Source organism: Schistocerca nitens, chromosome 7 (assembly GCF_023898315.1).
Source record: "Schistocerca nitens isolate TAMUIC-IGC-003100 chromosome 7, iqSchNite1.1, whole genome shotgun sequence".
Taxonomy (NCBI): Eukaryota; Metazoa; Arthropoda; class Insecta; order Orthoptera; family Acrididae; genus Schistocerca; species Schistocerca nitens.
Genome location: NC_064620.1, coordinates 176,674,213 through 176,818,391, shown reverse-complemented (window position 1 = coordinate 176,818,391; position 144,179 = coordinate 176,674,213). Strand labels below are relative to the sequence as shown.

At 40.2% G+C, this 144,179-nt stretch overlaps 1 protein-coding gene across 2 annotated transcripts; it reads right to left on the bottom strand.

Annotated features, from left to right (window-relative positions):
- Positions 1-39,460: 39,460 nt before the first annotated feature.
- LOC126195361 (engulfment and cell motility protein 2-like) lies at positions 39,461-105,588 on the bottom strand. Of its 2 annotated transcripts, none has more exons than XM_049933939.1 (5): positions 104,137-105,588; positions 82,079-82,360; positions 81,496-81,677; positions 64,130-64,266; positions 39,461-39,741 (listed from the first exon to the last, which is right to left on the bottom strand). In XM_049933939.1, the coding sequence occupies exons 1-5, from the start codon at positions 105,541-105,543 to the stop codon at positions 39,563-39,565; spliced, it is 2,187 nt and encodes a 728-aa protein (XP_049789896.1). In that variant the 5' UTR covers positions 105,544-105,588; the 3' UTR covers positions 39,461-39,562. The 2 variants fall into 2 exon arrangements, with proteins under 2 accessions (XP_049789896.1, XP_049789897.1); XM_049933940.1 differs by having other exon boundaries at positions 81,496-81,662.
- Positions 105,589-144,179: the final 38,591 nt, after the last annotated feature.

The window sequence follows — 144,179 nt, the reverse complement described above, 5'->3', positions numbered from 1 at the left end:
AGTTAATGCATACTCATCCCATAGTTGAACTAATTTCCTTAAAAAATATGGTAACGTTGTCAAATATGAATTAATTCGTTATTTATTCACTTCACTCATGGAATCGGTAATTGATGAAAATGGCTATGTATCGTCCATCAGAACAAACAGGTTGTAGAACCATAGCTGTGTTGTGTGATTTCCTCTCTGCTTCTTCCTGGCACATGCTATTTCTGTATTATTTTCAACAATGCTTCCTTTTCTCTGAACAGCTTAGTGGATTCAAGGACAGAATCGTTGTTGTGCATGGCCATTCTGAATAATTCACACAACTGCATGAATGTAAATAAATTGTCTCAGTTTAGCAATATGATGGCGAAGCATTATCGATTGTCAATTGCAGAACACAATTCTATTTTCGTAAATAAATTTACAGAATAAGCATAGGCTTTTATGGCGATTGTCACTGTCAATAAGCACTGCTAAAACAAACTAGAATGAATTTCAACACTGCCAAAGGACTCATCCCACAAGTGCAACAAGTACCTAGGACATATGGCTTTTCCTTTAGGTCCCATAGTGAATAGAATTAATTCACTACCTATCAACCACAGAAAGGACTGGTTCTGAAGTTTCAGTATCTAGTGAGCCACACAGATTTGTACGTTAAGGCCTCCAACCATCAGCGACACTTTTAAAAGTGTGTCTCAGCTATGCTTAGTTTCAACTTCACAAATACACCAGTGCCAGACTCCAAAAACATTTCAGAGGAATACATCGCACCTGATGTCTGTGAGCTAGTGCACCACTATTTAATGACGACCAGTTTCACATGGAAAGCCGAATTCTATGGTCAGATGGTTGGTATAACTACTGGGCACCCGTCTCCCATCTATTGCAGCAGGCATCCTCATAGAGACATTTGAAGAAACAGCACTCCAGTCCGCACCATTACCCCCAGAATCCGGGCTTAGATAAATTGATGATACCTTCATTATCTGGCCACTCGGAGAGGAAAAGCTGGAGAATTTCCACCAACACTTCAACCAGCAGCACGGGAAACTCCAGTTTACTATGGAGATAGAAAAGAGTGATTGGGTGCTTTGGAGTACAAAGGGACTAAACAGCAGTCCGTAAAAGGATGGGGTGCTCCCTTTACTCAGCATGGACGTTTATCGAAAGCCTAATGGTAAACTTTCTCCCGGAGTACATAAAAATTCCACCGGCATGGACAGGTATTTATATGCCCTCTCCCACCATCACCCTACAGATAAGAAATCCGCCCTGCACACGTCAGTCAAGAGGGTACACAGGATCAGACACGAAGAACATCTGAAGGCGGAACTACAAAACTTTGGGTCCAACTTTGGAGCCAATGGTTATGGGACGAAGATGAAAGATCAAACTACAGTGTCAAAGGATGAAATCAACAGGGAAGAGCAGAAGTAAGCACAAATACTGCCCTATTATGTATGTACAAGTGGTCAGTGAATGTGTGGGCTAAATTCTCTGTGGAGCACATGCCACATCAATTTACGAAGGCAACAACAAAATAAGAGCTGCTCTTGGCTCAATGAAAGTTGCAGTCGACAAGCTACATACTGCTGGAGTGTACCAAATCGGCTGTGAGTGTGGACTATTGTGTGTAGGCGAGATAGGGCCCACGGAAATCTGAATGTGAAAGCTATATTCTTCCAAGACAATACACGAAGTCAGCAGTGGCGGAATACCAGGATGAGTACGATAAACAGACAGTACTTTGAGAAGCCCACATGCCGGCAAAACAGCCTCTTATCTGGAGGAGGAAAATTAGAGAGGCGATAGAAATAGCCAAGCGACACGCCGGCGTGAATAGAGAAAATGGATATGAATTTTCAGCATCTTGGCATCAGACCTTGCCAGGCAACGCACACACATGAGCACAGAAGGCTACAACAGCCATAAGTAGAGACCACGCAAAATACCGTGGCTAGTAGATACACAGGCGGCAACTGGTGGGGGCTGCGGGCAGGTGCTGTATGGGAAACGCCGAGTGCTGGAGGGAAAGGCCGTTCTAGAGTGAAGCGTACACTCGCATTTTTTGTAAATACTGAGGCACTTCCACGCCTACACTTGCATGATGACCAATCAAAAAGATCTGTCACCTCTGGTTTGGTTAGGTTCTAATAAAAATTGAACTGAAAATGCATCGATTTATATTCGTCTGGCCTGTTAATCATTTGTAACTTTCGATTTCTCATACGGTTTATGAAGTACGAGGAACGTTTCGGATATTTCACTCAAGTTTTATCGCTGGCGCCACGCGATCGCGAATGAGTGTTCTACATCAGATCAGTTTTCTCGAGACTGGTGACGGATAGATGCGTTGGCCCAGTTCTAAAGAAGAATTCAATATGTTAGCCAAATTTCATAAACAACAGTGTGTTACATAATATACTCCAAACGCGAAACATAGTGACCCTTATTTTTCATTGCAAATTTTTGGGAGTGTCGCACAAGAGGGCTGTTTATAAAATAACTCTATATCGATATTCATTCCAAAGTCAATAATATTTATTCATCGAGATATCGATATATCAGTATCGCAATATTTTTATTTTATATTATACTTTTTTCGCATGTTTCGATTAATATTTAAAGTTGTTCTTATGAAATTGTAGTCGAACATAATTTTACTTTAACTGTGTGAAGGAGTCGTACTACTTTTTCCGATTTCATCAACTCCAGTCTTTCTCTTTGACTGTGAGAAGCAAGTACAGACTGCATAAAGAAGAAGTCCGATTGCCTTGTGTGTGTGGGGGGGGGGGGGGGAGGAGGAGGGAATGGCGGTGTGAGTAGATTAACAAGATATCTGATATAAAGAAACAGCACACCAGTTGCGTAAAAAAAAAAACATTTTTAACGCAGATAGTGTGCTATTTCTTCACATCGGTAATCTTCAATGACAGTTGCTGAAACTGATGAACAAAAATGTAAATGACAAGACTGGTCTTTGCGATGGGCGGAAGCGTGCGAGCATAAATGTTGATGTAATCGGCGCTCTGCGCTACCGACAGAAACTGCCATGTTTAACTTCACCACGCAATTTTAACACTGCTACTGCTAGGTCGCTGGCGTTTGCAAAAATGAAGAGACAGGGAAATCGACATGAAGTGTTCCAGACACATACTCTATTTGACGAAACCAAACGATGGATCCATTGGACACCTTTTATTGTACCACATACAGACAGTTACGACTGTTGGCAATGTGGTTATTGCCAAGTGTGAATGTACTTCGTTTTCCTTTCAATTCTTGCTCTAAGGGGGAAAGAAGGCTGCTAGCTTGTTGATGTACAGAATATCTAATAGTAAATCTATGCTTAAATATACAGTTCTAAAACTGGCAGTGTATTTACCGTATGCAGCCGACGTTTTTTGGCCGGTAGGTTGGTATTTTTTCGATATATCGAGGGCCGATAATGATATCTTTTTAAATATCGAAAAAACTTAATCACCGATATTTTAAAAATTTCAATAGTCCTATCGCGCAGTGTCTTACTTCCTTGTTAATATCAAAATAACTATGACCACTCGATATTTGAGGCGCATCCAGAAAATAAGTACCCTATTGTTTTAAAGCAAAGAGAACATAGTTACATGAAAAATTTTACTGGCAACAGGTACAGCTATGTTTGAGCTAGTTTTCGACATAGTCACCAAAAGAACCGAGACACTTATCATACTGAGGGATCAACTTTTCTATTCCTGTGAATGGAACCAGTGTGTGACTGTCGTCTTCAGCTCTTCGTCGTTGTCAAAACACTGGTGGAGGACAGGAATTTCTTCAGCTGCATGAAAAGATGGAAAGAGCTGCGATCAAGATCAGGACATTGTGCTGGATGATCAAACAGCTCCCAGCCAAACTTCTGCAAAAGAGTTGCTGCATGCCAAGCCATATGGGGACGAGGGGACGAGCATTGTCATGGAGCAGCACAACACTTACACTACTGTTCTATGCCTCTTGTTCTGAATGATACATCGCAGTTATCCCATTGTTTCACAGTAACGGTCAGCGTTAATGTTTCACTTCTGGGCGAGAAGTAAATGAGCAGAATGCACTGCCTGTCCCAGAACACAGTGCACATCACTTTCTGAACCGACACAGTCTGTTTGAATTTCGTCTTGTCCCGAGGTCAACTGTGAAGCTACTGCACTGACTGCGGCATGGTTTATGGGGTCAGGTATGAAATCCATGTCTCATCGTCCATGACGATCCTGTCGACGATCTCGTCGACGTTATTATGACACCTCTGCAGAGGTGTCAGTGCTGCTCCAAAGCATTTCATTTTGTGCTCGGGTATCAGATTTTTCGGCACCCACCTGGCACGCAATTTCTTGAATAGCAGGTGCTTAGTGATAATTTCATGCAACAAGGATCATGACATCTGCGAAAAACGGCTGCTGAGCTCTGTAATCGTAAACCAACTGATCTCCAGGATGCACTGCCACACCAACACAACGAGGTGACTATTGATGAGGGATGGTCACCCACTGCACTCTTCATCATGGTCACTTTGACGACCTTCGGAAAAAAGCCTACACCAGCGAAGCACTATATGTTTGCTCATGATGTTCTGGCCATAGACCTGACAGAGCTGATGATGAATTTCGATGGGCACTATGTTTTGTGCATTAAGGAACCTTATCACTGAGCGAACCTTCCAGGCAGTGGGAGAACGAATAAGAGACGCCATTTCGGAGCACTGCTGCCGCTGTACAACCACCAGGTGGGACATATGTAGCTGGCATTTAATTTTCACGTTATAGATCTGTTGTGCATACGCAATTTCCCTGATAAATACGTCTACTTTAAAGAAAACGACACTGGGAAACTTACTTTCTGGGTGCGCCTCGTAGAAAGCTACAAGTAAATCAAAAATGATTTTTTTTTACCAGATGGTTTCTGTAAAATCATTTGAGAAAGACTGCAGGGTGTTCGCCTCGATTCTATCATGGTTGACCAACCGTGAGGTGGCAGACAGTGTCGGCCTTCCCTACCGAACAAACAACTGAACTCATCCAGCCCTCTGGACGAAAATTAGTCACTGCACATCGACCACCGTATCCTTCGTGGACTCTTCATACCTCAGCCAGGTTAAGCACCAAGTATACAGCACTATGCCACAACTACCACCCGTTTCTCATGCGTATATTTCCACTAGCGGCAAGAAATAACGCAAACACCAATCATGGGTGCCCTCTTCTTCATACTCAGTATTCTATCAGATTGCGATAACAGTCTCTCCCATCAGTGTATACGAAGTAAAGTTTCTCAGCAGTCAACTAAACACCCTACAGAAGGCCATTTGCAGCAGTTGCCAAAATGTTGGAGAATTTTACATACTGACAATAAAGTAATGTACCCTGAAGAATTTTATTGACAAATTGACAGTATGCATCTAAACCTTTAAATGGTTAACAGTTTATTTCAGTTAGTTACATGATGCTGAAGAACAGTATCAGGGAATATAATTTATTATAAAGCTCTTTGATTTGCAGCCTCAGTTTGCCATGGGACTAATGATAAAGCTGTTTTTTTTATAAACAAACAAGTCGCAATCGATCAACCTTTCTCCTACACATCTCATGCGATTTAACAGATTGCAAGCGAATTCCAAGCAGTTAGCGATCGATTGCTGCAATATGTCCAAACACACATGCACTCTCCAGACAGACTGCACGATCTAGCAACAGATCGCTCATGTGCCATGACCCTTAAAACCAGATTTCCACATCCACCTAAACTGACATCACAGCAAGTGGTACGGCGGCTGATACTGCAGTGGCACCACGTGCTATAGTTTCCACAAGTTCCTGTCAAAATAGGATAACCTATCGTTGTTCTGTCAGGTAACCTAGAGTGGAAGAGACTTTGTGCACATATGACTGCTATCGACTTTCGGCAGCACTTTATTGCGCTGTGTTTGGGAGAAACAGTTCTCTATTCTGTAGTTGATAGTTTTCATGTTGTAACCTGCACATTATGAAGATATGACGTTTCAAGGAAACAGCACATTAAAGATTTATAAAGACATGTCACTCTTGGAGTGATCTGATATAGTTAAAAGACAGATAATGACATATCGGCAGCTAAAGTTTTAATGAGATCATAACAGCACAAAGTCTGAAAATTCCGCAAAGTCATTGAGGTGTAGTGCTTCAGAGTTTGGAGTTGCAAGTCTAAAGAAGTTGGTTTGAGTCGTACCATTTCCCTTCTTCTTGTATTCATGTTTCTAAAAGATTTTGGGGCTTCCTTATTAATCGACATAAAAGTTTTCTGGGTGTGGTATCGCGTCATAACATATAACACTACTGCTGCTGGAGGAAAAAACCAACGTTCCGACCACGGTTGCAGTGGCCTCCTTCTGGGTTTACTGGTGCGTTCTAGCTATGCAGTGTCCCTGCGCATACCATTACGCCATATTTTTAAAAAGATAAAAAATGTTCAAATGTGTGTGAAATCTAATGGGACTTAACTGCTAAGGTCATCAGTCCCTAAGCTTACACACTACTTAACCTAAATTATCCTAAGGACAAACACACATACCCATGCCCGAGGGAGGACTCGAACCTCCGCCGGGTTCGTTTCATTGCTCACTTAAGGAAGAAGGAAAGGGAAATTTATTTTAATAAGTTGTTGCGGTGGAGGGAGAACGTAACGCATTCCACCTTGTCCTTAGTGGAGCCTAACACGTTTTGGATCCTGCGACCACTACAGAAGACAGGCTGCACCCCACCCTGGCGAAGGTGTTGCGTATTCGATAAGCGACATTTTTCACATAAGGTAAGAGTACTGTTGGCTGCAATTTGTCTATTTCTTGCTTATCTTTCTTGCTTGTGTTCGTCGATAAGGCTGTGTGGATCGACTTATGGCTGTAGCCATTGGTTAGAAACATTGTGCATAGCCTTTTAAGCTCAGGTGTTATGTTTTGAGCATCACTTAGGCGCTGCGCACAGTTTGCCAAAGAACGGATGACCGAGTTCTTCTGCGCTTGGTGGTAGTAGGATTGGGCGTGCAGATACCTGTCTGTATGTGTAGGCTTGCGATATACTCTGTGCCCCAGTGTGCCCTCCGTTGTCCTGTATACTTCGACGTCTAGAAATGGAATTGCACCATTCTTCTCTACTTCAATCGTGAATGGGCATCATGGTCAGCTTTGACGTGAAGTCATTATTTACGAATGTGCCAGTCGATGAAACTATCCGCATCCTTCAGGAGCGTGTCCTGCCAGACATATACGACCTGGTTGCCTGACTTCAATGTACTTCAAATGGCAAGGAAAATACTTCGATCAGACAGATGGCGTAGCGATGGGGTCTTCCCTACCTCCGCTGGTAGCCGACATATTAATGGAAGCCTTTGAAGCAACAGCCCTTGGTTCAGCTCCTTTACGCCCACGTTGCTGGTTCAGATATGTGGATGACACGTTCGCTATATGGCCTCATGGTGAAACGGAGCTACACAAGTTTCACGAATATTTGAACAATATGCACGGGTAGATACAGTTCACACCCGAAGTAGAAAAGAATGGTACAATCCAATTTCTAGACGTCGAAGTATACAGTAGAACGGAGGGCACACTGGGGCACAGTGTATTTCGCAAACCTACACATACAGCCAGGTATCTGCACGCCCAGTCCTACCACCACCCAGCGCAGAAGAACTCTGTCATCTGTTCTTTGGCAGTCCGTGCGCAGCACCTAAGTGATGCTCAAAACATCACTCCTGAGCTGAAAAGTCTACGCACAACGTTTCTAGCCAATGGCTACAGCCATAAGTCGATAAGCACAGCCTTGTCGACGAACACAAACAATAAAGATAAGCAAGAAATAGACAAACTGCAGCCAACAGTGCGCTTACCTTATGTGAAAAACGTTACTGACCGAATAGGCAAACACCTTCCCCGTGTGGGGTGCAGCCTGTCTTCTATAGTGGTCGTAGGATCCAGGACGAATTAGACTCCACTAAGGACAAGGTGGATGCATTACACGCTGCAGGCGTGTACAAGGTGAAATGCAAATGTGGAGTGGCATACATCAGCGAGACTGGCAGGCCAATAGCAACGCGCATTTGGGAACACGAGCACTATATTCATCTAGGGCAACACAACAAATCTGCAGTGGCAGAACATCAGAAAGACTGCGGAAAAGAAATAAGTTTCAGTGAAGCCTGTGTGTTGGCCAAGCAGCTGGTTATGACGAAACGCAAAATCAGAGAGGCCATCGAAATACTTAAACACCCTAATAACATGAATAGGAATGATGGACACAGGCTTGCCCCATTTTGGGTGCCAGCAATCAGAGCCCAACAGACCGCACTGTCAACACGAGGCACCAGCACTACCGGCAAGTAACTGCCGCCGCACGGCCGACGTCCAGCATTTGGTAAACAGCAGGCAACTTCTCATTCGACGGTGACCACCAGTCACGGCACATAACACAAGAGCCAATAGACAACAGAGGTTACGTTCTCCATCCACCACAACAGCCTATTAGAGTAAAGTTCCCTCTCCTTCTTCCTTAAGTGACCAAAGAAACGAACTATCTTTTTAAAATTATGGCGTAATGGTATGCGCAGTGAACAGTAACAACGAAAGTATAAGGGACACTGCATAGCTAGAACGCACCAGTAGACCCAGAAGAAGGCCGCTGGAACCGTGGCCGAAACTTTGTTTTTTTTTTTTTTCTCCAGCAGCAGTAGTTTTATGCATTGTGACGAATTACCACATCCAGTAAACTTTTATGTCGACTGACTCTGGCCGCAGAAGCCTACGCAATTATATTCCTTATTAATCTTACAGAAATAGCTTCTCTACTGTTCGATGTTATGAACATCTCTCATGATTGGTTGTCATTGCCAATAAATTACAAATTAAGCATGAAACATGCAAATGCGAGTAAGTGTTCAAAGCATATGAATCCTCTGGTCAAACAAACTACCACTCGGAATAAAAAGCATGGAAAGCCTGATTCATTTGAAAATGAATTAAAAGGTGACTTAGTCTTATCTATCTGTAATCCGTTTGAAAAAATTAGTAGCTAGTTCTTTTAAAACACTTTTTTTCCAAGCAGAAACATTTTCATTGAAGTATATCTTTATCCAGGAATATGACGATTTTCGCCATTTCATTGCAATAAATTGTACCAATGTCGATGTGTTTATGAGAGGTCGTTAATGCCTTGGTTTTTTGAAACAGCATTTATTCAAATGAGCTACTGCTTTAATTCGTCTGCTAGAATGGCTACCCACCCTCTCTAACTGCAGATCAGTTCCTAAAACTGGTTTTCAGAGTTTTTGAAAGTGAGCACCTTAATGAAAACCGCTGAATAACACAGGTTGATTCCATGATGCGGTTATAAACGTTCAGTGATGATGGAGAAGGGTAAATGTATCAATTTGATGTAAGAGGCCCCAGTCCAGAAATGGCCAAGTCGGAAGTTATAACCGAAATTCGTTATGATACCTCTGATAGTGTAATACATATACTGGACCTGTTGTTGCTAGTGTTGTAGGTTAGGCAATCCCATAGAAATCTTGGGTGTAGATTTTGGCATAATAACACAAGTCATCCAGTACAGGTGGCGCACTGTGTACTGATGTGTGCATTCCTGGTGTATATTGTACATTCCTGGTGGAGAATGTCTGTACTGTAGTAGACTGCAGTCTGTGTTTACAAGCTGAAGTATTAACATTGATCAACCCTAGCCAAATGGATTTGTACTATACGTCGGAACTTGCAGGCATGATTTTTGTATGTCGGCAAGCAAATGAATCCAACAATGAGGCAGAAAGTTTGTATATGACTAAATATCCACGTAGAAGACGTCTGGTTTACACCATGTTTTAAGAGTGTTCCAAGGATTAAGTGAAACAGGGCAATTGGCACCACAGTACAAAGGCTGAGGAGGATGACGAACTGCAGGACTCCTGACTTAGAAGATGCAATGCTTGCTCGAACTGATGAGGCTTTTGCAATCAGCACTCAATCAGCCACACGTAAAAAGAATGTTTCACTGATTTCTGTGTGGTGAGTATTATGGGCAAGTGAATGCATTGATTCCTGCTGACTTTGGACCTTGTGTCCTGTACAGCTATTGGCTGTTGCAATTCATTATTTTCGATCCTTACTTTCACCAGAGATGGAGTACTAAATAGTCACAGTAGTCATGTTTGGTACAATGAGAATCCCCACAATACAGGTGTGAAGAGCAATCAACACAGATTATCGTTCAGCATGTGGGCAGGCATAGTCAGTGATTATATACCAGGCCAATTTCTTCTTCGTACCTTTTAAATGCACCAGTAGTGTACATAGCGTTTACCACAGACATAGCCCACCATCCAGATTCCCAGAACACATCCCTCTTGTTATTCATCAAAAGATGTTGTTCCAACATGTCAGAGCATCCCCTGACTTTGGACTGAGTGTTTGTGAACATCTGTATCAGACATTCCCTGAAATGTGGATACGCAGAGGAGGCCCTGTCTCAAGGCCAGTACATTCACCTGATCTCACCTTACTTGATTTCTTCTTGTAGGGCCCTGTGACAAGCCTTGTGAACGAGACTCCTATCGAGACTGCAAAGGACCTGCTGACAAGAAATCATGCCGCCCATGACACTGTTCCAAAGACACTGGGGATTTTAGAATGGGTGTGACAGAACTTTGTGCAATGATGCCACGCCTGTATTGACGCTGAGGGTTGCCATTTTGAACAACTGTTGTAAATATAGCAGCTTATGAAACTTGTGTGGGTAAATGAAATTTGTTATTACTGTACTGTAGACTTAGGATTTTTAGTCTCTCTGACATCATGTTATGTACACCGTTACTAGTCCATCAACTGGGAAGAATTATGTGAGGGTATTGATTAGTATTCAGCGGAATTCTATATGTCATGATCAGGGTTCAGAAGTTGGAGCACTTAGTTCGAGCAATACACAAGTGCAAAACGTAACTTGAGTTGATTTTCGCTGATATACCTTCCGACTCGATCGTTTCCAGACTATGTTCTCAAATTGAGTCATGAGAAAATGAGGGCAAAACGAAGCAAGCACAAAGTGAATTCCATTTATGAGAGAGGCTCACATCAGGAAAGATCATGAAAGTCGATAGCAGTTCCTGCAGTCTTCGATACAGCACGTGACACCTTATGAACTCTAGGTCACTCATCAAAATACTATGGAACTGTTTTCAATACATCAGCTGAAATTACTTTGGTGGACAGTGGTACTATCGTTCAGGTTATGGCATTGAGGATCAATTCATGAACCACTTTCGAGTACCTGATATGTTACGGATGCAGTGCTGGCTCAAATGAAACTACAAGTGACAAATTTGTCTTTAACATCTGGTGATTATCTGTCATATTTCCAACATTGGTACCATGCACCCAAAGTGCAATTTTAAAGTTCTGGTAAGCTGTACAGGATGCTATTTATGATAATCCCAAGACTCATTTGAAAATTGATATTTTTATTTTATTGCTTGTCACAAGTTAAATAAGACAAAATATCAAAGTCATTCTGTAATGAATTTTTGAGTTATGATTTGTAGATGTTCATTAACAGACATTGTAGTATTGTAGTGTTGCTGGTGACTGGATATTCATGTCCTTTTATTAAAAGCAACAATCAAACTGAAATTCTACTGCCAGCAGAAATCTTACTTACTATCTCAAATCCACTGAACTGGTTTTAATTACTTTTACGATCCCAGTACAAGAATATGAATATACTGCCAGTAGTGCATTCATTTTATCATTATTGTAGAGTGTTCCACTCGACAGAGGCCCCACAAACATGTGTAGTAATATCACTGAAATTGCACTGTGTAATTTGTGACATTTGACGTGGCAATACTGCACTTTCCAACATGTTTGACGCAATAGTGTGTTTCCATGCGTTGCTGTGGCTCTAGATCAGTGTTCAGTGTTTAGTGACAATGTATAGCAATTCTGTTGAAGAGCGCGTGTTTTTGGGAAACAATATTGGATTACTGGTTCCATTAAGACATGTCAGCGAATGCTTGTTGAACTGTTTGATGACCAGCATATACCATCTAAACACTGTGTATAGAAGTTAGTGAACAAGATGGAGAGCAGACGAATGGTATTGGATCTTCATGGTGGGGGACAGTCACCATTATTGAAAGAGAAAGTGACTAGTGTGAAACAACGATTGTTGGCCTTTCCTGCAAAGTTTGTCTGATGTTTATTTCGGGAATGTGGAATGTTACAGAGCATGTCACAGAGGCGCATAGAAAGCCAGCCTGAACCCATACAGGTTTACAATTGTTCAGGAACTAAATGTCAATAACAAAGACAAAGGCAATACATTTTGCCATTTGTTTCAGTAATTTATTGCTCAGACCCCAGTTGTGGTGTAACAAAGATCCACTTGCGCTGGCTGAGCAATCCCTGCATCCACAAAAGATGGGCGTCTTCTGTGCAATATTATATTAGGAACACTACGAATGTTGGTTGTGGACAGTTGGGAATGTGGATCTCACGGGAAGCATGCAAGGGATAAGTCCCTGCGGTGGCACTATCCTCTGTGCCCTTGGCGACTCAGATGGATACAGTGTCTGCCATGTAAGCAGGAGATCCTGGTTTCGAGTCCCAGTCAGGGCACACATTTTCAGCTGTCACCATTGATGTATATCATCAAAACCTGTCGGTAGCTAAGGGTTTCAATTTAATTATCATTATTGGACCAATTTTTTTTGAGGCTACTGTGGCAAGTACAGTTTACATCTGAATGTTTTGGGAATTTATGAACCACCTGAATGATGAAGAACTTACCCTTGGCTGGTACCAACAGGATGGCTCCACAGGTCTCTGGTGACCATGACTGAGGTTGAATCATTTTTCTCTGGCAGAAAGATTTCGAAAGGGCACTGTGGCCCCCAGGGTCATCTGATTTCACATCACCTAACTTTTTCCTCTTGAGTGGCCTAAAATCAAGGTTTACAGGAACATACCACACAACTTGGAAGGTTTACAAGAGACATCATACGTGAAATCCAGGCAGTGACACTGAAGATTTTGGCAGCAACATTGGAGAATCTGCAACATCGTGTTCAGTTGTGTTTAAAAATTGAGGGTGGTCACTTCCAGCGCATTTTCTGATTCGCCTTTATTACCCCATGGCAGGTTCATTTAATTTCCTGATGTTTAAGCAAAGCCTTTAAGTGTAATTTATGAAAATATTTGTTTGTGGGGCATCTTTTGAGTGGGACATCCTGTAGAATTAAAGAAGCTATTGTGAAACTAAAAATCACCTTTTACTAATTACTTAATAACACTTGTTTTTTACCTTCTACAGCTCCCTCTATTACCATGAAAGTTATTTCCTGGAGTCTTAATAGATGTCCTATCATCCCACCTATTCTGCTAGTTAGTGTTTTCCATATATTCCTTTCCTTGCTGATTCCATGTTAAACATCCTCGTTCCTTACCTTATCAGTCCACCTAATTATCAACATTCTTCTGTAGCACCACATGTAAAATTCTTCGATTCTCTTCTGTTCTGGTTTTTCCACATTATGTGTTTCACTACCATAGAATTCTGTACTCCAAATGTACATTCTCGGAAAGTTCTTACTCGAACTAAGACCTCTCTGCTTACTCACCCTCAAATCTTATCCATACATCATATAACAGAACCATGACATACTTTCACCATATAAATGAACTGTTATGTACTGATAACTCCAATGACAAAACCTTCAGCTACCAACAATCTTGAATGTAGAAACTTAATATCTTGTTTGTGTAAAATGAATGACATCTTATCATGTTTTAGGGTACATACCATTTAGGAAGAAACACACATCATGTTGTCTGAGTTGCTTGGTACTCACTATACAGAGTAAAATCATATTCTATATGATAGCTCTGCATGTACTACGTGCAGTAAATCATCCACCTTAAAATTATACATTTTCTGTTTTGACTTAAGTACAGTAAAAACGTTATTATCATCGCACTTTTACAATCTATCTCACTTGCATTTTAAAGGAAATGCAGAGGTTTTATTCTAAATACACTCAAAACAAAGTTAAAAGTATTTTTAAATATATTTCACTTTATTTACAATCATACATTACTACATAATTTTAAGAAGTCAGTATTTTTGGGTGTAAGCTGGACATTTTGATGCACAACTCTTTTAAGATTTGAATTCTTCTAGTATTGATGCTGTGTGCTAAGCAGTTAGTTGGAGAAAGAGATGTATTATTTACAACAAAATTCATTAAGGAATAAATATACTGAGAAACTGTGGTTAGTATGTCCATTCTTTGAATGGGTTTCGACATGATGTTCTTGGATTTACATTACACATTACTCTTATCATACGCTTCTGTACTCTAAAAATTTTTTCTCTGTTTGTGGAGTAACCCCAAAATATGATACCATATGACATAATGGAGTGAAAATAAGCAAAATATGCCCGTTTTTTAAAGGTATATCTCCTATGTCTGACATCATTCGCATTGTAAACTCAGACTTGTTTTGGCGCTTTAGCAGTTCGTTAGTATGTCGCTCCAAACTGAATTTATTATGAAGCTGAAATCCCTAAACTTTTACACTCTCAACTTCTCCTATTTCCTTGTCATCATATTTTATACACACAATAGAAGGAATCTCTTGGAAGTTCTGAACTGTATACGTTTAATGACAGCGAATTGGCTATGAACCACTTATTAATGTCAGTAAAAATTTGATTAGCTGCTCTTTCTAAATTTATATTTAATTCACTGTTTATTGCAATGTTTGTATCATCTGCAAATAAGACAAACAAGGCATCTGGTAATGTAACAGATGACAGGTGAATAATATACACAAGAAAAAGTAGTGGACCTAGTATGGAACCTTGGGGAACACAACATGTAATTTCTTCCCAGTCAGATGATGTCTGATTGCCTACTGCTGAAGTGTTACGTAATGACACCTTTTTTTCTATTAGTAAGATATGATTGAAACCACTCTGCAGCACTACCAGTGATGCCATCATATTTTAATTTACTTAAAAGAATGCTGTGATTCACACAGTCAAAAGCCTTTGATAGGTCACAGACAATGCCAGTTACCTCTAATTTGTTGTCTAATGAATTAAGGACATTTTCACTGTAAGTGTAAATAGCCTTCTCAGTATAAGAACCCTTAAGAAACCCAAACTCTGACTTTGACAGTGTGTTTTAACTACTTCGGTACTACAAAAATAACAAGAAGTTGTAGAAAAATCGGTACTTAAAAGATGTAAATTAAAACCCCATTGTACAATAGTATTGAAAAAGTTAAGTAACGTGCCGTTTATTGAGTCATATAGACACGTCAGTCTTTTGACAACACGTTATTTTACAACAGTGGAACGTACTTGGCCTGATGCTAACTAAGGTTGCTGTTTACAGAGCAGTTCAAGAAGTCTCAGTTTGTGTCATATTGGTAGAGCAATGTCCTCTTTGCCTCTAACATCGACTCGAAGATGCAAGTACAATTTTTTTTATAAAAGTTATATTAAATTTAAGAAAACTAAATCTAAGTAACAGCTACTAAAATTAACAGTTTTGGCATAAAACAATCACGTGCTTTAAGATCACAAAAACATTGAGTTTCTGGGTGCATAACCACAGACTAAATGTTGAAGCAACTTTAAAATATTGTAAAACACTTTTTACATATCATACTGTGATAAAAGCCAAGAGTAACTAGTAATGCTAAATAATTATTTTTACATTGCTATGTGTTTGTACAATATGTTCATTGTAATTACGCTGACGGATGGAAATGGTAAAGTATTTATAGAGTAGGATTGGTTACTCTAGAACTTCATGAAAGCATAATTTTTATAAAAATGTTTTACAGTATTTCGAACTTGCTTCATCATTTATTTTGGGGCTATGTACTCACAACTCAATGTTTTGTAAATTTTTAACATGTGATTTGCTTTATACTAAAATTGTTAATTTTAATAAAGGTTACTTAGTTTTAGTTTTCTTAAAGCTGATATCAATTTGCACTTTCAAATTTGAATTGGTGTTACTGGTATAAAGGACATTGATCTTTTCCAATATGACATAAGCTGAGGCTGCTTGTGCTGCTCTGTAAACAACAGCCTCAGTTAGAACCTGGCTATATGACCCAACAATTGTATAAAATCATGTTGTCATAAGCTTGACAAGTCTATATGACGCGATAAAGTGGTACCGTATGTTACCAAACTTCACCAACACTATTGTACAATGTAGTTTTAATGTACATCTTTTAAGTACTGAGTTTTGTAAATTTGTTATTTTTTTACAGATGAAAACAGCTATGCAACAGCTGAAACCTAGATCTGCAATAAGAAAAATACAAATTTGATTAGCGACTTATTGCTGAATCCCTTTTCCTTTTTTCAGACATATTCTACAGTACCTGTACACAATAGTTTCAATGGAATTCTAACAGGCCTTGCATCAGTAATTAATAATTCCAGGCAATAGCTGAAGAATATAAAATTTGATCACATGGTCCATTCAACAGATATTCATTTAGAAAACAAACAGAGAGACTCCATTTGGCAAGTATAGTATCTCCAGAAGAAAACAGCAAACCCAAGGAATATCCAGAAGGAGTTTGTATTGACGGGAGTTACTCAATGGAACAGATTGAGGCGTATAAATAATCATTAATGGTACATCTGTCTGTCAGTTAAAGTACACAGTAGATCGCGGTAAAGCCCGGTCCACACGCAACGATCTGTCTGCACAGACATCGGCGCAGATGTCTGTACATGCAAAAGATCGCTGCAAATGTGGTGTGTTCACACGACACAAACCCAAATCTACTACTCGCCCGCCATCTGTCGGTGTAGAAAAGAAATATCAGTGGCAAGCGACTACACTCCCCGTAAATGTCAAAAATTTAATTCAGTTATTTTGAAATATGGAAATGGAGGAAGTTCTGTTGTGGTCTGTGTTCGCAACTTGTGTTGCAAAAAACATTCAGACCATCCGCAGGAAACAGAGAAAGCGGTCAAAATGGTGTAGACAGTGGCTGCTAAAGCGAAAGCAGTTTTCTCACGTAAATTTACTGCGAGGGTTGCAGGACGAACCTAACGACTGGCGAAATTATTTGCGAATGGCTGTCGAAACTTATAATTACCTCTTAAAGCTTGTAACCCCTCATATTATGAGAAAAAATATTTGTATGAGAAGGGCAATTTCTCCCCATGAACGGCTGGCGGTAACATTAAGATTCCTAGCAACAGGAAGGAGCTACAAGGATTTGGAATTTTCAACCGCAATATCGAAACAAGCGTTGAGTGAAATAATACCCAACTCATGTGAAGCTATTTACGCTGTCCTGAAGGATGAGTTCATGAAGGCAAGTCAAGTAAATTAAGTCTGTCAAGTTACAGATAGTACTCCTGCTTGGTCTTGGCGTTTATTGATCACTAAGAAAGCCAAGCAGATCAAAATACCATAAAGTTGGCTGGTATACTTGATCTACTCCTACACCAGATCTTCTAGATTTCTGAACTTTGGATAACTCTTTTCGGTAAACAGTTCGCAACGAATTTTTTTTTATTACTGTTTCTCTGTTTCAAATGGTTCAAATGGCTCTGAGCACTATGGGACTCAACTGCTGAGGTCATTAGTCCCCTAGAACTTAGAACTAGTTAAACCTAACTAACTTAAGGACATCACAAACATCCATGCCCGAGGCAGGATTCGAACCTGCGACCGTAGCGGTCTTGCGGTTCCAGACTGCAGCGCCTTTAACCGCACGGCCACTTTGGCCGGCGTTTCTCTGTTTGCCGAGGCGTCAACTGCCCACAATTTTTCAAGTAGAGCATTGTATGCTGCTGTCTTTTTGACTTGGTCATTATATTCTTTACTTTTAATCTTCCACAAACGAGGGTGGTTTCTATATATTTCAATGAATTCACTTACAAACTATCGAGAACAGTGACGAGTATCAGCCATTTTAATGCCCTGTGCGCACAAATACAAACACTTGACTGAGCAAACAGCTGTTTCGCGCCAGATTTGCGGCGATCTCCTGTCCGCACGCTCCAACTTGTCTGCGCAGATGTCATTTGAACTCACAGATTTGAGAGGTTTCGCTCAAACCTCCAACTCCAACTTACAGGTTTGCACACACCTCAGGTTGGTGCAATCTTCTGTCCACATGCAACGATCTGTGTGCGCAGATGCGATGTGCGCAGACATTTGCGCAGACAGATCATTGCGTGTGGACGAGCCTTAAAGCCCGGTCCACACGCAACGATCTGTCTGCACAGACATCGGCGCAGATGTCTGTACATGCAAAAGATCGCTGCAAATGTGGTGTGTTCACACGACACAAACCCAAATCTACTACTCGCCCGCCATCTGTCAGTGTAGAAAAGAAATATCAGTGGCAAGCGACTACGCTCCCCGTAAACGTCAAAAATTTAATTTAGTTATTTTGAAATATAGAAATGGAAGAAGTTCTGTTGTGGTCTGTGTTCGCAACTTGTGTTGCAAAAAACATTCAGACCAACCGCAGGAAACAGAGAAAGCGGTCAAAATGGTGCCGACAGTGGCTGCTAAAGCGAAAGCAGTTTTCTCACGTACATTTACTGCGAGAGTGGCAGGGTGAACCTGTTTTGTTTTACATTATCTCGTGTTCCAGTTCCTGGCACATTGACACTCCAATTTCATCTTCAATTGTACTCCTGCTTGGTCTTCGCGTTTCTTGATCACTAAGAAAGCCAAGCAGATCAAAATACCATAACATTGGCTGGTACACTTGATCTACTCTTACACCAGATCTTCTAGATTTTTGAACTTTGGATAACTCTTTTCGGTAAACAGTTCACTGACAGACTTAATTTACTTGACTTGCCTTCATGAACTCATCCTTCAGGACAGCGTAAATACCTTCACATGTGTTGGGTATTATTTTACTCAACGCTTGTTTCGATATTGCAATTGAAAGTTCCAAATCCTTGTAGCTCCTTCGTATAGCTAGGAATCTTAATGTTACCGCCAGGAGAAATAGCCCTTCTCATACAAGTATTTTTTCTCATAATATGAGGGGTTACAAGCTTTAAGAGACATCCATCCGCAAATAATTTCCCCAGTTCGCAACGACTTTTTTTTTTATTACCGTTTCTCTGTTTACCGAGGCGTCAACTGCCCGCAATTTTTCAATTACAGCATTGTATGCTGTTGTCTTTTTGTCTCGGTCACTATATTCTTTACTTTTAATCTTCCACGAACATGGGTGGTTTCTATATATTTCAATGAATTCACTTATAAACTCTCGAGAACAGTGACGGGTATCAGCCATTTTAATGCCCTGTGCGCACAAATACAAACACTAGACTGAGAAAACAGCTGTTTCGCGCCAGATTTGCGGCGATCTCCTGTCCACACGCTCCAACTTGTCTGCGCAGATGTGGTTTGAACCCACAGATTTGAGAGGTTTCGCTCAAACCTCCAACTCCAACTTCCAGGTTTGCACACACCTCAGATTGGTGCAAATCTTCTGTCCACATGCAACGATCTGTGTGCGCAGATGCGATGTGCGCAGACATTTGCGCAGACAGATCATTGCGTGTGGACGGGCCTTAACGCTCAGCTTGGCTAACTAGATTGCTTCACTGAGCTAAGACCGCGCACACAGTAACAACTTGGGATCAAACGATACATCGATGTTTTGAAAACTTCCTTTAATATCAGGGTTGGCATTAGTGTTTTGGATGGCGATACATCGAAGACAAAAGTCCAAAAACATCGACACTGTTCAACAATGGAACATTGACGATAGTGATGGACTAAACTGCGATTTTCCGATATCAGTGATTTCTGTAAATGCTAATTTTCAGTATCTGTTATTCTTAACTGTGATTTGTTGCAGTTAAGGAACTTAGGTCGTGTATGCCTCCGCCACTGCTATTTCTGCTACTTCCGCGATTTCTGCTACTTCTGCGACTTCTGTGATTTCTGTGACTTCTGCTACTTCTGCGATTTCTGTGACTCCTGCGATTTCTGCAACTTACCACCGTATGAAAAAGTTACATCTGTCTACACAGAAAATTGCATCTCAACAAACCTGTCATTGGTAAGTATGTTTTACGTTTGTTCTTCCGTTGGCTTTAATTTTGTATTAAAGAAACAACTGTGAAAATATTAATAGTGTAATTAATATGTAAGTAGCCATACAGTACCGTAATAGTTCGTGTTTAGAAAATGAATTCTAACATATTGTTATGTTCACAGGTACCCATGCTACATTTCAATCACCCAGTAAAGTGATAACTCAAAATATCATTGTCAACAGATCTGGAGAAATTGCCACTGCGTCTTTAGACCGTTTTCGTCAGACGAGAGGTTAGTTTCTAAGTGTTTCGATGGACTTAATTACTTCAGTGAGATCGTTCTTGCAAATGTGAAATATACCCCATTGAGTGGCTTTCATTACAGCAAATATTAGCAATCTACTCTGTCAATTATATTGCTTGTAATTAGTGACAGCAAAAATTGTTTAATAATCCTTGTGATTTTGCAGACACAGTTCTGACTCTGATTATTGCAGGGCCGGCCAGAAATTCTGCACACTTGCGGTGCTCCTGCACATGTGCAACTTCCGGATCACACCGTGCACGCCGCAGCCGTCAGCGTTCATGTAGTGCATGTTTCTACGCATAGATGTCGCTTTATCCACTTGCTGGCATACTCTGTACTGGCGCATTCTAGTGCTCTTTCCACAGCTTGCAAACCAACCATGGGAAGGTATTTCGCGTATTAAACATTACTGTCACAGTCTGCTCATTGAGACGTCTACTTTTATGTTAACAGTTTAACCCAGTAAGACAAGCAATACAGTTGACACTCGTGGGTTTTTATTAAGGCAGCTTGACTGACGGCACGTAAATACGCGTAATGTTTTTGATCTAATATTTAAGAAAGAGAGCACTTAGCGACTTCCAACAAACCTTATTCATGATTTCAAATAACATTAAACTAATGCAAGGTTTCCTATAACTAATTCTCGGTGCCCTCAGTTACACCCACATAATTTCTGTCTTACTGACCTCTGAACAGAATGATAACCGCAGACCTCTCGATGATCACCTGTTATTTATTGCTATATCTTTCATCAGTTCCGTCTGAAACCTCCATAGTAACCGACAATTAGATGAATGTTATGTTTTATCGACTTCAGCTGAGCGTAGACCTTCTCACACTAATAAAAACTCCTAAATGTAAGTATACATTGGAACAATCGGTTTAATGATCAATTTTCCTGATAATAATGTAACATGGAGCTGAATGAGGCAATAATGCACAATTAGTAAACAATAATTTTTAATTATGAAAGGAATAAATCCAAACACGTTTATCACTCGTCATGAGAAATGATATAGTTAAAATCGGGCGCAAAAGCACAGTTCATTGACAAACGCAAGCAGTTGCGAAGATTTTCATCACTTATGCTTGATCGAAACATTGATTTATTCACCGAGAAAAATCTTTCACAAACAAGCTCTTGCGTGTACCACATAAACAGGGAAGTGGAGCCGCCGCCGTTCATTTAGGACACATGTCTAATAACAGATGTCGCTGTCGCACACGTGCACACATGTGCAGCACTTCCGCACGTCTGCACACTGTGCAGCGTTTGGCCGGCCCTGGATTATTGGTTGCTGTACGTATCTATCCACATCAAGGCTGTTGAGAGAGATTCGCGAAGATTCAAGACAGCTCTTAGAGGATTTGGAGTTTAAAAGTGACATAATTGTGAAATAAGTGTGCAGATGAGTGATTAATCTGTGTTTTATTGAAGTTGTTGTCCGATTTTAAAGGAATAATAAATGTTAAATGCAGTGAGTGAATAATGAAAATCTCATTTTCCACATGTTAAGCCGTCCTATACCCGTAATTTTCCGCCACTTATTTATTGGTAAACACTTGTTGGAGAGTGACATGCCGCCCCCCCTCCCCCTTTCTCCTCAATCTTGGTGTGACACTGACCTGTAACATATTCCGGAGTCTACAATATGCATTTTGAGGTTGGTGATATGAAAGTGGGAAGTACCAATCTTCCAGTTAAATCAGGAATAGCTTAAGTGCATTACGTGAAAGTAGCACAGGAAAAGCTTACTTATGTAGGTGGTAGTAGTGTCGGATAAAAGTTCTTGTGTGTGAAGTTGCCATGTAGAACACCAGGTGTAAAACTTTTCTCCCTCGTCTTGAACTGTGTCGGAACAAAAGTGAGGCATTCGTATGACTCAATAATACTGTTTTCATTTCACTACACTTATACAGATGTCTGAGTTCTGCTGTGTTAACATTGCAAAGTCCTGTAGGCATGTGGAGTATTAACCAAAACTGTCATATTGGAAGCAGAATCAAACACATTTGTTGTGTTACTTGATATTTTCAGGAGAAAAAGGCAATGTTGCTTCTTATTAATATAATACATTCAGAGTCACAGCTGTGTTTGACCAACCATAACTGATGCTGAATGTGCATGTCATGATACAATATGAAGGGCTTATTTCAATAGTGGTACAAGTCCATTACCCCCACTTTTCTGTCTATAATGCTTCTGAAATTAATGATCCAAACAAACATAAATAAAGGTTCATCTCTAGCAAGAAGCCATATGCTTGAATATTTCTGGTATCTCAACTGCAGATTTTTCAGCGCTCTTTTAAATTTACGACTCTGTATCTCAAAATGAACAAAAATGGACTTGTACCACTATTGAAATAAGTCCTTCATATGCACACACAGCACATCGATCTCGTGAGGCACAAGGCTCTCATAACGAAGTACGTACGTCGGTCAACAGATGGCACTAGGAAAAGAATGTTAACTGCGCTTTTTAGTTGCTACTTGCGACTCTTAGTTGCGATTTGTCACAGAAATCGCAGTTTGACTCGGTACTCGGTAGCGAATAGGGTAGTATGAACTTTGCTCAACAGATGGCACTGCTAACTGCGCTTTTTAGTTGCTACTTGCCACTCTTAGTTGCGACTTGTCACGGAAATCGCAGTTGGACTCGATAGCGTGTCGCAGAGATGGGGGTAGTACGAACTTTGGCCAACAGATGGCACTGTTAATTGCGCTTTTTAGTTGCTACTTGCGACTTCTAGCCGCGACTTGTCACTGAAATCGCAGAAAGCAGTACGGAATTCAGCCAACAGATGGCTCACGGCGTTGTATGTGAAATGCTACTTGCGACTGCTAACTGTGACTGAAATCGCAGTTAGATTTTGTAAAGTTGTTATTGTGATATCTGTGACTTCTCAATCACTGTGATTTCTAACAGATACGCTATTTCCTGCCCAACACTAATTGACGAACTGGAATTTTTATTTTTTATTTATTTATTTATTTATTTATTCATCCATGGAACAATAAATATTGTATGGATGTCGTCAGATTACAACACATGAGCACACATACATTTACAATTAAACAGGTTTCTAATTACATAATATTTTGGTGATAATGTCATATGTTGCTAATAATCTACATCTATGTTAAATATTCTTTTACTGTATAACAACTTTTACTTACTAAAAAGGTTTTAAGCTTTTGTCTGAAAGTGAGGGGCTCATTTATTTCTTTAATTTCTTGTGGTAATTTGTTATACAGTTTTATCCCATTATAAAATATACTTTTTTGCGTCTTTGCCTTGTTCTTTCTATCTAGATGGAGGTGGTGACAAGCTCTTGTTTCATGGTCATGTATTAGGCTGTTTGTGTTGTACATGTTGAGATTTTTCTTAATGAACATTATGTTCTGAAAGATATACTCACAAGAAACAGTTAGAATTCCTAGCTTTCTAAATAATTCTAGACAGTGGGCCCTGTTGTTGCTATTTGTTATTATCCTTATGGCTCTTTTTTGTACTTTGAACACCGTTTGTATGTTACTGGCACTTGTTCCCCAAAACATGATCCCATAGCTGAGGACTGAGTGTAGATATCCGTAATATGTTATTTTAAGACAGGTATTATTGCATACTGGTGCCAGAATTCTAAGAGCATAGCATGCTGTGGATAATTTCTTTGCCAAAATGTTGACATGGTTTGTCCATTTCAGTTGGCTGTCTACATTCATCCCTAAGAATTTGGTACTTGTTACACATTCTAATTCATTATTATTAACTTTTATTCTAGTGGCATTGTGTTTTTTGTTCAATTGGAAGTTAATATAGTTAGTTTTCTTTATATTTAGGGTTACTTTATTTTTTAATGACCAGTTGTGGACATCATTGAGAGCCTCGTTTGCTCTTTCTGACAGATGTGCTGGATTTTCACCTGTTATTACTATGTTGCTGTCATCAGCAAAAAGTATTTTTTCGCCATGTCTGATACTTTGTGGGAAGTCGTTAATGTATATAAGAAACAATATTGGGCCTAATACACTTCTCTGTGGGACACCTATATTCACACTTTCTGGGTTAGACAGAATAAGGGAATTGTTTGAAACTTGTGGTATCTCAACTCGTTGAACTCTGTTTTCCAAGTATGATTTGAACCACTTCTTTGTCACACCTCTTATTCCTATTTGCCCTAATTTATGAAGTAAGATTTTGTGGTCAACTGTATCAAAGGCCTTGGACAAGTCTAAAAAGATACCACTTACATTTTCACCTTTGTCCAGTGCTTCTAAAATTACTTTAGTGAACTGTGCTATAGCATATTGTGTACCTTTTCCGGACCTAAAACCAAATTGGTCATTGGAAAGAAGATTATATTTATTCAGGTAATTTAGCAGTCTCTTTTTTACTAGTATTTCTATTATTTTAGAAATGATAGACAGTATAGAGATCGGCCTGTAGTTCTCTACATTTTCCACATCTCCGTTTTTAAGGATAGGTATAACTTTTGCTTGTTTTAGGTACTCCGGAAAGTATCCAGATTCGAAGGATTCATTAATTATGTCTGTTAATGGGCCCTTTATGGAGTCTATACAATCTTTAATTACGCAGACTGGGATTTCAGCAAGTCCTACTGAAGTTTTATTTTTTAGTTGGTGTACTACTAGTGCCACTTCCCTTTCTGTAGTTGGCAAGAGCACCATTGAGTTTGTTGGCTGGTTCTGAGTAGGTAAATCATACGTATCTGGAAATTTCTGCTGTAATTTTTTTGCAATACTACTGAAATATGAGTTTATAAAATCAGCTAATTTTTTTAGGGTTACCTACTGGTACATCTTTGTTTTTAATATGTGAATTGAGGTCCTTTTTGGCAGAGTTAGATGTTTCCTGTTTGACGATGTTCCAGGCTGCTTTGCTCTTGTTTTCAGCTTCAAGTAATGTTTTGTTGTTTGAAAGTTTTTTTGCGGCTAGCAACACCTTTCTGTAAATTTTCCTGTACTTTTTGTAGGATTGCAGAACTTCTGGGTTAGATTGATTATTTTTTATGGAGTTGATGTACCTAAGAGTTTCTGAGGATTTTTTGATACCTGTAGTCACCCACTGATTTCTCTTTGTAGTTTTAATTTGATAAAGAGTTTTGGGAAACATCTCTTCAAATCTGAGTTTAAAAATTGACATGAACTTGATAAATTTCTGATTTGCGTTGGTTTCTGCATAGACTTCCCTCCAATCTTCATATTCTAGCTGGGATTTAAACTGATGCAGGGCTGATTTGGAAAACATTCTCTTGTATGTACAAAGTTTAGGAGGAGTTTCTACATGAATGTTAGTTTTTAAGATCTGGCAGAGGTGGTCTGCTAGGCCCAGGTTTTGGACAACAATATGACATTTTTTACTATCAATATCTGTAGCTACATGATCTATAGATGAGGAGGATTCTTTCGTTATTGTAGTTGGACAATTTACAAGGGAGGATATTCCATAACAGGTTAGAATATTCACATATATGTTGCTAGCCTTGTCAGGCTTCATCATATTAATGTTTAAGTCACCACAGATAATTACATTTGCTTTTGGTCTAGAAACCTTGTCTAAGCTTTGATTCAGTTTTGAGAAGAATATATCAAAGTCTCCACTGGGAGAGCGGTACACACAAAATATGACTAATTTTTTTGCTATGCCAGGTCCTATTATTTCCACAGCGGAAAGTTCGAAATGTTTGTCCTCACCTAGATCTAAAAGATCATATCTTACTTTAAATGACATACCTTTTTTTACATAGATACATGAACCTCCACCATTCATTGAGATTCTACTATAGTAACATGCAAGGTCAAATGAGGCTAATGCAATGTGTTCAATTTGCTTCCCTTTGCACCAGTGTTCAGTGATACACAAAATTTGGCAATCAAATTTTTCCAATTCTACTTCTAACTGTTGTATTTTGTTCTTTATGGCTTGAATGTTTTGGTGAAACACTGTTAGGCATTTGTTTTCACTTACACTCCTGGAAATTGAAATAAGAACATCGTGAATTCATTGTCCCAGGAAGGGGAAACTTTATTGACACATTCCTGGGGTCAGATACATCACATGATCACACTGACAGAACCACAGGCACATAGACACAGGCAACAGAGCATGCACAATGTCGGCACTAGTACAGTGTATATCCACCTTTCGCAGCAATGCAGGCTGCTATTCTCCCATGGAGACAATCGTAGAGATGCTGGATGTAGTCCTGTGGAACGGCTTGCCATGCCATTTCCACCTGGCGCCTCAGTTGGACCAGCGTTCGTGCTGGACGTGCAGACCGCGTGAGACGACGCTTCATCCAGTCCCAAACATGCTCAATGGGGGACAGATCCGGAGATCTTGCTGGCCAGGGTAGTTGACTTACACCTTCTAGAGCACGTTGGGTGGCACGGGATACATGCGGACGTGCATTGTCCTGTTGGAACAGCAAGTTCCCTTGCCGGTCTAGGAATGGTAGAACGATGGGTTCGATGACGGTTTGGATGTACCGTGCACTATTCAGTGTCCCCTCGACGATCACCAGTGGTGTACGGCCAGTGTAGGAGATCGCTCCCCACACCATGATGCCGGGTGTTGGCCCTGTGTGCCTCGGTCGTATGCAGTCCTGATTGTGGCGCTCACCTGCACGGTGCCAAACACGCATACGACCATCATTGGCACCAAGGCAGAAGCGACTCTCATCGCTGAAGACGACACGTCTCCATTCGTCCCTCCATTCACGCCTGTCGCGACACCACTGGAGGCGGGCTGCACGATGTTGGGGCGTGAGCGGAAGACGGCCTAACGGTGTGCGGGACCGTAGCCCAGCTTCATGGAGACGGTTGCGAATGGTCCTCGCCGATACCCCAGGAGCAACAGTGTCCCTAATTTGCTGGGAAGTGGCGGTGCGGTCCCCTACGGCACTGCGTAGGATCCTACGGTCTTGGCGTGCATCCGTGCGTCGCTGCGGTCTGGTCCCAGGTCGACGGGCACGTGCACCTTCCGCCGACCACTGGCGACAACATCGATGTACTGTGGAGACCTCACGCCCCACGTGTTGAGCAATTCGGCGGTACGTCCACCCGGCCTCCCGCATGCCCACTATACACCCTCGCTCAAAGTCCGTCAACTGTACATACGGTTCACGTCCATGCTGTCGCGGCATGCTACCAGTGTTAAAGACTGCGATGGAGCTCCGTATGCCACGGCAAACTGGCTGACACTGACGGCGGCGGTGCACAAATGCTGCGCAGCTAGCGCCATTCGACGGCCAACACCGCGGTTCCTGGTGTGTCCACTGTGCCGTGCGTGTGATCATTGCTTGTACAGCCCTCTCGCAGTGTCCGGAGCAAGTATGGTGGGTCTGACACACCGGTGTCAATGTGTTCTTTTTTCCATTTCCAGGAGTGTATCTTGGTGGCGCCTTTCCCTTTAGACCTGATGCTACAAAATCCTTTAGATGAGCTGGTGGCATGGTTATTCTTCTGTTGATGACAGTGGAGGTGAGTCTGTTGCCAGTTTGACTTGGAAGTTGGTGTATCTGAAGGTATCTTCCTTGTAACTGAGGCCGGGTACCAAAAATCCTGCAGAGTTGTAAGTTTCCTGGTTCTTGTGCTTCTTCTGTTTGCTTCTGTTACTGCTGATGATGGTGAAAAGCCTTTCACTGTTGAAGACTGAGGAGTGGCCAATACTGATGAAAGGTCATTGGCTGTTGGCACATCAGGCGTTTTTTTTCTTGTTAATGATGCAGTTGCGTAGTAGGTAGCTGCATCTGCTGAAGCTGCTTTGGAAACTTCTGTCCTAGTTGAATCATTTATCTCAGCTGTTTTTGAAGAAAGTGGAGATTCTAGTGCTGGACCTGTTGTCAGTGATTCAGTTTCATTTTCTTGTTGGAAATTTTCAGTTGCTGTGTTTGGTGGTGAAGTGGTATGGTCGTGCTATTCTTGTCCTTAACTGCCTTCACTGCATTAAGGATTTCTCGGCTAATGAATGATTTTCCGAGTTTATTTCTGTGAAGCCCATGACTTCTCTCTGCGGATGGTACGTCCACATATGTGGCATTTGGGAGGCTTCGGCAGATTTTCTCAAATTTCCTATTAGTAACTGTGATTTCTTTGTTGACACAGGATTCTTCTATAAGATCATGTCTTTGTGGGATACTGGCAATGAAGAAGTTAACATCTGTAATTTTCTGTAATGTACTTCTTAGAGCTCTTGTGGCGAGTTTGCCCTCGTTCCTGTAAACATCATTAGCACCTCCTATTATTAGACAGTTGCTTCCCAGCTTCAAAGAATGTTCACAGTCTTTTAAAACTTCGCGCAAAGGGGCACCCGGTTTCGTTATTCCACTAACCTTGAATACAGTTTGCATGTTACACAAATTGTCGGCTAAGCCCTTTCCATGACTGTCTGAAAGTATGAAAATATCTTCTTTTTTCTTCTTACCTGTATTGGTAGATATCTTGTTTCCACGATAAGTATGTTCCATGTATTTTCTGGTATTTTCTTTCTTGTTATTACAGGACTTCGTAGGCCTACTGAAATGGTTTGTGGTCGCTGCATTTGATGAAAGTACTTCCTTTCTTTGGCTCTTTTCACATATTTCATATTCATCACACGTTAAAAATTCAAACTTATTTACTTGTGAGAGACGAAAGTTGTTTTCGTTACGATTAACACGACAAAACTTTTTAGGCCTAATAAAGTTACCGTTTTGTTTGTTTACAACCGTTTCACTACCCTTTGAATGGTCTATCACTTCTTCTAGCTTCTGTACACTATCTATCACTGATTCAAGCTTCTCTACATATAGTTTAGCTAACATAAGATCATATTTTAATGAAGAAGTCGTGCATTCTTCTTCGCATTCCGTTTGTAAACACACGATATAACGATAGTTACAGTGCACATTTCCACAGTCACAGGTCATGTTTTTTCCCTCTAAGACATTTAAACATTGACGATGGATCCATTTCTGTGACCACGAACATAATTTAACACCATATACCACTGCCAGTGTGGTGACCAGCTCTTCCATACGGAAGTTCGTTGTGTTGGTAGAGAGGAGAATTTTACAACATTTTGAAGAGTTGCTTCTTGCGTTAGTAAAGTTTTTGAAGGGCTAGTTTGGCTGCAGGATTTTGCTTTTCTGGCAGACTTCGCCGAAAAGATACACATCCTAGCTTCAAGGTAAAAATAAAAATATTGGCAGAACAATGTCAGATGTTCCTATGTTCTCCATACAGCAGGTACTGTAGGGGAAAGAAAAATCATCAAAGACGAATACAAACACTTCGCCTGTCTCAAACAAACCCTTGATAAACAAGGCTCTTCAGCGCCTCCTAAAGGCCCGTCCACACGCAACGATCTGTCTGCGCAAATGTCTGCGCACATCACATATGCGCAGACAGATCGTTGCGTGTGGACAGAAGATTTGCACCAAACTGAGGTGTGTGCAAACCTGGAAGTTGGAGTTGAAGGTTTGAGCGAAACCTCTCAAATCTGTAGGTTCAAACCACATCTGCGCAGACAAGTTGGAGCGTGTGGACAGGAGATCGCCGCAAATCTGGCGCGAAACAGCTGTTTGCTCAGTCTAGTGTTTGTATTTGTACGCACAGAGCATTAATATGGCTGATACTCGTCAGTGTTCTCGAGCGTTTGTAAGTGAATTCATTGAAATATACAGAAACCACCCATGTTTGTGGAAGATTAAAAGTAAAGAATATAGTGACCGAGACAAAAAGACAGCAGCATACAATGCTGTAATTGAAAAATTGCGGGCAGTTGAAGCCTCGGCAAGCAGAGATACGGTAATAAAAAAATAATTTCGTTGCGAATTGGCGAAATTATTTGCGGATGGATGTCGAAACCTATAATTATCTCTTAAAGCTTGTAACCCCCCATATTATGAGAAAAAATACTTGTATGAGAAAGGCAATTTCTCCTCATGAACGGCTGGCGGTAACATTAAGATTCCTAGCAACAGGAAGGAGCTACAAGGATTTGGAATTTTCATCTGCAATATCGAAACAAGCAATGAGTGAAATAATACCTAACAGATGTGAAGCTATTTACGCTTTCCTGAAGGATGAGTTCATGAAGGCAAGTCAAGTAAATTAAGTCTGTCAGCGAATTGTTTACCGAAAAGAGTTATCCAAAGTTCAGAAATCTAGAAGATCTGGTGTAGGAGTAGATCAAGTATACCAGCCAACGTTATGGTATTTTGATTTGCTTGTCTTTCTTAGTGATCAAGAAACGCCAAGACCAAGCAGGAATACAATTGAAGATGAAATTGGAGTGTCAATGTGCGAGGAAATGGAACACGAGGTAATGTGAAACAAAACTGGTTCGCCCTGCAACTCTCGCAGTAAATTTACGTGAGAAAACTGCTTTCGCTTTAGCAGCCACTGTCTACACCATTTTGACCGCTTTCTCTGTTTCGTGCGGTTGGTCTGATTGTTTTTTGCAACACAAGTTGCGAACACAGACCACAACAGAACTTCCTCCATTTCTATATTTCAAAATAACTGTTTCCTGCGGTTGGTCTGAATGTTTTTTGCAACACAAGTTGCGAACACAGACCACAACAGAACTTCCTCCATTTCTATATTTCAAAATAACTGAATTAAATTTTGACGTTTACGGGGAGCGTAGTCGCTTGCCACTGATATTTCATTTCTACACCGACAGATGGCGGGCGAGTAGTAGATTGGGGTTTGTGTCGTGTGAACACATCACATTTGCAGCGATCTTTTGCATGTACAGATATCTGCGCCGATGTCTGCGCAGACAGATCGTTGCGTGTGGACCGGGCTTAACAGCAGCAAACAATATGGTGAAGTTCTTTCAGGCATGTTCTTGTGAGTTTAGTACAATTCTAAGTTACTTGTGTAACCAGTCAATTATAACTGGGACATTTCCTGACTGGCTGAAATATGCAGATGTTAAGCCTCTATTCAAGAAAGGGGATAAAGAGATGCCATCAAACTACAGACCGATTTCACTTTTGCCAGCATTCTCAAAAATTTTAAAAAAAGTAATGTACAGGCAGCTTCTCAACCATCTGACCACAATTAACATATTATCAAGAACACAGTTTGGATTTCTGAAGGGTTCTGGTATCGAAAAGGCTATTTACACCTACAGTGAAAATGTACTTATTTCATTAAAGAACAAGTTACAAGCAGCAGGTATTTTCTGTGATTTGTCAAAGGCATTCGATTGTGTAAACCACAACATCCTTTTAAATAAATTAGAATTCTATGGTGTCTCGGGCAGTGCTGCAAAATGGTTCAAGTCATACCTCGCTAACAGGAAACAAAGTGTGTCAGAGCAAGGGACTAGCGAATTAAGTCATCAGAATGGGAAGAAATTACATGTGGTGTCCCACAAGGATCCATCTTATGGCCATTGCTTTTGCTTGTGTACATTAATGACCTCTCATCAGTTACACTGCCAGAAGCAGAGTTCGTTTTTTTTGAAGATGACACAAGTATTGCAATAAGTAGTACGTCGAGTGTAGTTCTAGAAAGATCTGATAATGATATTTTCATGGATATTAATAAATGGTTTAAAGCCAACTCACTGACATTGAACTTTGAAAAGACTCACTATATGCAATTCAGAACCTGTAAGAGGTTTCCACCCAGCATATGCATAAAGTACGAAGAAGAGCAGATAGAAGAGGTTGACAGTCTTAAATTCCTGTGATTACAACTTGATAATAAATTCAGTTGGGAGGAGCACACCACAGAACTGCAGAAACGCCTCAACAAATCTGTATTTGCAATTCGAGTGTTAGCAGACATAAAAGTGAAAAAGCTTGCATACTTTGGTTCCATAATGTCATATGGTATAATATTTTGGGGTAACTCTTCAAGTCAAACAAAAGTTTTCTGGGTCCAAAAGCATGTAATACATATTATTCGTGGAGTAAACTCATGGACGTCTTCTAGAAACCTCCTCAAAGAACTGGGTATACTAACTACTGCCTCTCAGTATATTTACTCCTTAATGAAATTTGTCCTAAATAATATATCTCCTTTTCCAACAAACAGCTCAGTTCATACGTACAATACCAGGAACAAAAATGATCTGCACAAGGACTTTAAAAGCACTTACTTTAGTTCAAAAAGGGGTCAACTACTCAGGAACACTCATCTTCAATAATTTGCCAGCAAACATAAAAAATTTAGTTACAAATAAAGATCAGTTTAAAAGGAGCCTGAAAGACTTACTAGTGGCCAACTCCTTCTACTCCATTGACGATTTTTTTTAATAGAAACAAATGATGTATTGTATATATTCATACTATTAGTATTGTTATTTCAGCTTAAAAAAAAAAGGTGACATGTTCCACATCCACGAGGATCTCCTCAACACAGATCTATGGAACGAAAAACTAATCTAATCTAATCAGGTTTGAGAAGCCATTTAATCAAACTCTTCTAAGAGTTCAGAAGCATTTCAACTGTCACACAGTTCGTCCAATTACCATTTATAGAGACTCATACTGAAGAGTTCTTCACTTTGTAATGGAACATACTGATTTTCAACAAGACAGTGTTGCAATGGAGTTGGAACTGATTGATTTTCAAAGTAATTTACCTTTAACATCGATTTCTTCAAGCTCTGAAAATATATGACCTCTTATTCCTAAAGAAAAATGCCCAGTTTTGGCCCAAGTTAATCTCAAAGTGAAGGCTGTGTTCAACTGTACCCTACATATTTTTGTGACATTTCTATTTACATTATTAAGTTATGCATAAGTACAGAAACAGATGACTGATGAACACATGGGTATCTGTATTTGAATAAATTATAAAAACTAGTACAGATATTACCTACTCTCCCAACATTAAAAAACTTGTTGATGACAAAAAAGAATTACCCAGCCTCCCATGACCCAGAGTTCTCAGCAACTTTTCCATACTCTCACCATTTCCTTAATGTCACCAGTCCTTTTCCTTCCTTCCCCTTCAATTCTTTTGCCATCAGAAATGCTTGCAGATTTCTATACATTTACATGTGTATTCTCTTGCCATCACATGGTTGGTAGTTTTCTTATCCATCCAATTAAATTATATTTTCAAAAATTGATGATTTTCATTGATCTATTTGTAATTTATTACTAACTGCACTTCAATTTCTTTCTTATGTGCAGTTCAATTTCAGTTTGTTTCTATTACATACAGTCTAATTAAAATTCATTTCATATATACTAGAAATGTCAGTTTATAGGCTATTAACAAATGTAAGATTTTTTAAAATTTCTCGTTTCTGCCCTAGTGTATTTGGGTAGCTCACTGCAGGGTTTAAAAATGGCGTGGTAACACAGAAGCTTGATATGTTTGGCAGCCACTGCAGTAAAGAATGGGTGCACCAATAACCAAGCAAAATGGTTGACAGTTTTGTGAGCCTTTGAGAAACTAGGTAACCTATGAGAAATAAATGTTAAAATATCAGCTGTAATACAGACAGACAGTAGAGGTATGCTGGATACAGTCAAAAATTCCAGGAATCATAAATATTTGATAGAATATATCAGAAACAAAATCAGGAAATTGAGTCATACAAACTGGCATTTCAATTTCAAATGGACAAAAGATCTTGTGGGAATTGCTGGAAATGAACTGGCAGACAAGCGTCTCAAGAAACTGCAACAGAAAGCTCAATGTAATTCCTCCGTTTGTGATCAAAAGAAAAATTGGATAGATCTATGCTCTAGGTGGAGGCGCACTTTCAGGATACTGACAATAGTTGTAAACAGTGCAGTGTAACTCAGAGCAGTGTGCACTTGCTATTCATGCATCTGGAGTGGCTGGTGCCAAGTCAGTGCCGCCCATGTGGTCCTGCCTTACCGTGGCTGAGTGAGATTTTTGGCTAGTCGTCCACTGGCAGCTTGTGGCAAATGTGGTGTCATCTGGGGAGCGAACTGCAACCCCTGACTTTTGGTTGACAGCACCTGGTGATAGTATTTGCTAAGCAGGTCAGTGGCTGAAAGGGTCCTTGTTTGCCCTCGGTCTATTGCAGCTGGTACTGGACCAGACAATGGGCAGTCTAGTAGAATGACGGAAGTTGATGACTACACCAGCAGAGTGCAGTAAAGTAATGATGCTTCTATGTGCCACATGATGTTAGGCTGCTCCACTGCAGTCACTGGCCCAATGCCTCTTGGCATCTGAGTGGCTGTGGTACTCATATGTGCTGGGGTCAGACATATTGATATGTAGGTGCCCCAGGCATCATACAGTCACAACACTGCAGGGGTGTCCTGGATATTGGTAATATTGCTGGTTGCTGACCAGATTGTGGTGCCCACATATTGAAGCAAGCTATAACGTTGAAATGATGCTTCATCTAATTACTGCAATCAGTTTAGTTGTGGCAGTGGTGGTTTACACCGGCCCGTGGTGCTTGCAAGCTAACATCCAAAAGATGCCCGGGCTCACATGCGATTCCTCTTCGTTGAAATGTCTTTGCTCAAACTCGTCTAGGGGTTGAACTGCACGTGTCGCATTACGTGCCCTAAATTAGACACTTGTGAATGTTTGGTTAAATTGTCTGGCTGATGGAAAATTTGCGAAATTGTATGAAACATACAACATTAATATAACATACAACAACAGTAATAATAATATCGAGAGCTAAGTTAAGAACCCATAAATGATATAGGTGATTTGGTTAGAATAACGTTAATTCGGAAAGCAAACTAATAGTGAAAGTGGTCGTATTTAGAATTTCTATTACACTCGAGCGCATTTCCATTTGACACATTTTGATCATTCACAATCTTGTCGCAAATTACAAGTCCAATACTCCACCTCGTAAACTATGCAAAAAGTTAGAGTTCGCACCAGGTGCGCGGTTGCTCATCGCTCAGAGTCTAGGTCCTGCGATACCTCACTAAGTCGTTTCACTCCCTAGCTACCTAAAGACTGACTGTCCGCTTTCTCATCTTCACCAGCTCTGTCCCTCTGCCCATCCCCGGCTGCATTTCCCGCGTGCCGATCATCCTCACTCAACTGACTAGGGCAGTTCCCTTTCCTGAAGCCATCCATCTGATTGGCTGCAGCTTATTCTACCTTATTTTACATTTTAACATATTGAAATAATCAAAGTTTGACCACTTTCACATTCTAAATAAAGTAACAATAATATCCATTAAGTATAAATGTTAAATTCATGTACATAAAACCAATACAGTTTCCTTCTTAGCTTTGAATGTCATGGCCAGTAGCCTTGCACCAATGTAGTTTCTGATAGTAAATAAAGAACAAAAGTAACTATTATGTACTAAACTTTACAACAAATATTCTATTACCTAATGATTCAATAAGGTGTCATGCTGCCATCGTTCAGTGTGTTTTGTGTGAAGGAAATGATCTGATGCTTAACTGAAAATACTGATAATTTAAATTTACTGTATCTTTTAAACAAATAAAGTTACAGAGTTGATATTTACAACATTTGTCATTTTAATGATGCGCTTCTATATGAAATGTTGATCGTTAAGATCGACCAGAGCGTACAGATTTGAGCATTCAGGTCTTTCTTACAAACCTTGTTAATTTCACTAGAACAGTAAATCCTAAACTATTATCGATCTGATCAATATTCAATTTTCATTGGGATCACCATGAAAATTTATGAAGGATGGTAGATCAAATTTACTGTGGCTTCATTCCCTGAATTACTACAGAATTAAATAGTTTTCATAAATGTTTCTCTTTATGGCCAATCTTAGGTCCACCATATTTAACACTGCTACGTCTCCCTGGCCACAAACAGCTTCTACGGGATTTCCCTATGACAGAGGTTCTCGTCTGTCTCACTAGCACACTACAGCACTTAGGCCTCATTCAGCACAATAGACGCCTGTGAATTTCCCCATCTCGTGGCGATGTGCCTCTTTGTAGCACACGGCCCTGGACAGCAGGGTTCGTTTCACAATTCCTGAAGGCTGTCTCTTTCAGCCATATACTTAAATGAGAGCAAAATGCTCATTAACTCACATGCTACACTAGCAACAACAGTGTATAAGCACCTACAACATAATTGTATCCTCTGTGTCCTATATATTATTAAATTTCAGGCAACCATTGAATTGAGCAGGAAAAGGGGAATACTCTTGTGGCCTCATTGACATTACATCCACTCAGCTTCAAGAGTGGTTCTACCCATAATACAAGGATAGAATTGTTGCAGTATCCATATACTCTGCAGGTGGGCAATACATTGCATTACACATTTTCATAGACAGTGAGACTACCTGTAGATATATAACCACTCTGTTCACTGAAAGTTCAAATAACACTTTTTTATTCACAAAGAAGTGAAACATTACACACTTTATTGCTAAACTAAAAGTTATGTCATCAAAATAGCATCTGGTATACATAACGTTTATGCATTTGTGGTGTTTTATGTGATGAAAATCATTTACAACTAAACCACATAGTTTATCTGCATGTAGGATCAAATGATTGCCAATTGCATTAATTAAAATGGATATGCAAAGTTGCTGATGGTCTTCCTTTGTAACAATATTTTTACTGTTTCTTTCTTGCCATATGCTGTCAAATAAATTTCATACAAAGATCAATCTCATGACTGTGAAAAGTAATTCCTGCACACCAGTCCGCGATGCTGCTAGTTAATATTAAAGAGCTATTTTGCAAATTTTTGTTTCACAAATCCTACCAAATTTATGGCTCTGTCATGTCCGAAAAATAACAGTATCGAAATTGCAGACAAAGTTGCATGTGGTGACGGAAAATTTTTCTTTAGCTGTGGAGCTCCAAACTTAGCGAAAAAAATTACAGAGAGTGCATTTTTGCCATTTTTCAGTCAACTGTATTCCCCAGTTGGATTGTCAATCTGGATTCACTTTCTTTATGAAAAGCTGGAGAAATGCACCAGTATGGTTGGAGTTCATTGGGGCTCTTTCTTCATATTGGCTGATTAATCTGTGCTCATTTTTTTTCACAAAGCACTAGAAATCCACTAACATAGGTGGACCTAGTAGTATGTGATGATGGGAATTATTTATTTCATTATGAATTACCGCTAAGTTAATAATATATTTGTCATGTTACATAAATATGAAAAACTGGAAGAATACTTGCAATAGTTCTGTAACATTTCAAGTTCACATTTGAGATACAAAATGTTGGTACATTGTCCTTTGTTGAGGTCCTTGTCCACCGAAACCACAGTGAATGTCTCAGCTATACTATACACGGGAAATCCATTATATGGATTAGTATGTGCACCTGGCCTAAAAGTGCACTGTTCTGATGATAATTCATCAAGTGAACAACACCTACAATGTAGCAAACTAGGCACAAAAATTGGAACTCCTAAGAAAAGTCTTCAGTGAGGCAGGTTACATGATCAACTAATGCTGCGAGCAATTTCGCATGGTACCAGCTTGGAGAATATCACCGTAGAAAAGAGTTAAAAGCTTGCATTTTTGCCAACAGGAAAGATTTGACAGCTGCTGAAGAGACATAACTTCAAGGCAGTCTTAAGGCCTCCAGATAAAATGTGCCATTTCATGAAATTGTGAAAAATAATTTTAGGCCACAGAGTTCTTGACATATATGAAGAAATTATCTGAACGGGATGGAAATCAGTAGATGTGATGTACACACACAGATACACAAATGATTATAATTTCAGAAAAATTGAATGGTTTATCCAAGAGAAAGAGCTTCACAGTCATAATTCAACCAGAAATCTCATTGATTGGAGTAAAATTGTCTTCAGTGTCGAGAGGTGTGTCAATTTGAGTCCCAATGACCAGTGAAGGTGCATCTGGAGGTGCTGCAGACAGTGGTGGGATACCAACCTGACTGTCACCTGCCATATGGTCCGACAACCAGGGGTGATGGTTTGAGGGACAATTTCTTGTCATAGAAGGTTCCCTTTGGTTGTTGTCTGCAGCACCCTTACAACACACTGGTACATTGACGAAATTCTATATCCAATTTTTGTTGCCCTTCTTGGCAAGCCAACCTGGGCTTACATTTCAGCAAGATAATGCCCACTCGCACATGGCAGAAGTTTTTAATGCTTCTCTTAATGCTTGGCCAGCAAGGTCACCAGATCTCTCTGCTGCTGAGAACATTTGGAGCATTATGGGCAATGCCCTCCAACCAGCTCAGGATTTTAATGATCTAAAGTGCCAGTTGGACAGAATTTGTGACGCTATATCTCAGGTGGACATCCAACAATTCTTTCATTCAGTTCTAAGCTGAATAACATCTTGCATAAGGGCCATAGGTGGGCCAATGCATTATTGGCTTGTTCAGTTTGTGAAGCTGTTTTTATTCAATAAATCATCCAATTTTTAATTGTAATCATTTGTTTGTCAGTACATGCACATCACCTCTACCGATTTCCATCCTGATAATTCCTTCATGGTGCATTTTCTTTCTTTTTTAGAGTGCATTGTGTGAGTGCAATCACTGTAATGGTGAGAAGACTGAGCTTATGATAGTGCAGTGTTGTATTGAGTGGGAGAGATATCTGTGACTACACTACAAAGAGAAATCAGCAGTTGCCAAACGTGCTTAGTAAGATGGACATAAAATTGTATTCGATGATACCTTTGTTGTTACCTCTATCATCACATTTGTGAGATAGTATGATTAAAAAACTACTGAGGTAACTCACCTCACACCACCATCAATAAAGAAGATGGCTAGCAGCTAAATGCAGTGTGGAATCTGACCATTTCCATTTTAAATTGGGCAGGTAGGATGGAAACTTTGCTTTAAATGGTGATACGCTATAGACTATGCACCAGTGCTGTCACACCTCATACCACAGCTATAAAAAAAATCGTATGGCAAACAGTTACCACTCAACAATGACCAAGTAACACTCAGCTGAACTTTCGTACAGCTTAGAACTTTAGAGATGATTTTATTCAATCTCTGTTTGCTTTATATGGGCTACATTTTACAATAATCATACAAAAAAATTCATTGAAATGGGAAAAAGGATAATGATTTAAAGTAAAATATTGCTGGCATGTTTCAATGCTTTTATTCTCCTTACAAAAAAGTGTAAAAATTGTTTACTTTCTGCAAGTTTTGTTTCATTCTGTCAGACTGTAAAGGAAGTGCTCATCAACAGTATATGTATTCACTTTATTGCCTCTGATACAAATGGATCACTGAAGTCAAAATCCGGAGGATCATCTGGTATGGGTGGTGGTGAATGTGGGATATGAATTCCCTCCAAGTCCATTAACTGCAGTCTTATATCCATGTCCAGCAGTGTATCCAGGTCACTTTGCAGTTTTTTGCTTTTCATTGAACGACCTGAAAAATTACAGAAAACTTTGTGAACTTTTGTGAATTGTGTTTTATTCATCTCATGATGTACATTTGCAATCCATTGGTTTGCATACAGGAGACATGTGAAAAATTTATAAAACAATTACAATGATATTTACATTAGTAAACAATAGCACTATAATAAATAACAACACTATAAGGATATTTCTTGGAACGTGTAACACATTGTACGCAGCTCAAATTTCCAGTTTGTCCAGCATGAATTCATCCACTGAGTAATAACACTTCAGTGTCAGCACCTCATATAGCTTTCTTTTAAGTGAACCTATGTTCATCTGCATCAACGTGTTTGCTCTTTACTTTCCACATTTTGGGAGGAGGTGGTATGGACCAAAACAAGAAAAAAAGTCCAGTACACATGGGTTGTCAAGAGCTATGAGCACTTGTCCCTGAAACTTTCTGGCAGATTAGAACTGAGTACCTCTGTCTTTCGCAGACAAGTGCTCTACCAACTGAGCTAGCCAAGCACGACTCATGACCTGTGCTTGCAGCTTTACTTCCACCCTCTCACCTTCCTAATGTCACAGAAGTTCTCCTGCGAACTTCACAAAAGTTCTCCTGTGAACCTTGCAAAACTAGCACTCCTGGGAGAAAGGATATTCCAGAGACATGGCATAACCACAATCTGGGGAATGTTTCTAGAATGAAATTTTCACTCTTCAGCAGAGTTTGCACTGATATGAAACTTCCTGGCAGATTAAAACTGTTTGGTGGACTGAGACTCGAACTCGGGACTATTTTCTTTAGTTTTAAGATTTTGATCGTGGATTGTAGGATAGTGCAGTGAGACATTAAATGTATTTTTTAGACTAACTGTGAGACTAGGTGAAGCTGAAGTGCTTCAAGAATATGTATTTGCAGATAGTAAAATAAATAGTTGCTTAAAAAAATCTGTCAGCATGTGTTTGCATATACACAAGCTTTAGTTGCAATTGTTATATTTCATATGTTTAATTAGTGCAAAATTTATATTCCCTCCATTTGAGGTTTGCAGTGAATGGAAAATAAATACCTCATTTCAGTTGTTAATATATTTTACCAATTGGCTATCTTCACTGATCCTTCAAACAATGGAAACTCCTGGTTGGAGTATCAACACCATAAATATGACATATTAAGTTGCAGACTGGCTCAAAAAGACACTTACACGTAAGCTTTTGGCCACAGCCTTTGTCAGAAAAAGAAAGAAAAACACACACACCATTCATTCACACAAGCAAGACACCTCACAAACTCATGACCACCAACTCTGGGAGCTCGGACCAGAATCAGATCCTTGCTGCCAGAGTTGCATTGTAATTCTGGGTCAAACATTATTTATTTATTTGCTATTTTTTTAAGTCTGTTATTGAGATGCAAAAACAGACCAAATGTTGTACATTAATTGACATGAATATATCGTATAATATTTAAACATACTGTAATTTTAAATGTATTACTGTAACCAATCATTATGGTGTTTAAGGGGAAAAAAGAAAATCTGTATAACATATCTCCATCAAAAAAATTTGAATATATCGATGTACCACCATCTGGCCATTTGGCACACAGATATATGTTCATCTGTGATCCAGAAAGCAGATGCTACTGGTCTGCTGTACTGTCTGCATTGCTGGACCACAAATTTTGTAATTTATAATTCTGGACTGCACTGCTGTACAACACTATGCTACTGCAAATGGCATCAGAACCATGCTAGATTTGTCATTTGGCTAGGTAGTTAACCAGCGGCATGCTGAGGCATAACTCGGGATTCAAATGGGCTGTGCTACTGTGCCACCCAAGGTGTAGAGATTGGGAGATGGCTGCCAGGGTCTCAGGAAATCCTTCCTGGTCCTCCCTGAGGCTCATCTCCTCACTGCTTCCAGAAGGTTTGTTGTAGGCAGATGTTCTGCCATGATGTGCCTCATCATGATGTATGGCCTCTTCTATGTTGTCTCTCAGCCATGTAGGCTTGCAGTTCATTATCTAACATTTAGGTTGTCAGCAAGTTCAGCTTATGCCTCAGTTCCTCATTCCTTATTATCTTAGAGGCTGTTCTAACACCAAAGACATTCTTGTCCTGGTATGCAATGTCTTGTTTAATGCACATTCCCAAACAGTGGTCTGGAGCACCAAATGCTACTCAATTACAAGTGTCTGTGATGTGTTTTCGTATTTTCAATAAGTAGCTGGCATACAGACCATGTCCCAACAGGTAGCATATAGTTCCCTTGATCGGAAGGAAGAATGACTTTCTGGTTCTTTCTTTTGTGTTAGGAAGGAGTTGGTGAGTTCTTCTCTCTGTTTCTGCCTGTTTGAGATTTTTTGCTAGTCTCTGTCAGTGCATGCCCTTATTTCCTTATTCCTTTACCTTATCATATTCACTCTTTTAGAGCCAACATTGTGCATCTTTCTTTCTTTTGGGTAGGTCTAGAGGTAGGAAACCTAGTGACACCAGCAATGCCTCAGTCGGTGTTGTTCTGTACACGATGTTATGTCATTATCATTCTGAGACTGTGAGCCCAAACACTTGACCTGTAGCCCACAATAGTGATTAAGATTGCATTGTAGTACATTCTTATTGCATTTAGTGGCAGCTGGAAACTTATTTGGCCAGTTGCTGCCATTCTGTCCAGGATTTTAATGCCTCTCTGTCAGATCATTTGTGTTCATTAACTCGTGCACTAGCTCAACCTATATTAACAGATTACTGTTGTCTTTAAAAGTAAGGGATGACCAGGCAGCAACAGTAAATAAGTGGAGATCTTACAGCCTTTAAGTCCTTTTGGTACTTGTCTGTTAGAAGTTTGTTTGAACACTACAGTGTCTCACTAGGCATGGTCCTTTTGGAGATGGTATGCCTTTGCATTCCTCTGACCTTTGAACTGACTTGTCCTGTCAGTTATGAGGGACCTACAGTTAAACATGACTCCAAAACTCGTTGCAGCATGGCATCTGTCACATCAACAAACATGAAAGAAGTGCAAAACAACAAATAAGAAGCAGAGGACTGACCAGGGTTTGAATACCAAGCCTTTGCATGCATAGTCTGGACTTCAACCAATAAGCCATCACTTTCTTAGAAACACTGAATGTAAACAAAAACCTATGTTGTTAGTAAAAGACCACTTTGATTTTTTTCTTTTTCAACAGTTGGATAAACCAAAAGCAACTGGCAACCAGGATGAACTCCAGTCTTCAGATGAATTATAACATTTCACTACTTCTAAAAACAAATCATACAAAATGAAATTAACATTGAGTAGAAAGATGTGTTATTTTTCCTGTTTATGAGCTTCAAGATTATTTGCTTTTGACTTTCTAACAGTTTCATTACATACTCGAACACCAACATATAAAAGACAGAGAGGTAAAACATAGTTTTACACAGTACAGACTCAACTTGTCGTACATGCCAGAGATATGAAGCATCACAGATAGGATGAACTTCGTAATTTTTATTTTCAATTTTTAACACTTCCTCCAAATAAAATATATGAAAAAACAGTAAATGTCACATGGATTTAATCTTCTGCACTCCAATTCCTTCAAGCAGCATCTTGAATTGGACCCTTTCCAATGGCTTGGTTAGTAGATCAGCTAGTTGATATGTCCCATCAGTGTGTTCTAATCCAAGATCCCCATTCAAACATCTCTCTCTGGTGTAAAAGTGGCGGACTTCAATGTGCTTTGACTTTCGATGATACGTTGGATTTTTAGACAACTTTACTGTACTTGCATTGTCAACATAGAGTGTGGGAGGCATCACTTGTTTGGATGTTCCAATCAGTTCATACAGCAACCTTTTCAACCAGAACAATTCCTTTGGTCCTTCACTGGCTGATATTATTTCTGCTTCCGTAGTGGATGTCGACCCTTGAAATGTACATTCCCATTTTCTGCAGTTTTCTTATGCAAGACCCAACAATTCTGCAAAACCTGTGCACCACTTGGGCATTCAACTAATACCCAAGTATTATTCTCTCTGAAGGACATTGTTTCTTCATGAATAGCCACCAGCCACTGAACTTTATTGCTAGACTGCAAAGCTTCAGTATAAGAGCTTGGATCCTTATCCCTGATTGTAGGGGTTCCAGCCATGTACACATAATCTCCACTGGTCATCCAGTCTGGTTTTTTCTTCTCACGTTTGCTTCTTTGTTTCTCACTTAAACCTTTACTTCCTCCGGAACTTGACGTTGTGTCTAAATTTTCTTCCTCCTCACTTAATTCTTCTGTCCTTTTGTTATGACTGACATTTTCTGATTCCTTTTCCTCATCAGAAGCCTCGTTAGGTTCACTTTGTCTAACGGTTTCATCCTGAGCAACTTCAAATTCAGTAACATTGGTCTGCAGATAGCATACAACTTCAGCCTTAAATTTCACATCATGACTTAGCACAACCTTACCCTGAGATGGAATCCAGACCCTGAAGCCATCTCTGTCATTCACATATCCAACCAGATGTCCATGCACAGCCTTGTCATCAAACTTTGTATGAAAATTCTTGTTTACATGCACATAACACTCCATTCCAAAGATCCTCAGATGATTCTGGTAGCCTACTGGTTGTCCATACCACAGTTCATATGGAGGTTTGTTTTCAATAGAGGACTTCCCAGTGCGATTCAAAATATATGTAGCAGTATTGCATGCTTCTGACCATAGTTATTTTGGCAGTTTACTGGGGTTCAACATAGAACGTGCACATTTCTCAATAGTTGGGTTTTCTCTTTCGGCAATACCATTTTGCTGTGGTGTATAAGGTGGGGTGACACATTGCTTGATGCCTCTGTTTGCTAGCAGTTCCGAGACCTTCTTGTTGTCAAATTCTTTTCCTCCATCACACCTGAACTGTTTAACAATATGATCATTTGTCTTCGCTTCATTCAAGAACTGTTCCAAGACAGTGCTGACTTCCCTCTTCTGCTTCAGGAAGAAAATTTTTTGCTAGAGTCATCTTTCAAAAATACATGGTAATGAGCTTTTCCAAGAGATTCTATAGTCACAGGTCCATTCAAATCAGCATGGATTTGTTCACCAGTAACCATTGGTCAATTCATTCGAGTCCTGAATGGCAATCTATGCATTTCACCCACTGCACATCCATCACAAAATTCTTCTTTGCATCCTTCCACATTGATGTTCATCTGCTTCAAAACACTTTTCACATGTTATTTGTTTTGGTGGCCAAATCTCTCATGATAAATTTGCAGCATATCTGACAATGTCACCAAGTTCACTTGAACTGGCTGGAATTGTTTAAATACATGTATGACAAGAACATAGAGACCATGATTGACATGACCAGTCATCATTGTTTCACCAGTCACTTTGTCTTCCATGTGGACACTTTGGTCACCAAATCTTGTGCAGATACCTTTTTGTGCATCTGCTTTTACAGAGAACAAGTGAGCACATCCTTCAGGAACATAAAGCACTTCTCTCAGTTCAGCATTCTTTGTGGAATTATTCTGAATTTTCACAGTTCCCTGTCCATGAGCCAGCATGCTTACACCTCTTTTCCCAATTGAAATCTTTTCAGGAACAGCAAATTTTGTATGAGACACAAAAAAATGTTTATTTGCGGTGATGTGATTTGTGGCACCACTATTGCAATACCAACTGTCGACTTCAAAACCGTTAATGACTGAGGCACCAAAGACATGTGCCAAAAACGCAACGTTCTTTTCAGACTGATTGATGCGAATTTTTTTATCTGACTTTTTCACTGAACACACTGCTGCCCAATGCCATACCTGCCCACATTTATGACATGGAAATTTTCGTTTTTCACGTTCCACATTCTTTTTCTATTTTTCACTATTGTCACATTTATTTCGCTGAGTTTTCTTCTTAGGACTACTGCATACAACAAACGCTGCTGATTCAACCATACTTTGATCACGCAATTAAGTGGTCCACAATTTTTCAATCAGAAGATTCACACTTTGATTTTCAGATGGAATTGTGCCCCACAAGTCTTTGAAGTTGTCATATTCTTTGCCTAGCATGGATAAAATTCAGCCATTTAAGATTCTTTCAGATGAAACGTTTTCTTCATGCTTCTGCAATTCATCGTTCAAGTCCACAATAAGATTCTGCAATTTCGTGACGTGAGTGCTAACATCCTCATTGTCATCACATTGAACATGAAAAAATGACTCTATCAAAATATTCAGTCATTGCGTACTGCTACGCTCGAACCGCACACTTAATTTGTCCCAAATTTCACTTGCATGAGTGCTTGTTAAAACAAGTTAGGCTACTGACTTCCCTACCACACTTGCTAATAAACTAGCCGCTTTTGCATTGTCTTTCATCCACTGGTGATGTGCTGCCCTTTTTTCTGCGGTCGCATATTCTTCCACTTCTGGACACTTCTACATACCTGTGAGGATGTCCTCAAGTGCATATGCTGGCTACAGCATCAATATATGCCACTTCCATTTCGCCCAGTCTTCAGGTGCATTGAGCTTGCCCACATGTATTTTATAGTCAACATTGCCATTTCCATTGAACACACACAAAAATAATGGTCAAATTCACTGTTTCTGTTATAAATTCACAGGTGAGCAAAAACAAACACTTCACGGCTTTTCATGCACGGTCTGGGCCCATAACCTGTTAAGATCATTTATTTCCGACTAGCTAACAGTTTCATTACATACTCAAACACCAACATATAAAAGACAGAGAGGGAAACACAGTTTTACACAGCACAGATTCAACTTGTCTTACATGCCAAAGATAAAAAGCATCACAGATATGACAAACTACGTAATTTTTATTTCCAATTTTAACAAGCAACAGTTGGTTGGTCGGTTGGTTTGAGGAAGGAGACCAGACAGTGAGGTCATCGGTCTCATCAGATTAGAGAAGGATGGGGAAGGAAGTCGGCTGTGCCCTTTGAAAAGAACCATCCCAGCATTTGCCTGGAGCGATTTAGGGAAATCACGGAAAACCTAAATCAGGATGGTAGGATGTGGGATTGAACCGTCGTCCTCCCGAATGCGAGTCCAGTGTCTAACCACTGCGCCACCTCGCTCGGTCACAAGCAACAGTCTCACAATGCTATTTGACATTATGGGTCGCAGTTTCAGCTACTGTTTCAGTAACTAAGCCATTTGGATCCCTCACGACTGTATCAGCTCCTCTTATGTAAATGGAAACTGTCCTTCCAATAAGTTATCTGTTCTGTTCTGCATTTTTCCTTCATGAACTGCCAGCATGCTGGAATAATTGCAGGTCAGCAACTCCTGTTAACTGGTATAATGGAAAACCAGCCAAAGTCGCAAATTTCACTTTTTTTAAATTTACTTCATGACTAGTATTGGGGCCGGTGCCCATTTTCAGATTATCCTAAATGTCAGAAAACCATATTTACAATTAAGTACAATACACACACACACACACACACACACACACACACACATATATGCACTCATGCGCATGCGCTAATGCAACTCACACACGCATGACCACAGTCTTTGGTTGCCGAGGCCAGAGACTGTGGTCATGTGTGTGAGTTGTGTTTGCATGTGTGTGTGTGTTTGGTCTAATTACAATGAAGGTGTTTTAGCCGAAAGCTTACTTGTTTCATAGCCTTTTTGTTGTGCCTAACTGCGACTCACCATTTCCACTATAAAGTGAGTAGCAATCTATTTTTTTCATAATATTTCATTATTCCAGCCTGAGTTTATCATTGTTTTATTTTTTGTTAGATACATTATATGTATGTGATATTTACATTAATGAGGATGTAGTACTGGTATTTTCATTGCCCATGAGATTCCCATGTCACAGAGCAGTGAATCACATCAGTTGAATTTTTACACAAATCTTAACTACATATGTGATTTACGCCATCAGTCCCTAATTTATTTATTTATTTATTTATTTTTTTGATAAGTGACCATAAAGGACTGGTAGCAACAGAGGTTACCAGTAGGGTAACCAAACTGATAGAAAGATTTGAATGTTCAGTAAACCACCTGTGGACAGGAGCGTTTAGAGAAACTGTGAGTGAAGGCTAGAAGAATAGTTGACCAAGCACTAGCTATATGAGTTCATAATAGAAGAATTCATAATGGAAGGATCTCTAGTTGGTATAGAGTCTGTGTAAAGAAACTTTTAAGGGAACAGCAACTACAGAACAATAGCTGGAAAACAAAGCACAGGACTTCAGATATACAGAAACTAAATGAAATGTATTGAGCTATCAAAGGGGCAATATGTAAAGCCTTCAATGACTAACAAAGCAAGATGTTGCTGATAGACCCCTCACAAAAACCAAAGAAATTCTGATTGTACATAAAAGTTACTAGTGTCACCAAGTTAGTATCCAAACATTCACAGATGTCACAGAAACCAAAATTGAGGGTAGTAAAGCAAAATCATAAATGCTCATGTCCATTTTCAAATGTTCTTGTGCAAAGGAGAATTCAGTACTGACCCAGTTTAATCCTTACATGACAACAAAAATGGATGATATAGGTATTGGTATCGATGGAACTGAGAAACTGCTGAAATTCCAAATATTGAACAAGATCCTATGACCCAATGGAACTGCTACCACATTTTATACAGAACTTTCAGTTGAAATGACCCTCTTTTTATCGTAATATACCATAGGAGCCTGAACAAAAACTGTACACAGTAGTTTGAAAAAAAGTACATGTTACATGTCTACAAAAAGAGTAGCAGAAGTGGTCCCCAAAACTACTGTCTAATATCTGCTGTACCCCAGAATGAATTCATTGTGCAAGCCTAAAATTTTTAAAGTTTTATCTGGTGAGCTCAGGGCTGAGGGGGCCGACATGGGGCTGGTGTGCCAATCAGAAAGTCAACATGGCTTACCACTGAGGTAGCAGAAGACAAGGCACCAGGTGAGCAAAAGTGCAAATGTCACAGTACAACATAACAGGGCAGTATGAAGTAACACTCCATAACAGCAAGTGCTAGATCACCTTGCAATAGCCAAACGTTGCAGAAAGATCCAAGCTTGGCAATCCAAAATAATTATTGAGCCTCCACAGTAAGGCAAGGACACTGCTGACAAGACCAATAAAGGGAAGAAAATTTACTCATGCACCTAGAACCACTGTGTCATAGAGTGGGCTCAGCTTGTTAAATAACTGGGCTTTTGGAGCTTAAGGACACATTCAGTCATGCCACCATTATGTTTGTGTCACCAGAACCAGAGAGAATACCCGTCTATTGAGTTTCGGTGAAACCACAATGAACCAGTCAATAATAGTCCTCCTGCTACTTGCTTGCTGAAACTAAGGCCAAGACACACCTGCCTGATGCAAACCACACTTGTAGTCTGCCACTGCTGCCTACTAGGACATTGTGGACGAGGAGAAGACTGGTGTGCTGTGTGTGCAGTAATTAGCAGAAAATGTCCTTTCAGTATCTTGAATCATTTATGAGATATGACGATTGTTATGGCCACATGATTCTCAGTGTACAATGACGTGAAAGGGTGTGTTGCAACTCCTTCCCTTTGGATATAAAACCCAATAACTCAAGAGTGAAATGAGAGATCATTCTGCTCTCAGTTTTAAATGAAATTTCAATATCATATCTACATTTCATTCATTGCAGTGTATGGGATAAAATCAACCATATATAAAGTTCATGCAATGCATTTTAACCTCTGCAAAATTCTTAAAATTTTGGACAATGTTTTACTTAATTTGATGCTGCATGGTAACTATGGTATATAACAAAAAGGAATTCAATTCATTAGCAAGTGAAGATACCAGACTGTAAGATGAGAAAAAAATCAATTTTTTTCCTAATAGTTTTTGAAAAATCAGATGATAAGTATTTCATATAATCTAGAATGCTGTCTCTCAGCACAGGCACCAGCATTGGTGAACATTACAACTGTAACAAAAGTCACCTCAGTGTGGAATGAAAAGAGCCTGTCTGTAGCAGCATATGAGTTAAAAATGTAATGGAGTGGCAGAGAGCACTGGCAGCTGACAAAGACTGTCAAGCATTCAGGTTACAACTGCAGTGTATGAGGCATGCGGACAACATGTAGTGGTTCCAGCAGTGTTAAAGGATGAAGTGTTGTGTCAAACACATGACCATATGTTGTCAAGTCATGGAGATGATGGACAGATGAGTCACAGAAAGGTTGTCGTGGAGAACAAAAAAACATGATGTTGAGCAGTACATAAAGGGCAGTGTACCTTGTGCACAAACAGCTGATCTTAGTTATATAAAAAAAACCTTTGCAAAGACTAGCTGAGGCATCTTAACATTTACAGATGATTGGGTTTGATATCTTGAGACTGTTAAATAGAAAATCTGCTGGAAATAAGTATATGCTAACAATTATAGATCAGAAAATGAAATTTTCACTCTGCAGCAGAATGTGCACTGATATGAAACTTCATGGCAGATTAAAACTGTGTGCTGGACCGAGAGTTTGAATTAGAGATAATGTTTTTAAGGTCCCTGGCAGTGGTGCCAGTTCCTCATCAACAGGCTAGTACAGTAGCTGAGGCTATAGTTGATAGCTGGATGCTTAAATTTGGTATGCCTGATACCTTCAATATGGGTCAGGGTACGAATTTTCTATTGGACTTGATGAAACATTTATGTGATGTACTTTGTATCTGGAAGTTATGGACAAGCCTGTTCCATCCACAGACTAATTGCAGAATGGAGCGAGTTCATAAATCCATCTCTAAAATGTTAAGTTCAGTGTTAATAGCCAGCACCATGACTAGGATACATACCTATAATACTCAGTTTGCACATATAATTCTAAAGTCTATGTGGGTACAGGTCTGTCACTGTTAGAGGTAGTGTACGGTAGAAAAATGCTGTCCCACTTTAACATCATGATTCGTAAATTGTGACCTGACTGCAAATCAGTCAAAAAATTTGTGAAAATGATATATGAAGTGTGCAGAAGGTAAAGTTGGGCAACACTAAAGCCTTATAGTGACAGGAACAATAGGGGTAACATGTATGGAAACTACCACAGTATCAAAAGTGTCAATGGATGTTAGTCACTAATCCTTACTTGCCTAATGGAAAGACAAAGAAGTCCTTGACTAAGTATCAGGTTCACTATGAAGTCATTGAGATGACTTATCCAGTGAACCTTAAGTGCAGTTTCTGTCTAAAATATTTACTGTCATTGTTAGTAGAGTTAAAGCTTTTATAGAACCACAAATTGCAGCAAATGACTTCATGCACAGGAAATGACTAACAAAGTAAAAAAGCATGTGGTAGTGGATAACCATTATCTGCATAGCATACCCTACACATTGAAGTGATGCAACAAGTAGTAATATTTGGGATTAGGTGTGTTATTTCTAGGAGCTATTTAATGCATAAGTAATTTTTTTCTTTTCTTGTTCAAGTGTATTAATTTCCATAGGTCATTGCAGTTGTATTGGATACAAGTTATTTCACAGTTGTTTTGTTTTGTAGATGCATTTTTGGGAGACAGAGAGAAAAATGAAAGTTCCTTTCCTCAGGTGGTGGGTCGCCAGGAACAACTGGACAAGTTGTTGTATTCCTGAAGCTGCCATGTGTCGTTGATGGAGAAGTGATGCACGTAGGTTGCATTCAACAGTTAAGAGTCGGGTGTGTTTTCTTGACAACCAGATATGCTGTTAACCAGTCATCAGTGGACACTGAGGTTGACTGTTGAGTGCGGGAAATAAGAAATGAAGTTCACCTGTTATGGGATGTTTTCACAGAATTACTGAGAGGAATGCAAGGGAACAAAATCGTAGAGAAAATACCAGAAACCGATGCTATCATATGGCAAATTGAGAGCTCAACTGACAAAAATGACAAACAGTGCATCATGGATGCAAGTTTGTTGGAAAAGAGGGTGGTTGGACACAGGAGGAAAAATATTAGAGACAGTGTTAGGAATGAGGATATTCAGAAGTTGAATGACATGATTGGGCAAGTGCAATTGATGTCAGGCACGACCAAAACTAGTGGCATACCATGCAATTGTTGAATTTTGAAGGGGAATTATAAATAGCACCAAAATAATATATGGAGTTAGCCCCAGTACATCCAGGATACAATGGAAACAGTAAACATGGATTTGGGAGATATACAGAATCAGTTGAGCTTTCTGGGACAGCAAAATAGCACTAGCCAGACTATTATAGGTATTAGCAGATATCCAGAATGAGGTTTTCACTCTGCAGCGGAGTGTGCGCTGATATGAAACTTCCTGGCAGATTAAAACTGTGTGCCCGACCGAGACTCGAACTCGGGATCTTTGCCTTTCGCGGGCAAGTGCTCTACCATCTGAGCTACCGAAGCACGACTCACGCCTGGTACTCACAGCTTTACTTCTGCCAGTATCTCAGTTTCATTAGCAGATATACTCAGTGATACGAGAATGCATGTATAGTCATTACAAGAAGCAGTTTACTATGAAGTAAACAGACAACTGAATTTGATACTATTACTGCCACAACAATTCCTGTCAGGGCTGCACGTAGTGGAAAAAGAATTTGCTGTAGAAGTACAACATGTGACAGAGATGGCAGAAAAGATCTTGACTTTATTTTACCACATAGCAATTATGGAAGTGAGTTCAGACAGAAAGAGATTGTATGTATCGGTCCAGTTACTGATGTTTGGAAAGAATGTGAAGTATTGGTGATATACGATTCACCCTCATCCAGTAATGTGAGGGACAATGGGTAAACAGGTGCAAGTGGAGATGTGAGAGATATTAGCTCATATTCTTATGGCACTAGAGGACCTGCAGGTATGTCTAAGGGAAAACATTAAAATTTGTCCAGCCGGGGAAGTAGTGACTAATGCACAGACATACAAAATGCAACTGTTTCTAGGGAAAGCAGACACACTGGAGTGCCTGAAGGAAATATTGACCCCACAATTTCATTTTTGGAAGGTGGGAGGGCATTCAATGTGCTCAGGTTTTTCACCAGAAGCCATGATCATGAATGGCTATGAGAATGGGAGACCTAAGGGTACAGTAAAGTTTGAGTTAAATAATAATGATATTTTGGTGAATGGCACAACTTGAGAGGTAGCTGGGATGAACTTCCTCCTCCCAGCTACACTCACATGTACAACTGTTCTCAGACAAACCCACTGCATCGTATTGGCCAGAGGAACCTTTGGGAGTACTGCCAGCACAAAATTTAACCCATCTCAACACTAATCTAAATCCTGACCATATACTCTCTTTAGATAAATTAATTGCATCTCAGCAAGGGAAAATCTGACAAATGTTGCAATGCCCACAGCAATATCAAGAGAACTAGCATCAAAATCTCATGACTATAAGCATTACAACCACTGTCTTGGCATGTTTCTGGTAGCAGATTGCATACTTCACTTTTGCCTCTGACATAGAAGTAGCCATTCTCCAGACCTACTGACACATAAAATATCTCTGATGTGGTTAACTGACATGGCACAGGAAGTACAGATTAAGTAAAACTGTAAATCTGTGAAAACTTGTAAGGATGGACATAGAAAATATATACCGTAAGTTTGAAAAAGATAAAGTGAACTAAAACTTATGAATAATGGTACAGAATTAAGAAAGAAAAGGAAGGTCCATGTAGGTCAGCTCAATGCAATTAGCATATTGTAAAATTATTTATGTAAATGTATAAGATTGTTGCAGAGGATGATCAGAGCAAAATTTGGGATGAATTTTTTGGAAAAAGAGAGGAGTGTTGCATCTCCCAGAATGAATTTGGTTTGCAAGCTTAACGTTTTATCCAGCAAGCTCAAAGCCAAGAAGGCCAGCTTGTGATTGGTGTGCCAATCAGAATGTCTACAGGGCATACTGCCGAGTTAGCAGAAGAAGGCATCAGGTGAGTGTTGCCACACACCCTTCAAGCAAGGGAAGCAAAAGCACAAATACTGCAGTATAACATAATAGGGTAATATGAAATAGCACTCTGTGATTTCGAGCACCACTGCAGTAGTCAAACATTGCAGAAAGATCCAAGCTCAACAACCCAGAATAATTATTGAGCCTCCAAGTAAAGCAAGGAGCACTGATTAGACCAATATACAAGGGCAAATTAACTCATGCACCCAGAGCGACGGAGGATGAACTGTGGGCACAACTCATTAAATAAGAGGCATTTGGAGCTTGAGGGTACATTCAGTCATGCCACCATTCTGTCTGTCACCAGAATGAGAGAGTCCGCTAGTCTATTGAGATTCAGTGAAACCCTGACAACCCAATCGATAATGGTCTGCCTGCAAGCTGCTTGCTGACTTCCAAAACAAAGATGCACCCAACCTGATGCAAACCACAGCCGTGGTCTGCCATTGCTGCCTACTGGGACATCACATATGAGGAGAAGAGCTGTGTGCTGCTAACTGTTCACCCACTGAGGGTCATTTGCGCATGACCTGCAAGCTGTCATCTCCAGGCTGTCCAGGAATGATGCATTCACACAGTCCTGCAAACAACTCATGAACATATGTTGCAGTCTTGGTTGACCCTTGACGGTTGACCAGGGTCTAGTCTTCACAGGAACCGATATCCTGGCTATCCTCAGCTAAGCGTGCAACTGGCTGTCTACAAGAGCACTGGGTGTAGGGCTGCAATCTACTACAGAACATCTGGAGTGGGCAACGCCTACCCATTTCCACACTGTTCTACAGCTCCGACATCACGAATTACTGATAAGGCACACCAGCACTTCTTCATGGTACACGCTGTGGCCTGGGTGCTGTATGATACACTGAGACACCTTCATTACTCTATATACTCATGCTGGCGAATAAATGATACTTGCGTGTTTCAGATGCTTCTGGACACTTCTATGTACCTCCCTTTCCACACTCCATGCTTGGCCCCAGAGCTACCTGGATCGCAACATATCATTGACATCCCCTCGTATAATTTTAGAATACATTATGAGCACAAACATAACGCACTATCTGAAAAATATGTATGTCCTTCTTGATAACCAATATTTATTCCAAAAAGATCAGTCATGTGAAAGCCAACTTGAGGTCCACTCACGTGGTGTCTTGAAAGCCATGGACCAGGGCAACAGGTGAAGACTGTCTTTCTTTATTTCCAAAAATCTTTTGACTCAGTACCAAACCAATGATTACTAACAAAAGTTTGATCATATGTGGTTCCAGATGAAATTTGTGATTGGATTGAGGCTCTCTGATACCGAGCATGCAGCATGTTATCTTGGATGGAACGTTTTCAGCAGTGCTAGAAGTAACTTCAGATATGAAGGGAAGTGTGTTTTGACCCTTCTTGTTCATTTTGTGTTTGAATGATGTAGCATACAATATTATATATAGCATCAGACTTTTGCAGGCAATGCCATTATCTATAATGAAATGCTATCTGAATGAAAGCTGCACAAATATTTAGTTAAATCTCGATTTCAAAGTGGTGCAAAATTGTCAAATTGCTTCAAATTTTCTGAGCTGTGATTCAGAAAATGCAGACATGTTGTGTCCTGTTGCTACAAAATCAGTGCATTACAATTTGGACCGTTCAACTCATGCAAATACTGTTTGTAACAACCTGTGGGGACATGAACTGTAATGATAATTTAGTGCCAGTCATAGCTAAAACAGGTTGCAGATTTTGGTTCATGGGTGGGACACTAGCAAAATGTAATCAATCAACAAAGGAGGCTGCTTACAAAACAATTATGTTACCCATCTTAGAACATTTGTTGTGTGAAACCCATGAACACGTACAAGAGTGGGTCAGAGACATTCTGAAACACCTGAACTGACAGACACTTGCAGATAGAAAACCATCCCACAAAATCATACTTACAAAATATCAAGCACCAGTATTAGGCGAAGAATTTAGGAATATACATACAAGTGCCTGCAAAGGCAAAGCATATAAGCAGTCATTCTTCCTGTGTGCTATACACGAACGGATGACAAAGAAGCCTTAATATGTGTCATGTGCCTCACAGTGGTCTGCAAAGTATGTATGTATTTTTAAATGTTGCTTTTGAAATGTAGCAGATCAGAATGGAAATCAAATCAAACAGATTGTTACCACAGCTCTTAGTTCACTGAGGGCTTGCCACTGTCCAGATTCCAATAGTGGTATAAGAATGTAATGGATCTATTTTGAACATTACATTAGTAGTTAATTATATCATATGCAATGATTCCAAACTAGACAAAGAATAAGCTAATCATAATGTCAGAAACATAAACAAAGTAGTAATCTCCACCTAGTGGACAATGTAATATGTAAATGATTATGAAGTACTAACATATCAGACCCGTGAAACTCAGTCAGTTGGTATGAACATCCGAAATTATCGTATTCTGTTTTAGTCGACACATATGAAAACAGATTACATTGTGTCGCCAAAATATATAAAACACTGTTCAGAATATTATATGAACTGCCATTACCCATCTTTATAAGCAACATATGTATCAAAGTTTACCAATATTTGAAGTAATTTTGTGAGTTTAATTCGGTGGCAGGAGGAACAAGACTTCTGGTCAGGTGAATATAGGGTTATAAATACAAAATCAAATAGGGGTAATGCAGGAGTAGGTTTAATAATGAATAAAAAATAGGAATGTGGGTAAGCTACTACAAACAGCATAGTGAACGCATTATTGTGGCCAAGATAGATACGAAGCCCACGCCTACCACAGTAGAACAAATTTATATGCTGACTATCTCTGCAGATGACGAAGAGATTGATAAGATAAAAGAATTTATTCAGATAGTGAAGGGAGACGAAAATTTAATAGTTGTGGGTGACTGGAATTCAATAGTAGGAAAAGGAAGAGAAGGAAATGTAGTAGGTGAATATGGAATGGAGGTAAGGAATGAAAGGGGAAGCCGCCAGGTAGAATTTTGCACAGAACATAACTTAGTCATAGCTAACAGTTGGTTCAAGAATCATAAAAGAAGGTTGTATACATGGAAGAAGCCTGGAGATACTAGAAGGTATCAGACAGATTATATAATGGTAAGACAGAGATTTAGGAACCAGGTTTTAAATTGTAAGACATTTCCTGGGGCAGATGCGGACTCTGACCACAATCTATTGGTTATGAACTGTAGATTAAAACTAAAGAAACTGCAAAAAGGTGGGAATTTAAGGAGATGGGACCTGTATAAACTGATAGAACCAGAGGTTGTAAAGAGTTTCAGGGAGAGCATTAGGGAACGATTGACAAGAATGGGGGAAAGAAACACAGCAGAAGAAGAATGGGTAGCTTTAAGAGATCAAATAGTGAAGTCAGCAGAGGATCAAGTAGGTAAAGAGACGAGGGCTAATAGAAATCCTTGGGCAACAGAAGAGACACTGAATTTGATTGATGAAAGGAGAAAATACAAATATGCAGTAAATGAAGCAGGCAAAAAGGAATACAAACGTCTCAAAAATGAGATCAACAGGAAGTGCAAAATGGCTAAGCAGGGATGGCTAGAGGACAAATGTAAGGATGTAGAGGCGTGTATCACTAGGGGTAAGATAGATACTGCCTACAGGAAAATTAAAGAGGCCTTTGGAGAAAAGAGAACCACTTGCATGAATATCAAGAGCTCAGATGGAAGCCCAGTTCTAAGCAAAGAAGGGAAAGCAGATAAGTGGAAGGAGTATATAGAGGGTCTATACAAGAACGATGTTCTTGAGGACAATATTATGGAAATTGAAGAGGATGTAGATGAAGATGAAATGGGAGATATGATACTGCGTGAAGAGTTTGAAAGACCTAAGTTGAAACAAGGCCCCGGGAGTAGACAACATTCCATTAGAACTACTGATAGCCTTGGGAGAGCCAGCCCTGACAAAACTCTACCATCTGGTGAGCAAGATGTATGAGACAGGCGAAATACCCTCAGACTTCAAGAAGAATATAATAATTCCAATCCCAAAGAAAGCAGGTGTTGACAGATGTGAAAATTAACGAACTATCAGTTTAATAAGCCACGGCTGCAAAATATCGAGCAAGCAGCAAAGGAAACAAAAGAAAAATTCGGAGTAGGAATTAAAATCCATGGAGAAGGAACAGAATGGACAATGTCTTGAAAGAAGGATATAACATGAACATCAACAAAAGCAAAACGAGGATAATGGAATGTTGTTGTTGTTGTGGTCTTCAGTCCTGAGACTGGTTTGATGCAGCTCTCCATGCTATTCTATCCTGTGAAAGCTTCTTCATCTCCCAGTACCTACTGCAACCTACATCCCTCTGAATCTGCTTAGTGTATTCATCTCTTGGTCTCCCTCTACGATTTTTACCCTCCACGCTGCCCTCCAATACTAAATTGGTGATCCCTCGATGCCTCAGAACATGTCCTACCAACCGATCCCTTCTTCTGGTCAAGTTGTGCCACAAACTCCTCTCCTCCCCAATCCTATTCAATACTTCCTCATTAGTTATGTGATCTACCCATCTAATCTTCAGCATTCTTCTGTAGCACCACATTTCGAAAGCTTCTATTCTCTTCTTGTGCAAACTATTTATCGTCCATGTTTCACTTCCATACATGGCTACACTCCATACAAATACTTTCAGAAATGACCTCCTGACACTTAACTCTATACCTGATGTTAACAAATTTCTCTTCTTCAGAAACACTTTCTTTGCCATTGCCAGTCTACATTTTATATCCTCCCTACTTCAACCATCATCAGTTATTTTGCTCCCCAAATAGCAAAACTCCTTTACTACTTTAAGTGTCTCACTTCCTAATCTAATTCCTTCAGCATCACCCGACTTAATTCGACTACATTCCATTATCCTCGTTTTGCTTTTGTTGATGTTCATCTTATATCCTCCTTTCAAGACACTGTCCATTCTGTTCAACTGCTCTTCCAAGTCCTTTGCTGTCTCTGACAGAATTACAATGTCATCGGCGAACCTCAAAGTTTTTATTTCTTCTCCATGGATTTTAATACCTACTCCGAATTTTTCTTTTGTTTCCTTTACTGCTTGCTCAATATACAGATTGAATAACATCGGGGAGAGGCTACAACCCTGTCTTACTCCCTTCCCAACAACTGCTTCCATTTCATGTCCCTCAACTCTTATAACTGCCATCTGGTTTCTGTACAAATTGTAAATAGCCTTTCGCTCCCTGTATTTTACCCCTGCCACCTGTAGAATATGAAAGAGAGTATTCCAGTCAACATTGTCAAAAGCTTTCTCTAAGTCTACAATTGCTAGAAATGTAGGTTTGCCTTTCCTTAATCTTTCTTCTAAGATAAGTCGTAATGTCAGTATTGCCTCACGTGTTCCAGTATTTCTACGGAATCCAAACTGATCTTCCCCGAGGTCGGCTACTACTAGTTTTTCCATTTGTCTGTAAAGAATTCATGTTAGTATTTTGCAACTGTGGCTTATTAAACTGACTGTTCGGTAATTTTCGCATCTGTCAACACCTGCTTTCTTTGGGATTGGAATTATTATATTCTTCTTGAAGTCTGAGGGTATTTCGCCTGTTTCGTACATCTTGCTCACCAGATGGTAGAGTTTTGTCAGGACTGGCTCTCCCAAGGCCGTCAGTAGTTCCAATGGAATGTTGTCTACTCCGGGGGCCTTGTTTCGACTCAGGTCATTCAGTGCTCTGTCGAACTCTTCATGCAGTATCGTATCTCCCATTTCATCTTCATCTACATCCTCTTCCATTTCCATAATATTGTCCTCAAGTACCTCGCCCTCGTATAGACCCTCTATATACTCCTGCCACCTTTCTGCTTTCCCTTCTTTGCTTAGAACTGTGTTTCCATCTGAGCTCTTGATGTTCATACAAGTGGTTCTCTTATCTCCAAAGGTCTCTTTAATTTTCCTGTAGGCATTATCTATCTTACCCCTCGTGAGATAAGCCTCTACATCCTTACATTTGAACTCTAGCCATCCCTGCTTAGCCATTTTGCACTTCCTGTCGATCTCATTTTTGAGACGTTTGTATTCCTTTTTGCCTGCTTCATTTACTGCATTTTTATATTTTCTCCTTTCATCAATTAAATTCAATATTTCTTCTGTTGTTGGAATGTAGTCGAATCAAATCAGGTGATGCTGAGGGTGTTGGATTAGGAAATGTGACGGTTACAGTACTAAATGAGGTTTGCTATTTGGGGAGCAAAATAACTGATGATGGTCGAAGTAGAGAGGATATAAAATGTAGACTGGCAATGGCAAGGAAAGCGTTTCTGAAGAAGAGAAATTTGTTAACATTGAGTATAGATTTAAGTGCCAGGAAGTCATTTCTGAAAGTATTTGTATGGAGTGTAGCCATGTATGGAAGTGAAACATGGACAATAAATAGTTTGGACAAGAAGAGAATAGAAGCTTTTGAAATGTGGTGCTACAGTAGAACGCTGAAGATTAGATGGGTAGATAACATAACTAATGAGGAAGTATTGAATGGAATTGGGGAGAAGAGGAGTTTGTGGCACAACTTGACAAGAAGAAGGTACCAGTTGGTAGGACGTATTCTGAGGCATCAAGGGACCACCAATTTACTACTGGAGGGCAGCGCGGAGGGTAAAAATCGTAGAGGGAGACCTAGAGATGAATACACTAAACAGATTCGGAAGGATGTAGGTTGCAGTAGGTACTGGGAGATGAAGAAGCTCGCACAGGATAGAGTAGCATGGAGAGCTGCATCAAACCAGTCTCTGGACTGAAGACAACAACAACAACAATGAAACCAACACATCTTAACAATTTATTGAAAGATATTTTCTGTGTAAAATATAAAATTATTGTAAGTGTAAACTGAAAGCTCTGTTAAAATGTGCATCTCAAACATGGTATGAACACTGTACTTAATTTTATTATTGTGTAATTAATATAATTTTCGAAGTCAATATATTCCACATATCTGATACAAATTCAAATATTGTCATTGTTTTATGGCTAATTTGTATGTTTGAAAGAAATAGTAATGTTTATACTGTTCCTGTATGTATGTCAAACTGACTTAATGAAATTCTTTTCATCTATAATTACTGAAAACTATAAAATCAACAATGGTGTCATTGTTTGAAACTGTATTTAAGGGAGTGAGTTGGAGAATCTGATGTTTACTGTTGAGATTTTATTTGTGATGAACCACCTGTATCACTCCGAGTAATAAAATGTATTAACAACTTATAAAGGTGTACCTATTGTTTCAAGTCACATTGCACGTTGATGGTAATTATGCCAATCCTGTTCTTGTCAGAATCACCAGGACATCAAATTAGAAGAAGTTAAGTACCTGCTTTACTCTGCCCATCTGAACTATATAATTTCAAACAGACTTATTTGCAGCAAGTTTATTATATCACTCCTAATGAATTTTGAAGAAGAAGTTACGTCTCACTTTCCACATGGTGATCAGTACCTACAAATAAAATAGCGATTGACAAAGTAATGATTGATACAGTAATCAGATTTTCATTCCCCTGAAGATAATAATACTAATTATTATTACAAGGTGTACAACTTTGCTTCCGCGATTTGCCGATAGGTGGCGACAACGGTAAATAGTGGTAAAAAAAAACAGATTGCAGACATCAGGCAGTTAGCTTGGACCTCAGTCAACATAACCTCATTCAAACATTACTTGATTTGTGTCTGCATCATATAGTTGTTCTTCATTGAAAATGTCAGTTTACGAGCCTAATTCTCATCTTTTGCTGTCTTGGTTGAGTATGGAGAAAACAGCAGCTGAGTCTCATCGAATGCTCTCAAGTATGTATGGTAAGGAAGCTATTAGTGAAAGAACGTGTCGTGAGTGGTTTCAACGCTTCAAGAATGGTGATTTTAATGTCGTAGACCGGCATAGTGGTGGAAGCAAGAATGTTTTCAAATATGCAGGGTTGGGGACATTGCTGAGTGAAGACTCACATCTGACTCAAGAAGAATGTCTCAAGGCTATGGGCATGATTCAGAAAGAAGGAACTAGGGTCCCGTGTGAGATGAAACCAAGAGACGTTGAATGGCATTTGTGTGTTTGTGAACAGTTGCTTCAGAAGCAAGAACGGAGGGGATATCTGTTGTGGCGTAACAAGCTAGCTACGCCACACTGAAGTAGCCGAAAGGGCACGCGTCAACTCACGCCGTCTTGCGTTAAGTCTGAAACAGGATACGTGATGAAAGCTATAAAGAAAAGAACGGAGCTTCTCGTATACTTAACTTTAATTTCTTGTTGTACATTGCTCTTGATAATACAAGTGAGACTCTCTCCAGATATGGTTAATGGCGCCTTGCTAGGTCGTAGCCATGGACTTAGCTGAAGGCTATTCTAACTGTCTCTCGGCAAATGAGAGAAAGGCTTCGTACGTGTAGTCGCTAGCAATGTCGTCCGTACAACTGGGGGCGAGTGCTAGTCCGTCTCTCTAGACCTGCCGTGTGGTGGCGCTCGGTCTACGATCACACAGTGGCGACACGCGGGTCCGACATGTACTAATGGACCGCGGCCGATTTAAAGCTACCACCTAGCAAGTGTGGTGTCTAGCGGTGACACCACAATATCTGCATCACATTGTGACTGGGGACAAATAATGGGTACATTGCGATAACCCTAAATGAAAAAAATCGTGGGTATATCTCCCCCTTGCTTCCATGTCGATGACCAAACCATATATTCACAGCTCCAAGATCATACTCTGCATTTGGTGTTAAAACCATGTGAAACAATCACAGGTGCTCTTTATCAAATGCATTTGAGCAGAGCATAAATAGACAAATGGCCGCAGTACACCGAGAGACACAATAAAGTGATTTTGCAGCACGACAACACTCGACCCCAAGTTGCAAAAGAGGTCAAAACATACTTGGAAATATTAAAACGAGAAGGCCTACCCCACCCTCTGTATTCTCCAGACATTGCTCCCTCTGACTATCACCTGTTTAAATCAATGGCGTATGGGCCTGGCTGACCAACACTTCAGATCTCATGAAGAAGTCACAAATTGGATCGATTTGTGGATCGCTTCAAAAGATGAACAATTTTTTTGATGTTGGATTCCTACACTGCCCAAAAGATGGGAGAAAGTAGTGGCCAGCGATGGAAAATACTTGGAATGATACATGTGTAACCAATTTGTTTCATTAAAGCCTCAAATGTTGGGGGAAAAAATGGCAGAAGCAAAGTTGTACACCTTCTATTATTCAGTGTGTTTCAATATCCCTGGTGCAAGTCTTTCCATTGGATGCCACTTTGGCAACTTGCATGTCCCTTACCCTACCTCATTGATTCTACCATGTAAAGTTAAACATGGGATCTGAACCATACGTTGTTCTTGGAAAATATTCACAGCTCTGAAAGGTGAAGGCTAGTTTAAAGGCAGACTAAAATATTCTATGGTCTGATTAAGAATCAATCTTGTGACTTTTTGATGTCTAGGTAGGTGCTTTACCACTAGACCATCAGCACATTCTCCTTGAAGATACAGTAATAGACTTCCCAGGATAAATGTAGCTCTGCATTTCCTGGATTGTAAATTATTTGATCAGTCATATTACAATGGGTCCATAGTTCTTAACCTCTGGCATTACTCCTTTATGGGTACTGAGTTGTGAGTCATGTGACACTAGTTAAATAAATTAGTATTTCTGCATACCTGTGTACTTTACTAGAAAAAAAGTAGCAGCCTGAAAGCTAGTAACATCTATGTGTGATTCGTTTCTGTCTGCCACATATCAATTAGTTATATGTGAGTGATTACCTTCTTAATTTTTGTTGATTGTGTTCATCCTCAAATTCCAATTACTACAAAGGAACTAAGAAACAGAATAAGATTATGTAAAATAAAATAGCAAACAGTCTGCAATGCTGGCAGATATTTTAACACCATTCTGCATAATCCATGCTGTCTATCTCAAAATCCCTAGTAAAGATTTCCCTTATTCCTGTTTAAATTTTGCACTCTTGCAGAATCCCCTGTGTAATAAACCAGTAGTCCGTGTGTTTACTCCCTTACCACCTTTAGAGCATTGGAATGGTGGCTGAGACCAATTTTTTGTCACGTCATGGTGAATACAATGTCCTGAAACCATACAGCATCTCAACTTAACTGTAGTTCAGTTAACAGACTAATATCACAGTGTGTCAGGTCACGGTGAATATAATGGTCTGGAACCAAATAGCATCTCAACTTAACTGTAGATCAGTTAACAGGCTAATGTCACTGTGTGTGTATGTGTGTATGTGTGTGTGTGTGCGTGAGTGTGTGTCTGTGTGCTGGCAACAAATAATTCATACATCTTCTCTTTTCTTTCACACCATTGAACTGTAGACATTTATCACACTAGTTTGTATTTGTATTATTTCACATCACTGTTCGTGAAAATAAATTATGCATAATATATGTAAGGTTTTCATTAGTGGTTGTAAAGTCGTAATGAAAAATACCTAGAAGAACACTGATGCCATCTGTCCAGTGATCATACACTTCACATGACGGTGCTATGAAATCCAGTGATTTAGGCTGGTCGTCTTCTTCATACATGATAGAAAAAGCAAAGCTTGCTTCTAATCTTTGATTAGGCCTGTAAGGAAGATTTAGGACATAGTTACTTTGGCAGAATTGCTACTTTAAATTTATGCACAAATTGTTCACATAAAATAACAAATAAGACATTAATCAAAGAGCAAGTACAAAGATATCCTACAACCCACAAACAAATTTTCAAAGTAATTTTCAAACTATTTAATATGTCCTTTGTCTACCTTTGCTCATTGTTTAGTTACAGTAAAATGCTTAGCATTTACGTCAACTATCAGCAGAATGTGTTCCTAACTCCAGGAAAATATTTTGCATTAAAGAAGTGCGCGCGCCCAAACACACACACACACACACACACACACACATACTTATGGGGTGTACACCCTGAATGATGGGTGTGTAAGTGAAGAAAGCAAATATAAAAGTCTGTCTTTCAGTGCTGTTTTGTGTTGTAATAACACCAAAAGTTGAAGCCTTGAAATATAACAGGAGGAAGGGGTTGCAGCTATTACCTTATACAGTATAAGGATAAGATTGAAATTCTCAGTCTGACAGTGAAAGCCTGTGTTTTCTAAACCAAAAGTCCCCTTTGATGTCAATGCATTTTGTCACCTTTTTGCAAGTAAGTAATTTATGTAATGTGATTCTGGTAAATTTGAAAAATACCCATTAATGATTCATTCATTTACTCATTCACACACAGTACTCCAAAACCTCCATCATGAATTGGAGTTGTCAGGGATGTGGAATGAGTCAAGTTGTACATTAAGAGGCAGAAGCTGGATGGTTCTATAAAGTATACTTACAACCAATTTCAACTAGTGCTAATCTACCCACACTGATAACTGTAGAAATTATTCTACATTACTTTATCTGTGCGTATTAGGAGAAAATTACTACTTTGAAACAAGTCACCACTGCTTCAGCTATGCTGATCAGTTGCTCTTTTTGTATTATACTTCAAACAATGCATTACGTAACTGTACAGAGATGACTACCAGCTGACTATGTACTGGCAAAGCAAACATCCATACTGGCTGAATCACCTAAAACTTGCAGCACAAGTATTGTAGAAATGGAAAGTGCTGTTGATGTGTGGTTTTCACGGAATGGATTGGCAGCCAGGGGCTTGTATTTTTTGCCTATAAGCAACAACAAAATAGAAAACTACAGACCAGTCTCAATCCTTCCTGTCTTTTCCAAAATAGTTGAGAAAGTTATATACAACAGGATTATAAACTTTCTTAACAAACACAACCTGATGTTCAAAAATCAAAATGGATTCGTAAAAGGTAAATCAACTAGCACTGCAGCTGCTCAACTAATTGAAGAGGTGTTAGGGGGTATCGAAAGCAAGGAACATGTGGCAGGTGTATACCTAGACCTGGAAAAAGCCTTTGATTGTGTGAACGTTGACATCCTATTAGACAAGCTATGGAACATGGGCATTAGAGGTGCTGCTTATGACCTAATAAAGTGTTATATGAGCAATAGAAAGCAGTTTGTTCTACTTAAAACAGAAAGTGGTGTCTACAAATCAGAGGTCACTTGCATAAAATATGGGGTGCCCCAGGGCTCGGTCTTGGGCCCCCTTCTGTTCTTGATCTATGTAAATGATATTAAATACTGTACTATAAATTCCAAAATTGTTCTGTATGCCGATGACACGTCCATTGTATGTAAAAAGGAATCATGTAATGAACTAGAGGCCGAGTGTAATAATGTGACAAAAGAAATTGTTCAGTTTTTTAATGAAAGCCACTTAAATGTAAGCACCAGTAAAACATGTTTGATGGAGTTTAAATTATACGTGGGCAACGAATTGGTAAAGAAAGAGTCTAGTGTAAAATTCCTTGGCATAACAATCCAAAGCAACCTGAAATGGGACACACATATTGACTCTCTAGCAACTAAGTTGTCAAAAAATATATATTAGCAAGTTCTGTAGAGACACCGTAGTCCTAAAGACTGCATACCATGCTCTTTTCTCCTCTCACTTGAACTATGGTATTGAAATTTGGGGGACAACAGCCAAAGCTAATCTAGATAAGCTACTCATTCTTCAAAAAAGGGGTGTGAGAATAATCTGTGGAGCAAAATATAGGGAATCTTGTCGCAACTTGTTTCCAAAAACAGAGGTGTTAACTGTTATAAACACATACATTCTAAAAGCCATATTGCTTGTGAAAAGACTGCACCCAAACACTTATTCAGATTTCCACCAGTACAATACTAGAAATAAAGAAAGATTTTACATTGGCAGCCACAGAACAGCACTTTACAAAAAGGGGCCTCAGTATGTAGGTATAAAATTAGCTAATGCATTGCCTAGAGCAGTCATGGCTCTTCCTACAATTAAACTGAAACATCAGCTTAAGAAATTTTTAGTAAAACACCCTTTCTACACATTAGAAGAGTACCATACTTATATGAAGAACAACAAATGCTTTGTGAAATTATGTGAATAGAAATAAGTAAACACCTTATTGTAATTTTGTTGTAAATTAATGACATATTCAGAAGAATGTGTCTTGTGTATTGTACAAATAACTTTAATCATTACTGTTTCTTTGTACATGTGCAGTGTACCATTCAATGTTGAATAAAGCTATTATTATTATTATTATTATTATTATTATTATTATTATTATTATTATTAATACTGTAGTAATGATTAGAAAATACATTATTTGTGCAGCATATACTTCTTAAATGGAATAGTGGCTATTGACATTAACAAAACAAAAGTTGGATAAATTAGAATATCAGAACTGTTTGTTGTAGGATTCTAGTGTGGGTAAATTAAAATGTCAGTGGTGTTTGTTGCAGGATTCTAGTGTGACTTGTTTACAAGAAATTGTATTCTGAAAAGTTCCAACTCCAATACTTGTTTGTGCCATTCAACCTGTGTAGTTCCTAGGTACAATGTCATTATGTTTGCTTACTGTGTACTTGTGTGTTCCTTGATGCACTGTGACTTGCTAGGCAGTTAGTGTGTCTCAGTCCAAGCATTAACTTTTGAGTGAACAATGAGATTTATCAATGCACAAAAAGGTGTATGTAGAATGTAGGAAAAATGCAGTTTGTTCTTGTGTGGCTTACGCAGCAAGCTATCTCAATGCTCTTACTGTTGTTGCAGTTGGTCCACACATTAGCTCCCACACAATCACACGAGAAAGTGGCGTGATTCAGGCAAGTGTCCTATGCTTCTCCAATGAGATAGGTTCTACCCCTACCATATTTCTCTCCATCAAGAGCTGCAGGGAAATGCTTAAGAGAATCATGTTAACTACTGCACATAGGCATTAAGACAGGATACACCAGATGTGTCTTGTTTACTAATGAAGCCACATTTACCAACCATGGCCAATTAAACCAGTGAAACATGCACTACTGGTATGTTGAAAATCTCCATTGGCTGTATCAGCCATTGGCTTTATCAGATGGAACATCAGCGTCCACTGAGTATAAACACGTGGTGTGGGATAGTGAACCATTAGCTCGTAAGGCCATTTTTCATAGATGGAACACTTGAATGCACGCTAGTGTTGTAGTCTCCTAATAGACCATCTAGAAGATGTTCCTCTGCAGACTAGGAAGATGTTCCTCTGCAGACTAGGAGGAACCTGTGGTACCAACATGATGGCTGTCCGGCCCATAGTATACAAAGTACTACAGCATGTCTTCACAAATCGTTTCTTAATTTTTGGATTGGACGCAGAGCACCTGTACCTTGGCTGCCCTGCTCCCCAGATTTGACACCCGTAGAGTTTTTCTGTGGAGAAAGCTGAAAGAAGCTGCTTACAATGACATACCAACTACACCTGATGATAAGCGATGATGTATTACTGCAGCCTGCTTGGACATCTCCATTGCAATGCTAGCGCACATGTGCTACAGTTGTTCCGTATCAGACTGGAAGCATGTATTGCCACTGCTGGAGGACATTTTGAACACAACCTGTGATGGTCAGTAGTCTCGTTACTGGTCATAATCCACATAACTATTGTATGCACTTATGTTGTTCTTTAGTGTGTGCTATAACAGGTATTGTACAACTGTCGGTGTGGGAACTTTTCAAAATATGATACCTCATTAGCTACTTGCACTAGAATTCTGCAATGTCAATAGGTATTGTTCCATTTAAGAATGTGTATGTTGCACAAAAATTACACTTTATAGGTATTATTATAATCTGTTGATTGGCTAATAGTATGAGTCCCAGAACACCAACAATGCATTCTGTGAAAACTGAACATCAGTAGCATCTGCCATTGCTGCAATATTTGCAGTGCAAGTTCTTGGTGTTCACTGTCTATAATCTTGAACAGTGTCTGAAAAGCCTCACACACATAACTGTTGTAATTGTGAATATTTAGCATCATCAATGTCTTGTGAGACAGTAGTGTTAATAATGAAAGTACAAAACACCAATCATCAGTTTGCCAAAATCTGAAGGCATTTTAAAAATGTGAAACGCTTTGACATAATTAATATAGGATGTAGATTCCATACATAACATGGACTACATCTCAATGGCTTGGGGAAAGAGTACCTGGCAAATCTGATAAAATGGCAGTCCATTGCCTATTTTTTTTCTCCAAACTACATATTTGTTAAGAAAAATGACTTGTCCTATCCACAGGATAAATAAATAAATACAAATACAAAGAAATAAACAACATGAAAATGATTTCAAAAGCAAAACAATAATTGCAACTCCATCATTAGCCCCAACAGAAATGACAACAGCACTTCTAAATGAGATAGAAGTGACAGAACTGTAAATAGTGATGTAACTGTCAAAAGTACCAGAAAAAGCTGCAAAATAAGGTGAGGATCAACAGCAGCAACAGTGGAAAATGAAGTGCTCAACAAGAAGACTATATGTCATCCAAATGACTTTTTGGACAAAGACAAGAAATACAAGAAGTCCCCAGGGTAAGCAGTGCTTAGTTTTTTTCAGTTCTCCACCAAAGTATCCACTCCATAAGAAATAAAATGCAACAGCTAGAAGTTGAACTGCATATTACTGATAGTTGACTTGCTTGCAACATTGTTGCAGGGGATCTGCAATAAGCACATGTCTAAAAGGAGGAATTATGTATAAAATTAGAAATGACATTATTTCATTAAGTGAAGAAGAACATGTAGAGGCCCTATATGTTCCAAAGACTAACTATACTACATATTTACTGCTCTGCCAATGGTGACATGTATATTACCATTGCAATATTAATTCAAGTATTGGACATACTTTCTAAACCTAAGGACAAAATTCTCATTTGTGGAGATTTAAACAATCAACACAATGAACCCATCAGGGCTCCACAACACATTCTTGAACAGCTATACAGTTGTAGAATATCACTTGTGATTAACGCTGCTAATATGCTAACCAAGCTTTCAGCATCAATCATTTACCATATACTAACTGACATAGAGAAAGAAAGTTGCAATGTTGTTGTATATTACCTTGGTCACTAAGATCAATCCAGTCAGATCTTAAAATTACACATAGCCATAGGAAACAAAATTAAAATTCTGACATACTGAATGGTTTTCTCTTAGCCAAAAAGAGTTGAAATTGCCACACAGATGAACAGTGAAACATGGGTAGAAGTGTACATGGAGATTAGCATTGATGGGAAGTTCTTGAAGCTTCTCACAGTATTTGAATTCAAAGTTGAAGCAGTGCCTCCAAAAGTACTAAGACTCGTTAAAGAACAAAACAAAAATAACCGCAACCCTCAAGCAACTCAGCTTTATAAAAAGCAGCTAAAATGATCATGCATTTCAAAAGTACTACCAGACAATCAAAAATATATAGAGAGAAGCATAAAAATGGTAAATTTGTGGAAAAGGCAGAAAATGAAATCAAAGCAGCCTAGAATGTTACCTAACTAGCGACAAGTAGAAGAGACTAAATAAGTAAACATAGAACTTTAGCGCAGTGGTAGCACGATACATGATCCCACAGAGCCAGCAAACTTTGCGAACCAGCATTTCAGTGACATAGCTACCAAGCTACAACAGTAAAGTAATGTGCACATACCTGAAAGCCATGCGCATTAGCAGTGTGTTGTCACTTGAGAGAGTGACTTCCAATGGAGCCCACCATGGGCAAGACCTATTTAAACCCTGTCATGCTGCACTTGCATTCAGTTATTATGTTATTACTGCTTGCATACATTTGCCTTGTGTAGTTGTGTTTAGTGCATGTTATGGTGATTGGTGTACATGCCACAGCCTAATAATGTTATACTACATTCTTGGTTGTTTTGTGTGTTTAAGTTACAACACATGTGACAATGAGTGTAGGATTGCTCTCCATGTGGTTTTCAGTCTCAGGTTAGTCCTCCGTTCCGTCTACAATGTCTGATGGTGCTACTGATGAGTTTTTCCACTGGCTGATTGATCAGCTAGGGGTTCTTACTGTCGTATTGCAGCATACCAGTCAACAGTAGGAGGTATTGCAAATGCTTGCCTCTGTTTTGGCCAGTTTGGGTCTGTCACAATCTTATGTGTCACCCCTTGTATTTCCTCTTTTCGCCCCTTGCACCTCCTGTTTTGTCTGTTGCTACCCTGCTCATTTATCCCCCACTGTTTCTGGATTGCAATGAGTCTGCCAAAGAATGGGATGTCTACAAAAAACGGTTGTGGCAGCATTTTAATGCATTTGAATTGACTAATGTTACTTTATCCTGTGCTTTTGTTTTCTCTTGGTCATCACCACACATGTATCAACTCCTTTGCTGACTGGCCCCCCCTGCAGGCTCCATCTTCACCCTCTTTTAATAACACAAGTGATCTTATTTTGAAATTCGAAATACTTCTGGAAACGGACGTACGTCATTGCCACTTGAGTTGAGTTCTATCGGGTTTCAAGAAACAGGAACATTCCTATAAGACTTGGGCAGCTGAGCTTCATGGTTTAATCCATGATTGTCACTTTGCCACTGATGTACATAAGGAGTTGTATGCCAACTAAATGGTTCGTGATGCAGTCATTTGGTTGGCCACAATTGTGAGGTGCGTGAGTGGGCCCTTCAATGTGAAAATCCCTCTGTCTACAACGTTCTGATTACTGAACTGTTGTTTTAGATTTCGAGGGTGCGGGTACTTAAATTGAATCATGGTGTGAGGTTGCAGAAGTTCAACCTGCTTCCCCCTGCTGTTTGTCGGATGGTTCACAGGGAGACAATATGGTGGCAGTAGTCCGCATGCAAGCAAAACATCACGACGGATGGCGCAACTCACTGCGGCAGTCATGGCCACAGCAGCAGCAGAGCAAACCTAGTAATGAACAACACAAAAGCTCTATGTGCTTCCTTCTTGTCCATTATGTTTTATCACTCATTATAGGCCAGATTGCCCTAAGCAGTGGGCCGTTTTCCACTGGTGCAACAAAATGGGCCACATTGCTCCTGTTTGTAATGCAAAATTCCAAGAACTTATTGCAGGGGCTGACATGGATGTCAAATGTATATTGGCAATCACTGTTGCACCCAATAAGCTTTAATTGATGTCAAGGTTTATCAGAAGGTTTTGCACTTGCAAGTTGACACTCGTGTTGCCGTGTTTGTACCCAACCTGCAAACGTACAAGAACTTGGGTTCTCCCCTTTTAGCACCAGTCTCACATACATTAGTCACCTACAATAAACAAAGCTTTCTGATGTTAACTAGTTTCTTGGCCCATCACATCTAAATCTTTGATTCGTCCTTGACTTTTGTGGTGGTGAACAAAGCACGCACCAAAAATTTGTTTTGTTTGGACGCCTTTAATCATCTTGGATTTACTATTTCTGATGTTAAACTCATCTCTGATCAAGTGCCTTATATGTAACACAACTCTTTATGCTCTAAATTTTCCGCCCTGTTTTCTGTGGGTTTAGGTTGTGCCAATAATTTCAAAGCCCACATCACCAAGAAACGTTCGGCCAAACCCCGTTTCTTTCAGGCTCACCCGGTGCTGACGGCACTCCATGACCAAGTCAATGTGGAGCTCAACTGCTTCATGGCCTCTGGGGATCGTCCAATTGATTGCATTCAGTGAATGGGCTACCCCATTAGTCATTGCCAAGAAGCCGTCAGGATGGTTACATTTTTGCGGTGATTTCAGTTTCTGTCAATGCTCAGTCTATCATTGACATGTATCCCATGGTGTGCCCTGATGAACTTTTTTCTAATCTCACTAGTGGTCAGTATTTTCCCAAGATCAACATATCTGATGCATATTTGCAGCTTCCCATTGGTGCTGACTCTCAATGGGCCTTGGTCATTAACACACCTTTTGCCTTGTATCAATACTTGTGGTTATTGTTTGGTGTGACCAGTGCCCTGTCAATTTCTCAGCAGTTTCTCAATCAACTCATATGAGGTCTGTGTCTGGCTGTGCCAAATGTCTTGATGACATTGTTTCTTCTACTCCTCCACTGCTGAACATCTCAACAACTTATATACACTCTTTTTGGTGTTACAGGCCACAAGGTTAGAAAGGAATTCTGTTGCCAATCTTGGGTTAGAGGTATCAAGCCCCTTTGTCAGAATGTGTGTGCTGCTATGGCTCTACTGCATCCTATGTCGGTCAAGGAACTCCAGGTCTTTTTGTGTAAAACTGCTTATTATCATCAGTTTCTGCCAGGGGTAGCATCGGTTGCGCAACTGTTACATGCCTTATTGCATAAGGGGACATTTTTCCACTGGTCACATGCATGTGAAACAGAGTTTTACAAACTGAAGTCTATGTTACAATCTGTGCCTTGCCTTGTAACACAATGTATGGTGTAAAATTTCACCTCATCATGGATCACAAGCCATTAGTTTCATTGTTGAACCCCTCAGCCATGCCAGACAAAGCAGTGCACCGCCTTCAATGTCGGGTGCTGTTCCTCTGTTGGTACAACTTCGAGATTCACTTCCATCCCACAGCTAAACATATGAATGCTGATGCAGTCTCCTTGTTTTACAACCAGTCCAGGCCCAATTTTTGATCAAGAGGAGTTACTCGGTTTCCACTTTGATGAATGTTCTCAACAAACTGTCAATGGTTTTCTAATCACAAGTGCTTCAGTCATATAAGCTGGTGTTATCAATCCAATTTTACAGAAAGTGATACACTGCATTTAGCATGGCCAGCCTGAGGAACCTCCATCATCGGTATCTGAACCCCTCCGTAACTATGTGTTTCGGCTCCATTTCTCTGTCATTGATGGCGTTCTCCTCCTTGATATGGAATATTCAGATCCTTCTGTAGTGGTTCCCTCAGCTTTTTGTTTGGAGATCCAGCAATTGCTGCATACTGATCACTGGGGGATGCTATGCACCAAGGAGTTAGCCTTCTGTCATGTTTTTTGGCCTGCTTTGGATGGCAACATCACTCATTTGGTTCCGGTGTTTTCCCAATATGCATTGGAGCAAGCTGCCATCTGGGCAGCATTGTCTCTGTGGCGTCAGCCTTCACAGGCTTGGGACCATCTCCACATTGATTTCACTGGCCCTTTCCTTAAGGCATGCTGGCTCTTGGTAATTGATGTATCCTCTTGGTTCCCATATGTTGTTCATTGTCCATCAATTTTGGCAGCGCTATTGAAAATTTGTTCTATCGAAGGACTTCTGGCAGTGTTGGTCTCTGATAATGACCTTCAGTTTATGTCACAGAAATTTGCCTCCTGCAACGGTTTTGAGAGATCAGCCACATTTTACATTTTGGCCCCGCCCTTCAACCTGCAGTCCAATGGTGGGCCCGAAAGGTTAGTTAGAACATTCAAAATGCAAATGAAAAAGTACGTGACTCAGTCCCCATCTGACATCGCCTTGAATCAATTTGTCTTCCTATCAGTTCAAGCCGTTTGGTGACAACAGCCCTGCCGAACTGCTCTACAGGTGTCAATCCGGGATGCTTCTGCATCTTCTGTGACCCGGCCAGGGATGCCAACCCATGTAGCCATCATCCTGTTTCCAGCCAGGGTGGCTGTCTAGACACATGGGTTTGGTCAGTGCCCAAAATGGATTTCTGCCACCATCTCCTGATGCTGCGTCCACCTCCTTGTGATGTCCGTACAGAGGAGGGCCCTTGTGCATGTCATTGTGACCAGTTGCGCCTGTGTGTGAACGATCGGACAACCCTGGCTGGGACACTGACATTGCCAAGCCAGTCTGCATCACTTCACAGATCACCTGATGTGGCTGGGTCCCTGCCATGACATACGAGAGGTCCCACATCACCTGTGGACAAACCTGGTGCAGCTTCTCCAGTACCGCTACCAGTACTGATGCAGCTGCTGTCCACACCGGAGCCATCTCCTCCACCTCAGCTGCCAACTATGGGGGCACCATCACCATCAGGCTCTGGACCTGACGCATACAGGCAGCTTGCATCTGTGTCACCCATTCTACAATATGGACTGACACGAGAAGGTGGACTGCGATGCTGCCCTCGCCCCAAGTAGTTCCAATCATACACCTCAGTATCAGCACGTCGTCTCAGTCAGAGCCTTGTGGAGGAAGATATCATTTACATCTCGCATATTGGAGTTGTGCCCCAAGGTAAGAGGTATGAAGTAATGTGCGCACACTTGAAAGCCGCTTGCATTAGCAGTGTGTTGTCATCTGTGAGAGTGCACCAAGGAAGAGCTATACTGTGAACTTCCGATAGAGCCTGCCACAGGGGAGTATCTATTTAAACCCTGCCACATTACGCTTGTGCACAGTTATCATGTTGTTACTGCTTGCATACATTTGGCTTATCTTATTGTGTTCACTGTGTGTTATGGTGGGCAATGTTGTATGGAACCTAAAAAATAAAACCTCAGGAAGTATAGATGAAGTGCCTGTTTGCTTGCTGAAGTACTATATAGACAGTATCAAAGAATCTTTTACTGCACACCATAAATTAATCCTTCAGCACAAGTTGCTTCTCAGAAACACTAAAGTATGCAAAAGTCCTGCCTCACATTAGAAAGGGGTTACAAAATTATAGGCCCCTCTCTCTACTGTCATTGTTTTCAAAAGTATTGTAAACCATAATGAAGATTAGGCTCTTGGAGTACTTAACAAAGTATTATTTTTCATGTGTTTCAGACACAGGAGCACTGAAGCTCAATTACAAATGGTGTTTTGGAAGTGCTAGGCAAAGGAGATCATATAACAGGCATATTCCTGGACTTTACAAAAACGTTTTATGCAATAGGTCACACAACTCTGCTAAATAAACTGGGTGTAAGAGAGATAGGAAATGAATGGTTTCATGTGTAGAAATCTCTCAATCAAACTTCAGTCATACCATAAAACATCTCTATAACCCAGAATACATCAATATTAGTGCTTGGCCCAATGCACTTCTTGATATTACTGCCCTCAGGAAGCAAGTAGCTTCAGTATGCACTGCACTTAGAATAATAAGTTCTGTGTGTAGTAGCTCATACTCCAGAACAATATATTTTGTATATGTTCATTCTATAATTAGTTATAGGATAACCTTCAAGGGAACAGATGAGCAGAATATACAAAAACTCTTCAAGCTACAAAAAAGGACTGTATGAATTATAACAAAAAGTAACACAAGAACTCATTGCATAGACTTGTTTACATCTGTGTGAATCTGACTGTTTGATGTGTATGCATTTTGCGAACAGTGATCCAATAAAAAAAATACATGGAAATGAACATGGAATGAAATCCAGCCACTGCTTACATCTCAATAGAAAAAACAAATAAAAACCCAAAAATGCAATCAAATTATAGAACAACCTTCCACAAGATATCTAAGGCAAAAGTGAAGTATAAGCCTTCAGGAATATCCTAAAAATTACATGTCAGAAAATTGATTTTATACTGTCAAAGATTACCTGAAATGATATGTAAATTTTGTTGACAGTAGTGCTAATAATTAACTACTGTGATTAAGAGTCAGTTTACAACATGTTCAATAGGATAGTGAAATATGATGTACAAAATTGTGACATAGTAAATCAAATAATATGTGGATCTATTTATGTGTTTGTAATTGTATACAATGGTGTATTTATGTTTCTGTATTATATGATGTGTTGACAACATCCATACGTTTTATATTTTCTATGGATGGAGTGTGTGTGTGTGTGTGTGTGTGTGTGTGTGTGTCCACCATCTCCAAAACCTCTGTATTGGTTTCATCCAAATTTGATACAAATACTACTTGCTGTATTTAGCTCTAATAGGAGTGGAGGTACTAAAGTGAAAAGAGTTTTTCAACCCCTGACATTCATGGTGTCCTGCACAACAGCTGCAGGGTTACACTTGCGGATGGACAGACAAGTGGTACATGTTTTAAGTGGACCATGGGTACATATACTGTGGCAGCAAGACACCACAATAGTTCATCTTGATCCAGTGTAAGGAGGGAGAGGATGAGATGGGTAGTGAGACAAGGGGCGATGAGATGCACAGGAAAGGCAGGAAGAGGAGATGGACAGACAGAAAGGTGGCAGCAAGAGATGGGCCAGAGAAAGGTGGGAGGATGAGGTGGACAGAGAGATGGGGCAGGAGGAGATGTATAGATAGAAAGAGAGTAGGAAGAGATGAAAAGAGACAGGTAAGTGGAGAATACGTAGAGGGGGAGTTGGCCTATGAAGCTAGGTAGAAGGAGATTAGTAAATAAAATGGGAAGGAGGGAATGGACAAAGGGAGGGGGGAGAAGGGGATGGTAAGAGTTAGAGGAGGAGGAGATGGACAGAGAGGCGGGGATGAGGGTATGGACAGACATGGGTGAGGATGAGATGTTCATAGAGAGGGGGAGAATGAGATGGGCACCAAAAAATGAGGAGGAGGTATAAACAGATAGATGATGGAGGGGGAGATGGTCCGAGACAGGGAGGAGGAGGAGGAGGAAGAGGTAGACAGACACTTGGTTTGCATATTAAATGGATTATGGATACTTATACCGTGGAAACAAGACACACCATTAGTCGATACAGTGCAAGTAAAGTCCTCACAGTTGGGAATGCTTTGGACAACTTTCAACTGTGAAGCACTATTAATTACAAAATCACAACGGTACCTGTCAACATAGCACAGTTTTCTTGATATGACACTGGAGAGACAGGTCACATTATTTCATTTACAATTATGGATTGCAGTAAATAAACAGTTCACATCACCTGCACAGAGTGATTGGAGGGGGAAGAAGTGGACAGAGAGAGGGCTGAAGGTAGGAGGAGATGTGTGCAGTATATATGTCTAATACATACATTGGTGAAGTCATAGGGAAAATGCAAGTAAATAAATATAAGAGAGGGAAACATTCCACGTGGAAAAAATATATCTAAAAAGAAAGAAAGTGATGAGACTTACCAAACAAAAGCGCTGGCAGGTCGATAGACACACAAACAAACACAAACATACACACAAAATTCTAGCTTTCGCAACAAACGGTTGCTTTGTCAGGAAAGAGGGAAGGAGAGGGAAAGATGAAAGGAAGTGGGTTTTAAGGGAGAGGGTAAGGAGTCATTCCAATCCTGGGAGCGGAAAGACTTACCTTAGGGGGAAAAAAGGACGGGTATACACTCGCACACACACACATATCCATCCGCATATACACAGACACAAGCAAATGTCTGCTTGTGTCTGTGTATATGCGGATGGATATGTGTGTGTGTGCGAGTGTATACCCGTCCTTTTTTCCCCCTAAGGTAAGTCTTTCCGCTCCCGGGATTGGAATGACTCCTTACCCTCTCCCTTAAAACCCACTTCCTTTCATCTTTCCCTCTCCTTCCCTCTTTCCTGACGAAGCAACCGTTTGTTGCGAAAGCTAGTATTTTGTGTGTATGTTTGTGTTTGTTTGTGTGTCTATCGACCTGCCAGCGCTTTTGTTTGGTAAGTCTCATCACTTTCTTTCTTTTTACAAGTAAATAAATAAAAATAAATAAATATAGGTACTGGAATTATGCTGAAATTGTCATTGTTTAGTCCAAAAACTCTATTAAATTGTATATGTAGTTACTACTGAAGTTTTTTTTTTTTACTGTGATTTGAATATTTGGGAATTTTCAGTTTTGTGCCTGACATCTGCTGGCAGCCTGTAGTACACTTTTCCATAACAGCATAAAATCCTATTCTGATCTCTAGACAGGGATACATAGTCCATGTGAAAATTAACTTTTGCATCTAGTATTGTTGTTATGAAATGTTAAGTTCATTCCAATTTCTCTCAGGAATCCCTGAAGGTCCCCAAAGAGGCTTCTCCAAGATATTCAGATGTCAACTTTATACTATGTTCTTATTGCATGTTTCTGTAAAATACATATTTTCTTTCACGTTATCTTCATTGCCTTAGAAGTCAATGCCATAGTGCAATATACAGTAAAAATATGCTAGCAGTCTTATCTATAGGTCAAGATAATGAGATTTCAAGTCCAAAGCAGCCAGAACGGAGTTTTTTTAGTTATACTTATCCACTCAATGAGCCATATCAGATCATTACCAACTGGATGCCCAAGAACTTTAGACATTGTGCCTCAGTCAGTGTATGCCTATTTGTATCTACTTCGGTACTGTGAGTAATTTTTATGTTTGTGGAATTGCATAGTATGTTTTTTTCTTTTTTCTTCTTTTTTTTTTTAAAAAAAAAAAGATCAACAGTTAAGATGTTACTTGTGAAACAGCTGTAAGCCTGCTCCATTATTCTCCTGTCTGTGTCTGGTGTGGTTGTGTCTGGGTTGTTTGTCAATGTACTTCTGTCATCAGCATATATCATATAACTTGCTAATGTAACCATTTATTTTTTGTTGTTAGGACAATACTCAATTCATGCAAAAAGAAGATTTTTCATGCCATACCATCCCTACCACTGTAGTTTCCCTAGTGCTCTTGTTTGATGTTTATAACCAAGGGCCTTGACAAGATTACAGTAAACGCCAGCAGGATAATTTCTAATAGAATAACACCCATTTCAGTTGTAATAACGATTGATTAAATCCACAACCGTTTTTGGCTGTTAAAATGAGGAGGTTCTCTGCAGAATTGGTGAGGAAAGGAATATACAGAAAACACTGACAAGAAGAAGAGACAGGATGGTAGGACATCAGGGAATAACTTCCATGGTACTAGAGAGAGCTGTAGAGCATAAAAACAAAACTGTAGAGGAAGATGGAGATTGGAATACATCCAGAAAGGAACTATGTTGCAAATGCTACTCTGCAATGAAGAGGTTGGCACAAGAGAGGAATTTATGGCAGGTTGCATCAAAGCAATCAGAAGATTGATAACTCAAAAAAAGAAAAGAAAAATATCCCTTCTTCAGGTGTATAAAATATTATTGTACTTGGTCATGCATAACACGATGGTTTAGTCAGTGCAAAGGCTAGAAGTCACTGCATCTTGGGTGAAAACAGTTTGCTGTTGAGCACCTGCTCACCATGGATGCTAACAAAGAGTGGAGGACCATGTTGGAGGTCTAGATGCATGGAGTGGTGCAGGCATCTCCAGTGTGGCCCTCCACACAGTCCATGTTGGAGTCTGTGGCATACAGCTGCTCGACAACGGGCAGTTCCCACTCAAGGTGCAGTGACTTGGAACCTTTGGACCAAGTGGCCTGACCGTGTGTTATGCATGACCTAATACAATAATTTTTTCACACTAGATGATGGGATTTTAACATGTGATTTAACTGGTTGTGGCTTGAATGAATCATTATTGCAACTGAAGCACATCATTCTATTAATCACACCTCTCCATTGTGGATGTCCTAAAAACGAAATTTTAGCATAATTTTTCATGTTTAGTTCTACTATTATTGAGTACATGAGATCATAAAATAACTGAATTTAGTAGCCAATGATTTGAATTTCGTATAATCTATCTCACTGTTGACAGTTGAAAGTTATTTGGCTTACCAAATTTATTGTTTCCCACCTAATAATGCTCCAAATTCTCCTTGTCTTGTTCTTTAAATCTTCAATCTTTTGTACATAGTGTATCGCTTTTGCCTTATTTATGGTATAATAAAGAATTTTGCAGTACTGCTTGTAGTTTAGTTTCAAGTCTTGATAAATAACAGCTAATCCTCTGCATTAAGTAAAGTTCTCTTTCCCCCTCTTGTTGTGGCACAAGATATGTTGATCACAGATGTGAGCTACGCTTTTTCTTGGCTTCCTCTTCCACTTTCCCTAACCTGTTGTCAAGTAAAACTGGATTCATAATGCTGTAAGAATATTTTTAGAAAAGAGTTATATTTCTTATCTGCTTTGTGCCCTTGGTAAACTACCCGCATTTTTCACACTGTAAATTCTTTCTGAATAGTGTAAATAGGTCAGAATTTAAACTTCCATGAAATTATACTTTTTCCTTCATAGAAAATGTGATTAATGGGGATACTTTATTGTTGCCTTTTGATCCTAATGATCAAACAAAAAATTATGAGGATCACATGTATTTCACGAAAGACAGTACCGTTTAAAAATAAATTATAAATGACAGTTGCATTGCCTCCTTATATTCTTGTCTTGAATATTACTGTTGGATCAAACCAAAGCTGAACATCAGTAACTCACGGTGCCCTCTATCAGAACTATTAGTGTTAAAATCAATATTGAAATAACCCCATACAATCACATCCCAGTTATTTCTGCCATTATCACCTCCTCTAACTGCATAATGAAGTTTAAAACATCTCCTGTTTGGGGTCATGACTGTCAGACTTGCTCTCTTGTATGTTTCAATTCTATTACTGAAATACAGTGCTGAAAGAACTGTTCAATGCAGTGATCACATGGAATGAACAATCGTTCCCTCTTTTTCTTATTATACCTGCAGTAATATGGTATTAACTTGTATTCATCTCCATTAGGTGCATCTGTCTAATTTCTGTGAATTCTAAATGTTCTTATGGTTAGCATGTCTGTAGAAAATCAGTTCTTAAACTTATTGAGCACACTATGCATTTGTCATCCATACTATACATTCGTCATCCATCAATTATTTATAGGTAGGTGGTTTAGATGTTGTACACAAGTCTTATTTTGTAACCAATTGAAGAGTAGAGTGTAAATTATCTCCATCATTGGTTAAATGAATGCTGTGATAACCCTAAATTAAGCAAATTCACTATGCAGATGAATTACAATTTCATTATTAGTAAAATGAGTAACAAAAATCATACGAAAATTAAAGAACTAGTTGTAAAGTATAAATTCTTCTAAAATAGATTTTGAAAATGAGTGCCATAAGACAATCTAAGATTTGAAACATTTTGGATAATAGAAGCAATAGATTACCACAAGTCAGAAACTTACTTTGCGTTTTTTATATGGGGACATTTCAGTCCCGTAACTAAATCTCTGATATCTGACACTGATATTTTACATGGACACTCTGGACGATTCTCATCTATGCAGTCGCCATAGTGAATAACTTTGTGATTAGATGATAGATATGCAAACCACAGTTTTTGTTTGCCTTTCTGAAATACAAAGTTCTGTGTATATTCTTTTGCAAGCACAGAGACAAGTCTAGTGAAAACTGTAAATTAAATGAATAAATTTTGCACACAAATGCAAAGGGATCAAAAACAAGACTTAGTTATTAATAAAACTATATTCTTGAATACATTGATTAGATAAGGCTGAGTATCTACTTATTTTTTCAGGTAATTACTTTAAACATTGCATTGTTTTCAGAGGATAATATTTCTCTATTCAAGAATTAAATCAGTACTAAAACTTAAATGAAACACTTATTCATTTTCACAAGGCATTTGATGTTAATGTTATTTCAAAAGTATTGAGGCCTTGTGGTAGTAATGTAACCACGTTTGCAGTCATTTTATTTCTAACGTGATTTCCTAAGAATATAGTACAATAATGTACATATCCTCACCTGCTGCCGAACGCCAAGTTTAGGAAAAAATTCACCATCACACATTACTCCAAGCCTCTGCTGAGCAATAACTTCCATCAACTCATTTGTTCGTGTTTCACGTAGGCTGACAACTGGAGGCAGATTTCGGAGGTTCCACTGTAACTGCTGCTCACGTTCATCATTCCAGACTTGTGTCACACGCTCATAGCTCCATTCCTGCAGCTGACGATCCAACTTTTGCCACTCCCTTGGCTGAGTCTTGAGGCCTTCTATTATTTGTCGCTCCAGCACTAGTAGAACCTTCCACAGACATTCTACAATTCACACTGATGATTAAGAATGTTATAATCTGTATTTTAAAAGGAGGATTTGAAGCTTTCTAATTTGCAATTAAAAAATGGTACATATTTCATGAGGAGCACAACAGAAAACAAAAACAAATATGAAGTCTGACTTTCAAATAAGAATCAGTTTTAGCTTGTTCATGAACACACACACACACACACACACACACACACACACACACACACACACAAAACTGTCCAAATAGCTCTTTGAAGGCCAAGTGGTACTGATCAGCTGCCGTATCATCCTCAACCCTCAAGCATCACAGGATGCGCGTGCGGAGGGACATGTGGTCAGCACATCGCTCTCCTGACCGTTGTCAGTTTTCATGACAGGTGCTGCTACTTCTCAATCAAGTAGCTCCTCAATTGGCCTTACGAGGACTGAGTGCACCATGCTTACCAAGAGAACTTGGCAGACCTGGACAGTGACCCATCCAGGTGTGAGCCAAGCCCAACAGTGCTTAACTTCAGTGATCTGACAGGAACCAGTGTTACCACTGTGGCAAGGCTATTGGCACAATGACACACACTCTAAGAAAATTACAAGAAGCCATTGATTTATTTGTATTTAGGGTTATGTAACACAGCTGTCTTTGTTTTTTTAATTTCACATAATAATGTTATGGAAAAAAATGGCCATGAAAATGGGAGAATGAACACCTTTATAATGATAAATTTGTATTTGAACTGTTTTTTCAGTACTTGCAAAAATCATCCCACTGATAGTTTTCATATACCTTTTCATTCTATTTAGTACATGTGAGAATCATCCAAAAAATGAATTAACAAACCAGACATGATAATTAGATAACAGGGCGTACAGTGAGATACAGCAAAAAATTCAAATAAAAGTTACTATTGCTAATGTGTTCCCAAAGAAATCTTCTGGAAACAGACAATGACTATACCATTTTTATCAGCATTTACATTCTTTTCCCAACACAATTTTTGTTACTCCAAAAACCAGATTACATATTTATACATTTTGACATAATTATAACATATCTAAAGTTATTCATTTTATTTATTTATTTATTCATGCAAACTTCATATTTTATAAATCCTACCATGGAGGAGAGCCCACAGGGATGTAGAACACACCAAGTTATATGTTGACCACTAGTAGTAAGAATTATGCACTTCTTCTGTAAGTGCTCACGTACACACTTTGTCAGTTCTGGGAATTACTTCTCAATAATTGTTTTTTGTATGTATTAGTAAGAAACCAGTGACTCTGAAAAACACAGTCATCCTCCTCTTACAGTATTAAGCTGTTGTTTATCTTTCCTTCATACTAAGTATAAGGGCCCTTTAAATGAAACTTGGCCACTAATGTAAAGTAAAGGTAACAATTTTATTAACTCAAAAATGTAGTTATACACTTTACACATACTCAAAAATAGTCACCAAAACTGTTGGCACATTAGTCCCATTGTGATACGAGCTGGTCGATTCCATCCTTGAAGAAGCTAGTAGGCTGCTGTCAGATCCAGGCCTGGACCCAGTCACACACTTTGTCATCTGTTGTGAATCGATGTCTGCGAATAGCTTGTTTTAGAGGTCCAAACATATGAAAGTCACACAGTGAAAGGCTGGGACTGTGTGATGGATGTTCCAGCATTTCCCCCTGAAATTACTGCAATATCATCTTCACCTTATTGGCTGTGTGTGGGCGGGCATTATCATGCAGGAGGATAACGCCATTGGATAACATGCCTTGGTGTTTCAATTTGATGGCTCATCTAAGGTTCTGTAAGGTGGCTTGATAACGCTTGGCACTGATGGAAACTCGACAAGCAGTGGGCTCTCATGGTCAAAAAAGGAGGATATCATGACCTTATCAGAACTGGCATCCAAAGCATCAGAACTGGCATCCAAAGCCTTTGATTTATTTGGAGGTGGTGAAGTCACATGTTTCCACTGCTTGCTCTGACACTTGCTTTCTGGTTCAAAATGGTGACACCATGTTTTGTCACCTGTGACAATACATGACAGATAGCTGTATTCCTCCTCATGATAATGTTGCAGATGACTCGAAGACAGCAATCAGTTGGTGGGGAACCCACTGCACACAGACTTTTTGAACGTTCAAATGTTGATGCATTATAGTGTGGACAGTGCCCAAGCTAATACCCAGTAACTGATGGATCTCGTCTATGGTGATTCTGCGGTTGTCCAAGACTAAAGCATTCACTTCCACAACCATTTCCAGTGTGTGACATGATGAGCTTGTCCAGAATGAGCATTGTCTTCCAGTGACTCACCCCCTCAAGGAATCATTTGTGCCATTCCACAACACTCAGACTGTACTCACCGTACCCAGCCTTTATCCGTCGATACATTTCACAGCCTCCAACACTCTCTGCTGCCAAAAATCGAATCGCTCCTCATTGTTCCTGCTTACTTGCCTGCATTTTTGGTAGTGGATGATAACTTGTGTGACCACATTCTCTATGGCGTGAAACCATACTGGTGCTATGCAACATCAAACAATGTGCACGTGTCAGTCTCTCTGCCAATAGATGGTGCCACCATACCCACAGTTACGTGGTACCACCTGATGTGTAAAGCAAAGGTAGATGCACTGACCAGGTTTCATTTGAATGAACCTCATATTTATGTAACCTTATTGATTTCAAAAAACACTATTAGCTGTCTGTGTACTGTGAAAATTAATGCTTATTTAGTATCAACTGCAGTTTTAACTGTAATTTACATCTCTGGGTTCTAATATTGTGATAATCATGAAAGTAGTAGCTAATAAAGTACTTTCATACATTTTTTTAAAAATTTGGGGATTTCCTCTTCCTACCTTGCGCCTATTAGCAACTTGTTAAAGACTTTTGCACCACAAACCACAATATAAGACTCCACTCTGAAAGCTAGGCACAAATGGAGGATCAACACTGAAGCACCAAAGAAACTGGTGTAGGCATGCATATTCAAATACAGAGATATGTAAACAGGCAGAATTTGGTGCTGCGGTTGGAAATGCCTATATAAGACAACAGTCATTTGGTACAGTTGTTAGATTGGTTACTGCTGCTACAATGGCAAGTTATCAAGATTTAAGTGAGTTTGAAAGTTCTGTTATAGTCAGCGCATGAGCGACGGGACACAGCATCTCCAAGATAGCGATGAAGTGGGGATTTTCCCATACAACCGTTTCATGAGTGTACCGTGAATATCAGGAATCCGGTAAAACATCAAATCTATGTTATCACTGTGGCTGGAAAAATATCCTGAAAGAATGGTACCAAACATGACTGAAGAGAATTGTTCAACATGACAGAAGTGCAACCCTTCCACAAATTGCTGCAGATTTCAGTGATGGGCCATCAACAAGTGTCAGCGAGCAAACCATTCAATGAAACATCATCGATATGGGCTTTCAGAGCTGGGCCTGTCAACATCGACATTGGACTGTTGATGACTGGAAGCATGTTGCCTGGTTGGACGAGTCTTGTTTCAAATTTTATTGAGCAAATAGACGTGTATAGATATGGAGACAATCTCATGAATGCATGAACCCTGCATGTCAGCAGGGGACTGTTCTAGCTGCTGGAAGCACTGTTGTGGTGTGGTGCATGTGCAGTTGGAGTAATATGGGACCCCTGTTACATCTAGATACAACTCTGACAGGTGACATGTACGTAAGCATCCTGTCTGATCACCTGCATCCATTCATGTCCATTGTGCATTCTGACAGACTTGGGCACTTCCAGCAGGACAATGCAACACTCCACACATCCAGATGCTACAGAGTGGCTCCAGGAACACTCTTCTGAGTTTAAACACTTCCACTGGCCACCAAACTCCCCAGGCATGAACATTATTGAGCATATGTGGGATGCCTTTCAGCGTGCTGTTCAGAAGAGATTCCCACCCGGTTGTACTCTTACAGATTTAAGGACAACCCTGCAAGATTCATGGTGTCAGTTCCCTCTAGCACTACTTCAGACATTGGTCGTGTCCATGCCACGTCATGTTGCAACACTTCTGAGTGCTCACGGGGGCCCTACATGATATTAGGCAGTTGTAACATTATGGAGTCAACAAATTAACTTGTGAGTGCAAGAATCACAAAAACACCTGAAGAGGCTTTTGCAAGATGTTCTCTTGTCTGCACAAAGCGGTATTCTTACTCCTGTGTTCTTACTCCTGTAGAATAAATACATTGTTGACCTTAGCTGCATTGCTTCAGACTGTTATGCTACACTGTTTACTGTGAACCATTTATGTCCGTTTCACTATTCTCTTGTCTGTGTTTGGTATGAATGTGTTTGACCACTTCTTTGTTACCTTTTCAGTTTTTTATGAGTACCTAATGTATTTAGTGAATCATTTATATAGGTCAAGAACAGGAATGAACCAACTATACCATATTTAATGACTCCCCACTAAAAAAAATAGCTTTATTCCTCTGGTATCATTTGTTAATGTGATTCTCTGCATGTTGTTGTTAAGATATGACTCCCTACATGGGGAAGGCCTTCAATGCCACAAAATTTTAGATTCCTTATTAATCTTATCCCCACCCTCCCTCCTCCAGAAACCATGGGCATTGGCAGTTGGGGTGGCTTATGTACCACAATGATACAAATCAATTTATCGTAGGTTCAACTACAATTTTGGGATACTTGAGAGGCCAAACTAACTTATGGCTTCTGAAGATGGGCAACAGCCTTTTCGAAGTTGCAGGGGCAAGAGTCTGGATCAGAAGTCATCAATGTGGCCCAAATCAAGTGTTTGTGTGGCCTGCATTTCTCCGTTGTATTTTATAATAATAATAATATGCTTCTAGCAACTAATAGCAGAATCCAAAAACGTCAACTAAAATTAATAGCTTCTAAAGAGTGTATTTTTCTTGTTTAATAACAAATGAAAATTATTACAGTCAGTAATATTTTAAGACGTGCTTAATTTTAATTTGTGTTCATGAATTCGGCCTTAAGCTTATGTCAGTGGCACAGTGGTATGTAGCATTGTCACTGCAGTAGTAATAGAAATGAGAGGGGAGTATTTTTCATTGTTTGTCTTCCAATGCTGACAACTCATTAGCATGAGCAAATAGCATGGATCAGCTGCTGTGGTATAAATCTCAAACGGAAGTTAAATTGATCTGTGAATGTGCATTATACAGACAGTCATCTTCAACTGTGGTACATGTTTGTTGCAGGTAATATCAAATTAAGGATATTGCAATTACTGTTATTAATTAATATGCAACATATTACACACCAGACTTACTTTTCATCCTTTTTTCATATGCAGAGCTATCATCCACCATTCAATTGTTTTGTGACAATTTTGAATCAATAAAATTGTATTTTTAAAACCATCTCTGTTCAGTTCAGTTAGCCTAATACAAAAGTCGGATTCAAAACAGTGTGCTGCTATTGTTTGGTATTCTTTCAGACAGTAGTGCTTGAAGATGCCTAGAAAATGTGCTCAGAAGTCAGAACAGCAAACATAGGATCCTGTTGTTATGGCACTGGCCACAGTATCTGCTTAGATATGGAAAATTGGTCACTATGCAAGCCTTCAGAAAAATGCATGTAGTTCCATTATATTGTCTAATTTTTCACTTAAAATATTGAGTGTCATACCTTACAACATATAAATTCAAAATGTTTAAATTGTAAGCTTCTATCAATAACCACAGTTCGGTGAAAACTGAATCCCTCTTTGAGTGGTCACAATGCCCCCCCCCCCCCCATACACACCTTCCAATATACAATGTGGCCTGAGGTGTTGCCCTATAGTGTCAGTACTGGCTTGTAAACAAAAATGTTTGATGGCTACTGGTCTGGATGATTGAGTGATCTGGCCTTGTAACATAGACCTTCATGGTCTTGTTATGCTGGTACTGCAAACCGCAGAAACTGTGGGAAACTTCAACCCTTATTTTTCTCGAGGGCATACACCTCTACCGTATGATTAAATGATGATGGCACCTTCTTGGATAAAATATTCCAGAGGTCACCCATTTGAATTTCCAAATGAGAACTACAGAGGAGGACATTGTTATCAGGAAAAATAAAACTGGAATTCTATGGGCGGAAGCATGTATTGTTGCATCTCTTAATCAAATAGATAGGTTAGGGACTTTAAAAAGGAAAATGGATAGCTTGAAGTTAAATATAATGGGAGTTAGTGGAATGTGGTGGCAGTAAGGTTATAAATATGAAGTCAAATAGCAGTAATGCAGGAGTAGGTCCAATGATGAATAGGGAAATAGGGACACAGATAAGCAGTCACAAACAGCATAATGAACACATTATCATAGTCAAGGCAGCAATGCAACCAACACCCATTTCAGTAATACAGCTTTATATACCAAGTAGCTCCATAGATGATGAAGAGGTTAGAAGAGTGTGATGTTGACGTAAAAGAAATTATTCCAGCAGCTAAGAGAGGCGAAAATTTTACTGTGTCAGGAGGCTGATATGTAATAGTTGGAAAAGGAAGAAAAGGAAAAATAATAGGAAAACATGGACTGGGAGAAAGAAATGAAAGAGTAAGCTGCCTGGTAGAATTTTGCACAGAGCATAATTTAATCACTAACATTTGCTTTAAGAATCATGTACACAGTTTGTGTGTCTCAAAGAGACACTGGAAGGTTTCAGATTGATTATATAATGGCAAGAAAGAGATTTTAATCAGTCAGATATTCCCAGGGATAGATCTGGACTCTGACCATAATTTATTGGTTATGAACTGCAAATTAAAGCTAAGAAACTGCAAAAATGGTAGGAAATTAAGGATATGGCACCTGGAAGAACCAGGGGCTGTTGACAACTTCAGAGGGAGCATTAGGCAACAACTGACTGAAACAGGTGATTGAAACAGGGGAAAGGAACACAACAAAACACAAATAGGTAACTGAGAGAAAAATAGTGAAGGCAGCAGAGGATCAAACAGATAAAAAAACAAGCCGTAGTAGGTATCCTGGGATAACACAGAAGATACTGAATTTAATTGATGGAAAGATAAAATGTAAAAATGAAGTAGATTAAAAGGAACATAGACGATTAAAAACTGACACTGATGAAAATTGCCAAATCTTTGAGCATTAATGTCTAGAAGACAAATGGAAGGCTGTAGAAGCATGCAACCTTTGGGGACAGGTATAGCAGTTGTTAGATGCTACCCACAGCAACATTTATCCATTGATTCATCATAAACCATTTGTATAAATGGAATTTTAACTTTAATCTGCATCACAGTAAAGGCATATGTTGAAAAGAAATGCAGCTCTATGTATATCAAGAGTTCAAGTGGCAAGGTAGCACTAAGCAAAGCAGACAAAGCTGAAATCTGACAGGGATATATAGAAGGACTATACAAGGGACACGAAGTTGAAGGCAGTATTACAGAAAGGCTAGGGGACATAAAAGAAGAAGAGTTTGTAACAAAGCAAGGTGGGATTGTGGTACTTGTTCTTATACCACTCGGATGCCAATATAATTATTTTTCCTTTTCTGATCTCTTTTCATTAATGGTACATCTATTATAGATACATAAAAAACTATTTTCTTGTTCATGTAGCAGTTTATAAAAATTCATTATTGAATATATAATTTGCCATTTACTGATGACAATAGTATACATCTCAACGACACATTTTATTTGAAGAAATATTCATAGTTTAAGGTACCTTTAGACCACGTGCATTTCAAAAGCCCTTACTGTTAAAAATTATTCATTTCAAGATCAATATAGCTATTTCAGAGACCTTATTCTAAACTTTTGAACAAACATTTTACTTTTTCCATAAATGTAATATCCCAGAAGTAATTTGTACTGATATTCAAAATTTTCATGTTTCAAAATGTTTGTATTTTAAAATATACTTCTTCCCAAAATCGCCGGCCGCAGTGGCCGTGCGGTTCTGGCGCTGCAGTCCGGAACCGCGGGGCGGCTACGGTCGCAGGTTCGAATCCTGCCTCGGGCATGGGTGTGTGTGATGTCCTTAGGTTAGTTAGGTTTAAGTAGCTCTAAGTTCTAGGGGACTTATGACCTAAGATGTTGAGTCCCATAGTGCTCAGAGCCATTTGAACCAATCTTCCCAAAATCCAGTGAAATATTTTGGTAGCCCTGATTTGTGTGTTTCCAAAAATGCACACTTAATTAAAATAGCTCTTTCGTTTGTTAATTATTCCAATTAGAAAGTTACATTTCCTAGAAACTTTATGGCCTAACTTTGGGAATCCCCTTGCACATTAAATTGCTCTCATAAAACAATAATGATAATTTTGCCTTTTTCCAATTATACACCTATTAGGTAAACAAATTTAGTTCATTACCTATTGTACTTTTGTTCCCATAGAAAAAGATGCCATGGCAAACTATGTAAACAATTATTTTGTAAATATTCCCCTTACTTTAAGTAGTAAATTTAAGCAACAACCAACAGAAACAACTCCAATGGCAATGCCAACAGATGAGCATGAAGTTCTAAAAGTCATTAAATGCTTGAAATCCAAAATGTCCTCTGGGTTGGATGATGTACCTGTATCAATAATTAAGAAAATTGCTCCATGTGTTGTCAAACTTATAGTGCACATAGCAAACTTGTCCCTTAGTGAAGGGATATTTCCGGACAAACTTGAAATCTCCAAAGTGATACCTCAATAGAAAAATGGTGACAGACATAAAATAGAAAATTACTGACCTATATCTCTCCTCCCAGCCTTCTCCAAAATACTTGAGGAATTAATGAAAATCAGGGTTACAAAATATCTAGAAAAACATAAACTAATAAATAACAGTCAACATGGCTGTTGACCACCCCCATGAACCATGGACCTTGCCATTGGTGGGGAGGCTTGTGTGCCTCAGCGATACAGATAGCCGTACCGTAGGTACAACCACAACGGAGGGGTATCTGTTGAGAGGCCAGACAAACGTGTGGTTCCTGAAGAGGGGCAGCAGCCTTTTCAGTAGTTGCAAGGGCAACAGTCTGGATGATTGACTGATCTGGCCTTGTAACAATAACCAAAATGGCCTTGCTGTGCTGGTACTGCGAACGGCTGAAAGCAAGGGGAAACTACGGCCGTAATTTTTCCCGAGGGCATGCAGCTTTACTGTATGATTAAATGATGATGGCGTCCTCTTGGGTAAAATATTCCGGAGGTAAAATAGTCCCCCATTCGGATCTCTGGGCGGGGACTACTCAAGAGGATGTCGTTATCAAGAGAAAGAAAACTGGCGTTCTACGGATCGGAGCGTGGAATGTCAAGTCCCTTAATCGGGCAGGTAGGTTAGAAAATTTGAAAAGGGAAATGGATAGGTTAAAGTCAGATATAGTGGGAATTAGTGAAGTTCGGTGGCAGGAGGAACAAGACTTCTGGTCAGGTGACTACAGGGTTATAAACACAAAGTCAAATAGGGGTAATGCAGGAGTAGGTTTAATAATGAATAGGAAAATAGGAACGCGGGTAAGCTACTACAAACAGCTTAGTGAACGCATTATTGTGGCCAAGATAGATACGAAGCCCACACCTACTACAGTAGTACAAGTTTATATGCCAACTAGCTCTGCAGATGACGAAGAAATTGAAGAAATGTATGATGAAATAAAAGAAATTATTCAGGTAGTGAAGGGAGACGAAAATTTAATAGTCATGGGTGACTGGAATTCGAGTGTAGGAAAGGGGAGAGAAGGAAACGTAGTAGGTGAATATGGATTGGGGCTAAGAAATGAAAGAGGAAGCCGCCTGGTAGAATTTTGCACAGAGCACAACTTAATCATAGCTAACACTTGGTTTAAGAATCATGATAGAAGGTTGTATACATGGAAGAACCCTGGAGATTCTAAAAGGTATCAGATAGATTATATAGTGGTAAGACAGAGATTTAGGAACCAGGTTTTAAATTGTAAGACATTTCCAGGGCCAGATGTGGACTCTGACCACAATCTATTGGTTATGACCTGTAGATTAAAACTGAAGAAACTGCAAAAAGGTGGGAATTTAAGGAGATGGGACCTGGATAAACTGAAAGAACCAGAGGTTGTACAGAGTTTTAGGGAGAGGATAAGGGAACAATTGACAGGAATGGGGGAAAGAAATACAGTAGAAGAAGAATGGGTAGCTTCGAGGGATGAAGTAGTGAAGGCATCAGAGGATCAAGTAGGTAAAAAGACGAGGGCTAGTAGAAATCCTTGGGTAACAGAAGAAATATTGAATTTAATTGATGAAAGGAGAAAATATAAAAATGCAGTAAATGAAGCAGGCAAAAAGGAATACAAACGTCTCAAAAATGAGATCGACAGGAAGTGCAAAATGGCTAGGCAGGGATGGCTAGAGGATAAATGTAAAGATGTAGAGGCTTATCTCACTAGGGGTAAGATAGATACTGCCTACAGGAAAATTAAACAGACCTTTGGAGATAAGAGAACCACTTGTATAAACATCATGAGCTCAGATGGCCGGCCGAAGTGGCCGTGCGGTTAAAGGCGCTGCAGTCTGGAACCGCGAGACCGCTACGGTCGCAGGTTCGAATCCTGCCTCGGGCATGGATGTGTGTGATGTCCTTAGGTTAGTTAGGTTTAACTAGTTCTAAGTTCTACGGGACTAATGACCTCAGCAGTTGAGTCCCATAGTGCTCAGAGCCATTTGAGCTCAGATGGAAACACAGTTCTAAGCAAAGAAGGGAAAGCAGAAAGGTGGAAGGAGTATATAGAGGGTGTATACAAGGGCAATGTACTTGAGGACAATATTATGGAAATGGAAGAGGATGTAGATGAAGATGAAATGGGAGATACGATACTGCGTGAAGAGTTTGACAGAGCACTGAAAGACCTGAGTCGAAACAAGGCCCCCGGAGTAGACAACATTCCATTGGAACTACTGACAGCCTTGGTAGAGCCAGTCCTGACAAAACTCAACCATCTGGTGAGCAAGATGTATGAGACAGGTGAAATACCCTCAGACTTCAAGAAGAATATAACAATTTCAATCCCAAAGAAATCAGGTGTTGACAGACGTGAGAATTACCGAACAATCAGTTTAATAAGCCACAGCTGCAAAATACTAACACGAATTCTTTACAGACGAATGGAAAAACTAGTAGAAGCCGACCTCGGGGAAGATCAGTTTGGATTCCGTAGAAATGTTGGAACACGTGAGGCAATACTAACCTTACGACTTATCTTAGAAGAAAGATTAAGGAAAGGCAAACCTATGTTTCTAGCATTTGTAGACTTAGAGAAAGCTTTTGACAATGTTGACTGGAATACTCTCTTTCAAATTCTAAAGGTGGTAGGGGTAAAATACAGGGAGCGAAAGGCTATTTACAATTTGTACAGAAACCAGATGGCAGTTATAAGAGTCGAGGGACATGAAAGGCAAGCAGTGGTTGGGAAGGGAGTAAGACAGGGTTGTAGCCTCTCCCCGATGTTATTCAATCTATATATTGAGCAAGCAGTAAAGGAAACAAAAGAAAAATTCGGAGTAGGTATTAAAATCCATGGAGAAGAAATAAAGCTTTGAGGTTCACCGATGACATTGTAATTCTGTCAGAGACAACAAAGGACTTGGAAGAGCAGTTGAACGGAATGGATGGTGTCTTGAAGGGAGGATATAAGATGAACATCAACAAAAGCAAAACGAGGATAATGGAATGTAGTCGAATTAAGTCAGGTGATGTTGAGGGTATTAGATTAGGAAATGAGACACTTAAAGTAGTAAAGGAGTTTTGCTATTTGGGGAGCAAAATAACTGATGATGGTCGAAGTAGAGAGGATATAAAATGTAGACTGGCAATGGCAAGGAAAGCGTTTCTGAAGAAGAGAAATTTGTTAACATCGAGTATAGATTTAAGTGTCAGGAAGTCTTTTCTGAAAGTATTTGTTTGGAGTGTAGCCATGTATGGAAGCGAAACATGGACGATAAATAGTTTGGACAAGAAGAGAATAGAAGCTTTCGAAATGTGGTGCTACAAAAGAATGCTGAAGATTAGATGGGTAGATCACATAACTAATGAGGAGGTACTGAATAGGATTGGGGAGAAGAGGAGTTTGTGGCACAACTTGACCAGAAGAAGGGATCGGTTGGTAGGACATGTTCTGAGGCATCAAGGGATCACCAATTTAGTATTGGAGGGCAGCGTGGAGGGTAAAAATCGTAGGGGGAGACCAAGAGATGCATACACTAAGCAGATTCAGAAGGATATAGGTTGCAGTAGGTACTGGGAGATGAAGAAGCTTGCACAGGATAGAGTAGCATGGAGAGCTGCATCAAACCAGTCTCAGGACTGAAGACCACAACAACAACATGGCTGTTGAGCAGGGCACAGTACAGAAAGAGCCATACTGGACTACACAACAGAAATAGCAAGAAATTTGGAGTCAAATATACAGGTTGTTGGAATTAATCTAGATTTATCCAAAGCCTTCGATACTGTGAACCATGTAATATTACTAGAGAATATGGAAGCAATAGGCATCAGGGGTACTATTAAAAAATGGTTTGAATCTTATCTGCAAAACAGGTCACAAGTTGTTGAGCTGAGGTCATCCAACAATCTTCATAATTTTAAACTCATATCTGAACCAAAACAAATTGAAATAGGTGTTCCCCAGGGCAGCATTCTGGGCCCATTGTTATTTCTAATTTATATCAATGATATACAGGCTCCAGACTGCTCAGCCAAAATTCTACTATTTGCAGATGACACGAGTATCATAATTAGTGATATAAAAGAATCATTGTGTACTACAGCAGAGAAAATGCTCTCTTACATACAGTCATGGTTTTATTCAAATAAGCTGACATTAAATACAAAGAAAACAAACTTTATACAATATGGAAGCAAGTGTCAAGGGGAAAATATGTGCCTTATGCTGGATAGCAAACAAATAGAAAAAGTGTGCACCACAAAGTTTCTGGGAATGCGAATTGACCAAGATTTAAACTGGAATGAACACAGTGTATATCTTACTCAGAAACTTAGCTCAGCATGTTTTGCCTTAAGAATAATATCCAAGGAATGCAGCAAAGAATGTATTAGAGCAGTATATTTCAGTTATTTCCAATCAGTTGCAAGCTATGGCATAAGTTTTTGGGGAAAAACCAGGTCAAGACTAAATGACATTTTTATTGTGCAAAAAAGAGCTATTCGTATCATGACACACAGCCCACCCCAAACTCACTGTAGACCCTTATTCAGACAACTAAAGATACTTACAATACCATCAATATACATTTTTAAATGCCTGGAAATGATAAGTAAAAATAACTGTGATCTCCAAACCAACTCAAGCTACCATGATCACGATACAAGGCATTGTAAAGACTTCCACATTCCCTATGTAGCAAAAACTGGAAGTCAGAAACATGTTAGCCACTTAGGAATAAAGCTTTTAAATGCACTTCCATCTCAAATTAAAGAATTGAAAGGCAAAAATAATTTCAAGCATGAAGTAAAAAAATACTTGATGGAAAAATGCTACTACAGTTTAAATGAATACCTGTCTCAGACTGTGGATTGAAACCTGTAGCCTACTTATTTTTTTAAAATTCAGACTAATTTAATGATATTTTCAACTTTGTAATTATGATACTTAGGAAAAATCTGTTAAATATCCGTAATACGTTTTGTGTATATCCGTAGCACGTTCTGTGTATAAAGCATAGTTCGTTATCTAAAATTGTTTATCATGAGCACGTACTTTTGTTTTTTGGGTAATAAGTTCTTGTACACTACTTTTGTACTATGTGTATGTAATTTGTCTGCTGTTTGTATATGTTCGTCAATTTATTATGTGTATGTGTTGTTATGTGTTACGTGTAATCAAATGATAAATCCTGTATCACATGTATGATCTATTGGATGCTAAATAAATAAATAAATAAAACAAATAAATGTTAATATCTAAAATGAAATAGCTTAATATTTTGCCAGTTTGTAGCTTTCTATAATTCATATATCTGTAATTAGGCATTGTGCACAAAGCCTTAAGTTACTTTGCATCTGCTGATCAAACAGTACGGGTACAATTGTAAAATAAAGTCAACCAGCATCAAGCAGTTAGAATGTAACATTACTATGTCATTGGGTCTACATGTAACCATTATAACATAAAGTTACTAAGTCAGTTGTCATTGTAGCCACTTGAAAAATGCTCTGTTAAATCCGCCCTTTATTATGCAGAGTTCTGACCCATGATACATTAACTGTTAAAATTACTAAATACAAACTCATTATCATCAGTTTAAAGCAGTAATTGCAATGAATGAAACAAATGACCATGACTGTGTTGTGATATTAAGTTATTATTTACTGTGAACAAACCTATCAATTAGCTAAAGAAGATTTTTGAAGGTGAATGTCAACAAGACTCATGAGACAATTTAACAGGTTGATAACTTTAGAAGTAGGAGATGTGATACTGTGAGAAGAATTTGATAGCAAACTGAAAGACAGAAGTCAAAACAAGACCTGTCAAAACAGGGCATTTGACACCCCATATATTGCCTACCATACAACCTCAATATTGGCTGCTAATGGAAACAGAGGGTGGGACTGGAGGTATCAAATGGTGAGCACAGCATGAGGCTACAGAATGTAGTTGAACTGCTTAGTTGATGAATAGCAGCAGTGCTACTGTGCTACAAGGCAGAGAAAAGGCAACGATAAACAAAGCAAGCATTGTATTATATTTACAACAATAGCTGCCAAAGTTGACATTTCATCAGAAAGGAACCCAAGGAATTTTGCAGAGTGAGAAAGAAGTCGCAGATGAAATATGAGTCAGTGGAATGTGTGGTGTTGTATACGCTTGACTGTGCAGACAGTGTACATTAAGAGAACAATGATGATGATACACGCTTAACAAGTGAAAATGATATTGAAACAGGTGTCGACCCATGTACTTCATCATCCATGTCAGACAGGGAGCCACAAATCCCGTCTCTGTTGAAATGTAGAAAAAGGACAATCTTTGTCCAAGGGGCAGGTACTGAACATGATTACATACATGGAAGATCACCCGCAGCATAGTAAAAAAACAGTTATGTACAGATTTATCGAATAAATCTGCAGCCATATGATCAATAAATCTGCAGCCATATGATCATCTAGCGCCCAAGAAAAACTATTTGTATTCAAGGGAGGACAAGGTGCACTTGTTACAAAAACTGCTGACTGCATGTTTCAATTTACAGTACGGGTATGACAGTGACCTACTATGTTACACACATCAAAATTGCATGTGACATAGATTACAGTGATTTTGAGGGATGGATGGTTGCATAACTTCAAACAGTACTACAGAATTGAAAGAGGTAAGATAACCAAATTTCAAACAAAGTGTTAACTTGACGATGCACAACAAATTGCAGAATCTGCCCAAAACTTTGTAGATGAAGTAAACAAATGCATCCCATCTGTCATTAAGGACCCATTGGGATTTGAAGAGGAAAGGCATATGAAAGGAAACCTGGAAATTAGAGGTACCAAGAGAGTTGTATCAAGGCCAACTAACATCAATGATGACTGTTGACCTGAATCATAAATTGGCTGGAAAGTTATTTATAGTGCTGCAAAAAGTTGGAGGTACTCTAACCCCTTCCATTCTTTCTTGTGTGTGTGATCTTACAAGGACAGTAGGGACTATTTGCATCAAGCAAGCAAGGGTGGGAAAATGGGCATAAGAGAACTACAGGTATGGTATGAGCACTACTTTTGGCGATTAGCTGGCCAAAATAACTTTCATTTGCTCGAGTAGTGCATAAAAATAATCATACTCCTTTAGAGCAAACTATCCCTCCTGAAAAGTGTGTACTGTTGCAGTTCACACCACCTGGGACCACTTAATAAATTCAGCCTTTGGATGTTTGTTTTTTCCATGTCTGTAAAATGTATTATCACACTATCTGCAGCTATGTCTTAAAGGATAGTCAGTTTCATGATAAGTTCCACGACAGACTATTTTCATTTGGTGCATGCCATCATATTCCATTAGTTCTCATCACCCCGTTACACCAGTATGATTTTATATCCATTCTTTAAGGGTGGATACATAGCTGAATGCCCTGCACGGTTTTGTCTTTGATCTTGATGGTGTGAACCTTTGCGATCGCTGTGGTACCATTTTTAATTTGGTGTTAAGGGTTTGTTTTGAACATTTCTTGAATGTTGATGATGTCCATTTTGCGAAGTGTAATACGTACATCAGATAGAAGGTTGATCTCTGCACCTCCATACACGCTTTTTCTGTTGTCATCCTGATGCACATGCTGTGTCATTAGCAGCTAATATTTTTCCTGTTGTTGATATCTGCACCTCCATACACTCATTTTCTGTTGCCATCCCGATGCACATGGTGTGTCATTAGCAGCTAGTATTTTTCCTGTCATAATTGTTCACACAATACTTTCAAATGAGCCTTACTACATATTGAACTTACAATGTCACACTCAAGGGGTTCCTTGAATAAGTCTTGGTTGCAAAATACTGATATTAATTATTTACAGAAGAGCAGAAAGACTATTAGAAGCTTCGGGGAAGATAAGTTTGGGTTATGGAGAAATGTAAGGATATGCTAAAGCAGCACTGACCTTATAAATTTACCTTAGAGAGAAAGTCAAGAAAGGAAAACCTACATGTATACAACTTGTATATTTAGAAAAAAAGTTCTGCAATTTTGAGTGGTATGAACTCTTTGAAATTCTGAAGGCAGCAGGGATAAAATGCAGGGAGCAAAAGGTTATTTACAAGTTGTACAGAAACTGGACTGCGGTTATAAGAGGCGAACGACATGGCAGGGAAGCAGTGGTTTATAATAGAGTGAGACACGATTGTAGCATATTCCAATTGTTGTCCAGTTTGCACTTTGAGCTATCAGTGAAGGAAACAAAGGAGGAATTTTAAAAGAGAATGAAAGTTCAGTGTGAATAAATAACAACTTTGAGGTTTGCCAGTGTCATTGCATTTCTGTCAGAGACAACAGAGGACTTGAAAGGGCAGTTAAACAGAATGGGCAATTTCTCGAAAAGATGTTTTAATATGAACATAAACATAAGTAAAACAAGGTCAATGGAATTTAGTCAAATTAAATCAAGCAATGCTGAGGAAATTGAATTAGGAAACAAGCCGCGAAAAGTATTAGATGAGTTGTGCTATTTGAGCAGCAAAATATCTGATGATGGTCCAAGTAGAGAAGATACAAAATGTAGACTGGTCTTAGCAAGAAAAGAATTTCTGAGAAAGAGGAATTAGGTTTTAATTTAACAGTTAGGAAGCCTTTTCTGGAGATATTTGAAATTTGCCTGAAGTGTAGCCATATACAGAAGTGAAACATCGACAATAAGCAGTTCAAACAATGAGACAAAAGTAGCTTTTGAAATGAAGTGCTACATGCTAAAGATTAGAAACATTGCTTGAGTAACTAATGAAGAGATACTGCATCTAAACATGGAACAAAAAAATTTGTAGTACAACTTGACCAAGAGGTGGGCTCAGTTGACAGGACACATCCTGAGGCATCAAGGAAACATCAGTTTAGTGATGGATGGATGGATGTAGAGGGAGACCAAGAGATGAATACAGTAAGCAGGTTCAAATGGATGTAGGTTGCAGTAGTTATTTAGAGATGAAGAGGCTTGCTTGAGATGGACTAGCTTAGAGAGCTGCATCACAATCAAAGGCCATAGCGGGTAAATTTTCTTGTTTGTTCCTGTCACATCTGACTTTGCACACCACCACAGACAGTCACAATGCTGGGATATAGATATTGTGTTCAGAACTGATGTAGTCTCTCTCTTTACAAGAGTCCCACTTTCTGAAGCCTTGTAACTGATTGGGGGAAAAGTTTGATGATTGTTTCACTGGACTTTTTAGGCATGTTGTTCTTATTTGCTGTATGATGAAAAATATTATGAACAATCTGGTGCATGGTGTTGGGTAAACAGTTATCACCTGACATAGCAGACCTATATATGGGATGAAGCAAGGGAATGGAATCTGTCAAGTTCAAAGCAATGTATTTCTATCAATATGCGGATAACATTTTTATGGTGTGGCCATATGTAATAAAAAAAACCTTGAACAGTTTCTGGAATGTTTAAAAAGTCTGTCCCGCCTAACATAAAATTCATGATGGAACTTGAAAAAATAGTACCAGCTACATTTCCTCAGTGCATTAGTGAATAGGTGACCAGATGGATCCCTGAATCACAGTGTATGTAGAAAACCCCATGTACACTGACAAACGTCTCCATACCACAAGCCATTGCACCCATCACAAACAATTTGATGCTACATTTTCTGCTTCATAGACTTGAACAATTTCAGACACGGAGAGCATGCTCAAGGAATTACGCTGCCTAGAGTTCTGTAGAAATGGGTCATCAAATCAGCAGAATGAGCAGATGTTTGCAGTCAAAATCAAAAATACCTGAGAAAGATGTAGAGTTGGAGACAGAGAAAGAGAAACCAAGATTTGCTGTCTACCTTATTCTGGCCTAATATGCAGGAAGATTGGTAGACTCTTATGGGAACATGACGGCCAGTGTGTTTCACTCTTGTCAACAAAGATAAAAGAGTTCTTTGAGATGTTAAAAATGATGTAACATCTTCCCTTTTTGTCTTTGGTTTATTTGTAATATAGTTTTCATGTATGATGGTAGACTAGTGCATAATGCTCTCATTAGATAACAGGTGTCCTGATAGATTAAGGCTTTTCATAATAGTATTGTTTTTCCAGCCTGGACTTTCCATTGTTTGAAGGTAACAGAGATATGGTAAGTCTTCACTGACCTGTGGTTCTGGGTGACTTTCCTGAAATATACCTCTTTTCTTAGACTTCTCCAGTCCTTTTACTTCACCCCTCTTCCTTCCACTTCATCTCCTCTGCCTGAAGAAGGAGCCACTGGCTCTGAAAGCTTGCCTAATTATTACTTCCTTTTATGTGCATATTCTGCCAAGGCTTGGTGAATAGACTTTTTATCTCTCCAATTGAGTCTCTTTAGTATTTTTGATTTACTGTCTCCTACAAATTCATCAACTTTTTCTATTTTATTAGTGATGCACTGGACATTCTTGATCATTATTTTACATTTTGTGTCTTCTTTGGCGCTGTCATTGCTGTTTTTCCATCTTATGTGGACACTGAAGGCTGCTTTACATTAAAAAAGGCACTTCAAGATTCGCGTTTGAGGAGTAGGTATATGTAATGTTTGTCAAAGTGCATCAGGTTTTAATGGTCCATTTTTCATTTTATTATTTTTGGTTCTTGTGTGGAAAAATTCATTAAATTTAATAGCCAATAAGTTGAATCCAAAGTCATTTTTGTCACAAGTACTGTTATAAGTGAGTTCAGTATCATTTTCCTTAGTGAGTTTATTTGTTTCTTGCTTAGAAATGCATGACGTTGCCTTCATTCTGCTCTTGGAATTTAGTATTTCTAGATTTTTTTTTTACATTTTTTGATAACAGAGTGGAGATATTTGCAATTTCTTATAGCACATCTTCAAATCTTAATTAGAGCTGGTCTCAGGCATTAAATAAACTTCTCTCTCTGTTGCATAAGATACTTTAGTCCAAGATTCTATGGAATTCCTGCATGTTTCGTAACAAATGTTTTCTTAGCTAAATACTAGTGCCACCCTAGAAACACTTCAAAAACAAGATACGAAAAAAGTGATGGTCACAGCAGACTTCAACTTAAACAAGTTATTTGAAAGCAATAATTCAACAAAATTATCACATTTCAAGCACCAGAAACTATGACAATTTCTTAACAGTATTTTAGATGTATATTTTCCTTCTAGATCTTTGCAAAAGAAGTAAACAGTGAACTTAAAGTGATTACACCAGGAACAAAAATCTCTAATACCAGAAAGAGACAACTCCACAAACAGTTAAAATCAAACAGGAATTATGATTTTGTAATGTATATTAAATGCTAGAAAGATGTATTCAGGAAAGATGTAGTGGCAGCTAAACAAATGGCAAATAATACATTCATCCTCCAACGCAGATAAGACAAAAGCATTCTGTCCACTTGTCTAGTCAGAATTAGGAGCTCAAGTCAAAAGTCAAGTGATTTTTAAAAATTAGATTCGAAAATGATTTTATGGTAAACCCTTTTCAGATGTCAAATTGTTTTAATGAATTCTTCTTAAATGTAGTGAGCTCAAATGTAGATATGGCACCTTGTCAGGACAAGGCAAATTGTATACGCTTAGAAAGTAACCAAAACCTATCTTTTAAACAATATGAAGAACTCACTTGAAAGGATGTGGACAATGGAATGTTGTGTTTAAGAAAGAAACTTCATCTGATTGAGATGAAGTACCCTCATCTGCAATCAAGGATGTGCATGTCATTTCACAACCACTGTCTTCTTGTTATAAGCCAATTTCTTGGGCTGGGATGTTTTCAAAACATACTGAAATATGCTGAGAAAAAATAGTTATTCATAAACACATCAACAGAAGGTGTAGGGAACTACTGCCCTGTCTCTCTTCAGCCAGTCTTCTCTAAAGTCTCCGAAAATGTTGCAGGAAGATGACAATTTTTTTAAAAACTTGTTTGGATTCCAACAGGGAAAAATGCCATAAATGAGTCCACTCAAATAATATGCTCCACATTAGATATGTGTAAAAAGGTGGCAGGAATATTCTGTACTCAGACAAGAGCATTTGATTCAGTGAAGCATTCATTACTTCTCCATAGATTGCAGATGTATGGAATCAGGGACACACATTTTCGGTAACTGAACTCTTCCTTAATAGATAGGAAACAAAGAGTACATAGTTGTAACCTCATACTAAACCAACCACTTCCTAAGGAGAACCACAAGTTTGATACTGGGAGCCACTATGTATGGATGCCTTTTCTATATAAACGACAAATTACTTACTAGTGATGTTCACTTGGTTTTATTTGCTGATGATACATCAGGTCTAATTGGAAATGCAGTGCCTGAAAGAATTCCATGAACGTTTTAAAAATATATTAGAAAAACTTCATTCCATCAAAATGGACTAAAACTAAACGCAACTGAAACCAAAATGATGCATTTGAAAAGCTAGCTCATTAGAATGGAGCAAAATAAAAAGAACTTCCAATGATCAGGATATCATAGAATCATACCATGTAAAGTTTTTAGGCCTAAATCTTGATAAAAATTTAAATTGGAAAGTTCACTTAGAATACTTACAAAGAAAATGAACAGCTTAGCATTTTCAGTGTGTATTTTGTCAGGTGTCACAAATATAGATTGAGCATAAACTGAGCTGTGTGGTTCAGTAATTAAAATATGACTCATATTTGCAATGGAAAAAGTTGAAATCCCCATACAGTCATCTAAATTTACCCTTTCTATAGTTTCCTTAAATTACTAGTGTAAATAGTAGGACAATTGAGTAAACAACACAGTTGATGAATTCCTTCTCATCCTCACCTCTGATGAGCTCAACATTCATGGGACATTAAATTCTGAACTCTCCCTCTCCATAAGAGGTAAGATATGTGAAATCATCTACAGTTATGTCATAATGAAACTTTCTAATTCTTGGAAACAAATCTGTGACTGAACTACATATTGGAACAAAGTATCATGGTGATTCAGGTACCTATTAACTTGAAGAAAAAAATGAACATTTTGCAAATATTATACAGATAATTACTGCCAAACACAGGTTTATGTGTTGACTAGGGGACTATTCATTTCTGGAAAATCATTTTAGTCATGTTGATAAAAGTTTTACATACCTTTTTATGATCATCAATGGTCTTAGCCCTCATTTCTCTTCTTGTTTTTGTTAAACGTAATAGAGCCCTACAGAAGAGTTCATTTAGAAATGGAGATTCCATGGGAACAGAAAAGACTAGTGGCTGATACTTTCTCTCCATCATTGCTTGGCCACCAATACCAACTATCTTGCATAGTAATCGTAGGACATAATCACAAGTAACATAAAATGAATTTCCAACTTTATTTTCTGTTAACATGACTTGTGAAAAACTTTCAGGATACCTTTGTGAAAAAAACACCATGCAGCTTAGAGTCAGATGGCTCATATTGTTTGGTATTTGAAGCAATTTCTCAAGATTTTGCTTCTTTTTCATTCTTTTCTTTTTAAGTTTGTAGTCATTCCCCATAATACTGTTTTCTTTTTCAAAGGTTCTCTCTGAAATTGCCTGTATTTCCTGTATTGCATTAGAATCAGCACCATTCTGATCTACGGTTGAATGTAGTTCATGTACTAGAAGGTTTAGTATTAATTTCTGATAAGTATAAAGTTTCTTACCTAATGAAATGCTTACATTCCTCCCAAGCTTTAATACACTTGCATAAATAATGTGTCTATATTCAGCAGCCATTATTTCAGTTATTCTGGCATCTTTTGAATTCTCTGCCAAAGCATTAAGTAAACCTACAGCATTCTCTTGCACTTCGTCACTGTTATTATTCTGAATATGTCGAATCAAATGATCAACATTTAAGGATTTATAAATCATTTCTCTTTTGTTTTTAAAGGCTTCCAGTCTCACTATTTTTTCTACAATGAGTAAAGCATCTGCAATTACTGATGATTTAGACTGACTTTCTACAATAATCTTACACATCTTCTCAATAATCTTATTATCTAATGTAGTTATTAACTGGAACTTAAGCACACAATACAGACAATGAAGACAGTTGCATAAATACACCTCTTCAAGTGCATTATTAAGTAACAAACTGGTCAATACACTCAGACCATCTGCTTTCAAAAATGCTTTAGAAAATGTTGGGTCTGAAGAAAATGAAGCTAGCTTTTCAAAGTGCCATGATCTGGTTTCATCATCTGGATCTGAATCATAACCAATTTTACTTATAATAATTTTCACCATTTCCTCTGGAGAAAGAACAAGTTTTAAAATGTGTCCATTTTGTATCTTTGACCTATTGTCTTCTGTAATATACCTTCTTTGAATTTCATTCTTGTGATTACTTTCTTCAAGCTGAAAAGAATACTGTTTTGGATTACCAGGTATATTTCTCTCTCTGCATACACTACTGATAATGTTTTCAAGTGATTCTTGTTGATTGAGTTCATAAAGCACACTTTCTTCTCCAATAGTAATAGCAACTTTCACAATGTTTTTACTGCCCCTTTTTGCTAACACTTCCATTGTACAGTGAACATAAGACACACAGAAAAATACTGCTAAGTGACAATCCCCTTATCACAGGTGACACAATACGTATAAGTGTCTTATCATGTATACTCAATGGAGACAGATAAGTAAAAACACAGACAGATAAGGTCCAAACAGTTGTGCTTGAACTTGTGTCTTAAAGCAAGAAACAAATTTTCTGGTGTTCTGATTTAACCTGACTGTAATTTAAGGACAATATATATACATCCCAAGTGACTTTGTGTTATATATCTTAGCTTAAAGTTGAATTTTTTGGAATGTGGAATGTACAAGAAATACAATAGCAGACTGAAGTGGTTATAATAAGTGGCTCCTAGATGCAGCATTAACAATTAATTATCTTTAATAGTAATTTTAATTTACTTTTTTAGTTACAGGTGGCAGTCCTTAATATGTTCAACAAATTCAATAAGACAATCTAATAAATATGGATATCAAATGAATAATCTACATTCATCACTATCTTAATAAAAGCAATTTCACTATATAAGTGCATGTGCACTAGTTTTACAAACTTATATGTGCAATTGTTAGCATAAAATTCATGATTTCAGAATTATGAAACTGGAAATAAGAATCAGTTTCTGTGAGACACACACAGAAAGGTTCAGTCTCAAAAATATGTTCTATATTTACCTAAAACAAAAGAAAAGAAAAAATGATAGAAAGAATCAGAATATGTGCTAATTTCTATTAAGTTCACAAAGGCCTGTTATTTTTGTGAAACATGGCTAAAATTTGTCTGAATATTTCAGAAATACAGATGTATGTAGTATACATATATGATTAAAGATAGAAAACTATAAAAAAGCTAAACACTGCAGCAAAGACAGAAACATAAGTATGAAAGAGCATTTACTTTAACACATCAGCATGGGAATGTCATACACAAAAAGTAAGTTTGGAACCTCAGTATAGGGAAATGAAAAACCAACCGGAATGTCAGCATAAGTGTTACACCTATTTGGATAACACTTTGAAATCACAGAAATTGAACAGATACACATATAATAAATAAAAATCAATGGTGCATTATTGTAGATGCAGAAAAAGGTAGGTTGTAAAGACTATTTATACAGAAGTCAAAGCTAAGTGCCCAGCCCAATTGCTTGGTGAATTTTGTGTTGTGAAGTTGGAACACTATCTGGATGCACTGAAGTTAGTAGTACTCACATTGCAAAGGCCACTAGTGTGAAATATTCTCAGTATTGTCAAATAGTTACAGAGAGTATTAATAAATTTATTCCAAATAAACTGATGACTCACTGTCTGAGAGATTTTAATACAGGTTTCCTGTCAGACGATACTTATTGAGGACATTTACTTATTGTTCCTTAAATATTTTACTAATACAGATTGTATGATTTTGCAAGATGTTTTAACAAGTTGATCAGAATGTACATAAATCTTTGTTACGATTTCTTAGAGCACCCAAACAGTTTTGTGTTCTGGTTCTCTGTCAATGGACAACTGTTCCAGAAATGAAGCTTGACTCACATTCATTTTTTTACAAGGAAAACACTGACACTCATAACAAAAGCAAGATTTTTAGGTAACTTCAGATTATGGAAACTTGCGATACTACTTTATTTTCAGCTATGGTTATACAGTTTTCAATATGAAGTATCTGATTCATCTTTTTTGCACAGTTACAAAATGTATTGGCACTCTGGAGAAACTCTGTCTTGCACAAAATTAGTTTATTACATACTGATAATTTTACTTGCTTCTACTTGCTTCTGGGTTATGCTACAAAAATTAGTGTTCCTCTCAACGTCACTACAAAGGATAAACAATAACTTTGTTCTAATTTCTACTTTATAAAATCAGTGTAATATCAATTATAAGAAGTGCCTCTTACATTTGATTAATTAACGAACATATATTATGTGAAGCTGATGACATGCACATTTTTTGAAAAATGCCTAATTTATTTTCATGTTCACATAAACATTATCTATTTTCATTATAGTTCTAAAAGTTCTTTCATTTATAAAAAATATAATTTTATTAATATCTGTCTCAGACCATAAAAGCAGAAATGTTTGCATTGTTAATGCGATTTACTACACATTCTGATTGCTCCTAAATGAAATGGAATTCATCTATACTGTGAAATTGGTGCCAAAGACTTCAACTGTAGTGCATCAGTTTAGATATGCAGTCACAACACTTTTTGCTAGGAAGTTTTTAGTTTAGTGAGAGACTACACATTAAGTCATTGTTTGAATATTATAACACACGCTACATGAAAATGTTTCTGAGTTTTGTGAAAATGCTTCTTGAATTGAGCAAAGTGGAACTGAAAATGTTGATATCAAGATTATAGCTATGCTTCACTCTTACTAGAGGTAACACCCAGGACCACATTAATTTTCCACAAGCTTATGTAACTGAAGCTATACCTGGATACTGATGCCAACTTACAAGTTAAGTAACATCATCGGTATATATTGTCTGCCCTTGGAAAAAGCACTCCATCTTCAGGCCACGAGTGGCCTACCGGGACCATCCGACCGCCGTGTCATCCTCAGTGGAGGATGCGGATAGGAGGGGCGTGGGGTCAGCACACCGCTCTCCCGGTCGTAAGATGGTATTCTTGACCAAAGCCACTACTATTCGGTCGAGTAGCTCCTCAATTGGCATCACGAGGCTGAGTGCACCCCGAAAAATGGCAACAGCACATGGCGGCCTGCAAGATTAAGAGTACAACACTAGACATCCCCTCCTTAGACATCAACACTTGATGTCTAAGGAGTGGAGATGGAAATTTATACGCTTTATTGAAATTTACACCTTAAAACTGCCTACCATCCAACACTACAAAAGGGAGAAAATCTAAAAGCAGTTTTAAAGTCCAATAATATTAACAACAACAATAATAATAAAGAGAAGTAAAAAAGGAAATAGAAGAAATAATAGTAAAAGAATAAGAAAATCAGATTTGTCACAATTATTGGAATATGTAAGCGTGTTAAATATCCATGTTATTTGTAACTTATCTTGGTGGCAAGGGTACTCTTATGTGCAGTTATCCTTCAGGAACCTTGTGAATCTGATAGCAGTTTGGCTGTTACTCATTCCACTACCTGTTGTAGAGGTTATGTACTTGAGATCAAAGTCCTCCTTACCCATAAAAATGAAATCATTAATCCATCTGGAAGCTAGAAATTACATGCATATTTCTACACAGAGAAAACAGAAATCATACCTGCCATTTTTAGCTCCAGCTTTATATTGTTTCTAACAATAATGTTGAAAGGGAATAAAGCACCAGCAATTAACAAATTGTTTGTTCACACAATTACCTTCAGTGAGTTAACAGAAAGAAAAATAATAAATCTGAACATGACAGACAAATGCCAACGATAAAGATACATTTCATATTAAGATAAAGAAAATTCTAGGATGGAAACCATAAATAAAAGTGAGGGGGATAATATTATGAGGTAAATCCTCACTTAAAAATAAGTATTCATTGAACAAAAGAAAGTAATTACGTTTCTGGGTAGTGTTTTCACAAGTACATCATACAGGTATCTGTTTAAGCAGTTGAAAGTCTATGATGGATGGAATAACAACAATATGGAAAGGACAGACTGCTGCTCACCACATAGAGGAGGAGTTGAATTGTAGACAGGCACAAAGAAAAGGCCTAACTGTGACCGCATCTGTAGCAAGTGCAATCTGCTGGCATGGGTGGTGGGTGTAAGGAGGAGGCATGGGGTGAGGAGGGGGAGGAATAGTGGGATAGATGTGTGGAGAGAAGCTAGTGCTGTCTGTAGGAGTGTACAGAGATGTGATGAGGACAGGATAGCGAGGCTACGCTGTAGGAGTGGGGAACTGAGGGGAGACAAGTAGAGAAGAGGTAAGGACTTGTGGTGCACTGATGGAGTAGCAGACATGTGTACTATAGTGGGAGCAGGGAAGGGGAGGTGCAGGTGCTGGAACTATCAAAGGCTGGGGCCAGAGGTGTTATGAGATTGAAGGATATGTTGTGGCTTCATAAAAGCTGCTGTTGCTGGGAAAAATCCAGATGGCATTGGCTGCAAAGCACACTGTGTCAGATGGCATGTACAGCTGGGTGGACCTTCTTCCTCTTGGCCACAGTTTAGTAGTGGCCATTTGTGCAGACCAACAACTTATTGTTAGCCATGCTGACATAGAATGTGGCACAATGGTTGCAGCTAAGTTTGCAGATCACATGGCTGCTTTCACAAGTTGTACTGCCTTTGATGGGGTAGGATTTATGTCAGTTACAGTGAGACATAGCAAGCTGGGGTACAACACATCTGTTATGTTCAGTGCTTCCAAGAATAAACAAATTTTTTTCATACTGTACACAGCTGACAACAAGTCATGGATATGTCCTACTATTGTGTCAGACCTCCCTTTACCTGGCATAGTGCAGCAACTTGAATGGCATGGACTTAACAAGTGGTATAAATCCCTGCCAAAATATTGGGCCATGCTACCTCTATAGGCATCCATAATTGTGAAAGTGTTGCCAGTGCAGGATTTTGTGCATGAACTGACCTCTCGATTTGTCCCATAAATGGTGTATGAGGTTCATGCTTGATGATCTGAGTGACCAAATCATCCACTCAGATTTTCCAGATTGTTTTCCAAACCAACTGCGAACAATTGTGGCCCAGTAACACAGAGCATTGACATCCAAAAAAATTCCATCATCATTTGGCAACATAAAGTCTGTGAATGGCTGCAGAGTGTCTCCAAGTAGCCAAACGTAACTATTTCTAATCAATGATAGGTTCCATATTATGAGAAGGAAAGTTGCTACTCACCATATAGTGGAGATGCTGAATCGCAGATAGGCACAATAAAAAGACTCTCACAATTAAATCTTTTGGCCATTAAGGCCTTCGCCAATATTAGACACACACACACGACTGAAATCTCAGGCAACTGCAATTATAGGTTCAGTTTGACCAGAGGACCCAGTCCATTCCATGTAAACAGAACCCAAACCATTATGGAGTGACCAACTGCTTGCACAGTCCTTGTCGATAACTTGGTTCCAAGTCAACATAGGGTCTGCAATGCACTTGAACCCTACCATCAGCTCTTACCAACTGAAATTGGAACTCATCTGACCAGACTACAGTTTTCCAGTCATGTAGGGTCCAGTCAATATGGTCACAAGTTCAGGTGAGATGTTGCAGGTGAAGTTGTGCTGTTAGCAAAGGCACTTGTATCGGTCATCTGCCACTATAGCCCATTAATCCCAAATTTCCCCACACTGTCCAACAGTACATTTGTCATACATCCCACAACATGTCTTTGGTTCTTTCCTGCAGTGTTGTTTGCATATTAGCACTGACACATCTACACAAACACTGCTGTTCTTGGTTGTTATGTGAAGGCTATCAGCCACTGCACTGTTTGCTGTGAGAAGTAATGCCTGAATTTTGGTATTCTCAGCACTCTCTCGACACTATGAATCTCAGAATATGGATTCCCTAACAATTTCCAAAATGGAATGTCACATGTGTCTAGTTCCAACTACTATTCTGCGTTCAAAGTCTGTTAATTCCCTTCATGCAACCATAATAATGTCCAAAATCTATTCACATGAGTGACCTGAGTACAAATAACAACTCCACCAATGCATCACCCCATTTATACCTTGTGTATGCAATATTACCACAATTTGTATGTGTGTGTATCAGAATCCCATGACTTTTGTAACTTCATTGTATATGGTGTAGGTGTACATGTAATATACTGTCACTACAGTGATATGTAAAAGTGTTATTTATGTAAAATCTCAAGTAAACTTATATCTCAGTTCTTTATATTTGTGTTCCTGATTATGACAATGCAATTAATATTTCTCTAAAGTGTTAATTATTAATAGATACAGGTCATTAAATTTTTGGCAAAACCGTGTAATAGAAAAACTCTGTGAGCCATTAAGCAGAACTAGAGGTAGTGTTACCATTCATTCAAAGGCAAGTACTCACAACTTCCTGAGGACATATTCAAAATCAGCTACAAGTAATTAACTTGCAAGACATTAAAAGTTTGGACTCTCCAAATTTCAGTTGCATCTTTTGGTCCACTGACTGAAATATTCTGAATTCTGACAATATCATTTTATTACCTGATTTTTCTAAATCAGACAACACCTCTCATTACTTAATCAGTCAGTAATTAAGATTTTGAGTAATTTACAATCAAAATATTTATTTCAAGATGGATACTATACTCATGAGAAGGGATTTCAGAAACCACTTAATAATTAAGTCCCACATATTTTTGTGAATTACTAACGTGAAACATTTTTCATAAAGCAAACTACAGTAAAGTCTTAAGAGTACATGGTGAACATTAAAATCTAACCTAGCCAAATTTGAAAGCATTATGTAGTTTCAGATTTCACATCATGTTCTTCTGCCTGGCTTTTAATAGTCATCTCCATCCCAAAATGGAGTGTCTTTGTCCAACCTGTACATCGCGAACATCTCTGGGTCGGATCGCATTAGACCAGTAAATGGGTGAATTATATAAGTTGGTTCATGTTAGAAGTTTGTGACCTGCTCTTACTTAGATATCACCAATGTAGTTAGCCATGCGAAGACGTGCATATTTCTAACACAAAGCTCACATTTCTGGAGTGGATAAAATGACACTTTGCACCTCAACGTATTACGTACAATAACTTCATTTGTAAGGAGTATGAAACTGGGTAATACCTGTTCTCATGAACATTTCACATGAAATAGTGTACTTGCAACTTCAGAGTGTTAATATTCCACTAACAATATTCATGCCCGTATGGAGTTGCTAGTCTCCCACCGGACGCCTCCCCAGGTGTCAGATTGGGGAATGTTCACCAGATATGGTGGACACTGGGGAAATAAAATACCCAGGGTGGACCAAAAACTAGCAAAACAATAACTGCTAACTTGCAGTTGGGAGTTGGGTCTCCAAAGGTTAAGGGAAGAAAACCCTGATTAAAAATCATCTGTCCCCTGGTAGGGGTTGGACGCAGGGTTGACAGCCCACTCTGTAAAAACAACTGTTGTGAAACTTCTACAAAGTAAAGTCGGATGGATGAAGGAAGATGGACCTGGCATGGAAAAGGACAAAGAGGATGGAATACAAGTACATTAAGGAGGGAAAATTAGGAAGAAGAGAAATATAAGGCATAGATCAGATCTATATATTGGTACTTGGAATGTGAGATCCCTATATCGACCAGGACCACTGAAAGTAATGCTGGATCAAATAATGAGTCTGAAGCAAAGTGTAATAGCACTACAAGAAATTATATGGGCAGGGAGTGGAGGTTTAGAAAAGAAAAAGGCGGATATATTCTATAGCTGGAGTGAAAGAAATCACCAGCTGGGGACAGGATTTGTTGTACATCATCAATTAAAGCATTTGGTAATAGGGTTTACACCCATTAGTCCAAGATTATCAACACTCAGGATAAAGGGGAAATTCTTAACCTACTCCATAATTAATGCCCATGCACCAACAGAAGAATCCGAAGAAGAAGAGAAAGAACTATTCTATGAATCTTTGGAAAGAGTATATGATTAGTGCCCAGGGCATGATATTAAAATAATAGCTGGAGACCTAAATGCTCAGGTGGGGAAAGAACAGATTTATAGACCAATAATTGGCCCCCACAGCAAACACGCAACAAGTAATGATAATTGAACAAGGCTTATACTGTTCACAGCATCTAGAAATATGGTAATAGGATCAACACTGTTCCCACATAAAGAAATTCATAAGGGAACATGGAACTCACCGGATGGAAACACAGTAAACCAGATCGACCATGTGTTGATAGATCTGAGACACATATTGGACCTATTGGATGTGAGGAGTCTCAGAGGCCCAAACATAGATACAGATCATTTTCTGGTATGGGCACGGGTGAGGGCAAGGATATCTAATGCAGCGAAGGAGACCGACCCAGGGCACAGAAATATAATATAACAACTTTTAAATCAGTGGAAGTAAGAGAACAGTATCAGGAGAAGATAACTCAGATTCTCGAAAATGCTGGAGAATATAACAATATTGAAGATCAGTGGGAAGCGATAAAAACAACGGTGGAGACATCGTCAAGAGAGATACTTAGAATTGGGACAAGACAAGTAAGACCATCATGGTTTGATACTGAATGCGAAATAGTAACTGAAGAAAAGAACAAAGCATATAGAAGGACACTGCCATCACACTGTACGAGGAGGATAGTAGAAGAATACAAAGAAAAATGGAGGATTGAAAAGAGGACTCACCAAAGAAAAAAGAGAGAATGGATGAAAGCAAGTGTCAAAGAAATGGAGCTCATGAGAAGCAAAAATGAAATAAGAAAAATCTATAGAGAGGTTAATGCAGCATGGAAGCCTTTTGGTAGCAAAACAAGCTTAATAAAAGATGAGACAGGGAATATAATAAGTGAAGGGAAGGGAATATGTGAAAGATGGTGCAGGTATTTTGATAGTCTCATCAACCCTAGAATAACTATACCAGAGAACCCAACAGACACGAATGGGGAAGAGGACCCAGACAACAACACTACCCCACCAAATATAGATGAAGTGAAAACTGCCATGAAGAAATTGAAAAATAACAAGTGGGCAGGGACAGATGGTATTCCAGCAGAACTGATTAAGTAAGGAGGCAGAGAGCTGGAACAAAGCCTTCTGAAAATGGTTACCAGAATATGGGAAGAGGAGAAAATGCCCCAACAATGGAAAGAGGGTATCATATGTCCCATATATAAGAAAGGAGATAGGATGGAGTGTGGCAATTACAGAGGGATCACACTACTTAATTCGGGATATAAAATACTCTCTAATACACTATTCGTCAGAATACTCCCAATCATACAGAGGGATACGGAGCCGTACCAATGCAGATTCCTTCCTGGGAAGTCAGCCATAGATCAAATATTCACCTTAAGACAAATCCTGGAAAAAACAAATGAATACGGAGTTGGCACGCATCACCTCTTTATAGATTTCAAAGCAGCTCATCATAACATAAATAGAGAGCACTTATATCAAGCTCTAGATGAACTGGGAATCTCTAGAAAGTTGGTAAGGCTGGTGAGAATGACAATGAGTGAAACACAAGGTAGTGTAAGAATAGGAGGAATGATGTCCAACACATTGAGTATTAAAAATGGAGTGCGACAAGGGGATGCATTGGCATGCCTTCGCTTTAATGCTGCCCTGGAGAAGGTGATGAGAAATGTAAGCCTTCTGAACAGAGGAATGATCTTCTGTAAATCAGTGGAGATACTGGCCTACGCAGATGACATAGATATAACAGCAAGACCCCAAAAAGCAATGGAAGAGACATTTACAGCCCTTGAACAGGCCAGTAGGAACATGGGGTTAATTATTAATGAACAAAAAACAAAATATATAGCAGCTGGAAAAGCACATAGAGAAAATATGCCAAATGCAATAACAATGGGAAATTATACATTTGAGAGAGTTGAACATTTCAAGTATCTGGGCTCAACAGTTACACATCTAAATAATACCTCCTTTGAAATTAAGCAGAGATTAATACTGGCCAACAGAGCCTATTTTGCTCTAACAAGACGTCTATCCTCAAGGCTCCTGACTCGTACCACGAAATTAACTATGCATAAATCACTTATTCGACCATTGTTGTTGTTGTCGTCTTCAGTCCTGAGACTGGTTTGATGCAGCTCTCCATGCTACTCTATCCTGTGCAAGCTTCTTCATCTCCCAGTACTTACTGCATCCTACATCCTTCTGAATCTGCTTAGTGTATTCATCTCTTGGTCTCCCTCTACGATTTTTACTCTCCACGCTGCCCTCCAATGCTAAATTTGTGATCCCTTGATGCCTCAGAACATGTCATACCAACTGGTTCCTTCTTCTTGTCAAGTTGTGCCACAAAATCCTCTTCTCCTCAATTCTATTCAATACCTCCTCATTAGTTACGTGATCTACCCATCTAATCTTCAGCATTCTTCTGTAGCACCACATTTCGAAAGCTTCTATTCTCTTCTTGTGCAAACTATTTATCGTCCATGTTTCACTTCCATACATGGCTACACTCCATACAAATACTTTCAGAAACGACTTCCTGACACTTAAATCTATACTCGATGTTAACAAATTTCTCTTCTTCAGAAACGCTTTCCTTGCCATTGCCAGTCTACATTTTATATCCTCTCTACTTCGACCATCATCAGTTATTTTGCTCCCCAAATAGCAAAACTCCTTTACTACTTTAAGTGTCTCATTTCCTAATCTACACTCCTGGAAATGGAAAAAAGAACACATTGACACCGGTGTGTCAGACCCACCATACTTGCTCCGGACACTGCGAGAGGGCTGTACAAGCAATGATCACACGCACGGCACAGCGGACACACCAGGAACCGCGGTGTTGGCCGTCGAATGGCGCTAGCTGCGCAGCATTAGTGCACCGCCGCCGTCAGTGTCAGCCAGTTTGCCGTGGCATATGGAGCTCCATCGCAGTCTTTAACACTGGTAGCATGCCGCGACAGCGTGGACGTGAACCGTATGTGCAGTTGACGGATTTTGAGCGAGGGCGTATAGTGGGCATGCGGGAGGCCGGGTGGACGTACCGCCGAATTGATCAACACGTGGGGCGTGAGGTCTCCACAGTACATCGATGTTGTCGCCAGTGGTCGGCGGAAGGTGCACGTGCCCGTCGACCTGGGACCGGATCGCAGCGACGCACGGATGCACGCCAAGACCGTAGGATCCTACGCGGTGCCGTAGGGGACCGCACCGCCACTTCCCAGCAAATTAGGGACACTGTTGCTCCTGGGGTATCGGCGAGGACCATTCGCAACCGTCTCCATGAAGCTGGGCTACGGTCCCGCACACCGTTAGGCCGTGTTCCGTGGTGTCGCGACAGGCGTGAATGGAGGGACGAATGGAGACGTGTCGTCTTCAGTGATGAGAGTCGCTTCTGCCTTGGTGCCAATGATGGTCGTATGCGTGTTTGGTGCCGTGCAGGTGAGCGCCACAATCAGGACTGCATACGACCGAGGCACACAGGGCCAACACCCGGCATCATGGTGTGGGGAGCGATCTCCTACACTGGCCGTACACCACTGGTGATCGCCGAGGGGACACTGAATAGTGCACGGTACATCCAAACCGTCATCAAACCCATCGTTCTACCATTCCTAGACCGGCAAGGGAACTTGCTGTTCCAACAGGACAATGCACGTCCGCATGTATCCCGTGCCACCCAACGTGCTCTAGAAGGTGTAAGTCAACTACCCTGGCCAGCAAGATCTCCGGATCTGTCCCCCATTGAGCATGTTTGGGACTGGATGAAGCGTCGTCTCACGCGGTCTGCACGTCCAGCACGAACGCTGGTCCAACTGAGGCGCCAGGTGGAAATGGCATGGCAAGCCGTTCCACAGGACTACATCCAGCATCTCTACGATCGTCTCCATGGGAGAATAGCAGCCTGCATTGCTGCGAAAGGTGGATATACACTGTACTAGTGCCGACATTGTGCATGCTCTGTTGCCTGTGTCTATGTGCCTGTGGTTCTGTCAGTGTGATCATGTGATGTATCTGACCCCAGGAATGTGTCAATAAAGTTTCCCCTTCCTGGGACAATGAATTCACGGTGTTCTTATTTCAATTTCCAGGAGTGTAATTCCCTCAGCATCACCCGACTTAATTCGACTACATTCCATTATCGTCGTTTTGCTTTTGTTGATGTTCATCTTATATCCTCCTTTCAAGACACTGTCCATTCCGTTCAACTGCTCTTCCAAGTCCTTTACTGTCTCTGACAGAATTAAAATGTCATTGGTGAACCTCAACATTTTTATTTCTTCTCCATGGATTTTAATACCGACTCTGAATTTTTCTTTTGTTTCCTTTACTGCTTGCTCAATATACAGATTGAATAACATCGGGGACAGGCTACAACCCTGTCTCACTCCCTTCCCAACCACTGCTTCCCTTTCATGCCCCTCGACTCTTATAACTGCCATCTGGTTTCTGTACAAATTGTAAATAGCCTTTTGCTCCCTGTATTTTACCCCTGCCATCTTTAGAATTTGAAAGAGAGTGTTCCAGTCAACATTGTCGAAAGCTTTCTCTAAGTCTACAAATGCTAGAAACGTAGGTTTACCTTTCCTTAATCTATTTTCTAAGATAAGTCGTAGGGTCAGTATTGCCTCACTTGTTCCAATATTTCTGCGGAATCCAAACTGATCTTCTCCGAGGTTGGCTTCTACCAGTTTTTCCATTTGTCTGTAAAGAATTCGCGTTAGTATTTTGCAGCTGTGACTTATTAAACTGATAGTACAGTAATTTTCACATCTGTCAACACCTGCTTTCTTTGGGATTGGAATTGTTATATTCTTCTTGAAGTCTGAGGGTATTTCACCTGTCTCATACATCTTGCTCACCAGATGGTAGAGTTTTGTCAGGACTGGCTCTACCAAGGCCGTCAGTAGTTCCAATGGAATGTTGTCTACTCCCGGGGCCTTGTTTCGACTCAGGTCTTTCAGTGCTCTGTCAAACTCTTCATGCAGTATCATGTCTCCCATTTCATCTTCATCTACATCCTCTTCAATTTCCATAATATTGTCCTCAAGTACATCACCCTTGTATAGACCCTCTATATACTCCATCCACCTTTCTGCCTTCCCTTCTTTGCTTAGAACTGGGTTGCCATCTGAGCTCTTGATATTCATATAAGTGGCTCTCTTTTCTCCAAAGGTCTCTTTAATTTTCCTGTAGGCAGTATCTATCTTACCCCTAGTGAGATAAGCCTCTACATCCTTACATTTGTCCTCTAGCCATCCCTGCTTAGCCATTTTGCACTTCCTGTCGATCTCATTTTTGAGACGTTTGTATTCCTTTTTGCCTGCTTCATGTACTGCATTTTTATATTTTCTCTTTTCATCAATTAAATTCAATATTTCTTCTGTTACCCAAGGATTTCTACTAGTCCTTGTCGTTTTACCTACTTGATCCTCTCCCGCCTTCACTACTTCATCCCTCAGAGCTACTGTATTTATTTCCCCCATTCCTGTCAATTGTTCCCTTATCCTCTCCCTGAAACTCTGTACAACCTCTGGTTCTTTCAGTTTATCCAGGTCCCATCTCCTTAAATTCCCACCTTTTTGTAGTTTCTTCAGTTTTAATGTACAGTACATAACCAACAGATTGTGGTCAGAGTCCACATCTGCCCCTGGAAATGTCTTACAATTTAAAACCTCCTTCCTAAATCTCTGTCTTACCATTATATAATCTATCTGATACCTTCTAGTATCTCCAGGATTCTTCCATGTATGCAACCTTCTATTCTGATTCTTGAACCAAGTGTTAGTTATGATTAAGTTATGGTCTGTGCAAAATTCTACCAGACTGCTTCCTCTTTCATTTCTCTCCCCCAATCCATATTCACCCACTATGTTTCCTTCTCTCCCTTTTCCTACTCTTGAATTCCAGTCACCCATGACTATTAAATTTTCGTCTCCCTTCACTACCTGAAAAATTTCTTTTATCTCATCATACATTTCATCAATTTCTTTATCATCTGCAGACCCAGTTGGCATATAAACTTGAACTACTGTAGTAGGCATGGGCTTTGTGCCTATCTCAGCCACAATAATGCATTCACTATGCTGTTTGTAGTAGCTTACCCGTACTCCTATTTTTTTTATTCATTATTAAATCTACTCCTGCTTTACCCCTATTTGATTTTGTATTTATAGCCCTGTATTCACCTGACCAAAAGTCTTGTTCCTCCTGCCACCGAACTTCACTAATTCCCACTATATCTAACTTTAACCTATCCATTTCCCTTTTTAAATTTTCTAATCTACCTGCCCAATTAAGGGATCTGACATTCCACGCTCCGATCCATAGAACGCCAGTTTTCTTTCTCCTGATAACGACGTCCTCTTGAGTAGTCTCCGCCCGGAGATCCGAATGGGGGACTATTTTACCTCTGGAATATTTTACCCAAGAGGATGGCATCATCATTTAACCATACAGTAAAGCTGCATGCCCTCGGGAAAAATTACAGCTGTAGTTTCCCCTTGCTTTCAGCCGTTTGCAGTACCAGCACAGCAAGGCTGTTTTGGTTAATGTTACAAGGCCAGATCAGCCAATCATCCAGACTGTTGCCCCTGCAACTACTGAAGAGGATGCTGCCCCTCTTCAGGAACCACACATTTGTCTGGCCTCTCAACAGATACCCCTCCATTGTGGTCGCACCTACGGTACGGCCATCTGTATCGTTGAGGCACACAAGCCTCCCCACCAACGGCAAGGTCCATGGTTCATGATAGGATATTCAAAATGAAATGCATGTTTTAACCACAGTTCCATAACTGTGTTAGGTGACTGAAAACTTTTAACGGTAGCATATATGTCTTGCTGTGGTGTAAGGAGCAGTGATTGCACAGTGGGAGCATCCTGCAGAGGGAGTAGAGGTTCTTCCGGGATTCTTGTGTCATTGAGGTGTGCTTTTGCAGTACCAGGTTTGTGAGGGTCAGACGCTGGAGGAATCTGAAACGGTGAAGGTTACTGTGAAAGTAGCAGTGGGATTCAGAGAGAGTAATTTTTATGGTTAAGTCACATGGGAGGACTCCATGGTTTAGGCAGCACTTGAGAAATAGAATGAAGGATTGGGTTTTAGCCAGGGAAAGGGATGTAGGTGAGAAAATTTAAAAAGGGAAATGGATAGGTTAAAGTTAGATATAGTGGGAATTAGTGAAGTTCGATGGCAGGAGGAACAAGACTTCTGATCAGGTGAATACCTGCAATGGTTCTGAGTGATTAGCCACATTTTACATTTTGACCCCGCCTTCCACCCGCAGTCCAATGGTGAGCCTGAAAGGTTGGTTAGAACATTCAAAATGCAAATGAAAAAGTTTGTGACTCAGTCCCCATCTGATCCCTTGGATCAATTTGTGTTCCTACCAGTTCACGCCGTATGATGACAACAGCCCTGCCGAACTGCTCTACAGGTGTCAATCCGGGATGCTTCTGCATCTTCTGTGACCCGGCCAGGGATGCCAACCCATGTAGCCATCATCCTGTTTCCAGCCAGGGTGGCTGTCTAGACACATGAGTTTGGTCAGTGCCCAAAATGGATTTCTGCCACCATCTCCTGATGCTGCGTCCACCTCCTTGCGATGTCCGTACAGAGGAGGGCCCTTGTGCATGTCATTGTGACCAGTTGCGCCTGTGTGTGAACGATCAGACAACCCTGGCTGGGACACTGACATTGCCAAGCCAGTCTGCATCACTTCACAGATCACCTGATGTGGCTGGGTCCCTGCCATGACATATGAGAGGTCCCACATCACCTGTGGACAAACCTGGTGCAGCTTCTCCAGTACCGCTACCAGTACTGATGCAGCTGCTGTCCACACCGGAGCCATCTTCTCCACCTCAGCTGCCAACTATGGGCGCACCATCACCCTCAGACCCTGGACCTGATGCAGACAGGTAGCTTGCATCAGTGTCACCCATCCTACCATATGTATTGACACGAGGAGGTGGACTGCGATGCTGCCCTCGCCCCAGGTAGTTCCAATCATACACCCCAGTGTCAGCACGTCGTCTCAGTCAGAGCCTAGCAGAGGAAGATGTCATTTACATATTGGAGTTGTGCCGCAAGGTAAGAGGAATGAAGTAATGTGCACACACTTGAAAGCCACTTGCATTAGCAGTGTGTTGTCATCTGTGAGAGTGCACCAAGGAAGAGCTATACTGTGAACTTCCGATAGAGTGGAGTATCTATTTAAACCCTGCTGCATTACACTTGTGCACAGTCATCATGTTGTTGCTGCTTGCCTCCTTGTGACTTATCTTATTGTGTTCACTGTGTATTATGGTGGAAAATGTTGTGTGGAACCTAAAAAATAAAACCTCAGCAAGTATAGATGAAGTGCCTGTTTGCTTGCTGAAGTACTATATAGACAGTATCAAAGAACCTTTACTGCACATCATAAATGAGTCCTTCAGCACAAGTTGCTTCTCAGAAACACTAAAGTATGCAAAAGTCCTGCCTCGTTATTAGAAAGGGGTTACAAAATTATAGGCCCCATTCTCTACTGTCACTGTTTTCAAAAGTATTGTAAACCATAATGAAGATTAGGCTCATGGAGTACTTAACAAAGTATGATTTTCCATGTGTTTCAGGCACAGTATCAATGAAGCTCAATTTACAAATGGTGTTTTGGAAGTGCTAGGCAAAGGAGATCGTATAACAGGCATCTTCCTGGACTTTACAAAAACCTTTTATGCAATAAGTCACACAACTCTGCTAAATAAACTGGGTGTAAGAGAGATAGGAAATGAATGGTTTCATTCATACCTGGAAAACAAAGTTGACTGGAATACTCTCTTTCAAATTCTGAAAGTGACTGGGGAAAAATACAGGGAGTAAAAGGCTATTTACAATTTGTACAGAAACCAGATGGCAGTAATAAGAGTCGAGGGGCATAAAAGGGAAGCAGTGGTTGGGAAGGGAGTGAGACAGGGTTGTAGCCTATCCCCGATGTTATTCAATCTGTATATTGAGCAAGCAGTAAAGGAAACAAAAGAAAAATTTGGAGTAGGAATTAAAATCCATGGAGAAGAAATAAAAAGTTTGAGGTTCGCCGATAACACTGTAATTCTGTCGGAGACAGAAAAGGACCTGGAAGAGCAGCTGAACGGAATGGACAGTGTCTTGAAAGGAGGATATAAAGTGAACATCAACAAAAGCAAAACGAGGATAATGGAATGTAGATGAATTAAATCGGGTGATGCTGAGGGAATGAGATTAGGCAATGAGACTCTTAAAGTAGTAAATGAGGTTTGCTACTTGGGGAGCAAAATAACTGATGACGGTTGAAGTAGAGAGGATTATAAAATTTCACTGGCAATGGCAAGGAAAGCCTTTCTGAAGAAGACAAAACTTGTTAACATTGAGTATAGATTTAAGTGTCAGGAAGTCATTTCTGAAAGTATTTGTATGGAGTGTAGCCATGTATGGAAGTGAAACATGGATGATAAATAGTTTAGACAAGAAGGGAATAGAAGCTTTTGAAATGTGGTGCTGCAGAAGAATGCTGAAGATTAGATGGGTAGATCACATAACTAATGAGGAGGTATTGAATAGAATTGGGGAAAAGAGAAATTTGTGGCACAACTTCACTGGAAGAAGAGATCAATTGGTAAGACATATTCTGAGGCAACAAGGGATCACCAATTTAATAATGGAGGGTAGCGTAGAAGGTAAAAATCATAGAAGGAGACTGAGAGATGCATACACTAAACAGATTCAGAAGGATGTAGGTTGCAGTACTGGGAGATGAAGAAGCTTGCACAGGATAGAGTAGCATGGAGAGCTGCATCAAACCAGTCTCCGGACTGAAGACCACAACAACAACAACAACATCATATTCCCATCATGATAATAAGTACAAATATTTAAAGACGAAGCACCTCTGCTGTTCATTTGACTGCTAGATCACCTAGAGAGGCAGTGATGAGTATCCACAACAACAATGAGGCGCCTTTACCTACGACGGTTCCGTTCAAATAGGCCTGATTCTTTCAGCTGTCTGTGTAGCAAGTAGTTTGCATTAGCTTACAGTACATTATGTTCATCTAGCAATGTGTTTGTTTATCTGATCAGGTTCATAGCAAATTACTCCCTAATGGGATGGAAGGAGTCTAGAATTGAAAAATGTGCTGTAATTGGAACTCTGCATCAGTAAGGTTGTTCTAGTACGAAAATAGCAACAAAAGTTAGCGTAGCCCAATTTTCATGTTGGATACTTTGCAGCAGTTAAAGGAAACTGTTGCAAATGTAAGTGTTTCATGGTGTGGAAGAACCTGAGTAAAATAATACAAGGAAGATCAGTTCGTATGTGTACAGAGTAAACGTCAGAGGACTCATACTGCACCTGAAATTCTGAAGGAAGTAAATAGTATGCAAGCATCTCAAGTCTCTCTCACAACAGTGCAACACTTGTAACGCCGGACATTCATATCCTCCTATTTCCATCTATTGTACTATAAATTTTTTTCCTTATTTTGTTCCCTGAAGATATGACATTTCTGTGTCTTTATATATTGTAATTGTTTTACTATATATAGCGAAAGCGCTGGCAGGTCGATAGACACACAAACAAACACAAACACACACACAAAATTCAAGCTTTCGCAACAAACTGTTGCCTCATCAGGAAAGAGGGAAGGAGAGGGAAAGACGAAAGGATGTGGGTTTTAAGGGAGAGGGTAAGGAGTCATTCCAATCCCGGGAGCGGAAAGACTTACCTTAGGGGGAAAAAAGGACGGGTATACACTCGCACATACACACATATCCATCCACACATATACAGACCTGGTCTGTATATGCATTTATGTCGATGTATACCGTATTTACTCGAATCTAAGCCGCACTCGAACTTAAGCCGCACCTGAAAAATGAGACTAGAAATTAAGGAAAAAATAAAATTTCCCGTATCTAAGCCGCACCTGAAATTTGGGACTCGAAATTCAAGGGGAGAGAAAAGTTTTAGGTCGCACCTCCAAATCGAAACAAAGTTCGTCTAATTGTAATATGAGACACAATTTATGTCGAATGAATGACGATACAGCTGCAGTAGTTTGGTTCGAGTCATAAGGTTAGCAGTTACGGTTTACCAGGTAGCCATTGCTACGCGTCACGCGCTCCGTCCGTATTTATACGGATATCCTTCCTTTTTCACTTGCTTCGTCTGGTTTGAATTGATTGCTTATTTTTCTTTGATCTGATAAGTGCCATTCTCTTTGTTATAGGTGTTTACGTCACTCTAAGCTGAAAATGCATTACACAGTACGTGTCATGCATTGTTTGTCGCATTCTGATAGTGCGTGTTTAGTGTTTACGGCCTGTCGCCGCTCGCGGCGTGGCTTGCTTTTGTGCGCGCTACCGCCGCTTACAAATAAAAAATAGAGAGGAATCGTTTCATTAGCGAAACATTTGTTGTTACTTACACTACTGCTTTCTTTGATAATGATCAACAAGAACCAAATAATAGACTGCGTATGATAGATGATGATCTGAACGAAATTTTAGCGAAAACTTTTCTCCGTTTGAAAATCTTTGCAGGTGCCTCTTTAGTTCATTACATTCTGCACAGAAATTAGAGTCATCTTAGATTTAAAAATCTAGTCAGTTGCCGTGCTTCATTTCTGACTGTATCACTATCAGGCATAAGAATAATACGAATATAAACATGACATGATATGTATATTCTTCCGCGTTTGCTGTTGTCTCACTCTAGTTTCGTAGTTTATTAGGCAGACAGGATTTAAATGAGATAGTAGCAAACACGAAACAATACATGGCAAAATGTTTATATTCGTATTAATCTTATGGCGAAGAGAATACTACATGTGATTCACAATTCATAAAAGCTCCTATTAGCAACCATCTCTTCTCACAGGTAGGAAAAAATTCAGAACGTAGAGTTGGCCATATTGACAAACATCCCATACAGTCTTGCCAGTCGGATTTTCATAGTACATTGAAATGCTGCTACATTCGAAGATCAACAATACAGAATTTGTATTTACTTCGTTGAATAATGTACCAAAATGCAATGGTCGAAACTCTGGGCGGAGGAAAAAGGCTCGTCTTCCACTTTTTTTTTTATTTATTTACTGACGCAGAGATATTGGTGCCAGTACTTATCTTTGTGCCTACAAAGCATGCCTATGTGGCGCTACATATATTCGACGGCAGAAGTTAGTTGTGGCGGCACCCACCAACATTTTTCAGAACTCCCGCTTGTTTGCACTCGATTCTAAGCCGCAGGCGGTTTTTTGGATTACAAAAACCGGAAAAAAGTGCGGCTTAGATTCGAGTAAATACGGTAATTGGTTTGTTTTGTAAATATTATTTGTATTTTTATGCTGGGTCTTGCCTATGGAAAACTATGCTATCGAACGATTACATCGATAGGTCGTGTGGAGAACCAAAGTGTTTAGGATCTTTGGTAGTGTTAACTCTGCCGCGTGGAGCGCGGGCAGAGCAGAGAGGGTCTGGCTGGAGTAGTGGAGCAGGTGGTGTGATGCTCCCGCGAGTCGCCGCGCTTTCGGGGTTTGGCAGCATGTAATTGCGCTCGACTTGCTATGATAGTTTCTGACATGGTGTCGCGGATGGCAGCGTTAGCTGGCACACATCAAGAGCCCGTTTCAGCTGGAGACCATGTCGAGAAGAAGGCGCGCCATCATCCAGCTTCTGCAACAGCGACGGCCGACAATGAGTGACTGTCACCACCTCCTCGAACGATGACTTCAAACCTTCAATCAACCAACAAGGAAGACTGGTAGCACGTAAAGTTTTAGAACTGTATGGCAGACCTCAGCTTTTCAAACTGTTAAATTTGTCTTACTAAATTACAGCAACGTAGCATGAACCTTTGTTGCTCATTGTCCCAATTGCATTACCAAACAGGGTCCCTTCCTTTTCCGGAATGAACCCAAGTGTCATTGAAATTCAAACGCCAGCATTAAAGTAATATCATTCGATTTCACTGCTTTAATTTCAAAGTTCAGTTAAGGTATTCATAGCTGGCTACAATATTTAGATTACACAAGCACAAATTAAGAGTGTGAGTTTTGTTACCGTATTTTAGCTTACCTGTGACTGCAGCTCAGCTTGGTACGTACTAAATTTTACTATTGTTAATTGTTCAGAATCATTTAATTCAAGCTCAAAGTTAAATCTCTTATTTCTAAATTGTGTAGATTCAAGTAGCTTTTGAAATGATTGTTGAGGTAGCCCAAGACTAACCGTATTTTACTGAATTTTGATGTGCTTCAGAAACAAAGCTCACTATTAATTTCAGTCGCTAAATTAACTTTCAATTTTCCAGTTTTATTAATTCTTTTGCTAAATTAAGTCAGAGTGTAGCGAAATTTATTACTTCTGTCAAACTTTAAGTTTTCACACTACACGTGTCAACCTTCAGTTGCCATGCTTCTAGTGCTAATTATATGTGTAATAACCTTTCTTTTTCAGTTACTATAGTAATTGTCCATAGGACTGGCGACCATAATTTCCCCCAAATCTCAAATATCTAATTACTGCTAGTTAATTGTTAACGTAATGGCTGCACATTTACTTTCTTTATTAACTTTACCCCTTTTCAAAATTAATTTCCACCAGTTTCATTTGCATTTTTCCTTTCATTTAGATGTAACCCTTTCCTCCCTCTTTACCGACAGATTAACCTCGGTGACGATTGCTTTTTCCAAATTTCCATTAGGTACACGTGGTTTAATTTTTCACTGTCATTAAGGTCGATAAGTGAGGGGGAGGTTACACACTGTCTTGGTGAACAGAGTTTAATGGAGTGTATAGTGCCCAAAAAACCTTTATTATGCAATGAAAATAGGGTGAAACATTTGCAATGTGCACAACAATATAAAAACTGCAGCTTGCAGCAATGGTATAGGGTGTTATTCATGGACGAATCTAAAGTTGAAATATTTGGAAGCCATCCTCGAATATTTGTTTGTTTACTTTGTGTAGAATCTATGAAGAGTAGTGTGTGTTGCCAACCTGAATCATGGTGAAGTGTCGGTTGTGGTGTGAGGATGTTTCACAGGTGATAAAGTCGATGTTCTAGGGAGAATTAATCGGACGTTAAAGAAGGAAGGATATCACAGGTAACAGGCTGACAAGAGACTTATTACTCAAGGGTTTGTTCTACAGCAGAACAAATCCCAAACATGCTTCTGAATTGTGCAGAGGATATATCAATAGTAAAGAGAAATCTGGGAAATTGAAGAATATGATTTGACCAAGTCAGTCACCTGACTCGAATCCCAATGAACTCTTATGGGATGAACTTGACAGGGAGGTCAGAAAATGGGGGTCATCTCATACTGAAGGTTTATGAAGTAATTTACACATGTATGGGACTGCAGTCTAGAATCCCAAGAGTTTATGAGTCTCTTCTGAGGGCAAAGGGTAATTACTTTGAAGAGTCTAAAATCTAAATCATATTGTGCTGCACTTAATTAAATAGAGAGAAAATACTTTTTTGTTGCTCCACTTAGTTTGTACTATGTGTTTGTACACTGAAATAAGATATATAGCTTTTTTCGTGGGTGATGAAACACTTTTGACTGGTAGTGTATTCATTAAATTAGATAAAAATCAGTAGTGTCATGTCTCAATGAGGAACTTGAAACTTTCAGCACATGGCAGGAGCATGTAGAGGAACTCTGGATCAAGTTTAAAAGGATAGGTGACCTTGCACTGGATAGATATGTACTCATAGAACACTTCACAATGAGAGGGTACCTCCATGGTAGACAGTCACTGTAAAGAAACTTCTGAAGAAACAGAGATCAGTGCACAATAGGTGTAAAATAAAGTGTAGGGCTACAGCTAGAGAGATGCTGAATGAAACACGTTTGGCTGTCAAGAGAGCAATGCATGATGCCTTCAATGACTACCATACCAGAATATTGTCAAGTGATCATTCACAGAATCTAAAGAAATTCTGGTTGTATGCATAGGCTGTTAGTGGCAGCAAAGTTAGTGTCCAGTTCCTAGCGAATGGGACAAGTACTGAAATTGAGGGTAGCAAAGCAAAAGCTGAAATACTTAACTCCATTTTTGAATGTGCCTTTACAAAGGAAAATCCAGGAGAATTGCACCAGTTTAATCCTTGTACCACTGAAAGGATGAATGAAATAAGTATTAGTGTCTATGGTATGGAGGAACAGCTGTAGTCCCTAAAACACAGTCATACATGTCTACAAGAAGGGTAGGTTATCAACAAAACTACCATCCAACATCCATGATATCAATTTGTTGTAGAATCTGAGAACATATTCTGAGCTGAAACATAATGAGATATCTTGAACATAATGACCTTCTTAATGCGAACCAGCATCGATTGCAAAAACCCAAATCACACTTTTGTCACATGACATACTGAAAGCTTCAGATCAAGGTAGCTAAATAGATGCAGTATTTTCTTGATTTCTTAAAAGCATTTGACTCAGTACCGCATCTACATTTTTTGTCAAAAGTATGATCATATGGGGTATCAAGTAAAACTTGTGACTGGATTGAGAATGTTTTGGTAGGGAGGACACATTGTGTTATCTTGGATGGAGAGTCATCATCAGATGTAGAAGTAACTTTGGGTGTTCCCCATGGAAGTGTGTTTGGACCCTTCCTGTTCATGTTGTGTATTAATGACCTTCCAGACAATATTAAAAGTAAAATCAGGCTTTTTGGGGATGATACATTTATCCATAATGAAGTACTATCTAAAAGAGCTGCATAAATATTCATTCAGATCTTGGTAAGCTTGAAACATGGTGCAGAGATTGGCAACTTGCTCTAAATGTTCAGAAATGTAAACTTTTGCACTTCGCAGAATGAAAAACCATAGTATCCTATGACTATAATATCAATGAGTCACTGTTGTAGTTGGCCAGCTCTGTAATACCTAGGTGTAACACTTTGTAGGGATATGAAATGAAATGATCACATAGGTTCAGTTGTGGGAAAAGCAGGTGCTAGACATCAGTTTATTGGCAGAATACTGAAAAAGTGCAACCAACTTTCAAAGGAGATCGCTTTCAGATTACTTGTGCGACAGGTTCTAGAATATTGCTCAAGTGTGTGAGTCCCATACAAGATAGGATAACAGAGGATATTGAACATATACAGAGAAGCACAGCATAAATGGTCACAGGTTTGTTTAATCCATGGAAGAGTGTCACAGAGATACTGCAGGAAATGAACTGGAAGACTCCTGAAGGTATAGGTAAACTATCCCGAGAAAGTATATTAACAAAGTTTCATGAACTGGTTTAAAATGATTACTCTAGGAATATACTACAATCCCATATGTATTGCTCACATAGGGGTCATGAGGATAACATTAGAATAATTACTGCTCAGACAAAGGCATTCAAACAAGCGTGCTTCCTATGCTCCATATGTGAATCGAACAGGCAGAAACCCAAATGACTGGTGCACCTCATAGTAGTTTGCAGAGTATTGATGTAGATCCCTGAAACTGAGTCCCTTTCTCTCCAGCACCTGGCCTGGAGAATCCTTCCAGACAGCACCCCCATAAGTTATCCAACCTGCCAACATCCTACTGCCACATCAGGGCACCATTTTCCAACTGCTATCTCACCAACAGTGTTTCTCCTCACCCATCTCTCATAGCACCTAAACCCTGTGTAGCTGACCTTTTCAACTAGCCACATCCCCCAAAACTCCATACCAACACTCCACCAAATCCAGTGCCAAAACATGGCCATTACACTGTTATTAACCTTTCGACCAAAATCCTATCCAGAGGCCTCACATTTAACCCTCCACCCAAATTTAATCATACTTGACTTGTCAAAGACCTACTGTCCTTCTTCCGATCCCTGCAATGAAAGCACTTCTTTGGTGCCAATCCCTCCAACCAAAACCAACCTAATTCCAACACTGACCTGTGCCTCTCTCAGTTCATACAACCATCCAACCATGATCCTTCCCCTCCCACCTAGCTTCCAGGAATTCCTTACCTTCAGCCTAGCCTCACCATCCTACCCCAGGTCCCTTTTTCATAATACCTTCCAGCAGAAGAAAGAATAGCTATACACAACTTCAAAGCAAATCCTGACCTAATCATTCTACATGTAGACGAAAGTTCCACCACTGTTGTTATGAATCGCAGTGACCACCTGGCAGAAGGTTTCCACCAGCTATCTGATACCTCCACCTATAAACTCTGTAAGAGTAATCTCATCCCAGAAGTCCAGCACAACCTCCAGTTCCTGCTTAAAGCCTTAGGTCCTTCCCAGAACCTCTGTACGGTGTTTGGAAATTCACAAACTCAACCATCCTGGATACCACATTGTGGCTGGTTATTGTGTCCTTGCTGAAAGAATTTTGGCTCTTATTGACCAACACCTCCAACCAGTTGCCCATAATCTAGCCTCCCACATTAAAGATATCAACTCTCCACTGACAACACCTCTTTACCTGCAGGACCCCTATTCGTCACTGTTGATGCCACCTCCCTATGTACCAACATCCGTCAGGTCCATGGTGTTACCACTATTGAACACTACCTATCCGAATGTCTCCCAGCTCAAAATCCACTACTTCATTCCTCATACACCTTACTAACTTTATCCTAACCCACAATTATTTCTCCTTTGGAAGGAAGATATACAAACAAATCCGTGGCATGGCCGTGAGCACCTGTATGGCACCCTCCATGTAAACCTGTTTATGGACCGTCTGGAGGAGACCTTCCTGGCCTTCCAAAATGCCAAACCCTTAGTCTTGTTAAGGTTCATTGAAATATCTTTATGATCTGGACTGAGGTCCAAGACACTCTAGCTTCATTACTTCACACCCTCAGTACCTACTCTCCCATCCACTTCACCTGTTCCTCCTCAACCCAGCATGCCACCTTCCTAGATGTTGACCAACTCCTCTGTGATGGCTCCATTTGCACTTCAATCCACATTAAACCCACCAACAGTACCTACATTTCCACATATGTCATCCCTTTCACACAAAAAGTCCCTCCCATACAGCCTGGCCACCTGAGGATGGTATGCTGATGGTCTCACCAAGGCTGTCACAGACAAGTACTATCCCCCAGATGTAGTCCACAAACACATCTCCCATGCCAGTTACCATCACACCCCCCATTCTTCCACCAACCCCAAAATCAGGCCATAAAGTAGTGCCACCTTCATTGCCCAGTATTACGTGGGACTGGAACAACTGGACCACATCCTTTTCCAGGGCTATGATTACCCATCATCAAGCCTTGAAATGAGAGAGATACGTTCCAGCCCTCTTAAAGTAGTGTTGTGTCACCCACACAAACTCCACAACATCCTAGTCCATTCCTACGCCATTTCCAAACACAACCCCTTGTCACAAGAATCATACCCCCATGGAAGACCCAGATGCAAGACCTGCCCAATCCACCCACCCAGCATTTCCCATTCCAATCCTGTCACAGGTTTATCCTACTCTGTCAGGGGCTGGACCACCTGTGAAAGCAGCCGTGTCATTTATCAGTTCTGCCGAAACCATTTTACATTGGTATGACTACCAACCAGCTGTCCACCAGGATGAACAGCCACTGCTATTTGTTGTCAAGAACAATGTAGACCACTCTGTGGCACAACATGCAGCTAAGCATAACATGCTTGGTTTCAAAGGCTGTTTTACTAACCGAGCCATCTGGATCCTCCCCTGTACCATCAGCTTTCTGAGCTGCACAGATAGATGTTATCCTTACAACACATTCTCAGCTCCAGCAATTATCCTGGCCGCAACCTACAGTAACATGCTGTCCCCACACCTTCCACCCAACAGTTTCCACCTCCTCTGTCTATCATTTCCTCACCATTTTCATCTCTCACCTGTTTATTTGCAGCTTTCTGCCAATTGTAATGGTACTTGAATTACGCAATCATTACGGCACCTCACCTGAACCTCTCAATACCAGCTATATTCTACTGTGTTTCTGCAAAGTAGTTGACATATTTCTGAGACAACATTCAGATTTGATTTAATTTGTGATACATCGATATGTTTATGTTGCAATGATATTATTCTTATGTGTATTTTTTCTTTTGTCACTATGATCTTTGACGTACTTGTAACTCTGATTTTTGGGCGCGTAAGCGATTATTTAGTTAGTTGTTATGTTGTTAGAGAGTCGGACCTTGATAAACTCAAGTCTTGGACGTCATGTTGAAAAGACGTGTATTGTAGTCCACTTATAAAATGTGAACTTTAACAGTGACTGTGAGGAAGATGATTTCAAGTATGTTTTGTATTGTGAAGTGATGTTATTGTGTCACGTGATATTGCAATAAAAGCAATTAAAAGGAAGTGTAACTTAATTTTGGAGTGCTGATTATTTTTTTACATCACCATTGTCCAGCAAAAGTGTAATCTTCAAGAATGGTTTGTGAAGCGCATCTACAAAACTTTTGAATATAGCAGGATAAAACCTGGGCCTCTTTGCATCTGAGCTTGGAATCATAACCACCTAGATTTTCAACGACTGAGCCATGATTTTACGATGAGACCAGTGTGGGAAACAGAAAAAGATGAGTGCCTAGTTTTTTGATTATTACATGAAATGACTTTATTAACTGTGCTCTAATGACACCTGCCACATAATATGACTGTTGTTGCCCGAAAATGCAGTATTTAGCAGCATGAGCAACACCACAATCGTTATTAAATGCTGACCTTTGTTGTGGTAGGGTTGTTAGACCATGTATCCGCCCGTCTTTCTCCACGTGTTTCCTTTTTGCTCCTTTTTTCCCTACTTCCCTGTCCCATAACCTCCTGACACTGTGCTTATTGGCATTCTAGTCCTTGCACTCTATGCCAGAGAGCATTTCACTCTCTTCTCAGCCTTACACTACTATCTGTTCCCCTTCCATACCCCCTCCAGATTGCTGCTTCCATCACTCATGATATATGGATATTGTGGTATAATGGATAGATGAGTAGGTTCATGTGTAGGAGGCTATGGGTTCAAAACTTGTTGGATGCAGTAAATTTATGGGGCATATCCTCTGCCATGCATCTCACAGTGGTTTACAGAGTTCAGATATACACTCCTGGAAATTGAAATAAGAACATCGTGAATTCATTGTCCCAGGAAGGGGAAACTTTATTGACACATTCCTGGGGTCAGATACATCACATGATCACACTGACAGAACCACAGGCACATAGACACAGGCAACAGAGCATGCACAATGTCGGCACTAGTACAGTGTATATCCACTTTACGCAGCAATGCAGGCTGCTATTCTCCCATGGAGACGATCGTAGAGATGCTGGATGTAGTCCTGTGGAACGGCTTGCCATGCCATTTCCACCTGGCGCCTCAGTTGGACCAGCGTTCGTGCTGGACGTGCAGACTGCGTGAGACGACGCTTCATCCAGTCCCAAACATGCTCAATGGGGGACAGATCCGGAGATCTTGCTGGCCAGGGTAGTTGACTTACACCTTCTAGAGCACGTTGGGTGGCACGGGATACATGCGGACGTGCATTGTCCTGTTGGAACAGCAAGTTCCCTTGCCGGTCTAGGAATGGTAGAACGATGGGTTCGATGACGGTTTGGATGTACCGTGCACTATTCAGTGTCCCCTCGACGATCACCAGTGGTGTACGGCCAGTGTAGGAGATCGCTCCCCACACCATGATGCCGGGTGTTGGCCCTGTGTGCCTCGGTCGTATGCAGTCCTGATTGTGGCGCTCACCTGCACGGCGCCAAACACGCATAAGACCATCATTGGCACCAAGGCAGAAGCGACTCTCATCGCTGAAGACGACACGTCTCCATTCGTCCCTCCATTCACGCCTGTCGCGACACCACTGGAGGCGGGCTGCACGATGTTGGGGCGTGAGCGGAAGACGGCCTAACGGTGTGCGGGACTGTAGCCCAGCTTCATGGAGACGGTTGCGAATGGTCCTCGCCGATACCCCGGGAGCAACAGTGTCCCTAATTTGCTGGGAAGTGGCGGTGCGATCCCCTACGGCACTGCGTAGGATCCTACGGTCTTGGCGTGCATCTGTGCGTCGCTGCGGTCCGGTCCCAGGTCGACGGGCACGTGCACCTTCTGCCGAGCACTGGCGACAACACCGATGTTCTGTGGAGACCTCACGCCCCACGTGTTGAGCAATTCGGCGGTACGTCCACCCGGCCTCCCGCATGCCCACTATACGCCCTCGCTCAAAGTCCGTCAACTGCACATACGGTTCACGTCCACGCTGTCGCGGCATGCTACCAGTGTTAAAGATTGCGATGGAGCTCCGTATGCCACGGCAAACTGGCTGACTCTGACAGCGGCGGTGCACAAATGCTGCGCAGCTAGCGCCATTCGACGGCCAACACCGCGGTTCCTGGTGTGTCCGCTGTGCCGTGCGTGTGATCATTGCTTGTACAGCCCTCTCGCAGTGTCCGGAGCAAGTATGGTGGGTCTGACACACCGGTGTCAATGTGTTCTTTTTTCCATTTCCAGGAGTGTAGATGTAGACAGCTGCATTCTGGGTTGAGCTGCCAGAGTTGGCAGTCATGTGTGTGTGAGGTGTCCTTGCTTGTTTCTCTTTTTCTCATGAAGGCTGTGGCCGAAAGCTTTGTGTAACTGTCTTTTAATTGTGCTTGTCTGCAACTTAATGTGTCACCTTTACGGTAAGTAGCAATCTATCTTTTTCTACATTGTTGATATTCCTATGTGGAGTTTCCATTGTAATATAATACAAATATGTTTGGATAATCCATCTTTAAAACTCGTTTCATGTCCAGTTTACATAATTTGAATCTCTCCTGCCTGATATTAGTTCTCAGAATATTATTTCTGTTCAACAAGCTATGAGGCTTTAAAATTATTCAAAACTGAGTCCAACAAAAACAAAAGTTAAGTGGAATGTTGCACCAGTACCGGAGTAGGTGATAGTGGGACAGTGTATGGGACAGATCTCACGTTTGGGTCTATTGCAGGGATACAAGCCAAGAGGCTTCACCCAAAAGCTTAAATACTTCTAGTATTCTTTTGATTGTGCCTGTTTGTGACTTAATGCCTCTTCTACATGGTGAGTAGCAATCTATCCTGTCCATATTGTTATTTAAGTGATTTGGAATATTAATTACAGCATCACAGTACATTTATTAACTGATGAAAATTGTTGTCAATAGTTCATTGCAATTTGAGAATGTTAACACTGAAAAGAAGTATATTGCCATATCTGTGTAATGTGAATTTCATATCTTTGTTATGCAAGTGGAATCGAATCCCTGAACTGGAAAAACTGAAAGTGTGTGGTACTATGTTGTGAGTGTATCTCTGAGAAACCAAGCTTTTTAAATGTTTTGCAGTCTGTTTCAAATACAGGGTGTTTCCAAAAGGACTTAACAGCTTTGAAAATTCATATAAATTTCTGGCGCCAATGAGATTGACACCAGTATCGATCTGAGCATCATCTTTGAACCTAGCAAAACATTATCTTTGTGTAGCCCCGCCATCCAGTTCTCTGTAAGCCTTACTTGTGTGAAGAGGTAAATAAATTAACTTCTGATTATAAGGTGTTTTTTGGTGTACCTCACCCGAGCATCCACCTTACTGGTGACCCCGAGTTGTAACGTATTCCGTTTTCGCCATTTTACTGTGCCCGTGGCCTCCGCGTCGGTTATTTTCGCATGTATTACATCAACACAACATTCGAACAATGGCTTCGGCCCAATTTTGTGATCAACATGCATCATGTTGCGGGTGATGTACACCCACCAGGACTGCAACACGATGCCTCTCACTTGTCAATTACGCTGATTTTGTCAGACGTTTTCATGCCTGCAACTATAAGTAAGGTTAGGAGTGTGCATGACTCCTGCTATTAGACGCCTTTGTTCCTGCCACATGTGTCCTCCCTCATCGACGGTGCAGTTACCTCTTACGGATCTCTGTGCAGTACGGCATCAATGCCGATTTCTGCAAATGCTCCGTTGGATAACGTACCACCGCCAGGACAACGGTTTGCCACGCTGCAATCCGTGCAGTACCACGTGGATTCCTGCCACGTGGCTGGAACTGCCTTGTTCACAGGTCAACCTCCTCAGCATCTGACCAAGCCTGCACCTGCCTCGGTTCAGCATCAGCACATGCCTTCCTACCTCGGCCTGCAATAGGAACAATGGCTTGTTATCTGTGCCTGACCTCCATCTCCATCCTACTGCTATGCCTCAGTGTTTTGTTCCACGACATTCACCTTTTCTGCACACCATTTTGAGTGAAGTGACTATGAACAGTGAACATTCACACATTTTGCCCAACATTTGACACCATTTTCCTCACTGTGCTTTTGGACAGCTCGCACCTCCGCAGTCTCCCTGCAACACAAGTGGCTCCTACTCTGATCGCATGTCAAGTTTTCCTCAGACTGGCATGCATTTTCAAACCTTGAGCTTTTTCTCACCTGTTGCCCCCGCGCCGGCTCCAGTCGAACTTCCGCAACCACAATTGACACATTACGGTGTCTCACCCGCATCGGCCTTCCGCGTCGCAACAGATCATGCTCAACCACAATGCGTCACCTTCATGCTGCCACACAACCAGTCATCGTTGCCACATACCCTGCAGACACTCTCTCCTGGAATACTGCAGCAACAACAGCTCGTTTCAGGCAGTGCCCCGACGAATTCCACTCACCCTGGTCTTTCGAACGTTCTACAAAGCTTACCGAGGCTGCCGCCGTTCAATCCCGATAGGGCAACAACCTGGTTCAAAATTGTGGACGAAGTGTTCGACCATTTCAAACTCGATGAATCAACCAGATTTCTGTGCCTTATCACCCACCTGCACGACCAGGAGGACTTGATTGCTGACCTGGTCGACGCCCTGGATTCAGCTACCCGGTACACTCTAGCCAAAAAGACAGTTCTACATCGGCTTGCACGCTCAAGTGAGACAGCAATACGGCAAGTGCTCCACATCGAGCAACTAGGCAACGACAACCCTTCACAACTTTGGAGACGGCTACGGGCCCTGGTCAGTGACGATCTACTCTCTGACACAGCTCTCCTCACCATCTGGACAGATAAACTACCTCCCCACATGCACTTTGCTTTGGCTCAGAGGTCTCCCGAACTTGTCGAGCAATGAATGACAATTGCTGACAAACTACATGAGGCATCACTGCTCTATTTCGCCAGCCACTGCCTACCTGGCAAGTCTCAGGTTCAGGCTCCTCGTCCCACGGCCGGACGCGGCCAGGGCTGCACTGTACCAACCGTTGCGCTCGCTCCGGGACGCAGTATACAAACAGCTGGGACGTCACTGGCTCCGGCCTTGGTCATGCCCCCTCCTGCAACTGAACCAGCTGCAGCCTCCAAACCTTAGCCACCGCCTCTGGCAACGAACTTTCCACAGGAAATGCAGCCGCACTACCCATACTGTTACTTCCACACACAGTTTGGTGAGGCAGCACGGAACTGCAGACCACCCTGCTGCTTCCCAAATGCAAATCGCAGGTAGGTCCGGGTGCCGCCTCCTGCTCACAACACGACAGGCACTTCCCAGTGCTCCATTCTGTCCGGGAACAATCGGATGATTACAGACGACTCTATATTAAAGACATTTCGTCAGGATACTTTTTCCTAGTGGATACAGGACCCAATGTTTCGCTGCTGCCTACGTCCTTAGTGTCGTCGAACATCCGCACTCATCATACTTCACTGCAAGCTGTGAATTCTACTAAACAACAATGGTTGGGTTCAACCTCCCACGTCGTCTCACTCTCTGCAAACTGCAAACTCGAGATGGACTTTTTTAGTGTGCAATATTGAGGAATCTATACTAGGCATTGACTTCTTGCGACACCACAAACTTTCACCAGACCTAGTATGAAACACCGTGTTTCATCACCCATCCAAAACTCACTTCCCCTGTGCTCCGTCGAGCAAACACCCCCGTTACACGTCAGTCCAGGCTCATCTCATCCGTACATGCTCTGCTCTGTCGATGACATTACAAGAAACAACGCACAAGTGCCTCGTCGAGCTCTCCGTCCGGCTCCATGAAACTCAGCTCCAGCTATCCGACGCAGCAAAGGAATTACAGACACTGCAGCAAGGACAAAGCAAGGTCAGTAAGTGTGCCAAATCTGCTTGTAGTCCCAGCAATCGAGCCTCCGTGTGCTTACCCCCCGCTACCCCTCACAACTGTGCTATCAAGTCTACCATAACGTGTACTGACAGTTCCACAGGACCACAGCCCCCTAACATGGCAGCATGTGACACTAGGCCGGACACGAGTGTGCATGCACGATGAGCGTCATGTGTTCCTGTACTGACAGCTCCTACCCCTCCCCTCGCAGACAGCACCTCAAACTACGCAACTTTGACTCCTGCACGCCGCCGTGCGACCGCCACTGACAACACAGACAGTGCACTCGTGTCTAGCGCTTCGCCCGCGACCTTGCTGCCACAGGCCGCGCCCTCGGTCAATGGACTCACTAACGCTTCACGAGCTCTACTGAGCTCATCCGACCACGGTGCCACTGCTTCAGGCCGGCGGCCATCTTGTCACGTTGACTCCTGGGACACTTCACCACCTCGGCTCCCGTCGGATCCGCCGAGTGGCTCCGAACACCACACCTCACCTCGCCTGCCCCGCCCGCCTCACATTGTAAACAAACCACCTCCCGTGCCGCCGGCAACATTTCCGTCGTCACCAACGGCACGGTTCACAAGCTTCGCCTCACGCCAGGCCCCCCGATCTCCAGTAAACCACGTCAACTTTGTCCCGAGCGCCTCTCTGACCTTAAAAAGCAGATTTCTGAACTTCTAAGCTCCTGCGTCATCGAACCCTGTGCCAGCAGCTGGTTTTTGCCCATTCATATGACACCCAAGAAAGACGTGTACTGGCGCATGTGCGGAGACTACCATCGACTAAACGCACAAACAATTATGGACACCTACTGGATTCCCAACATTCCCGACTTCACCAGTTCCCTCGCAGGTGCGACCACGTTCTCTGTCATTGATTGCAAATGGGCCTACCACCAGATCCCCATGGCTCCTGAAGATATCGAGAAGACAGCAATCACCACCCCAGTTTGGTTATTTCAGTTTCGATTCATGCCCTTCGGGCTAAAAAACGCAACCCAGACCTGGCAACGCTTCATCAACGAAGTCCTATTCGGCCTAAAATTGTGCTTTGCATATCTTGATAACATTCTTGTGTTCAGCTCTTCCGTTGAGGACAACATTCGACATGTGCAAACTGTTATGGACACTCTCGCGGCAGCTGGCATCGAGACCAACCAGGAAAAATTGCAGCTACATCAACACACTGTCACTTTTCTTGGTTTTCGGGTCTCTGCCGACGGCCTTTCACCGCCCCCATGACAAAGTACAAACAATACTAAACCTACCCGCACCTTCGTCATTCAAAGAGCTCTGGCACTTTCTGGGGACGGTTAATTATTATCGCCGTCATCTACCTTGGGCTGCGGAGATTCAGGCTCCATGACAGACGCCTTGGCTGGCACCAAGACTTCTGGATCTAGGCCAGTTCTGTGGACCCCTGCTATGACTGACTCTTTCACTGCCCTCAAAAATCTTCATGCTGAGGCCTGCACCATCACGCATCCTCATCCCAATACGCAGCTTTTCATCACCACAGATGCGAGTGATACTGCCATCGGCGCTGTCCTTAGCCAGACAGTCGACAGCTAAATTTCGCCTCTGCAGTTCTTCTCACGCAAGCTCACCAATGCACAACGGAAATATTCCACGTTTGACAGGGAGTTGCTCATGGTCTACGAAGCGATCAAGCATTTTAATACCAACATTGAGGGATGCCCTTTCTATGTTTTAACAGACCACAAACCCCTGGCTGTGTCCATTTCAAACCCACCAGCTGACCCGCCTCCTCGCCGTTTCAGATACATGGACTTCATATCTCAGTTCACCACCGATGTCAGACACATAAAGGGTGCTGACAATATAGTTGCTGATTTCCTTTCACCAGTCGACGCTGTTCACTCGCTGTTACCCTTCTCTGACCTGCCTAACCTCCAACCCACTGACAAGGACACACAAAACCTGACTTCAGACTCTACCTCTTCACTATACTTCGTCCGCACCACCTTCCACCTTCCTTGGCATTTCTGGTGAGATCTGGTGCGACAACAGTACGGGCACGTTACGCCCCCTCATCCCAACCACGCTCCATCGAGCTGTGTTCAACGCACTGCATAATTTAGCCCACCCCGGTGTTCGTGCGTCTGCCCGCCTCATAGCGGAGCGCTTTGTGTGGAGAAATGTAAACAAGGACCGCTAGCAATGGGCACGCTCCTGCGCCACATGCCAACGCTGCAAAGTACACAAGCACACTTCACCCCCCCTCGTCGCCTTTTCTATCCCTCCTGGGCGTTTCCAGCATATTCACATTGACATTGTCAGCCCTCTCCCCCCTCTAATTGCTTTCGTTATGTTCTCTCGTCTATCAACTGAACAATTCGCTGGGTCAAGTCTGTCCCCCTCCCCAATATCACGGTAGAAACTGTTGCTCGAGCTTTCGTCAAGTCATGGGTATCGCGTTTCGGATGTCCAGCTATCATCACTACTGACCAGGGCAGACAATTTGAGTCAGCCCCGTTCAACGAGATTTCTAACTTTTGCGGCATCCGGCGCATCCATACCACAGCATATCACCCGCAAAGTAACAGGCTAGTTGAGTGCTGGCACCGCACTTTCAAGGCGGCTCTTCGATGTCACGACTCTCTTTGGATGGAGGCCCTTCCCCTTGTGCTACTCGAACATTCGTGCAATCTATAAGGAAGACCTCAAAGGCACTATAGCAGTGTTCATATACGGCCAGAACATTGTTCTCCCTGGCGAACATGTGAGCCCTTCCGCTTCTCTCCCTCAGTCTGACTTACCTTCCTTCATGGACCATGTCAGACGCCACTTCATCAACCTCCACATCCCTCCGCCTGCCAGCCAATTGCGGGTACGTCATGCTTCGAGATGACACTGTCTGTGCTCCCCTCCAACCCCAATATACTGGCCCGTACCGAGTTCTCCGGTGCTCAGCCAACACCTATGACATACAGATAAAAGATTCAGCTGTTACAGTCTCTCTCAACAGACTTAAGCCTGCTCATGTCGAGCCCGCTTCTACCCCCCTTCTGGCCACGACCATGCCAGTCACTGTCGTGGCTCACGACGCTCCGACCACTCCCTCCACGTCGGACTTACTCACTCGAGTGACTTCCAGCTCCAATCGTCGAGCTCTTCTCTGACCTCGCCCTCTACTCCGATCTCACGCACTCCATCGAGTGATCACATGCTCCCCACGTCGAGCTTACCTACAATCACGCCCTTGTCACTGGGCCCTGCTCCGGTCCCTTCGACCTCTCGCCAGTTGCCTGCCTCGCCCTCTCAAGGTTTCTCACGCCCCCCCCCCCCCATTTTGAACGTGCCCTTGCTCCAGGTGTTTGTGCCTGTCCCCCCAGACATAATCCACGACATCTCTATAATACCCCGTGATGACACACTGTTCGCCGTATGTTCCCCTTCATCCAGTGCTCAAGACACAACCTCCGCCATTCCCTGCCACCTGATGAAATGTGTTCCCCTCTCGCCCGACATCGACCTGGACATGCTTCGTGTGTTCGCTACGCCCACCAGAGACATCGTCGTCGTCGCTCCGTTCCTCCCGAAAATCGCTGGCCTACCTGTCACCACACGACCAGCACACACAGTACGATGCCCGGCGCACTTCAACGACTTCCAGGTTCGGTGGCCGGACCTTCCTTCAAATCATCTACCAACACAGCTCCCTGACGATGCTGTCAAGCTGACCGTGGTTCGGGTCCCGCAGACCACCCATGCCAACGCCATAGTCAACCCGCCCCCCTCCCGGCCTCTCAGGAGTGCTCCATACTAGGGGGTGGCGAGGGGGGGGCTATGTGGCGCCAATGAGATCGACACCAGTATCGATCTGAGCATCATCTTTGAACCTAGCAAAACATTATCTTTGTGTAGTTCCGCCATCCAGTTCTCTGTAAGCCTTACTTGTGTGAAGAGGTAAATAAATGAACTCCTGATTATAAGGTGTTGTTTGGTGTATCTCACCCGAGCATCCACCTCAAATTAATCCATAGTACCTACAGGGTGATTGTAGTGTCAATTTATAGGGAAATACATCAAGTTTTGGTTTGCATAGTTCAGTAGTGCTGAATCACACTTTAAGGAGCACTAGTGGCAACTGTGTTAAAGATGGCTGCCTTCACTGGATCCGAGCTTGCTAGCTGTGTGTTTTGGTTTGAGGAATCTTAGTCAGCAACAACAGTTCAGTGTAATTTCTGTACCAAGTATGCTAAAGATCCGCCTAGCAGGCCTACAGTTTATGAGTGGCATAAATGTTTTGTAGAAACAGTGTGCTCAGTAAGACATGGGAAATCATCAGGTCATCCAAGCACATCTTATGACATCGTTGAGCAAGTAAGACAACGTTTTGTCAACAGACCTACAAAATTGATCCGGCATGCATCTTGCGAACTGCAAATCCCACATATGACTCTTTGGAGTATGTTGAGAAACCATTTGCATTTGAAACAAAATCGACCTGGCTCTCATCTTGCGAACTGCAAATCCCGCATATGACTCTGTGGCGTATGTTGAGGAACCGTTTGCATTTGAAACCATACAGATTGATGATTGAACAAACAATAAAAGACACTGATAAAATTGCTCACAAGAACTTCTGTGCAGATATGTTAAATTGATTACATGAGGATGAACGTTTCTTGGACAAAATCATCTTTTCTGATGAATCGACTTTTCACTTAAGTGCCAGTGAAAATCCACTTCAAATATTGCAACATGTTCATGAGAGCTATAAACTGAACGTTTTTTGTGCATTGAGCAAGAATAAAGCCTAAGGCCCCCTTTTTCCATTAGAGAACCATCAACAGGATAGTGTACCTGGATATGTTACAACAATTTTTGATACCACAGATCGATGTTGATGACTGAGAACGAAATGTTTACTTCATGCAAGATGGTGCACCACCTCACTACATGTCTTATGTCCGGGATTTTCTCAACGACTGCATTCCAGGTCAATGGATTGGCTGTGATGTACCAATTGCATGGTCCTCACTTTCCCCAAACCTGACACCACTCGATTTTTTTAATGGGATTTCATCAAGGATATCATGTTTGTACCTCCTGTGCTGGCTTCTCTACCTGAACTTAGAGCAAGAATTTACGCCGCCACTGAGAAAGTTACACCTGCAATGCTACAGCGAGTTTGGGAAGAAATTGATTTCCAATGGGATGTGTGCAGCATAACTAAAGGAAGCCACAGACACCATCTTTAGTTTAAGGTAAAAAAACTTTATGCATTTCCCAACAAAATAACACTGAACCCACCTCTGTATCTTCTTTCAATAAATTTAAATGGATTTTTAAAGTTGTAAAGTCCTTTTTGAAACACCCTGTAAATAATATTAACAGGTTGTGAGGCCAGGACATGCATGAACAGCTGCAAAGTATTTGTTTTCACTGGTTAATTAATTTTTGTTAAATAATATGAATTTGCCTGTATTCTTTCCTCCCCCCAACCAAAATGGCAGCCAACAGTGGTGACTGTAAAATACAAAGTACCTATAATTTGGCAAAATGGAAATGACATATGTTGATGCTGTTGTGAGCGTTTACCCTTGAATGCATTGTTAGTGGTATCTACGAGTGACATGACTTGGTGGAAGATGCGGCTGCAGAAAAAAATAATGGTACAGTGGTTGAAATATAATGCAGAAGCAGCAAATTTATTGGCAAGTGCACTAGCAAAATCCATTGCCAAACGTGTTGACATGCACCTACAAAACTGAAATTTGGAATAAGTTATGTGCACAACTTGATTCTGATAGTATGCAATGGCTGACCATGTTGATTGAAGCATGTTTTGCAGCCAACATGATGAAAAAGAGGACATTAGTACATACTTTGCAAAGTTATAAAAGTTTTTCGTGAATTTGAAT

Excerpts from the sequence above, each read along its gene's own strand:
- LOC126195361 (XM_049933939.1), bottom strand. The coding sequence starts at position 105,543 with ATGGAAGTGTTAGCAAAAAGGGGCAGTAAAAACATTGTGAAAGTTGCT. Across the intron at positions 81,678-82,078 it reads AACTTGGCGTTCGGCAGCAG|AACTTTGTATTTCAGAAAGG; the intron begins GTGAGGATATGT and ends GAATATACACAG. Across the intron at positions 39,742-64,129 it reads TGGCATCAGTGTTCTTCTAG|GTCGTTCAATGAAAAGCAAA; the intron begins GTATTTTTCATT and ends GTAATTTTTCAG.